Below are 144,179 nucleotides of genomic sequence, written 5' to 3' on the forward strand. Positions count from 1 at the left end.
AGAATCGGAGTAACCTACTAAGCTACAATCATTTCCTTTGGAATACCAAAGCCCATATTTAGGTGTTCCATGAAGATATCTAAATATGCGCTTAACAACTTTAAGGTGTGATTCCTTAGGATTTGATTGATATCGTGCACACATACAAACACTAAACATGATGTCAGGTCTAGAAGCAGAAAGATATAGAAGAGATCCAATCATACCTCTGAATTTTTTGACATCGACGCACTTACCATGCTCATCCTTATCTAGATTTCCGTTGGTAGGCATAGGGGTGTCAATTGGTTTTGAGTCATTCATTCCAAAGCGCTTGAGTAGTTCTCTGCAGTATTTTGTTTGACATACTGCTGTACCCTCATCAAGTTGCTTTATCTGCAGTCCTAGGAAGTAATTCAGCTCCCCCATGAGACTCATCTCAAATTCACCCTGCATAACCTTAGAAAATTCTTCGACCAAGTGTATGTTAGTTGAACCAAAAATTATATCGTCTACATAAACTTGAACTTAAAGGATGTGCTTTCCCTTATGTTTAATAAAGAGAGTATTATCCACTTTACCTCTTGAATATCCATGATCAATTAGAAATTTGCTAAGCCTTTCATACCAAACCCGAGGGGCTTGTTTAAGACCATACAAAGCTCGTTTTAATTTGTAAACATAATCTGGATTTTCAGCATTCTCAAAACCAGGAGGTTGTGAGACATATACCTCTTCATTTATGACACCATTTAGGAAAGCACTCTTTACGTCCATTTGGTAAAGCTTAAAATTGTTAGAACACGCATAGGCAAGCAAAAGACGTATAGCTTCAAGGCGAGCAACGGGAGCATAAGTTTCCTCATAGTCTATGCCCTCCTCTTGATTATACCCCTGTGCTACTAAACGTGCCTTGTTCCTAGTTATCACTCCATTTTCATCAAGCTTATTTCTAAAAACCCATTTAGTACCTATGATATGATGATCTCGCGGACGAGGGACAAATTCCCAAACGTCATTTCTTTTAAATTGATTAAGCTCTTCTTGCATGGCCATTAGCCAAAATTCATCAATCAAGGCCTCTTTCGCATTTTTAGGTTCTACTTGGGAAACAAAAGCGAAGTGAGAACAAAAATTACTTATCTTAGAACGAGTCATTACTCCCTTTGAAATATCTCCCAAGATGTTGTCGATAGGATGGTCTTTTGTGTAAGTTGTAAATGCGCCTAAGAGGGGGCGGGGGGGGGGGGGGGGGGGGGGGTGAATTAGGTGGTTAAAAATTATTCGAACTTGTTTCCGGTTTTTGGTTATTTTACGTTTAAGTGCGGAAAGATAAATTGCGGAAAGTAAAAAGACACCGGAAATTATAGTGGTTCCCTTCACAATCCGAAGGTACATCCACTCCCCTTTCGACTCGAAAGAGATTTTACTATAGTTAGAATTATTGTACAACCTACTCACACCAATGGTGATGCTTACTATCTAACCTATAGGTAAACAAGTGTATGAAGAACAATCCTCTTCAACACAAACCCTTGTGTCCAACAATCCTGGATCACAAGTCAAAATAGAAATAAGTCTTTTTGATGATTTTAACAAAGTGTAGTATTATCAATCTTCTCTTGATTGATCTTCTCCTTAGATAAATAATTCACTCAATGAATAATATACAAGTTTTCAAAAATTGGAATGAGATGGAAATTTGGTTATAAACACTTTTATGAAAATAATGAAGGAAATATGAAAGAGTGATTATCGTAAGTTTGTATGAAATTTCTTGGAGGTGAAAATTCATTTTAAAAATTTAAGAATTTATATTGCCAAAAACACCTTTTCAAAGAGGTATAAATTTCTCATAAAAATAATGAAAAGGTACAAGTTTCTGAAAAATGTTTTTCACTGAAACGAACAGTGTTAACCGGTTAACCAAATGGGTTAACCGGTTAACGCATATAACGTTAACACATAATTACAAAAAAACTGGGCCGTTAACCGGTTAACCCATATGGTTAACCGGTTAACACTGTTGAAATGCAGAAAAATACTTTAAGAAAAAATGTGTATATCATTTCAACATGTTAACAAATGGTTATGTTTAAAAATGCAAATGTAGATCATGATTGTTGAACACTTGTATAGTAATCTAAGAGTGAATTAGATATACCTTTGAAGTGAATCAATAATCTTGCAAACGGTTGACTTGAAAACGAAGCTTGATCAAAATGTTTCTCATGCATATGTCTTGATAACTTTGATGCTTGAATTATCTTTGAAGCTCTTCTCTTTTTGCATTGATACATGTTGTCTTCATCAAAATACTTTTTGGATTGAAGCTTGCTTCTACAATCTCCCCCTTTTTGATGATGACAACCAACTTTGAGATAGATGCTTGAAAGTGAAGTTTCTCTAATTTGATTCTCCCCCTAAGTTTAAGAACTCCCCCTAAATGAGAGGCATACAAAATTCTGCATAGAGAAACCATTAGAGAACCAAGTCTTCTCCCCCTTTGGAATTAGCAAAAAGGAAGAAACATATGAAAAGGAAAAATATACAAGCATACACACATTAAGTGATCATTAGATAAGCATTCATGCACATAATACTGACAAAATTGAGATAAGTGTATGGTAAACATAGTCAGCATAATTATAATCTAAAATTAAAAACAGAACAACACATAACAAAAATAAAAGGAAATTAAAAAATCTGTATTTTAAAAACTAACGCAGAGTTGCTGTTTTGGAGGCGTTAACCGGTTAACCTATACCGTTAACCGGTTAACGGTCTGAAAATTTTCAAAAATAATAAAAAAAACAGCAGCTCTGTTTTGAAAAATTGGGAAAAGATTTTTACAAAAAAATTTCACAAAGTATTAGCACTTATCAATACGCAACTTTCGATCAAAAAATATTTTAAAAACGATAATTTTTGGACATGCGAAAGTAAGAAAAACTAAAAACGGCGAAAAAGAAGTGCTAGCATTGCATAACATAAAAATTGAAAATAAACAAATTTTTAGCAACTATACCACATAACAAGTAATTTTAAGACAAGGTTAGATGTCACCTTCATTGAGAATACCAAGTTCTCGCCGAATCTTGAAGAATTGCTCTTTAGCCAATGGTTTTGTGAATATGTCGGCGAGTTGGTTATGTGTATCCACGAACGTAACATCTACATCTCCGTTCAGCACGTGATCTCGAAGGAAATGATGTCGGATATCTATGTGCTTTGTCCTTGAATGCATGACCGGGTTCTTTGTGATGTTGATGGAACTTGTGTTATCGCATCTGAGAGGAATGCAGCCGAGGTCTACACCAAAATCCAGAAGTTGTTGCTTAAGCCATAAAATCTGTGCACAACAACTGCCTGCAGCAATGTACTCTGCTTCAGCCGTGCTAAGTGCGACACATGCTTGCTTCTTGCATGCCCACGACACTAGTGCATTCCCGAGAATGTGACAGGTACCACTTGTGCTCTTTCTATCGGTCTTACATCCTGCATAGTCAGCATCCGAATAACCAATCAAGGAGCATATACTACCTTTTGGATACCATAGTCCGACGTTCGTTGTTCCTTTGAGATATTTCATAATCCTCTTTACGGCGGTGAGATGTGATTCCTTCGGGTTTGCTTGAAAGCGTGCACACAAACATACACTAAACATAATGTCAGGACGGCTTGCCGTCAAATATAGTAATGAACCAATCATACCTCGATATTTTTTAATATCTATTGAAACTCCGGTTTCATCTTGATCAACGTACGTTCCGGATCCCATAGGAGTGGACATCACTTTGCAACTATCCATATCGAATCTTTTCAACAATTCCTTGCAGTACTTGGATTGGTTGATGAAGATGCCATCCTTGGTTTGCTTGATTTGTAGTCCATGAAAATAGTTCAATTTTCCCATCATGGACATCTCGAATTCTCCTTGCATCATGATTGAAAACTCTTCGCAAAGATCTTTGTTTGTTGAACCGAAGATGATGTCGTCGACATAGACTTGAGCCAATAAGGTGTTACCCTTGGTCTTCTTTATGAACAAAGTCTTGTCAACCTTTCCTTTTACAAATCCCTTTTCACATAGAAAGTTGCTGAGGCGGTCATACCACGCTCTTGGTGCTTGCTTTAAGCCGTATAGTGCTTTCTTCAACTTGTAAACATGTGAGGGATTCTTGAAGTCTTCAAAACCCGGAGGTTGTTTGACGTAGACTTCTTCATTGATATAGCCATTTAGGAAAGCGCTTTTGACATCCATCTGAAACAATTGAAAATTCATAGAGCAAGCATAAGCAAGTAATAATCGAATTGCTTCTAACCTTGCTACCGGAGCGAACGTTTCATCAAAATCAATTCCTTCCTGTTGGTTGAATCCTTATGCGACCAATCTTGCTTTGTTACGAACTATGATCCCATTCTCATCAAGTTTGTTCTTAAAGACCCATCTTGTTCCTATGATGTGCTTGTTGTCCGGTCTTGGTACAAGACTCCAAACTTTATTTCTTTCAAATTGGTTGAGTTCTTCTTGCATTATTACTATCCATTGATCGTCGCCTAAGGCTTCATCGACTTTGGTTGGTTCTATTTGAGATACAAAAGCCATGTTGAGACAAGCATCCTTGAGATTTAGTCGTGTTGCAACGCCTTGGCTAATATCACCAATAACTTTATCGATCGGGTGATCTCTATGAGTTTTCCACTCTTTCGGTAGATCATGATGTTCTTCAATGATTGGTGAGCCATATCCTTGTGGTATAGATTGAACATTTGAAAGTTCCTTTTGAGACATATCTATTATATCATCATCATCATCAACAATAATGTTATCCTCTTTCGAGGGGTTAGTTTCATCAAAGGATACATGCGTTGATTCTTCAATAGTAAGAGTTCTTTTATTGAAAATTCTAAATGCCTTACTAGATAGGGAGTAGCCAAGGAAGATACCTTCGTCGGATTTCTCATTAAACTTACCAAGGTTGTCCTTTCCATTGTTGAGGACAAAACATTTGCACCCAAAGATGTGAAAGAAGGATATATTAGGCTTCCTTCCTTTGAAGAGCTCATACAGAGTCTTTTTGAGAATCGGCCGAATGTTGACACGATTGCTAACGAAGCATGCTGTGCTAACTGCGTCCGCCCAAAAGTATTTAGGAAGGTTGGAGTCACTGAGCATAGTTCTTGCGAGTTCCACCAAAGATCTATTCTTTCTCTCTACGACACCGTTTTGTTGTGGTGTTCGTGGTGCAGAGAAGTTGCGGGAAATTCCGTGCTCTTCGCAAAAATCTTCAAAGAATGTGTTTTGAAATTCTCCACCGTGGTCACTTCTTATGGATGTTATTGAGAGAGACTTCTCATTCTAAATTTGTTTCGCATATTTTTTGAAAGCCTTGAAAGCATCGCTTTTCTGCACAAGAAACAAAGTCCACGTATATCTAGAGAAGTCATCAACAATTACTAAACCGTAAACATTACCTCCGAAGCTTTTCGTTCTTGATGGACCGAAGAGATCCATGTGCAAGAGTTGAAGTGGCCTCGACGAAGATACAACATTCTTGGATTTGAAAGTTGTCTTGGTTTGCTTTCCCTTTTGGCATGCGTCACAAAGCTTATCCTTGATGAACTTAATCTTTGGAAGACCAACAACTAGATCATGCTTTATTAATTTGTTCATGTGCTCCATGTGTATATGAGCGAATCTTTTATGCCATAGCCAAGCCTCATTGTTGTTTGTCATTAAGCACTTTACCTTCAAGGAAGAGTCATCAAAAGAAGTCATAAAAATATTATTAACCCTTTTACCTTTTAGCAAAATGTCATGGGTGACTTCATGCTCTATCACACATTCATCTTTTGAGAAAATGATCCGGAACCCTTTGTCACACAATTGACTTATGCTAAGAAGGTTGTGCTTTAGGCCTTCAACATAAAGGACATCTTTGATGATGGTAGAAGGAGGTGCTCCAATGGTTCCTACTCCAAGGATCTTTCCTTTAGTGTCATCACCGTATGTAACATATCCCTTGGCCTTTAAAGATAGATGTGAAAATTTGTCGATGTCGCCCGTCATATGCTTTGAACAACCGCTATCAAGATACCATTGATTCGAGGTTGTCTTCAAGCATACCTACAAAATAGAATCAGGTTTTGTTAGGTACCCAAATTGCTTTGGGTCCTTGGTAGTTAGTACCCTTTTTAACCCACACATAATGCCCTTTTGGAACGCTAAAGTTTCGCACATGACAAGCATTAGGTGTGTGCCCTTTGATTCCACAATAAAAGCAAGTAGGTTGAAAATCACTTCTATATCTAGGAACATAATTCTTCTTCTTAGCAATCATTTTCTTTTTATGACTTTGATGCATATTTTTAGAATTGTTTACTTTCTCTTTAGCAACTTGTTCACTTGCTTTAACAAAAATGGTCTTATTTGTGCTTGGTTTAGAAAACTTAGAATATCCTAATCCACTTTTATCATTAGAATACCTTTGGTGCTTAAGAATTTCTTCCAACCCAATTTGACCTTTTTCATATCTTTCTAAAACTCTTTTAAGTTGAACAATTTGAAAAGATAAAGATTCACAATTCTTACATGCAAGACTTTGTTTTTCATCCATCAACTTTTGTTTTCCACTTTCAATATATTTTTCCAAAGCAATATTTTTTTCTTCTAAGGATGAAATTTGTTTCTTTTGGGATGAAATACTTTTATACAATGTCTTGCATTCTTTTAAGAGTTCATCTATAACATCTTGTGCATCGTTGTCATAAACTGAAAAATTGCTACTAACCTCATCGATTTCTTCATCGGAGTGATGTGAAGCCATAAGAGCCATGTTCGCACATTCATCGCTTTCCGATTCCGAAGATGAACTGATCTCATTATCGTCCCAAGCGACGTAAGCCTTTTTGTTTTTGAATTCCTTCTTGCCTTTGAATCCTCCTTTCTTTGCAAGTTTTGGGCAGTCCGGCTTTATGTGACCTTGCTGTCCACATTCATAACACGTGACGTCTTGCATTGATGTGGATGCTTCCTTTTTCCTGAAATGGTTATTCTTTTTAGGATAAGAGGAATTTTTATTTTTATTAAAAAACTTACCAAGCTTCTTTACAATAAGCATAAAGTTCTCATCTTCGGACGTCTCATCATCTTTATCCTTTTTTGAATCAACCTTCAAGGCAATTCCCTTGGACTTCTTTTCTTGACTTTCGTGCTTCTCGAGCCTTCCAAGTTCCAATTCGTGTTCTTGAAGTTTTCCAAATAGAGACGCGGATGTCATCGTTGAGAGACTCTTCTTTTCCGAAATAGCGGTCACTTTCGGTTGCCATTCTCTTGTCAAAGATCTTAGGACTTTCAGGTTGAGATCATCATTAGTGAAAGTTTTACCAAGAGCAATCAAGTGATTTGTTAGATGGACGAATCTCTTTTGTAAGGCAACTATAGATTCACCGGGCTGCATGCGGAACATCTCATATTCTTGACTTAGAGTGTTTAGCCTCGATCTCTTCACTTCGGTGGTTCCTTCATGTGTTTCAACCAAGGTGTCCCAAATCTCCTTTGCCGATTTACATTGAGATATACGGAAGAACTCGTCCATACTAAGAGCGCTTTGGAGTATGTTGATTGCCTTCTTCTCATTCAGAATCCTTTTCTTATCATCTTTGTCATAAGTGTTTTTCAACTTTGGGGTACCAACTCCATTCACCACATTCACCGGTTTGTGTGGACCTTCTTCAACTGCTTCCCATATACCTTCCCCTTGGGCCTCAAGATGTGCCTTCATTCTGATTTTCCAGAAATCGAAATATTCTCCGGAGAAGAGTGGGGGCTTGTTGCTACTTCCACCGTCTTTGAAAACCGGATTTATGCTTGGGGAAGCCATGCTGGATCTCTAGGAACAAGTTACCTATAACTTGCTCTGATACCAATTGTAAGTTGTAAATGCGCCTAAGAGGGGGGGGGGGGGGGGTGAATTAGGTGGTTAAATTTTTTTCGAACTTGTTTCCGGTTTTTGGTTATTTTACGTTTAAGTGCGGAAAGATAAATTGCGGAAAGTAAAAAGACACCAGAAATTATAGTGGTTCCCTTCACAATCCGAAGGTACATCCACTCCCCTTTCGACTCGAAAGAGATTTTACTATAGTTAGAATTATTGTACAGCCTACTCACACCAATGGTGATGCTTACTATCTAACCTATAGGTAAACAAGTGTATGAAGAACAATCCTCTTCAACACAAACCCTTGTGTCCAACAATCCTGGATCACAAGTCAAAATAGAAATAAGTCTTTTTGATGATTTTAACAAAGTGTAGTATTATCAATCTTCTCTTGATTGATCTTCTCCTTAGATAAATAATTCACTCAATGAATAATATACAAGTGTTCAAAAATTGGAATGAGATGGAAATTTGGTTATAAACACTTTTATGAAAATAATGAAGGAAATATGAAAGAGTGATTATCGTAAGTTTGTATGAAATTTCTTGGAGGTGAAAATTCATTTTAAAATTTAAGAATTTATATTGCCAAAAACACCTTTTCAAAGAGGTATAAATTTCTCATAAAAATAATGAAAAGGTACAAGTTTCTGAAAAATGTTTTTCACTGAAACGAACAGTGTTAACCGGTTAACCAAATGGGTTAACCGGTTAACGCATATAACGTTAACACATAATTATAAAAAAACTGGGCCGTTAACCGGTTAACCCATATGGTTAACCGGTTAACACTGTTGAAATGCAGAAAAATACTTTAAGAAAAAATGTGTATATCATTTCAACATGTTAACAAATGGTTATGTTTAAAAATGCAAATGTAGATAATGATTGTTGAACACTTGTATACTAATCTAAGAGTGAATTAGATATACCTTTGAAGTGAATCAATAATCTTGCAAACGGTTGAATTTAAAACGAAGCTTGATCAAAATGTTTCTCATGCATATGTCTTGATAACTTTGATGCTTGAATTATCTTTGAAGCTTTTCTCTTTTTGCATTGATACATGTTGTCTTCATCAAAATACTTTTTGGATTGAAGCTTGCTTCTACAATTTGAAGATTTCCAAGCTGGTGGAAGGTCATTCACTTCAGCTGTCCTTTCTTCCTCATCTTCTTCATGACTAGTATCTTCCCCCTTCTCATGGGCAGCTGTTCTGGACTGATCAGTTTCTGCAACAGCTTCCTTGAGTATGTCTTCTGTAGATACACCTGCGTCATCAAAAGAAATACCTTTTCCGACACTTTTCGGATAAGACTCATCAAAAGAAACATGGACAGATTCTTCAACAGTAAGTAAACGCTTATTATACACTCTATATGCTTTACTTGATTGTGCGTATCCCAGAAAGATACCTTCATCCGTTTTCGCATCAAACTTCCCAATATTTTCCTTACCATTATTCAAAACAAAACATTTACAACCGAACACGTGAAGATGTGATAAGTTTGGCTTTCTTCCTTTTAAAATCTCATAAGGGGTTTTATTTAAAATAGGAAGGATTAAGATCCTGTTTAAAACATAACAAGCTGTGCTAACTGCATCAGCCCAAAAGTATTTTGGTAGTCCACCCTCATTCAGCATTGTTCTTGCCAACTCCTCTAAAACACGATTTTTACGCTCCACAACGCCATTTTGTTGTGGAGTTCGAGGAGCTGAAAAGTTATGCTCAATACCATACTTGTCATAGTACTTATCAAAGTGATAGTTTTGAAATTCCCCACCATGATCGCTACGAATTGTAATTATTTTGGAATTCATTTTGTTTTGGGACAGATTTGCAAAATTCTTAAAAGCAGAAAAAGTTTCATCTTTGCTATGAAGGAATATAGTCCAAGTAAATCTAGAATAGTCGTCAACAATTACAAAACCATAATAATTTCCACCTAAGCTCTTTGTCCTAGAAGGTCCAAAGAGATCCATATGGAGAAGCTCAAGGGGTCGTGAAGTTGAAATTACATTTTTAGATTTGAAAGAGACCCTTGTTTGTTTTCCCATTTGGCACGCGTCACATAGGTGGTCTTTTGAAAATTTTATTTTTGGAAGACCGACTACTAGATCCTTAGATACAACCTTATCAAGCAAATCGAAATTAACATGCGCTAAACGTCTATGCCAAAGCCAAGAATCATCATTCAAGGTAACTAGACATTTAGTACTTGTTAAAGATACATCAAAAAGGTCAAGCATATAGATATTGTTTACTCTTACACCCTTAAACACAACGTTTTGTTTAGCATGTTCAATTATGCAGCAAGTTTTTGTGAAAGATACTTTATAGCCCTTGTCACACAATTGACTTATGCTTAACAAATTGTGTTTAAGTCCCTCTACTAGATGGACATTAGAAATAGTAGTGGTAGAGGGATTACCTACACTACCTTTGCCGAGTATAGCTCCTTTGTTATTGTCTCCATAAGTAACATATCCCTTCTTCTTTGCCTTTAAGTCTATGAAAAGCGATATGTCACCGGTCATGTGCCTTGAGCAACCACTGTCAAGAAACCATCTTCTATCTACGGAAGCAAGACACTCATCCTACAATATCAAAAGAGAGAAGTCGGTACCCAATTTTCATTGGGTCCAAGTGGGTAAGTGCTAACATGGTTGCCTTTTGGCTTCCATTGATAAATACCTTTAGGAACAAGAAATCTCCTAAACTTGCATTTCTCAATGGTATGGCCAGCACGACAATAATAATGACATAAACCATGATGATGTGTTTGTTTATTCTTGTTCATTAAATTCTTTGGAATAAAATAGTATTTTGCATATGGTGGATTTAATGACTTCTTAAACAACCTAGAGTCAACGACATAAGTAACCTTAGGTTGTAACGCTTTTTCTAATTTGACCTTGAGAGTGTTTACCTCTTTTTGCCAAATATGACAAGCGTCACAATACCTAACTTTACTACATCCATCAATGTCAATATCTTTTGAATTTTCTGCAATACTAGCTTTTAACGATTCTAAATCATTTTCAGCTTTGTATACTTTACCTTCCAGAAATGAAAAAATTTGTTTATCGGAAGATAATCTTTTAAAAGCATCTACAACTTCGTTATGCAGTTTTTCAAAAGCTATTTTCAGTTCAGAAAAATACATAGAAGAGAAATTATTATAATAGGCTTGTTTTACCTTTTTGTCATTGATTTTCTTCTTGTGGTAGGACAGATTTTTGGTGTGAGCCATAAGGCACAGATTTGTGGTTTCATCACTATCACTTGAGCTTTGTGTGCTTGATGAATCACTATCACTTTCCCATGCAATGTAAGCTCTTCTTTGTTTGCTATACCCTTTTGGTGAAGCTTTTCTTTGATCCTTATATTTCATAGGACATTCTGTTTTATAATGTCCAGATTTACCATAATTAAAACAAGATCCTCTTCCTCTACTCTTCTTATTCTATTCCTGTTTCGCATCTATAGATTGTCTTCGAAACTTCATGAGGTTTTTGTCGGAATGCTTGACTCCATTCTTTTGAATGAATCTATTATATCTCCTTACAAACAGTCCCATTTCCTCATCATCCGAATCCTTGTCACTACTAGAATCATTGTCACTTTGCTCTTTTGGTGAGGACTTAGAGCTAGAGGCCACAAGAGCTATTGGCTTCTTCTCTCCCTCTTTGTCTCTTTTCTTCTCCTTTTCCTTCTTACTTTTGATCTCATATTTTTCAAGACTTTCCAATGCTTGCAGATGTTCTTCCAGCTTTCCAAACAGAGTTGTAATCGTAAGTGTCGTTAGATCGTTGGCTTCCTTAATAGCTGTTACTTTAGGTTGCCATTCCCTGCTAAGACATCTTAGAATTTTATTAGTAGCTATTTCATTGGAAACAGGTTTTCCAAGTGCATTCAACCTATTTGTGAGATGAGTAAATCTCTTTTGCATGTCGGAGATAGATTCTCCTTGTTTCATGCGAAAGAGCTCGAACTCTTGATTGAGTGTGTTAATGCGGGACTGTTTTACTTCAGTAGTACCCTCATGGGCAACTTCTAAAGCATCCCACATTTCTTTAGTTGTCATGCAATGGGATACTCAATAATACTCATCAACACCAAGTGCTGAAATTAGCATATTTCGAGCTCTCCAATCACACGACCACTTTTTCTCATCTTTCTCATTCCAATCAGCTTCTGGTTTAGGAACTATGGCGCCAGCCGCATTTGTCATAGTAATTTGAAAAGGACCATTTTCAATGGCAGCCCATACTAGCCCATCAACAGAATTTATATGAACTCGCATGCAGTCTTTCCAGTAGCCGTAATTTTCACCGTTGAAAATAGGCGCTCTATTATACGCCCCCTTTGGTTCAGAATCCATACTGTTACAGGCAGCCACAGAGCACCAGCGAACCGGCGCTCTGATACCACTTGTTAGACGGTATGGCTAGTGATCGAGAGGGGGGGTGAATAGATCACCTCTTTGTAAATAAACGGATTTAAAATTTTATCAGAGTTATTGAAACTTAGCGGAAAATTTCAGTCCCGAATCGACTTCCGTCTATTCTGAACCGCTACTAGAAAACCGGACACGCGAATTTATTGCTGGATTTGAATTAGAATGACAGAAATTATTAACACTAGAATCTTATCAAATTGAATGCACTTATCACTAAATCCTAATTCCAATGAATAAAACTCAGCTAACAGTTTTGTCAAACAATTGGTGTGTATGTGATCAATGATGAACAACAGTGGACTTTAGTTAAAGAAGTTTTCTTGCCACTATTGTATCGCAAAAAGTACAGCCACAACACACTAATTGAAATTGCGAAACTGTTGAAAACGTAAAGAGAGATAAGGAAAGAATACGATACGCAGAGATTTGGTAAGGAAGTTCCCCACGTCGTCCTCGCGTGTGGGTACGTCTCCCTCTCAATTTCAAATGAAATTGAGAACTGTGATTATCAATAATGCCGAATTCGTTGATACAAGGTTACAATACAAAGACAAAATTCTAAATCCCAAGAACTTCTTCTTGTATGAAACCTCCACTTGATCTGAGCTCGATCAAGATTTTCCTGCAAGAAATTGCAAACAATTCACCTGTTCCACGACCTGTTTGCGAAATCACCCGATTTCCAAACGCAACGCTGCGGTTGAATCTGTTCTGCAAACGTGACTAACAAACCCGCAAGAACACTCCAGTTCTTGAAGGACAAACCAATTGGTTTTTCCTCGAAACCCCCTTCAATCTTCAACTCAGCTAGATCCTCGATCGTTCCACTGATCACCTCAGTTAGATCCTTGATCGTACCACTGAACGTTATCTCCTTGATCCTTTAATCCAAAGAACAAGAATGATTATGTGTTGATGTTCTTGAAGAAAAAAGATTGAGAAGATGGAGAAGATGAAGTCTCTTTCAGGTTTCTAACTGCTCAAAACAATTGCTGCTACACACTACTTTGATCTTGTGTTCAACTGTTTTTCTCTTCTGAATTCCTTTGTTCCACTGATGTCACAATACTTCTTATATATGAAAAACATAAGTTGTTAGTAGATAAAACAGACTTATGTATTGATACATGAAGTTATGCATCGATACATACTGTAAGGTTGATGAATTTTAGAGAATTTATGTAAGCATGGATCGATACAAAATTCGTATGTATTGATACATAAATCATTTCAACTAACATGGATCGATGCAAGGCTCGTATGGATCGATCCATAGAGCATTTTGCCTGTCCATGTATCGATACATGACTCGTATGGATCGATACATACTGAACAAAAGTGTTTTGTGGTTTATAACATATTTTATGGATCGATGCATAGGAGTATGTATTGATACATACTGACACAAAATAGTTTTTATGAGTTCTTTTTAAGAGATGTATCAATGTGGATCTTTATGTACAGTCATGAAACAATAGTATGGGATAAAAACACAAATGAATCATGTAAAATAATGCATTGCCAACAATTGGATGATGATCACACAATTTGCTATCATTCAAAATTTATTCAAAGTAAAGAATTTGGTCACACATAGAACTAGTGGTGGGAGGTGAAAGAAGTTGTGATAAAAGTATGGTCTGAACCAAATGATTATGCTATTTGACTCCAAAAAAGGATGAAATCTGAACCCAAGAGTAAAACTAGCGTGAACCATATGTGAGAGGCCTAAGGTGTAGTGCCACTATATGGTACGACCTAAAACAAAGAGAATTAAGTGTTTGGTTTGATAGCACAAACATCTCTTAGTTCACAAGCAGACACAAGATGAAGCTCAAAGAGATAGTGCATTTGGCTCAAATAGAAAGTATATCACATGGAGTGAATTAAGGTAGAATTTGAATACACCATGGAGATGAATGGAATGATAGAGAAAGGTAACCAAAGTCAAAGAATTGGAGGTTTCAAAGAAAGTGTATTTGGTTTCAAAGAAAAAGTATGTCACTAGGGTGAATGGTGCCCTAAGGCAGAAGGAATAATTAGGGTTGTACTCGTCAAGGATTCGCATCCTCATGCCTACGTATTCTCATTGTGCGATGAGAAAGTCAGAGCATTCGTAGTTCGTGGAACCACGAGAACAAAGGAAAAAGATTGAAAGTGATGAAAAAAATCTAACATGTACCAACAAAATGGTAGCATGGGGACCCGTAAAGGTAAATGAACTTTTAACCAAAGAGTAAACAGGCTTATTGGCAAAAAAAAGAAGGAAAAAAAGGGTTTTATTTGATAGCATAAACATCTCTTGGTTCACAAGGTGGACTCCGATTATATCGTCCTAAAAGGATGTGCATGGGGCCCACACGAAAGCATTGTTTGGTACAAGGAACAATATATCACTGTAGGAAACAAACAATTTGAAATCAAATAAAAATGGTATATTAGATCCATGAAGGAATAAACTCCGAACCAAAGAGTAAACATGCTTATTGGCCAAAAAAGAAGGAATAAAGTGTTTAATTTGATAGCATAAACATCTCTTGGGTCATAAGGTGGACTCTGATTATATCGTCCTAAAATGATATGCATGGAATCCAAGGAAAAATCATATTTGATCTCAAAAAGATGGTATTGATTGATGATTGATAATGAAGGATTTATAAATAAGATAGAAATAAATAAGGTAGCTCGCGGAGAATCTGAATCATCATGCCTACGTATTCTCACCGTGCAATGAGAAAGCCAGAGCTTTCATAGTTCAGCCCACTACAAACGGAGAGAAGGAGATATTTGAGTGATGAAAAGTTAATAAATAATATAGCTCGCAGAGAATTTGAATCCTTGTGCCTACATATTCTCACTGTGCAATGAGAAAATCACAACTTTCATAGTTCGGCCCACTACGACTGGAACAAAGACAACAAGTGACTGAGGAGGCAAGACAAATGATATATGATAATGGAAGATGGAGAAGACTTGGCAGTCATTTGATATGAACCATACTAAACTCTATGAACAAAGGAAAATACCTTGAGCAATTGGGTCATTCGACCCGTACCCAAGGATACCCTAGGCAAGGATATGAATTCTCCATTCTCATCATTCTTTGTTACTTAAGGCTTGTGGCATGTGATTCTCATCATAACTTTCAAGTTGTTGAAGAAGAATCCATGTTGCTCCTTTTTATGATGAAAACCTTATCAATCATACGATTACAATTGTATTAAAGTCTATTAACAAAGGCAAATACCTTGAGCAACTAGGTCATTTGTCTCGTACCCAAGGATACACTAGACAAGGATATGAGTTATCCATTTTCATCATTCTTTGTTACTTAAGGCTCATGGCATACAACTTGAATCATGATTGATAAACTCTTAAAGAAACACCTTTTATGTGCCTTGTATAATCCACTGCTTGATTTGTTTGGGATGCCTTGCATGGAAGTCTGAACTTGAGGCCTTGAGATCCACAACTTTGCAGAAATAGTCTTATCAAGTGATCAAGGAACTTTTGATCACTTGACTAGACTGTGGGATTATACATGTATCAAAGGATTTAGTTAATCAAAATTTATTTTGATCAACTAGAATAAAAGGGTTTGAATTAAATTTAGAATTATGGTTAATCATGTACAACCTACTATAAAGGTCAATAACATGTAAAAATCCTAACTAGGGGATCATGCGACAATTTGGGATCAAATTAAATCATCAATCAAGTATCATATGAAAATTAATAATTAAAATATCAATTATTCTAAATCAATCCCTAAGGGAACATAAAATTCTATGACTAAACCCTAGGGTTAAAATATTCAATTTACATGGGAAATAAATTAGGGAATTAATTCTAGAATTAAAGTCTAATTAAAATCAATTATCCTAATTATCTCTACTTAAAACAATTAATTATAATTTCTAATTAATTCTAACATGTTAGTCAAGTTAATCCTAATTATTTTCCTAATTAGCCTAACTAACAAGAATTAACCATGCTATAAAACAATTAACAAAAATAATGATAAAAATAAAAATGGGCTCAGTAGGGGGTATCCAACAGAGTCCAGGATGCAAAGCATCAAATGCGCTTGGGCCTTTTGGCTAGGCCCACTGGAAAATGCCTTAAGCAGAGGGAGTGCAGGGAAGCAAATGTGAGTGATGGTCAGTAATTTGATGGGCCCAATCCACATGGAGGCCCAAACGAAGTTACAACATAGAAATGGTAATGAAATGGGGGGTGTAGCCATGACAGGTGGTGTGCTTATCAATTTTGTCCTCAGCCCAAAACGAGGCCTAAAACGAGTCAGCCTCCATGGAAAAGGTGAGGTCAATGCTGAGTCACCCATGACTCAACATCCATGGAGTCATGTGGACCATGTGTTGAATGCACATTCATATTGCAACGGATAAGAGCACGTGTAAATGAATCAACACGTCTCAGCAAAATTAAATTCAAACATTCTCCCTCTCTCTCACTCACCACCTCCTTCTCTGCCGCGCCCGAGGTTCCCTCGGCGGTGGAGATTTCTAGAAAGTAAAATTGAGGTCACCATTCTCCTCCTCTTCTTAAGCTAAACACATAAACGCCATTGATTTCATTCAATTCCTAACAAAACTTCCAAAACGAGACCTACCATATATGAACCCTAGAATTCTAAAACCAAATTAAAAGCCAATGATGCCTAACTCAGACTCCAAAGTTTAGGGCTATGGATCCTAAGCGTTCAAGTTACATGGTGGCAACGTAGTTCATTCGAGTTAGCAAAGAAATTGATAACTCACCGACGAGGCGGAGAATGGCCCCAAAATCATAGGAGTTGAAGAAGAATGATGAAGAATGGAAAAAGCTCCACGATATAGGTACTCTTCGAATTCCACTCCTTCTTGCTCAAATTCCTCTTTCTTCTTCTTCTCTTCTTTAGTCCATAGTGTAAGACCCCAATTTTGGCCCTAAGATCCCTCATGGCCCATATCATATCATATCATGGCCTCAAGGATCATTGCATACCCTAGCTTCCCTCCTAGTGGGTGGGGTACCTTGTGAGTATGGTTCTTTATCACCAAGCATGTAATGCATCTGTATATCATTGCCTTTCATATGTCTACTGACCAAAAGTACAAAAATATTGTCATCTAACCTTGTTTCTTGCAGATGAAGCTAGCCAGGTCAATACAGTCAAAACAGGCCATTGAGCAATAGATGGTGGCCATTCTTGAAGAATTTGGACACCATGATCAATCATCAAGAGTTCATATAACTTGTGATATCATTTGGAATCAAGATCTCAAGAAAAAGAGGCTTGGAATTCATCAGAACATGGCCCAGTCAACCAAAAGTCAACAAAAGTCAACTGTGGTCAACTATGCATTTAATCAGGAATTGGAAGGTGTGAGATGGTTGGAAAAGTCTCATTCATGTCTATATAAACCTCATTTGGCATTTCAAAGATCAAGGTTGAAGGAATTGAAGTCAGACAGAAAGTTTCCCAAAATGGCAAGTGGACCTGTAGTTCCAGCTGCCCAAAATGGAAAGTTTTTCCCTTCAAAATAACTTCATGATACAAGCTTCAAATCAAAATTTGTCCAACATGAAAGTTGAAGATCTTGATCTCACCATTCCAAAAAGTCCAAGAACTTGAAATTCTCATGTATGGTTTGCAAGATATGGCTCAGTGAATTTCAAAAAAGACCCGTAATCAGGAGGGCATAACTACCACATGGATCGTCCAAATTGCAAGTTCTTTATATGCACAAACTCCATTTGACATGTACTTTCATGGTGCATAATTGGATTTCTCCAAAATTGCTCAATGCAAAAGGTCAAATTTCAACTGGACTATTAAATGAACCAGGGGCAAAATCGTCCAACTTGTGAAATAATTGGAATTTTTGAGTGGGGATTTTTGCAACACCTCATGAATGGCATTTGAAAATTGTTGGAATAATCATAATATGCCTAGGCCCCATGGTTTGATATCTAGCTTTTGAAATGGACTTGAAATTGCATGACATTACCATGACATGGTGAATTTGCAAAGTACATGGTCAATGGAGAGGGGACTTGTTTCTACACATCATATATGATATTTTGGACTTGCTTGAATCAAAAAATTGGACTGATATGGACTGGTTTAGAGGAAGGGCATAAGAGCCAAATTCACACATAAGCTTAATTTCACTAATTCACTATTTTTCATTAATCATAATTATAGTTGTATTAGTGATCCATATATAAACTTAATCTATAACAGAATTGGAGGACTAATCACAATTTGCAATCACAATTCAGAAATCTAACAGAAAAATCTCAAGAAAATCTCACAAACTCTCTCAAAATCTCACAATTCTTCATCACACTTTTTTCAATTTTTCTTTGAATTGCTTGATCCTTTGTGTTTTCTATTGTGATAATCATCTTCCAGGAGCACTATTTTGGATCTGTTTTCACTTAATCATGGCCATGGCATCAAGAAAGTGCAGCTGTTGAAGCAAGAACGAGTTCATGACAGTTGAAGAATTCTACAATCTGAAGCACTTTTGAGCTACGAAGCGCATTCCAATCAGCTCCCTACGCATCGTACTGCTGCTGTTTTCACCATTGGAGCTCCGAAACTCGCCGATTCCGGTACTGCACGTCAAGAAGGTTCGGATTCGACTATTACCGTTTGCAAAATTTCGTTGTGGTTCTTGTAGAATACACCTTGTAGATCGCGCAGCAATTCGTAGAATTGAATATCGTTGTGAATTGATTGAGTAATCCTTGATTTAAGATTTGACGCGATCTCTTCTTTCTTTCGATTCGCTTCGTGTATTAATTTCTGGACGAAATCGAAGTCATAATCGTGATCCTGATGAGATGCCGGTTCCAACGGTATGCGGTTCGTGCGATTTGGTCAAGAAATGAGGAAAACCGAATTCGCCGGTGATGGAAAACAGAAGCTGTACGAAGAAGATGATGATTTTCTGCAGAAAATGTGCTTCGATCCTTCATTCCCGTGGTTCCGTTCGAATGGCTGTTTCCCGCTTGGAATGGACGAATGGCGCGCGGACACGTCATTAAGTTGAGCGACGCCGTTTTTGGTTCTGGATTACATAATTACAGTTTCGCCATTCATTCATAATTAATTAAATAAATCCATAATAAATCCTAAACAAATATTCAATAATTCAATAAAACTTCTAAAAATCATAAAATACTCAATACTCATCCAAATAATTTGAGGATTTTTTTTGATAATCTTCTTTTTTTCTCTACTTTTTTATAGAATAAAAAAATAAAATGTTGCTTGGTAGAAAAAATTAATTGTTATAGAGGTTTTTACAATGTGTATAAAATTTCACATGTCTCACCATTTTAATTATATAATCACCATGCATAATCCAAATTAAATGAAATTTTAGATATTAATTCTTAACACTTCCCTGGAATTTTTGACATAGGTTTTATAATTTTTGGCCCTCTGGTTTTTGATATATGATTTATTGAACTTGAGTGCGGAAATATGTGACACAATGTGATATGCTGAGTTCCCCAAATTTTTTACCATGCTTCCCCTTGGCCAATGGCCTTAATTTTTTGCATGTAGCACCATTAACATGTTAGCATTCACTGTGATTTTTTGTGGATTTTTATAATCCATTTTCTAATTGATTAGGATTTTTGAGTGCTGCCTAGCATTTTAGGGCTTTACTTGTGTAACCTTTTGTGTATATGTTGCCAAATCTTCATACTTAACCCCATGACCATGATATTTGGTAGAGTAGTTTTTGACATGTTAAACTATCATTTGGCTTTGGTCCTACTAATTTCCCATGTACCATCACTGTTTACCATTTAATTGAAGTTAGTGTACATTTTGTGACTTCATTTGGTTGTGTTTTTGCATGCTTTGACATGTTGAATTAATTCCTATAGCTCCACTAGTCCAAATGGCATGAAAATTAACATGTAGCTTGTTGAATGTCCTCTGTTTAGGATATAATTTTGTGGAATTTACTGTGTTGTTTTGATATTTTTTTGGATGTGATCTTGCTGGTTGCTCATATGTGGTTTACCTTTGCTTCCTTTGCCTTACATGTTGCATAAAATAAAATAGGGGCATAGTTTGGATATGGGACCAATTGGGATCCCTTTGTGATTGAAATAGCTTGACTTTGATCATGAATCGGTTTCTGTTTTAGGATTTTTCCTTCTTTTGGACCCTAGGCTAGCCCTAGTGGTCTCGTCACTTACATTTGAACTTGTCTTTGGCTTTTCAGGTTAAGAAGTTAAGGCTTAAGGATATTGTTTCACATTTGGGATGTTTTGCTTGATACTTGTAAACTAATGTGGCTGTTTTGTAGGATGTATAGCTCCTTTGAGCTTTGAGCCTTGTGCTTTGCACATTGTTGTTTGATTGTACATTATTGATTGATTCTTTGTATTGTTGTTTGATTTTGAATGGGATGCTGATCATGTTGGATTGTTTTCAGGTACCCTTTAGTTGCTCAGTTCTCTTAAGAACTTGCATTGCTTTGCTTATAAGCAATTAGCATTGAGGTATTGCACCTTCTTCTTCATGTAGTCTGGAGACCCGGCCCGTTATTTGGCCGGGCAAACTGTCTGAAGTCCTCCTTAAGAGGCAATGCTTGTGTGTGTTTATATTTGTCCCAAGCAGGAAAAGTCCTCATTCGAGGCAATTGGTGGATCAAAGAGATAAGTAGCCTATCTCCCACTATTCCGTGTGTCTTCTCCTTGCTCCCATTACATGGTTGTAGCATTGAGATCCAAACCCAAGATCTATCGAGTCTAATCGGGGAAAGAGTTCCATCTTTCTGAACTCCCCCACATTCTTATATTTACATGCTCTCTCGGACATGAGATAGAAGCAATGAGGCACACCCCTCATACCCTTTCATCTGCTTCACCTGAGCCCCTCAATGGCCAGGTTAAGAGCGAAATTTACCTATTACAGTGGACTTTCATAGTCAAACCCTTTTGATTGAGCCTCCTTGTTTGGCTATAGAGTGTGCTATATGACTATTTGTGATTTATTACTCATTTGTACATGATTGCTTGCTTGCCTTAGTGCATTTAACATCATTCATTGCTCCTTGTAGCATGTCCATTATTTCATACCTATGTGATTTGTTTACTCACCCATTGAGGAACCAGTTATAAGTCCCTGTGAGTTGGCATCTGTTCCCATGACATGGAAGGGGTAGAGTGTAAGACCTCATTGGTCACTCATACCCATTGCCTAGTGCAATTGTTGTTGTATGTGAGGATTCATTGTAAGTCCCTGTGATGTGGCATTTGTATTCCTAGGATCATACTGTGGAGGTTAACATAAGTCCAGATAGATTGGCAGTTGACTTCCCTGTTTTGTTTTTGTTTTATTCTGATGGAGATTAGTGTAAGTCCATAGAGTGGCTTCTGATATCCTTACTTGTTTTAGGAGACAGGTATAAGACCATTGAGTGGCATCCAGTATCCGCTTTTATTTACTTTCGTCTGTTACCATGTTCAGATTATTGCTCATTTGTAGCCTATTCCTAAGGACCCACTTGAATCATCTTCTATATGATTTCAAGAGGCGGACCCTCCTAAGAAGTTTTACATACACACCATTCCATTCACCTCATTGTGTCCTACCTTTTCACACATACTTTTAAAAACTTGAAATAAGTGTTGTGCAAACATTCTCACCTTCTTTCCAAATTAGAAACTTGGACCTTAAGTCCATGATTTTCCAAACTTCATTTTTGTAAATACTTCATTTTGAATTGACTTTAATCATACTTTGACTTTTTGTAAATAATCCAAATAACTTCACCCATTCAAATGATTTTGTGGCTTTGTCCATGTTTGTTAAGTCTTCATACATTAGCTATAGGTTTGATTTACCCTAGTTGGTTGATATTAATCTCACCTATTTGTCCTTAGTAGATGAACTGTAAGTCTTCCTTGCCTATTATAGGGTTAACCCCTCTCTGGCAAGTGGAAGCTTTTCTCACATGGTGGACTTGTTGTTTCTTAAGGTTGAGTTTTCTCCCGTGGGTAACGTAAGACCTTTGAGCTTGTGTTTTAAAATTTAACTCACTAATTTTTGGAAATCTTTTAGCCGAACTACGGCGTTTTGATCCTTACCTTTGATGGAAGGTACGTAGGCAGCGGGTTCATCCGTTCGAACACAAAAAATAATTAATTTGTACATTCTTTTCTCATCATCCCAATCATGTTTGCACAATGTTTATGTCATGACAAATAATAATTTTCAAACAACAAAGTGTGAAAAAGGTTCCCTAGGAGTACCTAGGACGCATTGGGTGCCTAACACCTTCCCATTGCGTAATTTACCCCTTACCCCGATCTCTGATCTTTTCCATTAGTTTTCTACGTGTAAAACTTCTTAGGTTTTTGTTCGCTTTTTAACCAGTCCTTAGGATAAATAAAAGTGCGGTGGCGACTCTAATTCATTGTATACATTGCTTATGATTTAATCAATAGATCATATAGTAACGAATACACCGCTACAGAAAAGTGGCGACTCTGCTGGGGATAAATCCTTCCTTGGTGGTATTGCCAACTTTTCACCTTTGTGTGATATATTATTATTTGGTATTTGACATATTTTTGTACAATTTGGGATAACTGTATTGATTGTAATGTGTGAATTGCTTGATATACAATTGTTGTTTGCTTTGGTGATCTGTGAGATAAGTTCTATACCCGAATTCGAGTGCACTCTAGGATAGGAGAATGGCATAGTCTTGTTGACTGGTGTGGAGTAGTCCTTAGCCAGTTGACTTGCGAGTCCATCCACTTGGTGGAGGTCATGTTGGATTAATAATGTCACACAAGTTATTTGTGGTTAGGCATTATTCTTTCAATCATGTGCCTTAGAAGCCAAGGACCTTAGTTTACCAAACCCATCTTGGCCTATTTTTAGGACGTAGTGCGGAGGTCGTTCAGATGTAAGTTCTGATGCGATTGTCACGCGATACTACACTCATAAGAGTCTCTCTTGAGAATATTTTTGGAATACGAGTATTCGTTCCTCCGATAATATCCGAGAGATGGGACGATGATTATGGGAACCTCTGGTAGAACATGTCTGGCAGGTTTAAACCCTAGTACACTCCCTTTGGGTGGTTCTTAACCAAGACTCCATGCTCGTGACTCTCAGCAAACCCGTGATTCGTGGTTGAGTCGTTCAAACATCGTTAATATCAAGGGATCCCGGATCAGGTGTAAAACCTAAAATCCACCAAAGCGGCTGGTTGATATTAAGGATGTTTGAGCCGGTTCATGTACCGTTAATATCAATGGAACTTGGGTGTCGATAAGGTGAAAACCTAAATCCACCAAAATGGATGATTGATATTAGGGATACATTGAGCTTTCCCATGACCTTTGTTTGGTGTGACTTGCTTGATCCTTGAGTGTGATTGTTGCATTCATGCATTCATGCATTCATCCGCATCCATATCATCAGATAAAAAGAAAATTTTCAAGGAACGCAAAGGACTTTATTTGCAAAAATTTTCAAACATGAAAAAACCGGGAAAATTTTTTCACCTGATGTATCTGATGAGATATTCTCATATATGATCAAAATGTTAAAATTTCAAAGCTGGCAAATAAAACCTTCGAGTTCCTTTGAAATCAAAACAAGCATATGCATAAACACTGCATGCATCATGTTGCATAAGCAGGTACCCTTGTTTCTGGTCTCCCGTCCTGTGGTCTGACCCTGCGATCTTCATTTATTTTGGAGACGCACCTCGCCGGTATTATACCAGGGCCAGCTCTGCCAGATTGATGGATCATCTTGAACAAGAGAATTGTGAACTCGAGGAGGAATTTTCCCCAGAGTGCTTTTGATGGATAAATCCCGGACTGGCATTGGCTACTGTTCTGGGGCATATGATAAGCAACCTGAAGAAGCTGCTGCTATCTTAGAAGAGGATACAGAGGATTTGAATAACCTCGTTATTCCTGGTGGTGTCTGCCACAATTGGGTCGCTGTGGATGTTCCGACAGTTATCCATAAGTCAGAGTAATAATGCTCACTTTGTTTAAAACCCTTCTCCCATGCCAAAAGGAGAAGTGATGACATTGTTTGGCTCATATATACAATGATATTTTCATTCAATTAATGCATTGTTAAACATTTGTTTTTCCATTTGTTTTCACTTTTCGCTTTTTCATGAAGTCAGTGATCACAAAAAACCATGAAAAACAAGAAAACAGCTTTTTCATCTGCATAAATGATTTGCTTGTTTAAATACAAAAGCTTTCCATTATCCAGAATCATTATGCAGGGACTTCTAAACCCATTGAACATAATGATCCAACGCCATCTCCCAAATTTGAATTCCTTGTATTCGAGGCAGAGGAAGATGATGTTGAAGGGGATTCCTGATGAGATTTCCCGAGCACTTGAGCAATGAAAAGGAGCTCATTCAGCTGTATCATGAGAATCAGCAAACCAGTCAAACTGGGGCATTACAAATGTAATGTAAAAAAAAATGAATGATGAAAAAAAGGAAAAGAGGGTGAAAGAAGATGAAAAATTCAAAAGTCAGCAAAATTTTTTCAAGATTTCTTCAAATAGAAAAAAAAAAAAAAAAAAAAGAAAATTATACCCTCAAATCCCTAGTTGACTGATGCTGAATGGATTCAGAGTCGTTATGACCAGTTGAATTTGATCGAAGAGAAGAGAGTAACTGCCATGTGTCATGGTCAGTTATATCAGCAGAGAATGAAGAAAGCATTCGACAAGAAGGTCAAGCCTCGTGTGTTCCGAGAAGGTGACCTCGTGCTCAAGAAAGTTTTGTCTTTCGTGCCCGATTCCAGGGGCAAGTGGACTCCAAACTACGAGGGTCCATATGTTGTTAAGAAAGCCTTTTCAGGCGGAGCTTTGATGCTTACAACAATGGATGGGGAGGATTTCACTCGTCCTGTGAATTCAGATGCAGTCAAGAGATACTTTGCCTAATAAAAAAAGTATATGCAAATCAAAAACAGAATATCTCGCTAAGTTGAAAACCCGAAAGGGCGGCTTAGGCAAAAATGAGCGTCTCGGTGGAAAACCCGCAAGGGTAATCCAGGCAAAAGTTAGAGACTTGATAAAAAAAGCATATTTGCATCCCGCTAGATTGAGTACCTCACTCTGGGGCAATCTAGGCAAAAATTAGGGATCAGGCAAGTAACTGCATCCTGACAAGACTTTCTATTTCATCAGCTGTCTGTTCGTCAGAAGATTCTCGATTCGTCGTCAACTGAAGCTTCGAATACATCGAGATTCAAATTGGTAGAGAAAGGATCATTATGTTCAATGTAGCCCTCTTCCAATATATATCACTGATTTCAAATTTGTACAGATCTAGGGAGTCTTGCCATTTGCAGGCTACCATTCCATCAAATAAATTTGAGCTTTTATCCAATTATTTGCACTCTTATTTGTTTCAATTCAACAAATGTTTTGCATGTTTTACTTGATAAAAATATCATTGTTTTAAAAACAAAATTTTTCAAAATTATTGTTTTAAACAAAGTGAACATTCACGATGATAAAAGGATACTCAAAGAATTTCTCAGTGCTCTCCCAAGGGTGGCATGATTCCCAACAGGTAATACATTTGTTCATGCTCCTGGTTTGGTTTGTATCCTTCTTCTCCAGATTTGGTTGTTGGGGTTGTTCCCCAAGCAGAGATTTGGTTGTTGGGGTTGTTCCCTAAGTAGAGCTTCTGTGGATTTTGACTCCCCGAAGCAGAATTGTGTATTGAAGGCTCAGTCTGTTCTCCAGCAGTAGTCTCTCCCCGGCTTGATTGCTCAGGTGTTCAGAATGTTTGTGGTTAGTGGGTTGATATCCCCGCGTCCCGTATTTCTCCCCAAGTGAGTTGCCAGCATAATTGCAAGTCGAGGTGTTGGTGGGGTTGTTCCCCAAGCAGAGTGTTGTTGAAGACTCAGTTTTCTCCAGCAGCAGTTTTCCCCAGCATGGATGCTTTCCTTGTGGAATATTCGGCGGTTGATGGTTTGCCACCTTAGTGCCTCGTCACTTTCTCCAGTGGGTCGCTATCCCCAGACTTTATTTGTCTCCTTGGCGAGTAGAACAGTTATTGATATCCCCATTACAGTCGCGAGCAGAGTTGTTGTCACTCTCCCCAGCGCAGTTGCCAGCGGATTTATCTGTTTGCTCAGCACGGTCGCTTTCCTTTTGGAAGACTCGGTAAGTCAGTGGTTTGATACCCGGTACTTTACCTTTTCCCCGGCAAAGTCGTCAGTGGATTTGTTGCTTTCTCTCTATCAGAATGGTTGTTATTCTCAGCAGAGCAGGATTTATTTTCCTACTCCGTGGTTGATCGGGTTGATATCCCGGTATTTTCATCCATCTTTCTCCAGCATTTGTCTGCAGAGCGGTTGTTGTGGCAGCATTGCCTGTTGAACCTCTTTCAATCCCCGGTATGGTCGGTTGATAGCTCCGTCATCCAGAGATTGGATTGGTTTCCTGATTACTTTTTGATCCTCAGTAGAGCGGCTTTTATTGCAGAGTTTACTGATGTGATCCATCAGATGTGTGTTCGCCCCGAGTAGAGTGGTTTGTTGCAGAATCTACTTGTTTGGTGCTTTCCTTCCTCGGTGGGTTGTTCCCCAAGAGAGTAGTTGATGATATCCCCAGTAGAGTTGCTTGTGCAGCCAAACTCTATCCGGGTGACCTTTGCTCCCTCAGTGGGTTGTTCCCCAATGGAGTTATGTTGGATCCGTTTCCATAGCAGTGTTTGCTAGGATCCCCTGCAGGACTTTGAGATTTTCTCTTGTTCCCCAACAGATTCGTCTTTGTGGCTCTTTGCCTGTTGTGACGTTCTGTGCCCTAGTTGGGGTGATCGCTGATCCATCATTCAGAGATTTGGTGTTCTCCAGATATCTCCGATTCTTTTGCCTCTGCTTCTTCAGCAGTACCCTCAGATCTTTGCTTTATAGCATGTGGATCTCCAGCAGAATGGGCTTGCCAGTTGGTTTTCCCCTGGAAGTGTAATACCGGACGTTTGATTCCTGGACCTGTTATGTTAGAAATGTCTGTTTTGTCAGCATTCATCAAACATAAATCACGCATATTCATGCATATTCATGAAACATTCAAATATTCATGTTGCATTTTTTGCCATATATCCTTTGCTTGTTGTTCCCTGCTATGGTGATATAGATCTTTATAGATCTCCCTAAGCAGATGTCGGGTGTTAAATCTCTCCATATAGAGTCAGCCCATAAGCAGAAAGTGTTTGTCTGTCCTTCTGCGGTTCCCCACTGAGATATACCCTCGTGGATGACGGTTTCTTCCGTTTCCTCCCAACACATATATTGGGATGGAGGTTCCTATTTGAGTTATATCCTCATTAGGACGTGTCTTGATTCAATCTGTCTTTTCGGATCTTTCCTGAATTGACATTTGTCGTCTGTTCCTTGTGCTTCCCAGTGGGTTGTTCCCCAGCGGAGCAGTTTCGGGCCTCTACCCCCATACCGGTAGTTATAAGTCCTATCTTTCCTGGCTTTCTTGGCAGAATTTGTGGTTATACACCTTTTATTCTCCAGCCAGAGTTTTGGTTTTCTACCCTCATACCGGTAGTCGTAAATCATATTTTCTTACTCTCCAACAGAGTTTGTGGTTTGTTATAAACCTCATTTTGGTTTCTCGTGCGGATTCATGATTTATTCTATCCCCACGCAGAGTTGTTGGTTTTCTACCCCGTATTCGGTAGAGGTAAACCCTAATTTGTGGTTATTCCCACCAGAGTATGGCTTCTACCCCGTATTCGGTAGTTGTGAGTCCTATCTCTTTTCCCCTAGCAGTGGTAACCTTTGTGGTTCAATCTGGTTGATGGTGGATTTTCTGTTGTTGTGATGTTATCCCTACCAGAGTTCTGTTCCCTGTGGTGATTTATATCCCCAGTGGAGTTTGTGGTCTTCTGCCCCGTATTCGGTAGTTGTAAATCCTATGTCGCTGTGATTTTTCTCTCCAGCGGAGTTGTATTTTATGATACATGTGGATAATTGCCGGTTGCTAGCAATTTTATCCTCAGTTGAGTCTTTGGTTTCTTACCCAGTAGTCGGTGTTGTTAAACCTCTTGTTCTCTCAGCCAGATTTTTGGTCTTCTGCCCCGTATTCGGTAGATGTAAACCCTAATCTCTTTGTGGTTATCTTCATTCAAGATTCGATGTTGATATTCCTCCCTGTTTTGGGTAGTTGCTCTTGAGTAAGCACTTGTATTCCCAGCAGTCTTCTGGATCATTGCCGGATGCTTGCAATGTTATCCTTTTGAAGTCGCCAGTGGGTCTTTTCACCGGTTGCTAGTGATTTGTTCCCCGGATCCTTGATTGTCTATCAATGTATCCCCAGCTTTCACGGATAATTGCCGGATGCTTGCAATTTATCCCCAGTGAGTCTTTCATTTACCCTTTTTGTCGGTAATGTTGTTACTCCCTTTGATTGGTCATCATTATATGCCTGTTTGGTATCCCGATGCCTCTCTTTTCGGTCGATTTATCCTTTGTTAACCTTTATACCGGTTGTGGATAATCTTCCATGCGAGTATGTTATCCACGTTCTGACGGTAATGGATAATATATCTCATGCACTCTTCAGTTGAAGCCTTTTGTGTTTCCCTGGTCGAGTAAGATTCGTTATTTCCCTTTGCGGAGTCGAATACTCTTTGTTGTTGGATGATTGCCGGATGCTTGCAATTTATCCCCTTGAGTTGTCTTTCGTTTACCCGGATGCTTGGTAACGATTGTCTCTCTTTTTGGTTAGTCACCTATTATATACTTCGGTATCTCTGGTGTCTTTTCCTTTCGAGTATATTATTCACGGTCTGCCGGTAATGAATAATATGTCTCATGCGCTCTTTAGTTGGAATCCTTTGTTGATTTTCCCCAGTTGAGCAAGATTCGTATTCTTTGTAGAATCGAATATTCATCCTTTAACCAGTTTGTGTTTCGGATGTGTGTTTTGGCATATATACCAATTCACGTCTTCGGTAGATCACCTATTATATACTTCGGTATCTCTGGTGTTTCTTACCATGCGAGTTTATTATCTACGTTCTGACGGTAATAGATAATATATCTCATGCGAGTATTCTTATCCACGTTCTGACGGTAATGGATATTATATTTCATGCACTCTTTGGGTTTGTGTCCCCAGTTGAGTAAGGTTCGTTTTCCCGTTGTGGATTCGAATGTTCCATCCTGTAAGTTGATTTAGCTTTTTCAAGCCCTCCTTTCGGATGATGAGTGTCTTGGCATATATACCAATTCGCATTTCGGTCGGTCACCTATTATATACCTCGGTATCCCTGGTGTTCCTTTCTGTCTACTCCCTATTATGACCTTGGTCCCTTGTGGAGTCGGACTTCCTGAGTTTATGTACCTTTCCCAGGTCTTCCTCAGATGTTGGTTGATTGATATCTCTCACCCTTATACCGGTCTCAGATATTCATTCTTCCCGAGTTTGTTACCCTTATACCGGTAACACCTCATTCCTGTTGCTTTTCCCAGGAGAGTCTCTTTGTTAGACAGTCCCCTGCGGAGTTCCTTTGGTGATTTTTACCCTTTGCTATATGGGTGTTTATTCCCCAGTATATGCATTTCCCGGCAGGGAGGTTCTATGTGAATCTTTTCCTGGTCCGAGTCCGGATTTTTATCCGAAGTATCCTTCATGGATAATTGAGTCAGCTTATGTCTTTCCAATGGATTTATTTTCCTCTGGAATTCTTTATCCCCCAGTGTGAGTCCTTTGCTTCCCCAGCAAGCTCTCCAGCCCGATATCTGTTATCCCCAATCGGAGTCGTGTCTAATTCACGCTACGTCAGTTTTGTTTCCCCTAATCAAAGTCGTGTCCTGCTCACGCATTCTTTTTCTTACTATCCCCCAATAAGAGTCTTATTAGAGTCTCTGTTCCTGGTGAGTGTATTACTCCGATGGATCGTCTTTTCTTCTGTGCGAATCATATATTCCCCACAGAATTTGCTTTTGCATGCATACATCTGCATCATGAGGTCTCTTAGGGACCAAAATTCGTATCATTACTATTATTTAAGCCCATTCTACCGCGTCGAGATGAAGATTTCTAAACTTCACTTCTCCGGCTAGAATGACCTTAAATAGGGGCATCTGTAAGACCCCAATTTTGGCCCTAAGATCCCTCATGGCCCATATCATATCATATCATGGCCTCAAGGATCATTGCATACCCTAGCTTCCCTCCTAGTGGGTGGGGTACCTTGTGAGTGTGGTTCTTTATCACCAAGCATGTAATGCATCTGTATATCATTGCCTTTCATATGTCTACTGACCAAAAGTACAAAAATATTGTCATCTAACCTTGTTTCTTGCAGATGAAGCTAGCCAGGTCAATACAGTCAAAACAGGCCATTGAGCAATAGATGGTGGCCATTCTTGAAGAATTTGGACACCATGATCATTCATCAAGAGTTCATATAACTTGTGATATCATTTGGAATCAAGATCTCAAGAAAAAGAGGCTTGGAATTCATCAGAACATGGCCCAGTCAACCAAAAGTCAACAAAAGTCAACTGTGGTCAACTATGCATTTAATCAGGAATTGGAAGGTGTGAGATGGTTGGAAAAGTCTCATTCATGTCTATATAAACCTCATTTGGCATTTCAAAGATCAAGGTTGAAGGAATTGAAGTCAGACAAAAAGTTTCCCAAAATGGCAAGTGGACCTGTAGTTCCAGCTGCCCAAAATGGAAAGTTTTTCCCTTCAAAATAACTTCATGATACAAGCTTCAAATCAAAATTTGTCCAACATGAAAGTTGAAGATCTTGATCTCACCATTCCAAAAAGTCCAAGAACTTGAAATTCTCATGTATGGTTTGCAAGATATGGCTCAGTGAATTTCAAAAAAGACCCGTAATCAGGAGGGCATAACTACCACATGGATCGTCCAAATTGCAAGTTCTTTATATGCACAAACTCCATTTGACATGTACTTTCATGGTGCATAATTGGATTTCTCCAAAATTGCTCAATGCAAAAGGTCAAATTTCAACTGGACTGTTAAATGAACCAGGGGAAAAATCGTCCAACTTGTGAAATAATTGGAATTTTTGAGTGGGGATTTTTGCAACACCTCATGAATGGCATTTGAAAATTGTTGGAATAATCATAATATGCCTAGGCCCCATGGTTTGATATCTAGCTTTTGAAATGGACTTGAAATTGCATGACATTACCATGACATGGTGAATTTGCAAAGTACATGGTCAATGGAGAGGGGACTTGTTTCTACACATCATATATGATATTTTGGACTTGCTTGAATCAAAAAATTGGACTGATATGGACTGGTTTAGAGGAAGGGCATAAGAGCCAAATTCACACATAAGCTTAATTTCACTAATTCACTATTTTTCATTAATCATAATTATAGTTGTATTAGTGATCCATATATAAACTTAATCTATAACAGAATTGGAGGACTAATCACAATTTGCAATCACAATTCAGAAATCTAACAGAAAAATCTCAAGAAAATCTCACAAACTCTCTCAAAATCTCACAATTCTTCATCACACTTTTTTCAATTTTTCTTTGAATTGCTTGATCCTTTGTGTTTTCTATTGTGATAATCATCTTCCAGGAGCACTATTTTGGATCTGTTTTCACTTAATCATGGCCATGGCATCAAGAAAGTGCAGCTGTTGAAGCAAGAACGAGTTCATGACAGTTGAAGAATTCTACAATCTGAAGCACTTTTGAGCTACGAAGCGCATTCCAATCAGCTCCCTACGCATCGTACTGCTGCTGTTTTCACCATTGGAGCTCCGAAACTCGCCGATTCCGGTACTGCACGTCAAGAAGGTTCGGATTCGACTATTACCGTTTGCAAAATTTCGTTGTGGTTCTTGTAGAATACACCTTGTAGATCGCGCAGCAATTCGTAGAATTGAATATCGTTGTGAATTGATTGAGTAATCCTTGATTTAAGATTTGACGCGATCTCTTCTTTCTTTCGATTCGCTTCGTGTATTAATTTCTGGACGAAATCGAAGTCATAATCGTGATCCTGATGAGATGCCGGTTCCAACGGTATGCGGTTCGTGCGATTTGGTCAAGAAATGAGGAAAACCGAATTCGCCGGTGATGGAAAACAGAAGCTGTACGAAGAAGATGATGATTTTCTGCAGAAAATGTGCTTCGATCCTTCATTCCCGTGGTTCCGTTCGAATGGCTGTTTCCCGCTTGGAATGGACGAATGGCGCGCGGACACGTCATTAAGTTGAGCGACGCCGTTTTTGGTTCTGGATTACATAATTACAGTTTCGCCATTCATTCATAATTAATTAAATAAATCCATAATAAATCCTAAACAAATATTCAATAATTCAATAAAACTTCTAAAAATCATAAAATACTCAATACTCATCCAAATAATTTGAGGATTTTTTTTGATAATCTTCTTTTTTTCTCTACTTTTTTATAGAATAAAAAAATAAAATGTTGCTTGGTAGAAAAAATTAATTGTTATAGAGGTTTTTACAATGTGTATAAAATTTCACATGTCTCACCATTTTAATTATATAATCACCATGCATAATCCAAATTAAATGAAATTTTAGATATTAATTCTTAACACTTCCCTGGAATTTTTGACATAGGTTTTATAATTTTTGGCCCTCTGGTTTTTGATATATGATTTATTGAACTTGAGTGCGGAAATATGTGACACAATGTGATATGCTGAGTTCCCCAAATTTTTTACCATGCTTCCCCTTGGCCAATGGCCTTAATTTTTTGCATGTAGCACCATTAACATGTTAGCATTCACTGTGATTTTTTGTGGATTTTTATAATCCATTTTCTAATTGATTAGGATTTTTGAGTGCTGCCTAGCATTTTAGGGCTTTACTTGTGTAACCTTTTGTGTATATGTTGCCAAATCTTCATACTTAACCCCATGACCATGATATTTGGTAGAGTAGTTTTTGACATGTTAAGCTATCATTTGGCTTTGGTCCTACTAATTTCCCATGTACCATCACTGTTTACCATTTAATTGAAGTTAGTGTACATTTTGTGACTTCATTTGGTTGTGTTTTTGCATGCTTTGACATGTTGAATTAATTCCTATAGCTCCACTAGTCCAAATGGCATGAAAATTAACATGTAGCTTGTTGAATGTCCTCTGTTTAGGATATAATTTTTGTGGAATTTACTGTGTTGTTTTGATATTTTTTTGGATGTGATCTTGCTGGTTGCTCATATGTGGTTTACCTTTGCTTCCTTTGCCTTACATGTTGCATAAAATAAAATAGGGGCATAGTTTGGATATGGGACCAATTGGGATCCCTTTGTGATTGAAATAGCTTGACTTTGATCATGAATCGGTTGCTGTTTTAGGATTTTTCCTTCTTTTGGACCCTAGGCTAGCCCTAGTGGTCTCGTCACTTACATTTGAACTTGTCTTTGGCTTTTCAGGTTAAGAAGTTAAGGCTTAAGGATATTGTTTCACATTTGGGATGTTTTGCTTGATACTTGTAAACTAATGTGGCTGTTTTGTAGGATGTATAGCTCCTTTGAGCTTTGAGCCTTGTGCTTTGCACATTGTTGTTTGATTGTACATTATTGATTGATTCTTTGTATTGTTGTTTGATTTTGAATGGGATGCTGATCATGTTGGATTGTTTTCAGGTACCCTTTAGTTGCTCAGTTCTCTTAAGAACTTGCATTGCTTTGCTTATAAGCAATTAGCATTGAGGTATTGCACCTTCTTCTTCATGTAGTCTGGAGACCCGGCCCGTTATTTGGCCGGGCAAACTGTCTGAAGTCCTCCTTAAGAGGCAATGCTTGTGTGTGTTTATATTTGTCCCAAGCAGGAAAAGTCCTCATTCGAGGCAATTGGTGGATCAAAGAGATAAGTAGCCTATCTCCCACTATTCCGTGTGTCTTCTCCTTGCTCCCATTACATGGTTGTAGCATTGAGATCCAAACCCAAGATCTATCGAGTCTAATCGGGGAAAGAGTTCCATCTTTCTGAACTCCCCCACATTCTTATATTTACATGCTCTCTCGGACATGAGATAGAAGCAATGAGGCACACCCCTCATACCCTTTCATCTGCTTCACCTGAGCCCCTCAATGGCCAGGTTAAGAGCGAAATTTACCTATTACAGTGGACTTTCATAGTCAAACCCTTTTGATTGAGCCTCCTTGTTTGGCTATAGAGTGTGCTATATGACTATTTGTGATTTATTACTCATTTGTACATGATTGCTTGCTTGCCTTAGTGCATTTAACATCATTCATTGCTCCTTGTAGCATGTCCATTATTTCATACCTATGTGATTTGTTTACTCACCCATTGAGGAACCAGTTATAAGTCCCTGTGAGTTGGCATCTGTTCCCATGACATGGAAGGGGTAGAGTGTAAGACCTCATTGGTCACTCATACCCATTGCCTAGTGCAATTGTTGTTGTATGTGAGGATTCATTGTAAGTCCCTGTGATGTGGCATTTGTATTCCTAGGATCATACTGTGGAGGTTAACATAAGTCCAGATAGATTGGCAGTTGACTTCCCTGTTTTGTTTTTGTTTTATTCTGATGGAGATTAGTGTAAGTCCATAGAGTGGCTTCTGATATCCTTACTTGTTTTAGGAGACAGGTATAAGACCATTGAGTGGCATCCAGTATCCGCTTTTATTTACTTTCGTCTGTTACCATGTTCAGATTATTGCTCATTTGTAGCCTATTCCTAAGGACCCACTTGAATCATCTTCTATATGATTTCAAGAGGCGGACCCTCCTAAGAAGTTTTACATACACACCATTCCATTCACCTCATTGTGTCCTACCTTTTCACACATACTTTTAAAAACTTGAAATAAGTGTTGTGCAAACATTCTCACCTTCTTTCCAAATTAGAAACTTGGACCTTAAGTCCATGATTTTCCAAACTTCATTTTTGTAAATACTTCATTTTGAATTGACTTTAATCATACTTTGACTTTTTGTAAATAATCCAAATAACTTCACCCATTCAAATGATTTTGTGGCTTTGTCCATGTTTGTTAAGTCTTCATACATTAGCTATAGGTTTGATTTACCCTAGTTGGTTGATATTAGTCTCACCTATTTGTCCTTAGTAGATGAACTGTAAGTCTTCCTTGCCTATTATAGGGGTTAACCCCTCTCTGGCAAGTGGAAGCTTTTCTCACATGGTGGACTTGTTGTTTCTTAAGGTTGAGTTTTCTCCCGTGGGTAACGTAAGACCTTTGAGCTTGTGTTTTAAAATTTAACTCACTAATTTTTGGAAATCTTTTAGCCGAACTACGGCGTTTTGATCCTTACCTTTGATGGAAGGTACGTAGGCAGCGGGTTCATCCGTTCGAACACAAAAAAATAATTAATTTGTACATTCTTTTCTCATCATCCCAATCATGTTTGCACAATGTTTATGTCATGACAAATAATAATTTTCAAACAACAAAGTGTGAAAAAGGTTCCCTAGGAGTACCTAGGACGCATTGGGTGCCTAACACCTTCCCATTGCGTAATTTACCCCTTACCCCGATCTCTGATCTTTTCCATTAGTTTTCTACGTGTAAAACTTCTTAGGTTTTTGTTCGCTTTTTAACCAGTCCTTAGGATAAATAAAAGTGCGGTGGCGACTCTAATTCATTGTATACATTGCTTATGATTTAATCAATAGATCATATAGTAACGAATACACCGCTACACATAGGTGAATCTGTTGCGTGCGTTTATGATAGGGTCTAGCTCAATTTGAAGCTTCAATGGCTATGGAATGTGAGCTCTGAGTGAGGGATTGAGGGATTCTGCAGAGATATTCATAATGGAGAGCAAAGTTTTATGAATGAAGAGTGTTATGAAAAATATCCTTCTGAATGGTGAATGATGATTTATATAGCTCGTTAGATTTAATAGAGATTAAACTTTATTAAACCGTGAGAGTTAAAAACGGTTAGATATTAGCTCTGTTAATTGGCTCTGTTAGAAGTTAGTTAAAAGATTTAGTTATGGAATCAGAAGTTTGTTAGTTGTTCAAGTGCCTCAGTGAGTTAAGTTATTGTTAAATCAGTTAGACAATTAGAACTAATTTCTGTTATCCAAACTTTCTGTCAAATGAATGGCTTGCTATCAATATCCTGTTAGCATAGTTAGTTTTGTCAATTAAAATTATCGTAATTAGCTTGGTTAGGTTTTCGTTTGTAGTTATAGAAATGAGCTTGTTAGTTATTAGATTTTGAAATGATGATGCTAGTGAATCCTATAATCACTGCTTATTGTTAGTAATGTGTCAATGAATGAAGTGGATTCATGTTAAATTCATTATGTTGGTTAAAATTGAATTGCCCTGCTGGTTGATCCATTACTATGTGAACTTGTTGTTAGTTGAATGATGAAGAATGCATTGTTGAATGACTCTTTTGAATTGTGCAAACTAAACTGAGTTGATTTTACGAAGAGTTTTGTTTCACTTCCTTTCCTGCTATGCATGGCCTTGTGTGTTTCGGTGAGTTCTGACAACAGGTAAGATAGGCTTGGCTCTGAAGTCTTGTGTTCATGTGTTTAATCAATTTCATAACAGCTTGATTTTGCTATAGCTTGGTTCGGTTTGTATTGGTTCTAGCATTTGGTTTATGGTTTGCATCAGGTTTTTGGCATGGTTCACACTTATTCATTTCTAAATTTGCTTTCATGTTCTGACTTGATAATTGGTTCAACTGTATTACATGATTCTATAGGATTTTGCTAGCATGGTTGAATGTGATTCTTATTGTTGCAGATCAGTTTAGATTTTGTCTTTGCCTTGCAATCCTTTGGATGGTGTATGGGTGATGCCCTTTGATGAGTTACTTCTGACTTATCTGTGTGATCGTTATGATTCACAAGTGCAGGAATAATGTCAAAGTAATATAAAAGAATATCGATCCCACAGAGACGAATCGTCAATCTATCGAATACTATCGTTACGGTGTTTATCTAAGGTGGTATTAAAGAGATATTGGGTTTACAAAATAACGGTAAATAATAAATGTAGGTAAAGACAGGTCGAATGTAATTCACGTCAGTTAAGTGATGTTTCGATTGTCTAAATAGAACTACTTATGAGGCAATATTTTCTACTCTTGAAAAGAATCCATTTAACGGGAACTATCGCTTTCGCGTATTCAGAACCGAGTTTACCCTTAAATTAAGGCCTTTTATTGTCACTTATAAAAGGTGCGCAGAACGCTAAAGTAGTAAATCTATTTTTAAGAAATGAGACTCGTAAACTTAGTTGAAAAGTGATTTTGATTTGGAAAGTTTACACAAGGAGTTTACTGATTTTAAACCTATCAACGCGTCCGAAAATAGTTTCAAAAATAGTTTTTCCTTAAAGTGATAAAGATTCCTAGTTACTACGCCAGGGTGCTTTCGCACTCCTCGAATAATTAAAACTAACCAAGTTTGTTTTTATAAAACTCAAGTTAAAAATCAAAACAGCCTTTAAAGTATTTCTACAGATTTCAATATGTGAAACATTACTTTAACCGCGATCCTTACATTCTAACCTTTAAAAGAGTTAGCCATACATGGTAACACAAACGAACACAACAGTGTTAATCATGATGAAAAGTTTGTTTTAGAATGTGAGGCGTAGAAAGTGAGTAAAGTGCGTAAAATAAATAAAGTAAAGCGAGTGCGGAAAATAAATAAAGTAAAGCGAGTGCGGAAAATAAATAAAGTAAAACGAGTGCGGGAAAATAAATAAATAAAAGCGATGCGGGAAATAAATAAAATGAAAGCGATGCGGGAAATAAATAAAGTAAAAGCGATGCGGAAAATAAATAAAATAAAAGCGATGCGGGAAATAAATAAAATAAAAGCGATGCGGGAAATAAATAAAATAAAGCGATGCGGAAAATAAATAAAATAAAGCGATGCGGAAAATAAATAAAATAAAGCGATGCGAAAGAACCTGCTCCAAATGGAGGCTTCGATTCTGGTACAAAAATAAACCTCCAACTCCTGAAGCTAAAGACGACGACAACTCGAAGTGACCCACTCAATCTCACAAAGGTGCGATAACCCCCCGATGTGACGGATTATCGCTATTACAAATGATAACTATATGCTTAATGTTGTAAAACTAAGTTGGATGATAGAAAACGAAATGAAATGAGCTATTTATAGAGATTCTCAACAGTTTGTAAAGACCATGGTGCCCTCCAACTTCTCCTTAGTGGGCTTTAGTGGGAACGTGATTTCCAAAGGTGGCGTCCACCATCCCTTCATGGCGCCCGTCATGTGAGTAAATGGGGTGAATCATGGGAACGTGGCGGTTACCTCCTAGTTGAGGGCTGGTGACTCATGGCTTCCCCTATAGCGGTCTCCATGTGCAACGCCATGCGTGTAATTTTGCCGAAAAAACCCTAATTTTAGGTCTTTTTGCTTCGTTTCTTCCAAAAGTGTCTGAAAGTGCTAAATATCTGAAAACAAGAGAAAAGAGAGCATAATACAAATAAAATGATAATAAAGTCCTAATAAACATGTGAAATTCGAGTCAAAAATATGGTGTAATTCGGTGTGATCAAATTCTCCCACACTTAAACCTTTGCTTGTCCTCAAGCAAAACTCTTTATAGTTTATGCAAGAAAATCAGTATCAATCTAGAGTTAATTCGAGGCAAAAAGACTTACGAGTTCATTAAAGGAATGTATCGATAGGTACCAACGAATCAAACTAAGGGTATTGTAGTGACACTTCCCGCAATTGTGGTTGTAGGCTTCGTTCTTATACAAGTCAATCCACATCACCCCACCATACCTAAGCCTTCTTTTTGTTTTCCTAAAGTCTTTTTCATTCAAGTGCAATCACATTAAGCCCGTTATATGTACATACTCATAGTAAAGTGACCTGTTAGTGATTATGATCTTAAGCATGGGGCTCTGGTACATAAGTTGGTGTAGCCCCTTTATTCAACCTAATTTGCAGTCGTGGGGGATTGGATCGTAATCCACCCTACCAAGTTCAGCACCAGATACCTCTGAACCAACCAACAAATAGGCTTATTATTATTTATTGTTTTATTTTTCTCCTGCATGTTCCGCATATGTTTTTATTTTGCTGGGTTAAATGACCGTGTGAGAGTTACCTAGCCCGGATTTTCATGCGGTTTGAGAACAAAGCAGGGATTTTTGTGATCATTCACTTATTTTAATCGGTCCCCTATGTAGAACATGCTTAAGCCGGAGCTGACTGCTAGGATAAACTACTTAAGGACTTATTTGGAACAAAAACTGGGGCTACAACATATGGGGTATCGAAATCAACTCTTATAATCATGAAGCCTAAGGTGTTAAGACAATACCGATTTTTGAAAAAATTTTCCCAAGTCTTTTACATCCTATTATAAACCTGTCTTGTAGCCTGAATGTTCAAGATGTACTGTTTTCTTGGCTAAATTTTTTTGGTAAGGTTAAAGAAATGAGGGAAATAAGGATACACTCACACAGATGACTCATCAGACACATGTTATTTTATTGAAAGGGAAAAACATACTAAAAATAAAATAAACAAAACATACTAAAAATAAAGAAAAGCAGTAAAAAGCGATAAAAGTAAAGGAAAGCGATAAAAAGTAATAAAAATAAAGGAAAGATGAAAAGCGATAAAATCTCCTCCCACACTTAAACCGAACATTGTCCTCAATGTTTCGATATGAGATAGGGTAGGAGTAACCTGGAAGAGAGAGAGAGAGATAGATAGATAGAGAGAGAGAGAGAGAGAGCTAGGGGTGAGCACCGGTACCGTCACCGCCCTGGTCAGGATGCCTGGGTCAACGACGTCTAGATCTAGTACTAAGTCCTTCCTGCAACTGCTGAGAGCGACCTAGGAGAGATCCTTGGGTGGCCTCGATAAGAGAGAAGTGACGCTCATTAGACTGTCGCATGTGTTGCTGCTCATTAGTGATCACAAGCAAAGACTCAGTGACAGTCTGATGTGCTCGCTCACTACGCTGTTGGTAAGCTACCATAAAACTCATATTATCTGACAGTTGTTGGTTTATGGTGTTCAGGAGGGTGTCACGCCTTTCCTCACGAGCCAGGTGCCCGCGCCACATCTCCTCGGTGATGTAGAAACCGAGATTGGTACCTGCAAAAGGGTTAGAGGAAGAAGGTGCCGTGTGTGCAGGTGATGCAGCAGGAATATCATGAGCTGGTGACTGGTCGCGCCGGTCATACTCATCATCGGTTACGCGCCCTTCATCCATAGGAACATTAGGTGGCAAAGGACCGGTAAAGGGCGGAGCATCAAGATCGTATGTCCAATTCCTCGCATGTCGCACATCCGTACGCTGAGAGTAAGGTAGGACAACGCTGGGTACACCTGCACCGTGTATCATAAGGTAGAAACCACCTTCTCGCCGCACCTTGCATAATTTCATATCTTTCAAAAACTTCAAGTTAATGGTGCGGTGAGGGAGTGGTTCCAAGGTGGCCAACTCAGCGTGTAGATTCAACGCTCTAGCAATGAAGGTAATCAAACCACCGAAAGAGATGGTTCCTCCTTTCTTAAGGATGGCAGACATATGGGCCAACATGAAAGGAACAAGATTGATTCTGCGATCAGTGAGGCAACCCTGTAAAAATAGTAATTCTCGGGCATTTACTTTGTTAGAGTTTTCCCGGATAAATATAGTACATGCCAAAAGGTATATAAAAATACGTATGGCCGGGTTATGGATATTAGAAGCCAAAATTCCTTCAAAGGAAGTGACATTCACATTAGATAATCTGTTCCAAAAGGTAAATGCCTCGATTGCCTATTCAGCATCTAAGGGCGTCTCATAAATAGCACCATCACCATAAGGCATTCCGAGAAAACCCGCTAAAGCATCGGTAGTGTACTCGTATTCTATATTAAACATTCTAAAATAAACGGTACCTACCGTGCTAGCAGTACCCGGATGGACAGTGTAAATTAGGGAACTTAAAAATTCCCTAGTGAGCCTATCGTAGGTGAGCGCTTTACTAGCAAAAATATCGTGTGATCCTAAATTGTCTAGCATGTGGAATAGACTATGATATGTGCCTAAGGTGTACAAACAGGCTTCGTCGACATACCTGGTAGAGAGGATCTCCCGAGTTTGCAATCTTTGCAAAATCTTGTTTTGTCTCTCACCGGGCTTTCCTCCACGAAGAGTGATGTTGTTAGACTCCATTCCGGCCATTAATGGAGGTTGTAGAGAAAAATGAGTAATTATAGAAAAGAAAGGAAAAAATAGAATTTAATGGATTTTTGGTGGAGAGTTGAAGAAGTGAAAATGGGGAATTGTTGGTTTGTAGTGAAAGTGAGAAGATTGGAAATTTTTATGAATTTGGTGGAGTTTGGAGAAGAAGAGAATAGGTTTGGAGAGGTTGAAGAAGGTATAAATAGTGAAAAATGTAAATCTGACTGTTACGTCATGGCGCCCGCCATGGAGCTTATGGCGCTCGCCATGTCTTCAGATATGGTTTGGGCCGACTGTGTTGTTTGCTTCTTGGGCCTCAATTCTCTCGTCTTTATTTTTGCAATGGGGGGTGTATATAGGTATCCACGAATGCTATTTTATTTTATTTTTATTTTAAGCTTGATAAAATAAAATGAAATGAAATAAAATGAAATAAAGTAAAACAAAATTAAATAAAACAAAACAAAATAAAACAAAATACAATAGTAAAGTAAAACAAAAATAAAACAAAAATAAAACGAAATAAATAATGGACATAAAAAACATAATAATTAATATAATGCATATATATATGTATGTGAAGAGTCAATAATTCACGAGTCCAGAGATCTTAGGAAATAAAGCAAGCATAATGTCATAGGAAACGATAAAAATAGGCATGAATAATAAGTACGGAAAAATAGGGAAATTCAAACGGTATTTCTCGGTCCATGATGGCATCAACGCTCGGGATATAGTGGAGTCTCCTCGACTTCGTAGCCTCGAAGCTCCGTGATCTGGCGTCGGAGATCGACGATCTCATCATGCAGCATATCAGTCTCGGTGTCGTATGAGGCAACTGCTACCTCGACCTGCAGGGCAACATCAGCAAGCTCCTGGCGAAGCTCGGCTATCGCCATGCGAAGCTTAACCAATTCGGACTGCATGCTCGGAGTCTGGAGATTAGGATTGTTGGTACGGACTTTAATTCTAATTGGTGCAATCTTCGGCGCATCTACTGTCTCTCCCTGCCCTTCTATGGCGTAGACCCAGTTGGCCTGATTAATGACACAAGTCACCTGAGGGTCAGGTAAAGTGAGTAGTGTATGGTCTCACCCTCAATTAACAGCCTGTATTGATCCGGATGGAAAGAGGATCTCCTCATCAGAACACGGTCCAGACAGAAATCAACATCCATCAAGGTGTAGCTACAATAGGGCATCAGGTGAGATAGTCTTCTATCGAGTCCCGGGGCTGAGGCTATGTGAGTCACAGTGCTTCCGACATGTATGGGGCTTGCGGAAGAGCGAGCATTAAGGTGTAGGCTCTCGATCAAGAAAGCTCCACAGTCTACCGGGCGTGACTGAGTAGTATAGAACATGAAGAAGATCTCTTCAGCACTCACATGCGTATCAGGGTCACTCTTTCCTAGGAAGGTGTGGGCAATGATCATCTGGAAGTATCGGAAAGCAGGGTTGTGAATCTTGTTGGAGATCTGGGTTGAAGGGTCAGGACTACCTCCACATGTGATATCGCTCAAAAACTTCTCGACGTCTCGGCTCAAAAAGTAGCTCATGGGGACTCAGACGAAGCATCATAGGCAGTCTGGAAACCAAGCAAGTCGCCGAAACGCCTGTGGTTGAAGGTATATTCTGCCCCAAACAGTCTGAAGTTAATGTATCCTCCGTCACTGGCGTGACCAACATAAGGCTCGTAGACAAGCGAGCTCAGGAACTCCAAAGTCAGGTTCCTGTAAGTCACGTGCATAACACTAGCGCCTAAGTCTAGGAAATTTGGCGTAAGTCTCCTAGGTTTAACCTCTTACATATAGCTAAGGGCATTAAACTTACACTAGCGCCTAAGTCTAGGAAAGCTTTGCCGATCACATGGTTTCCTAAAATGCAAGGTATAGAAAAACTGCCAGGGTCTTTCTCCTTCTTAGCAAGTTTATCCTCAGAAATAAAGTTGCATTCCAAGGGTTTTGGATCGTCGAGCCTACGCTTGTTAGTTAAGATGTCTTTGAGAAATTTGGCGTAAGACAGAATTTGGGTGATAGCTTCGGTGAAAGGAATCTCTACATGAAGCTTTTCTATCACTTTTATAAATTTTTGATATTGGTTGTTGACTTTGGTTTGTTTAAGTCTTTGCGGATATAGGATTGGTGGTTTGTACGGGGGCGGTGGTTTGTAAGTTTTATCCTTGGCTTCACCTTCTTGGTGGGTTTGTTTCTCGGATTCCTCTGGTTCCTCTTCTTGGTTGGTAGGCATATTCTCTTTAGAAGTTTTGGACTCGCTCATTGCTGGGTTCTGAGGCCCTTCGTAAGCGGTTCCACTTCGTAATGAGATAGCGTTAGCTTTCCCTCGAGGGTTTGGTTGAGGTTGTCCAAGAAATTGGCCTCCAGGTGTAGTTTGTGGGGCTTGGTTTTGTGCTACCTGTGAGATCTGGGTTTCAAGCATCTTGTTATGAGTGATTATCTGACCAACCTTGGTTCCTAATTGTGTTATAAGTTCATTAACGTGAATGTTTTGGTTTAGGAATTCTTTATTTTGCTGATTCTGGCCCGATATGAAGCTTTCCATGATTTTCTCAAGGTTAGACTTCTGGGGCACAGTTTGCATAGGTTGATTTGGTTTTTGGGCTTGATAACCTTGCGGTCTCTGAGGTGCATTATTTTGGATAGGGTTCTGGTTTCTATAAGAGAAATTTGGATGATTCTTCCGTCCAGGGTTGTAAGTGTTTGAAAACGGGTTACCTTGGGCGTAATTCACTTGGTTGGTATTTAGTTCGTTCAAAAGGTTACACTCCGTCGATTCGTGTCCTTTAGATCCACAGAGTTCGCACTCTGTGTGGACTATTGCTACGGTGTTAGTGTTTGTAGACATATGTTTGTTCCTAAGGGCTAAAGCGTCCATTTTCTCCTGCATCATGTCTAGATAGCTTACCTCATGTATTCCACCTTGGGTCTCCTTTCTCTCTATTGATGCTCGTTCAGTTCGCCATTGATAATGGTTTTGGGCCATATCCTCAATTAGGTCACAAGCTTCTAGATAAGGTTTGTTCATCAGCGCGCCACCTGCGGCAGCGTTGATGCTCATCTTGGTGTTATAATGGAGCCCATTGTAGAAGGTATGAACGATCATTCATTGTTCTAGGCCATGGTGTGGGCAGACTCTTAATAGCTCTTTATATCTCTCTGAAGCTTCGTAAAGCGATTCTCCTTGGTTTTGAGCAAATCTAGTTATTTGGTTTCGAAGAACAACAGTCTTGCTAGGGGGGAAATATCTAGCAAGGAATACTCTCTTAAGGTCTTCCCAGGTAGTTATTGAATTAGCTGGAAGTGAATCTAGCCATGAACATGCTCTATCCCTGAGGGAGAAAGGGAATAATCTTAAACGGATCGCATCGGGTGAAGCGCCGTTAGATTTAAAGGTGTCGGCTAGTTGGATAAAAACTTCTAAATGTTGATTCGGGTTCTCGGTAGCGAGACCCGCGTATTGGTTTTGTTGCACTAATTGCAACAAAGACGGTTTTAGTTCGAAATTGTTAGCAGGTATAAGGGGGTTTACTATACTCGAACTAGGTTCATCATCAAAGGGTTGGGCAAATTCCTTAAGAGGTCGCCTATCGTGATTCTCGACCATAGCTTTCTTAATTCGGATGAGTAAGAGGCGTGTACGAGTATAACATTCGGGTTCCGCTTAAGGCTCTACTAAATTTCCGGTATTACGAGTTCTTCGCATTTACTGGCTAATAATGCCTTAGTCTATACGGTGTAACAACAGGGTACGAAATTTGACGAAGTTGCTCCCCGGCAACGACGCCAAAAACTTGATCGCTGTGATTCGCAAGTACACGAATAACGTCAAAGTAATATAAAAGAATATCGATCCCACAGAGACCAATCGTCAATCTATCGAATACTATCGTTACGGTGTTTATCTAAGGCGGTATAAAAGAGATATTGGGTTTACAAAATAACGGTAAATAATAAATGCAGGTAAAGACAGGTCGAATGTAATTCACGTCAGTTAAGTGATGTTTCGATTGTCTAAATAGAACTACTTATGAGGCAACATTTTCTACTCTTGAAAAGAATCCATTTAACGGGAACTGTTGCTTTCGCGTATTCAAAACCAAGTTTACCCTTAAATTAAGGCCTTTAATTGTCACTTATAAAAGATGCGCAAAATGCTAAAGTAGTAAACCTATTTTTAAGAAATGAGACTCGTAAACTTAGTTGAAAAGTGATTTTGATTTGGAAAGTTTACACAAGGAGTTTACTTATTTTAAACCTATCAACGCGTCCGAAAACAGTTTCAAAAATAGTTTTTCCTTAAAGTGATAAAGATTCCTAGTTACTACGCCAGGGTGCTTTCGCACTCCTCGAATAATTAAAAATAACCAAGTTTGTTTTTAGAAAACTCAAGTTAAAAATCAAAACAGCCTTTAAAGTTTTCTACAGATTTCAATATGTGAAACATTACTTTAACCGTGATCCTTACATTCTAACCTTTAAAAGAGTTAGCCAGACATGGTAACACAAACGAACACAATGGTGTTAATCATGATGAAAAGTTTGTTTTAGAATGTGAGGCGTAGAAAGCGAGTAAAGTGCGTAAAATAAATAAAGTAAAGCGAGTTCGGAAAATAAATAAAGTAAAGCGAGTGCGGAAAATAAATAAAGTAAAGCAAGTGCGGGAAAATAAATAAAATAAAAGCGATGCGGGAAATAAATAAAATAAAAGCGATGCGGGAAATAAATAAAGTAAAAGCGATGCGGAAAATAAATAAAATAAAAGTGATGCAGGAAATAAATAAAATAAAAGAGATGCGGGAAATAAATAAAATAAAGCGATGCGGAAAATAAATAAAATAAAGTGATGCGAAAAATAAATAAATAAAGCGATAAATAAGAACCTGCTCCAAACGGAGGCTTTGATTCTGGTAGAAAAATAAACATCCGACTCCTGAAGCTAAAGACGACAACAACTCGAAGTGACCTAACTCAATCTCACAAAGGTGCGATAACCCCCCGATGTGACGGATTATCGCTATTACAAATGATAACTATATGCTTAGTGTTGTAAAACTAAGTTGGATGATAGAAAACAAAATGAAATGAGCTATTTATAGAGATTCTCAGCAGTTTGTAAAGACCATGGTGCCCTCCAGCTTCTCCTTAGTGGGCTTTAGTGGGAACGTGAATTCCAAAGGTGGCGCCCGCCATCCCTTCATGGCGCCCTCCATGTGAGTAAATGGGGTGAATCATGGGAACGTGGCGGTTACCTCCTAGTTGAGGGCTGGTGACTCATGGCTTCCCCTATAGCGGCCGCCATGTGTATAATTTCGCCGAAACCCCTAATTTTAGGTCTTTTTGCGTCGTTTCTTCCAAAAGTGTCCGAAAGTGCTAAATATCTGAAAACAAGAGAAAAGAGAGCATAATACAAATAAAACGATAATAAAGTCCTAATAAACATGTGAAATTTGAGTAAAAAACACGGTGTAATTCGGTGTGATCAGTGTGCCACACCTTATGCATTGCCTTGAGTTCTTTTTGCAGGTAACATGTACATGAAACATGGTGGTTGAACCAAAGTATGCAACATAACCTCAAGATGGGGTTTTGGATTATCATGTACAAAATACAAGCATTCAAGGATCAATGATCAAAGAATGGAGGTTAGGGATGGAAATAGGATTAGGGTTAGGAAAATTAGGGTTTTGGATAGTTGGGTTGACTTTGGTCAAAGTTTACCAAAAAGTCAAAGTTTCCCAAAAAGTCAATTTTTGACCAAAGTCAACATTTGGTCAGAGTTCAAATTTTATAATTTTCTCATGTAATGGACATCTTTATGCTTTGTGTAATGGAATTTGAAGTTTTTGTGAATGAAATGGATTGGATATGAATTGAATCTTGTATATGAACATGTTTGTATGGAATTTTGAATTTAATCATGACTTGGAACTTGTATGGAATTTGAATATTATGAACCATTGTATATGAAATGAACCAACTTGGCATGAAATGAAATGGACATGACTTAAGTACTAATTGTATACTAAGGGTATTGTAAAAACATAATTCCTCAATTATGCGGTCCCAAGCATCCCTCTTATGAAAACCAATATGAATCATACTATTATGCCCAAACTTAACTTACTCATCCTCTTTTTTTGTCCCTTTTCATTCTAGCGTAATCACATTAAGCCCATTATCCTTTCAAACTCATAGTAGGAAAATCTGTTAGTGACTATGATCTTATTTTTTTTATTTTCTTGTGCACTTTGGCTTAATTCATTATCAAACTGAAGGACTAGATAACTTTGGCCTAAATGATCGGGTAACGGTCACCTAACTTAGAAGGAACATTCCCTTTTTTATTCATTTTTCTTTTAAGCTCATAATCATTCACCTATTTGCATCAACTTCCCTATGTAGTGTGTGCTTAGGATGGTGTTGGTTGCGTAGATAAACTACTTAAAGATTATTATAGAATGAGAACTCAAGGCTATGACCATAATAGGTGCTCAAATTGATATCCATATTTGAGAGGCTTGAGGTGTTGTAACGATACCGATTTTGTAACAAATTTTCCAAAGTCTTCTCAATTTAACCTCTATTTCACCTGTAGCCTATATACTTTGTAATCATGCAATAGATTTCAAGTATTATAAAGAACTTTTGTGTATGGCTCAAGAAACTGGGAGAATCAATAAACAACAAGAAACCAAGCATAAAGAGTCGAAAACACATCCATTGACTCAACAAACATAACAATTAAACTAAAAAAATAGTAAAATCCTAATTAACATGAAATAAACTGGAAAAACGGTAAATCTAACTAGAAAGCAATAAAGAGGAGAAAAAATAAAGTTCCTCCCCCACACTTGAACCAAACATTCTCCTCAATATTTTGATATAAGTGGGAAAAGTAAAAAAAAACATGGCTAAATTAATATTTGTCTCGGCCTCTGGTTTGTCCATAATGAGGAGGTGGCAGTGGCATACCTATACCACGCATATAATGCAACATATCCTCTATAAGGTTATCACATTGGATCTGATGCTGAAAATCTCTAGAGTCTCTATCCTCTAGCCCCATCTATAACCCATGTACTTGTTCGATCATGTATGTTATCATATGCTCACTCCACCCTGCAGATTATGTTGTTGCTCTTGTAACAAATGTATGTGTTCCATCATGTCTACCTGTTGCTGGTGCATAACTTTGAGCACCTGGTCACGTTCGACATCAATGTCATTTTGATGGTGCATCTAGTGAAGGACATCATCTGGTGTGGTCTAGATTGAATCCGAAATCGTGAATTGGTTTGTGTTCCAAGACACTCATCATCCTGAAGAAAGCTAGAAAAGCAGACTTGTTTATAGGATGGATATTCGATTCCACAAGGAATACGAATCTTACTCTACTGGGGAAGATCAACACAGGACTCCAACCAAAGAGCGCAAGAGACATATTATTCATTACCGGCAGACCGTGAATAACATACTCGAAAGGAAAAGACACCAGAGATACCGAAGTATATAATAGGTGACTAACCAAAAAGAGAGACAATCGATACCAAGCATCCGGGTAAACGAAAGACAACTCAAAGGGATAAATTGCAAGCATCCGGCAATTATCCGAAACAACAAATATTCGATTCCGCAAAAGGGAAATAACGAATCTTACTCGACTAGGGAAACACAACAGGTTTCAACTGAAGAGTGAATGAGATATATTATTCATAGCCGTCAAAACGTGAATAATAACCTCCAGAGGAAGATTATCCTGAACCGGGTTGTAGGTTGTTTGTAGGATAAAAATCCGAAAAGAAAGGCATCGGGATACCAAACCAGGTATATAAAGATGGCCAATCAAAGGGAGCAACAGACATTACCAACAAGAGGGTAAATGAAAGGCGATCTGCTGAGGATTCATTGGTGAAAATCAATGATCCGGGGAACACAATCACTGACAAACGGTGAAGGGACCCGCTGGGGATAAAATTGCTAGCATACGGCAATTATCCACAAAAGATTTGCTGGGGATATAAGTGCTTACTTAAGCAGCTTATCCAAACAAAGGGAAATCAACATCGTGAATTAGATGAAGATATCCACAAAGAGGGGATTACATCTACCAAAAGTTGGATAGAAAACCACAGAAAGGGAATTGTCATCGGTTGGGATGGACAACAAAGTTGACTCCACTAGGGGAGAAAACGGGTTTACACTACCGGGTAGTAGGTAGAAAACCGCAAAGATAGGACTTACAACTGCTGGTTTGTAGGCAGAGGCCAAACCTTCCACTGAGGATAAGATGAATGAGCGCCGGTTTGTAAGCAACTATTCATTTATGCCACAGTGAAGCGCAAGAGACAGTTGAAAAAGGCCAATTTAGGATTGAACCAAAAAGGCGGACTGAATCAAGACTCGTCCTGATGAGGATATAACTCAAAAGGGAAAACCCGTCCCAATGTGTGTTGGGAGGGAACGGAAACAACCGTCATCCACGAGGATGTATCTCAGTGGGGAAAGGGCAGGAAAGGATAGACACTTTCTGCTTAAGGGTTGACTCTATTTTGAGAGATTTAAATACCCGACATATGCTAAGGGAGATCTATAAAGGAGATCTATACCACCACAGCAGGAAACAACAAACAAAAGATATATGGCAAAATATGCAACATGAACATCTGAATGTTTTATGAGTATGCATGAATATGCGTGATTTATGTTTGATGAATGCTGACAAAACAGACAATTCTAACACAAACAGGACCAGGAATCAAACATCCGGTACTATACTTCCAGGGAGAACCAAGGAAAGCCAATCTGCTGGAGATCTTCAAGCTGAAAAGCAAAGATCTGCGGGGAGGCAAAAGATCAGAGATATCACAAAAATCTTTGAGTGATGGATCAGCAATCAACCCAACTGGCACAGAAAGTCACAACAGGCAATAACGGCCACAAAGACAAATCTGTTGGGGAATGGGAGAAGTCCCAAAATATCTGCAGGGGAACAAGAGCTCACTGCTATGAAAGCAACTCTACAATAACTCCACTGGGGAACAACCCACTGAGGGAGAACAGATCATCCACGTAGAATCTGGCTGCACAAGCAACTCTACCTGGGGATAATGCAAGTATCCATTCCATTGGGGAACAACACACTGAGGAGGAAGAAAAGATCATATAAGTAGATTCTGCGACAAGCCACTCTACTGGGGATCAAAGCAATCAGGGAATCAACCCAAATCTCTGGATGATAGGTCACCAACCAACCCTACTGGGGAAAATAGAAGTTTCCAACTCCGGCGGAGATTCTGAGGGGAATACTCAGATGCAATCCTGACTCTGTTGAGGAATACCCATTCCATTGGGGGTTTTGCATACACACGATCCGCCAAACCACAAATCTACTGGCAGATCCACTGGGGAAGTCACTGAAGAATCCACTGAGGGATACGGAAGAGAGCCGGGGATCAACCACCAAATGCTGACTCTTCTGAGGAGAATATCCACAACTGCTGAGGAGGAACACAATCACTGCCCTGCTGAAGGAATAGGCACACTGACGAGGAGATATAGCAACTCCGCTGGCGACGTGGCCGGGGAAGGGGGTACCGTTGGAGAAAACAAAGTTTTCCACAACACTCTGCTCTGGGGATATATCACAGATCCCGCTATCGACTGTGCTGAGGAAAGATAGCAACGACTCGGCTTGCGACAATGCTGGGAAAGCGGTAAAGTACCGGGATATCAATCCACCAACCACTGAATCTTTAAAAAGAAAGCAACCATGCTGAGGAGAAAAAACCACAACTCCGCGGGCGGTCGCACTGGGGAGAGTGATAGGGTACCGGAGTCTCAAACCACCAATTACCGAAGCTTCCAAATGGAAAACATCCATGCTGGGGGGGAGGATACTGCTGGAGAAGAGAACGAAGTCTTCAACAACACTCCGCTTAGGGAACAACCCTAACAAAAGCTCTGCTTGGGGAACAACCCCAACAATAAAGCAGGATAAAGAGGATACAACCAATGCCAGGGATATGAACCAATGTCTCACCTGTTGGAGATCATACCACCCTCGGGAGAGCACTGAGAAATTCTTAAGTATCCTTTCATCTTTGTGAATGTTCACTTTGTTTAAAACAAAAATCTGAAAAATTTATTCGTTTAAAACAATGACATTTTATCAATTGAACCATGCAAAACATTTGTTGAATTGAAACAAATAAGAGTGCAAATAATTGGATAAAAAGCTCAAATTGATTTGATGGAATGGTAGCCTGCAAATGGCAAGACTCCATAGATCTGTACAAAATTTGAAATCAGTGATATATATTGGAAGAGGGCTACATTGAACATAATGATCCTTTCTCTACCAATTTGAATCTCGATGTATGCGAAGCTTCAGTTGACGACGAATCGAGAACCTCTGACGAAAAGACAGCTGTAGAACAGAAAGTCTTGTCAGGATGCAGTTACTTGCCAAATCCCTAATTTTTGCCTAGATTGCCCCAGGGTGAGGTACTCAATCTAGCGGGATGCAAATATATCTTTTTTTTTTCAAGTCTCTAATTTTTTGCCTGGATTACCCTTGCGGGTTCTCCACCGAGACGCTCATTTTTGCCTAAGCCGCCCTTTTGGGTTTTCAACTTAGCGAGTCATTCTGTTTTTCATTTGCATATACTTTTTTTTTAGGCAATGTATTTCTTGACTGCATCTGAATTCACAGGACGAGTGAAATCCTCCCCATCCATTGTTGTAAGCATCAAAGCTCCGCATGAAAAGGCTCTCTTAACAACATATGGACCCTCGTAGTTTGGAGTCCACTTGCCCCTGGAATCGGGCATGAAAGACAAGACTTTCTTGAGCACGAGGTCACCTTCTCGGAACACACGAGGCTTGACCTTCTTATCGAACGCTTTCTTCATTCTTTGCTGATGTAACTGACCATGGCACATGGCAGTCAATCGCTTCTCTTCAATCAAATTCAGCTGGTCATAACGACTCTGAATCCATTCAGCATCAGTCAACTAGGGACTTGAGGGGATACTTTTTTTTTCTTTTGAAAAAAGATTTTGATAATTTTTTCCTGATTTTTTGATTTTTCATTCCTTTTCACCCTCTCTCTTCTTTTTTTTTTTTTTTACATTACATTTGTAATGCCCCAGTTTGACTGTTTTGGCTGATTCTCATGATACAGCTGAATGGTCTCCTCTTTGTGCTCAAGGCGACGAGAAATTTCATCAGGAATCTCTTCAACATCATCTTCCTCTGCCTCAAATACAAGGAATTCAAGATTGGGAGATGGCGTTGGATCATTATGTTCAATGGGTTTAGAAGTCCCTGCATAATGATTTTGGATATGAAAAGCTTTTTGAGATCAAACAAGGCAATCATTATGCAGATGAAAAGTTTGATTTTATGCTTTTTTAGGGTTTTTTGTGATCACTGATTTCATGCAAAAAAGCAAAAAGTGAAAACAAATGGAAAAACAAATGTTTAACAATGCATTAATTGAATGAAAACATCATTGTATTAAATGCTGCCAACAATGTCATCACTTCTCCTTTTGGCATGGGAGAAGGGTTTTAAACAAAGTGAACAATTACTCTGATCTATAGATGAATGTAGCAACATCTACAGCGACCCAATTGTGGCAGACACCACCATGAATGACGAAATTGTTCAGATCCTCTGCATCCTCTTCCAAGATAGCAGCAGCTTCTTCAGGTTGATCGTCATGGATGAATCCTCCACTCGTGAACAAACCTTGCTCATTAAATGCCCCAGAACAGTAGCCAATGCCAGACCGGGATTGGTTAACCCGGAATAAATCCATCAAAAGCACTTAGTCTGGCAAATTCCTCCTCTGAGTTCACAATTCTCTTGCTCAAGATGATCCATCAATCTGGCAGAATCGGCTCTGGTGTAGTACCGGCGAAGTGCATCTCTTGAATAAATGAAGATCGCAGGGTCAGACCACAGGACAGGAGACCGGAACAAAACACCCTCTTATGCAAATGATGCATGAAGTGTTTATGCACATGCTTGTTTTTTATTTCAAAGAAACTCGAGGGTTTTATTTGCAAACTTTGAAATATTAACATTTTGATCGTATATGAGAATGTCTCATCAGATGTATCAGGTGAAATTTTTTTCCGGTTTTTTCCATGTTTGAAATTTTTTGCAAATAAACTCCTTTGAGTTCCCTGAAAATTTTCTTTGTATCTGATGATATGGAATGCAGATGAATGCATGAATGCATGAATGCAACAATCACACTCAAGGATCAAGCAAGTCACACCAAACAAAGGTCGTGGGAAAGCTCATTGTATCCCTAATATCAATCATCCATTTTGGTGGATTTAGGTTTTCACCTTATCAACACCCAAGTTCCATTGATATTAACGGTACATGAACCGACTCTGACATCCTTAATATCAACCATCCATTTTGGCGGATTATGGTTTGCACCTTATCGACGCCCAGGTTCCATTGATATTAACGATATTTGAACGACTCAACCACGAATCACGGGTTTGCTGAGAGTCACGAGCATGGAGTCCTGGTTAAGAACCACCCAAAGGGAGTGTACTATGGTTTAAACCTGCCAAACATGTTCTATCAGAGGTTCCCATAATCATCGTCCCATCTCTCGGATATTATCGGAGAAACGAATACTCGTATTCCAAAAATATTCTCGAGAGAGACTCTTATGAGTGTAGTATCGTGTAACAATCGCATCAGATCTTACATCTGAGCGACCTCCGCACTACGTCCTAAAAATAGGCCAAGATGGGTTTGGTAAACTACGGTCCTTGGCTTCTAAGGCACATGATTGAACGAATAATGCCTAACCACAAATAACTTGTGTGACATTATTAATCCAACATGACCTCCACCAAGTGAATGGACTCGCAAGTCAACTGGCTAAGGAATACTCCACACCAGTCAACAAGACTACGCCATTCTCCTATCCTAGAGTGCACTCGAGTTCGGGTATAGAACTCATCTCACAGAGATCAGCAAAGAAAACAGCAATTGTATATCAAGCAATTCAAACATTACAATCAATACAGTTATCCCAAATTGTACAAAAATATGTCAAATAACACATAAACAAATATCATACAACAAGGGTGAAAAGTAGGCAATACCACCAGGGAAGGTCTAATGTTGTCCCCAGCAGAGTCGCCACTTTTCTGTAGCGGTGTATTCGTCGCTATATGATTTATTGATTAAACCATAAGCAAAGTATACAATGAATCGAGTCGCCACCGCACTTTTATTTATCCTAAGGAATGGTTAAAAAGCGAACAAAAACCTAAGAAGTTTTACACGTAGAAAACTAATGAAAAAGATCAGAGAGTCTGGGTAAGGGGTAAATTACGCAATGGGAAGGTGTTAGGCACCCATCACGTCCTAGGTACTCCTAGGGAGCCCTTTTCACACTTGTTGTATAAAAAATGTTTATTTGTTTTGACATATTGTGCAAACATGAATGGGATGATGAGAAAAGAATGTACAAGTTAGTTATTTTTGTGTTTGAACGGATGAACCCGTTGCCTACGTACCTTCCATCAAAGGTAAGGATCAAAACGCCGTAGTTCGGCTAAAAGCTTTCCAAAAATTAGTGAGTTCATTTTAAAACACAAGCACTAAGGCTTTTCATTACCAATGGGAGAAAACTCAACCTGAATCAACAATCCACCATGCGAGGACGGCTTCGACGTACTAGAGGGGTTAACCCTGTTTTCAGTACGGAAGTCTTACAATCGACTCACTAAGGATAAGGTAAGATTTACATCAACCGCTATGGTAATTGAAACCTATGGCTAATGTATGAAAACATATTAACAATGGACAAAGCCACAAAACAATTGAATGGGTGAAGTTAATTGATTATGATTATTCACAAAAATATGGTCAAGGTATGATTAAGATTGATTCAAAGAAGTGTTATGAAAAGTGAAGTTTGAAAAGTCAAGGACTTAAGGTCCAAGTTTCTAATTTGAAAAGAGGTGAGAATGTTTGCACCACAAGTCAAAGTTTTTGAAAGCAACATGTGAAAAGGGATTTTGAAACAAAAGGGTGAAGATGGACGATGGAGTGTAAAACTTCCTAGAAGTTCACCTCTTGAAATCATATAGAAGATGATTCAAGTGTGTCCTTAGGAATAAGCAATGAGCAAGCAAAAATAAAGGCAAGGTGATACCAGATGCCATCAATGGACTTATACCAATCTCACAAACAAAGGCGGATATCGGATACCAATAGATGGATTTACACCAATCTCCTAAAACAAAACAATGATACCGGATGCCATCAATGGACTTATACCAATCTCACAAAGCAAAAGCGGATACCGGATACCAATAAATGGATTTACACCAATCTCATAAAACAAAACAATGATACCGGATGCCATCAATGGACTGATACCAATCTCACAAAGCAAAAGCGGATACCGGATACCAATAAATGGATTTACACAAATCTCCTAAGGTAAAGCAAAACTTGGATGTCGGATGCCAATCTATCTGGACTTATACCAACCTCCAAAGGATGATCATAGGAATAACAAACGCCAACAACATGGTCTTACAATTGCATCCTCACATACAACAAACAAACGAAAGCACCAGGCTAAGAGGATATGAGTGACCAATGAAATGGTCTTACACTCCATCCCTTCCAATCATAGGAACAATGGCCAAAGAACATGGTCTTACAATTGTCCTCAATGGGTAAACTCAAACAAACCACAAGAGTATGAAATGATGATCATGCAATAATGAATAATCAATGATGATAAGTGCACAGAGGCAAGCAAGCATGTACAAATGCAACAAGCAATCAATTAAACAAAGTCATTTAGCACCCACTATAACCAAACAATTAGGCTCAATCAAAGGGTTAGACTTAAAAAGTCAACTGGAATAGGGTAAATGGCGCTCTTAACCTTGACATTGAGAGCCAAGGTGAAGCAGATGAAAGGATATGAGGGGTGTGCCTCATCACTCTTATCCCTGGTCAGGGAGAGCATTGAATATCAGAAGGTGTGGGAGTTCAGAAAGATGGAACTCTCTCCACAAGTTAGACTCGATAGATCTTGGGTTTTTACTCACTATGCATCAGCACATGTGGTGTGAGCAAGGTGAGTGACTCACAGAATAGTAGGAGATAGGCTACATATCTCTTTTGTCTACCAATTGCCTCACATGAGGTCTTTACCTGCCTGGGGACAAAGTTAAACAATCACAAACATTGCCTCTTAAGGAGGACTTCAGACAATTGCCTGGCTAAATAACAAGCCAGGTCTTCCAGACTACATGGAGACAAGAGAGTCTACCTCAATGCTTAAGCAAAGCAAAGCAATATCAAGTTCTCAAAGGAACTAAAGCGACTAAATGTACCTGAAATCAATCAAATATAATCAGTATTCAAGTCACAAAGTCAAAACAGACAAGTTATGAACCAACAGACAACACAATCAATCACATGTGCAAAGCACAAACTCAAAGCAAATGAGTTAGCATCCTACAAGACAAACCAAGTTAGTTCATGATAATCAAATAAACCAAAATCAATCAACTTGAATTAATCTCCTTAAAGCAATTGCTTCTTTAACCTGAAAAAACAACTCAAATGTGAGAAGTGAACCCTTAGGCCAAAGCCTAGGGTCAAAGAAGGAGAGAAAATTTAAAACAGCAAGTGAAAATTGATCAAAATCAAGATGTATCAAACAAGAGTAGAATCCAATTGGTCTCACATCAAAACTATGCACCAAATCCATTTCATACACAAAACATGTCAAACTATGCATTTTGGAATCACATTGGATCAAACAGAATGATCACAATCAAACCAATACCAAAATAGCTCAATAAATTCCCAGAAAATTCAAGCTTAAACAGAACACATTCAATGAGTAACATACCAAATTTCATGTTATTTGGCCAAGTGAAAGTAAGTCAATTAAAATCAACAAATCATGGTATGCAAAAACAAACCCAAACAAGGCCACAAATCATGTATCAACTTTAGGAAAGTGTAAAACAGAAATGGCATAAGATAAATGAACCACACCAAAGCCAAAATGAAGTTAAACATGTTAAGAATCAATCCACAAAGTTTCAGCTTCATATGATAAGGCATGAGAATTTCACAAAGCATGGAAGTTCCACACTCAAAAAGAGTTCCCAAATGACCAAACAGCAAAGCAAAATCCCAATCAAATAGGAAATGAATCTAAAAAATCTACAAAACATCATTCTCAAACTAGACATACAGAAGTAATCACATGCAAAAATTCAGAGCAATTGGCATAGCATAAGCATGGAAACAAAATTCAAGAAGTTGGACAAAACATAGTGTGCCACACATTGTCACACTCATTAAGATCACATCATATCTCTCAATCCAGGAACTCAAAAATAGCAAACCATATACCAAAAGGACCAGGAATGAGTCAAGATCATGCATATAAAATTTCAAGCATTTTGGAGCAAGCATCAAGATTTCATGAATGAAATGGCAAAACATATGCAAGAAACATACATGAACAAAGATATTAGGCCAAAATAAAACACAGCCGTGCACAACTTGTGTTATCATGCTCATAAAAAACTAGATGAAAAATGGAGATGAATGTAAAAATCCCCACACAATTTGGATAATCCATGATTTATTTATGAATTTTTGAAGTTTAATCACAAAATGAAATAAACATTTAAAACATAAAATGAATTTAAATGCTGCAGTGGCAATTTTGTAAATACGCTGCGTTATGATGAAACACAGCGTTTCATTTAACCACATGGCGCCTCCTGATTGGCTGCCTGGCGAGGGAAACAGAAATTTGAACGCAAGGCAAGGTATACAAGATCTACGAAATTCTGGGAAAGAAAAAATGAAGAACTCAACGTGTTCTTCAGCATTCATCATCATCAAGAACACATTCACACAGAAATTGGCAAATCATACATGGATCGATTCGCCTTTCAACATAGATCATTCTAACATTTATTTGACCTAAATCTAATCATGTTCAACGAATCGAGCAAAAACAAATTCAATCCTCAATCTTCAAATCAACCTAACTTCATCAATACTGCATGGTTTTAAGAGATCTAAATTGCATGATACTCTACGTTTCAAGATCTACAAAAGCCATATCACAATTTCAAGAATCGTGTCAATCGAGTTCTGACCTTATGAAGATGCAGGTCCTGATTCAGCTTGTTTCGAGGCTCCAATGGCAGAAACAGATACTCTATGATGATGTAGAAGATGTGTGAAGGTGAGAATTCAGCTCAACAATGCTCCAGCTTCGCGAAATTGCCAATTGCTATCAACACGAGCTTGCATCAACAGTCCAAATTCAGCATGAGTCTTCCACGACCTTGCTTCAACAGGTCTTCATCATGCTTGCAAATGTTGATTAACACAAGGATCGAGCAAAAGGAATGGTGAATTCTTGATGAACAAGTGAAAAAAGTGTGAAGAGAATTTGAGAGAATTTGGAGAATTTTTGCTTTGGATCTGAGTTTGTGATTGTCCATCTGGAATTTCTGTTATGATTAGGACTATATAGTCCTTGTTAATCACCTGTTAAACCATGATTAGCACAATTGAAATGGATTAGTGAAAATGAGCTTGTTATGTAATTTGGCAAAATTGCCCTTTCTCAATTTGAACCAATGGAATAGTGCACAACCAGTTTAAGCAAGTCACAAATCATGTTTAGAAGCAATTTGAATTGGCTTGGCATGAAAATTCCATGTATTTTTGAAAAACACTATTTTTCCCACCAAAATTTAATTGGTTCACTTGAAAAATGACCTTTTTATGTGAAGATTTTTGATCAAATGTGATGATGCATTATGATAGTTCATGTCAAATGGGATTTGCTCAAAAAAGAATCACCCAAATTGGCCAAATGGTTCATGAGTTATGCCACTTTGAATTTCAACTTTTCTTGAAAATGATTTGATCATAACTTGCCAACCACAAATGAGAAATGAGTGTTCTTGGACTTTTAGGAAAGGCAAGAGCAAGATCTTCAACTTTCATGTTGGACAAATTTTGATTTGAAGCTTGCTTGGACATGTAATTTTGAGGAGAATGACTTTCCATTTTTGGCAGGTGAAAATTACAGGTCCTTACTATTTTGGGAAACTTTTTGTCTGACCTCCAATTCCTCACTGATGATGTTTGACATGTTATATGAGGCTTGTATGGACATGAATGAGACCTTTCAACCCATCTCACACCTTCAAATCCCTGATTAAATGCACAGTTGACCACAGTTGACTTTGCTAGGGTTTTGGTTGACTGAGCCATGCTTGATGAATTTCAAGCCTCTTTCTCTTGAGATCTTGATTCCAAATGGTATCACAACTCATGTGAACTCTTATGAATGATCATGGTGCCCAAATTCTTCAAGAATGGACACCATCCATTGCTCAGTGAATGATTTGACTGTTTTGACCTAGTTTGCTTCATCTGCAAGAAACAAGGTTAGATGACAATATTTTTGTACTTTTGGTTAGTAAACAAATGAAAAGAAATGATATACAAATGCAAAACATGCTTGGTGATCAAGAACCACACTCACAAGATACCCACCCACTAGGAGGCAAGGTGCACAATGATCCTTGAGGCAATGATATGATATGATATGATGCCATGAGGGATCTTAGGGCAAAAATTGGGGTCTTACACTACCGTGCTAGCAGTACCCGGATGGACAGTGTAAATTAGGGAACTTAAAAATTCCCTAGTGAGCCTATCGTAGGTGGGCGCTTTACTAGCAAAAATATTGTGTGATCCTAAATTGTCTAGCATGTGGAATACACTATGATATGTTCCTAAGGTGTACAAACAGGCTTCGTCGACATACCTGGTAGAGAGGATCTCCCGAGTTTGCAATCTTTGCAAAATCTTATTTTGTCTCTCACCGGGCTTTCCTCCACGAAGAGTGATGTTGTTAGACTCCATTCCAGCCATTAATGGAGGTTGTAGAGAAAAATGAGTAATTATAGAAAAGAAAGGAAAAAATAGAATTTAATGGATTTTTGGTGGAGAGTTGAAGAAGTGAAAATGGGGAATTGTTGGTTTGTAGTGAAAGTGAGAAGATTGGAAATTTTTATGAATTTGGTGGAGTTTGGAGAAGAAGAGAATAGGTTTGGAGAGGTTGAAGAAGGTATAAATAGTGAAAAATGTAAATCTGACTATTACGTCATGGCGCCCGCCATGGAGCTTATGGCGCTCGCCATGTCTTCAGATATGGTTTGGGCCGGCTGTGTTGTTTGCTTCTTGGGCCTCAATTCTCTCGTCTTCATTTTTGCAATGGGGGGTGTATATAGGTATCCACGAATGCTATTTTTTTTTTTTTGATTTTAAGCTTGATAAAATAAAATGAAATGAAATAAAATGAAATAAAGTAAAACAAAATTAAATAAAACAAAACAAAATAAAACAAAATACAATAGTAAAGTAAAACAAAAATAAAACAAAAATAAAACAAAAATAAAACGAAATAAATAATGGACATAAAAAACATAATAATTAATATAATGCATATATATATGTATGTGAAGAGTCAATAATTCACGAGTCCAGAGATCTTAGGAAATAAAGCAAGCATAATGTCATAGGAAACGATAAAAATAGGCATGAATAATAAGTACGGAAAAATAGGGGAATTCAAACGGTATTTCTCGGTCCATGATGGCATCAACGCTCGGGATATAGTGGAGTCTCCTCGACTTCGTAGCCTCGAAGCTCCGTGATCTGGCGTCGGAGATCGACGATCTCATCATGCAGCATATCAGTCTCGGTGTCGTATGAGGCAACTGCTACCTCGACCTGCAGGGCAACATCAGCAAGCTCCTGGCGAAGCTCGGCTATCGCCATGCGAAGCTTAACCAATTCGGACTGCATGCTCGGAGTCTGGAGATTAGGATTGTTGGTACGGACTTTAATTCTAATTGGTGCAATCTTCGGCGCATCTACTGTCTCTCCCTGCCCTTCTATGGCGTAGACCCAGTTGGCCTGATTAATGACACAAGTCACCTGAGGGTCAGGTAAAGTGAGTAGTGTATGGTCTCACCCTCAATTAACAGCCTGTATTGATCCGGATGGAAAGAGGATCTCCTCATCAGAACACGGTCCAGACAGAAATCAACATCCATCAAGGTGTAGCTACAATAGGGCATCAGGTGAGATAGTCTTCTATCGAGTCCCGGGGCTGAGGCTATGTGAGTCACAGTGCTTCCGACATGTATGGGGCTTGCGGAAGAGCGAGCATTAAGGTGTAGGCTCTCGATCAAGAAAGCTCCACAGTCTACCGGGCGTGACTGAGTAGTATAGAACATGAAGAAGATCTCTTCAGCACTCACATGCGTATCAGGGTCACTCTTCCCTAGGAAGGTGTGGGCAATGATCATCTGGAAGTATCGGAAAGCAGGGTTGTGAATCTTGTTGGAGATCTGGGTTGAAGGGTCAGGACTACCTCCACATGTGATATCGCTCAAAAACTTCTCGACGTCTTGGCTCAGAAATAGCTCATGGGGACTCGGACGAAGCATCATAGGCAGTCTGGAAACCAAGCAAGTCGCCGAAACGCCTGTGGTTGAAGGTATATTCTGCCCCAAACAGTCTGAAGTTAATGTATCCTCCGTCACTGGCGTGACCAACATAAGGCTCGTAGACAAGCGAGCTCAGGAACTCCAAAGTCAGGTTCCTGTAAGTCACGTGCATTACACTAGCGCCTAAGTCTAGGAAATTTGGCGTAAGTCTCCTAGGTTTAACCTCTTACATATAGCTAAGGGCATTAAACTTACACTAGCGCCTAAGTCTAGGAAAGCTTTGCCGATCACATGGTTTCCTAAAATGCAAGGTATAGAAAAACTGCCAAGGTCTTTCTCCTTCTTAGCAAGTTTATCCTCAGAAATAAAGTTGCATTCCAAGGGTTTTGGATCGTCGAGCCTACGCTTGTTAGTTAAGATGTCTTTGAGAAATTTGGCGTAAGACAGAATTTGGGTGATAGCTCCGATGAAAGGAATCTCTACATGAAGCTTTTCTATCACTTTTATAAATTTTTGATATTGGTTGTTGACTTTGGTTTGTTTAAGTCTTTGCGGATATAGGATTGGTGGTTTGTACGGGGGCGGTGGTTTGTAAGTTTTATCCTTGGCTTCACCTTCTTGGTGGGTTTGTTTCTCGGATTCCTCTGGTTCCTCTTCTTGGTTGGTAGGCATATTCTCTTTAGAAGTTTTGGACTCGCTCATTGCTGGGTTCTGAGGCCCTTCGTAAGCGGTTCCACTTCGTAATGAGATAGCGTTAGCTTTCCCTCGAGGGTTTGGTTGAGGTTGTCCAAGAAATTGGCCTCCAGGTGTAGTTTGTGGGGCTTGGTTTTGTGCTACCTGTGAGATCTGGGTTTCAAGCATCTTGTTATGAGTGATTATCTGACCAACCTTGGTTCCTAATTGTGTTATAAGTTCATTAACGTGAATGTTTTGGTTTAGGAATTCTTTATTTTGCTGATTCTGGCCCGATATGAAGCTTTCCATGATTTTCTCAAGGTTAGACTTCTGGGGCACAGTTTGCATAGGTTGATTTGGTTTTTGGGCTTGATAACCTTGCGGTCTCTGAGGTGCATTATTTTGGATAGGGTTCTGGTTACTATAAGAGAAATTTGGATGATTCTTCCGTCCAGGGTTGTAAGTGTTTGAAAACGGGTTACCTTGGGCGTAATTCACTTGGTTGGTATTTAGTTCGTTCAAAAGGTTACACTCCGTCGATTCGTGTCCTTTAGATCCACAGAGTTCGCACTCTGTGTGGACTATTGCTACGGTGTTAGTGTTTGTAGACATATGTTTGTTCCTAAGGGCTAAAGCGTCCATTTTCTCCTGCATCATGTCTAGATAGCTTACCTCATGTATTCCACCTTGGGTCTCCTTTCTCTCTATTGATGCTCGTTCAGTTCCCCATTGATAATGGTTTTGGGCCATATCCTCAATTAGGTCACAAGCTTCTAGATAAGGTTTGTTCATCAGCGCGCCACCTGCGGCAGCGTTGATGCTCATCTTGGTGTTATAATGGAGCCCATTGTAGAAGGTATGAACGATCATTCATTGTTCTAGGCCATGGTGTGGGCAGACTCTTAATAGCTCTTTATATCTCTCTGAAGCTTCGTAAAGCGATTCTCCTTGGTTTTGAGCAAATCTAGTTATTTGGTTTCGAAGAACAACAGTCTTGCTAGGGGGGAAATATCTAGCAAGGAATACTCTCTTAAGGTCTTCCCAGGTAGTTATTGAATTAGCTGGAAGTGAATCTAGCCATGAACATGCTCTATCCCTGAGGGAGAAAGGGAATAATCTTAAACGGATCGCATCGGGTGAAGCGCCGTTAGATTTAAAGGTGTCGGCTAGTTGGATAAAAACTTCTAAATGTTGATTCGGGTTCTCGGTAGCGAGACCCGCGTATTGGTTTTGTTGCACTAATTGCAACAAAGACGGTTTTAGTTCGAAATTGTTAGCAGGTATAAGGGGGTTTACTATACTCGAACTAGGTTCATCATCAGAGGGTTGGGCAAATTCCTTAAGAGGTCGCCTATCGTGATTCTCGACCATAGCTTTCTTAATTCGGATGAGTAAGAGGCGTGTACGAGTATAACATTCGGGTTCCGCTTAAGGATCTACTAAATTTCCGGTATTACGAGTTCTTCGCATTTACTGGCTAATAATGCCTTAGTCTATACGGTGTAACAACAGGGTACGAAATTTGACAAAGTTGCTCCCCGGCAACGACGCCAAAAACTTGATCGCTGTGATTCGCAAGTACACGAATAACGTCAAAGTAATATAAAAGAATATCGATCCCACATAGACCAATCGTCAATCTATCGAATACTATCGTTATGGTGTTTATCTAAGGCGGTATAAAAGAGATATTGGGTTTACAAAGTAACGGTAAATAATAAATGCAGGTAAAGACAGGTCGAATGTAATTCACGTCAGTTAAGTGATGTTTCGATTGTTTAAATAGAACTACTTATGAGGCAACATTTTCTACTCTTGAAAAGAATCCATTTAATGGGAACTGTTGCTTTGCGTATTCAGAACCGAGTTTACCCTTAAATTAAGGCCTTTTATTGTCACTTATAAAAGATGCGCAGAATGCTAAAGTAGTAAACCTATTTTTAAGAAATGAGACTCGTAAACTTAGTTGAAAAGTGATTTTGATTTGGAAAGTTTACACAAGGAGTTTACTTATTTTAAACCTATCAACGCGTCCGAAAACAGTTTCAAAAATAGTTTTTCCTTAAAGTGATAAAGATTCCTAGTTACTACGCCAGGGTGCTTTCGCACTCCTCGAATAATTTAAAATAACCAAGTTTGTTTTTAGAAAACTCAAGTTAAAAATCAAAACAGCCTTTAAAGTATTTCTACAGATTTCAATATGTGAAACATTACTTTAACCGTGATCCTTACATTCTAACCTTTAAAAGAGTTAGCCAGACATGGTAACACAAACGAACACAACGGTGTTAATCATGATGAAAAGTTTGTTTTAGAATGTGAGGCGTAGAAAGCGAGTAAAGTGCGTAAAATAAATAAAGTAAAGCGAGTTCGGAAAATAAATAAAGTAAAGCGAATGCGGAAAATAAATAAAGTAAAGCGAGTGCGGGAAAATAAATAAAATAAAAGCGATGCGGGAAATAAATAAAATAAAAGCGATACGGGAAATAAATAAAGTAAAAGCGATGCGGAAAATAAATAAAATAAAAGTGATGCAGGAAATAAATAAAATAAAAGAGATGCGGGAAATAAATAAAATAAAGCGATGCGGAAAATAAATAAAATAAAGTGATGCGAAAAATAAATAAATAAAGCGATAAATAAGAACCTGCTCCAAACGGAGGCTTTGATTCTGGTAGAAAAATAAACATCTGACTCCTGAAGCTAAAGACGACAACAACTCGAAGTGACCTAACTCAATCTCACAAAGGTGCGATAACCCCCCGATGTGACGGATTATCGCTATTACAAATGATAACTATATGCTTAGTGTTGTAAAACTAAGTTGGATGATAGAAAACAAAATGAAATGAGCTATTTATAGAGATTCTCAGCAGTTTGTAAAGACCGCGGTGCCCTCCAACTTCTCCTTAGTGGGCTTTAGTGGGAACGTGAATTCCAAAGGTGGCGCCCGCCATCCCTTCATGGCGCCCTCCATGTGAGTAAATGGGGTGAATCATGGGAACGTGGCGGTTACCTCCTAGTTGAGGGCTGGTGACTCATGGCTTCCCCTATAGCGGCCGCCATGTGTATAATTTCGCCGAAACCCCTAATTTTAGGTCTTTTTGCGTCGTTTCTTCCAAAAGTGTCCGAAAGTGCTAAATATCTGAAAACAAGAGAAAAGAGAGCATAATACAAATAAAACGATAATAAAGTCCTAATAAACATGTGAAATTTGAGTAAAAAACACGGTGTAATTCGGTGTGATCAGTGTGCCACACCTTATGCATTGCCTTGAGTTCTTTTTGCAGGTAACATGTACATGAAACATGGTGGTTGAACCAAAGTATGCAACATAACCTCAAGATGGGGTTTTGGATTATCATGTACAAAATACAAGCATTCAAGGATCAATGATCAAAGAATGGAGGTTAGGGATGGAAATAGGATTAGGGTTAGGAAAATTAGGGTTTTGGATAGTTGGGTTGACTTTGGTCAAAGTTTACCAAAAAGTCAAAGTTTCCCAAAAAGTCAATTTTTGACCAAAGTCAACATTTGGTCAGAGTTCAAATTTTATAATTTTCTCATGTAATGGACATCTTTATGCTTTGTGTAATGGAATTTGAAGTTTTTGTGAATGAAATGGATTGGATATGAATTGAATCTTGTATATGAACATGTTTGTATGGAATTTTGAATTTAATCATGACTTGGAACTTGTATGGAATTTGAATATTATGAACCATTGTATATGAAATGAACCAACTTGGCATGAAATGAAATGGACATGACTTAAGTACTAATTGTATACTAAGGGTATTGTAAAAACATAATTCCTCAATTATGCGGTCCCAAGCATCCCTCTTATGAAAACCAATATGAATCATACTATTATGCCCAAACTTAACTTACTCATCCTCTTTTTTTGTCCCTTTTCATTCTAGCGTAATCACATTAAGCCCATTATCCTTTCAAACTCATAGTAGGAAAATCTGTTAGTGACTATGATCTTATTTTTTTTATTTTCTTGTGCACTTTGGCTTAATTCATTATCAAACTGAAGGACTAGATAACTTTGGCCTAAATGATCGGGTAACGGTCACCTAACTTAGAAGGAACATTCCCTTTTTTATTCATTTTTCTTTTAAGCTCATAATCATTCACCTATTTGCATCAACTTCCCTATGTAGTGTGTGCTTAGGATGGTGTTGGTTGCGTAGATAAACTACTTAAAGATTATTATAGAATGAGAACTCAAGGCTATGACCATAATAGGTGCTCAAATTGATATCCATATTTGAGAGGCTTGAGGTGTTGTAACGATACCGATTTTGTAACAAATTTTCCAAAGTCTTCTCAATTTAACCTCTATTTCACCTGTAGCCTATATACTTTCTAATCATGCAATAGATTTCAAGTATTATAAAGAATTTTTGTGTATGGCTCAAGAAACTGGGAGAATCAATAAACAACAAGAAACCAAGCATAAAGAGTCGAAAACACATCCATTGACTCAACAAACATAACAATTAAACTAAAAAAATAGTAAAATCCTAATTAACATGAAATAAACTGGAAAAACGGTAAATCTAACTAGAAAGCAATAAAAAGGAGAAAAAATAAAGTTCCTCCCCCACACTTGAACCAAACATTCTCCTCAATATTTTGATATAAGTGGGAAAAGTAAAAAAAACATGGCTAAATTAATATTTGTCTCGGCCTCTGGTTTGTCCATAATGAGGAGGTGGCAGTGGCATACCTATACCACGCATATAATGCAACATATCCTCTATAAGGTTATCACATTGGATCTGATGCTGAAAATCTCTAGAGTCTCTATCCTCTAGCCCCATCTATAACCCATGTACTTGTTCGATCATGTATGTTATCATATGCTCACTCCACCCTGCAGATTATGTTGTTGCTCTTGTAACAGATGTATGTGTTCCATAATGTCTACCTGTTGCTGGTGCATAACTTTGAACACCTGGTCACGTTCGACATCAATGTCATTCTGATGGTGCATCTAGTGAAGGACATCATCTGGTGTGGTCTAGATAGAAATATAGTCATACTCTTCTTGAGACTGATGCCCATATGAGGTACCTGCAAAAGTGTTAGAGAAAAATGGTGTAGTGTGTGAAGATGAAACATGAATATGGGGGAATGATGTGGGGGTGGCTCGTGTACTGGAGATCCTCAGTACCGACATTCAGATTATAAATCCAATTAGCCGTATTTTGCACATCTGTATGGTTCAGGCAAGGTAAGACAACATTAGGAACCTCTATGTTACCAATCATTAATGATATCTCCCATCCCTCCTATTTTTAATCAATCACATATGGCGGCATGCAGGGATATCTAGAAGACGTACGTGTAGAGGTTCAAGTGTAGCAAGCCCCACTTCTAAGCCTAAAGTGCGAGCTATGGAGGTTATCACTCCTCCAAAAGAAATTGACCTCTTTTTAGCAGTGCAAACTGCTTACATATGGGCCTGCATAAACGGGGTTGAATTAACCCGTGTAGGTTCAAAAACAGAATGAATATAAAACAACTCTTTTGCATTAATCCTATTATTATTCTCCCGACCAAAAATGGAATGTGCCAAAATCTGGTGAAAATAACGTATGACCAGGTTATGGACATGAGTCATTATTGCCCTCAAAGCTATCAACAAGGTTAGTAGTTAATTATTCCAAAAATTGACCAAATTTATGTGCCCAATCAGTGTCTAACGGGGTTTCACAAACAAACACTCACCATATGGAAACTACAACGTGGTTAGCAATATGATTATGACTAAATTGATATTCTTTATTAAACATGAAAAAATTGATTATGTTTAATGTGCTAGCTCTCATTATCTGTGTTGTGTAAAAAAGAGAGTTTAGAAACTTTAAGGTAAGTCTAGCATAAGTGGGGCTATTTCATGCACAAAAATGTGATAAACCTAACTTATTCAACATCCAATGCACACTATCATAAGGTCCTGAGGTACATAAACAAGAATCGTTAGCATACCTTGTCAGAACAATTTCCCAATTCAGAAGAGCTTCATATTTCCTTCTCTGCTTCTCACCGTCTCTTCCATCCTGAAATACAATACCATTAAAATCAGCATCTCCTTACTGAGCCATTATTGAGAGTTTGAAAAAAAGAAGTGGTGTTTGAGGAGGTAAGTTTGTGAGTAAGAATGGTGGAAGTGGGAGAAATTGAGGTTTAGTATGAGTTTGGGTTTATGTAGAAGTAGTGGAGTGGAATTTGGAAGAGGGAAAGATTTGAGGTTTGACGGTTTTTTGAAAGGTTTTAGAAAAAGAGATAGTAATTACAAGTGGGTGTAGTGAAAGAATGAATACGAGTAGGTGGAAGTTGGAAAGATGAAGTTTGAAAGGCAAAGGGGGTTTTAATTATGATTTTTGCGTGGTCAAAGTTCATGGAGAATGCCATGACCCTGTGGCAGACACCATGGGTTTTAAAAACAGGCTTCTATGCTTTTTAAGCCCATGGAGAACTCTATGAGTTCATGGGGAATGCCATGGACCTATCATATGCGTTTTTTAGTGATTTTTGGGGCTTTCATTTGCTTTTGGTCCTATTTAAGGGTTAATAGAGCATAATTCTGGAAAAAAATTTAAAGAAATAAAATAGAAAATGAGAAAATAATTTTTTTAAATGAATAGAATAAAAATTCCGTAGGTTGCCTCCCACGCAACGCTTTGTTTAATGTTGATAGCTCGACGACTGAAAATTAAAATGTAATTGCAAAAAACGAATAAAATTGAAAATTAAAAAGCGAGAAATATATCCTCCCCCACACTTAAACGAAACATTGACCTCAATGTTTCCGTGAAAGAGAAAGGAGAGGGTAAACCAAGGAAAACATCAATTCCCACAATGCCAGGTTGTAGGACCCATTGTTATGCGTAAGGAATAAATCTCTTGAAATAGGTGGCCTATTTTCTCTCCCATTCTGTTAGTTTGATCTTGGAGCGCTTGGCAAAGAGTTGTGACTTCATGTCAAAGGGTGTTGAGCTCATAGTCAAAATTATGCCCTTGTGGATTGGGAAGACCTGCAGAAGAAGATGATGAAGAAATATCTGACGGAGGCGTTGGTTGGTATTCAGGCTCAGGAGGGGTTTGAGGTGGTTCAGGTGCCTCTCCTTGACCCTCTAACTGGTATAGCCAGTTTTCACAGTTGTGGACACTTTTTTGTTCACGGTTCAGGAGGTAAAAGCAGTGGATAACTTCACCATGAATCAGTAGATCAAATTCATTCAGCCTTTTAACCCTTATCAGTTGCCTATTCAAGCACTAGTTAATATCTATTAGTGTAAATTGTCTCATAGGGGCTAGATGAGTTACTTGGTTACAAAGTTCAATGGCTAAGGCTATGGAGGTAACAATGCCACCAACATGAATGTATCCTCTTGTTGAATTTTCTATAGTTTTCATATTAGCAAGCAAGAACGTTGCAAAGTGGACTGGACGAGATTGAAAAACACTAAACATGATAAATAATTCTTCTTTACTAACAATGTCAGTGTTTTCACTCTTCCTAGATAAAGTTTCTGCTAAGACCATCTGGAAGATTCTAATAGTTTAGTTATGAATGATGGTAGCATTCATCCTCTCATAGTATGGTGGGGCTTCCATGGTGATGCTACCCTAAAAATTATCGAGTTCATATTACATGAAGTTATCGCCTGGTACTTTAGTGAATATGTCTTGGCCAGACTAGAATCCTAACATCTCACATATATTCATTATGATTGAAGGTATAATCGTGCCCAGAAAGTCTAAAGATAGTTCTACCTTTGTCCCTACCTACTCCTCTGTGAGGATAATAATTGAAGGAACTAAGAAACTCTAATGTGATATTCTAGAAGGTGTCATGTCGGGCAACTGAGAACTGGTACCAGTTGATCTAATTGAACATATATCTAAGGTTGTCTCTTAGGCCAAGGCCTCTAGGCATTGAAAATCAAGATACCTGGTTGGAGAAATAGTTCTTTGTGATAAGAATTTATAGCGCCTCCTATGGTCGTCATCCTTGAAAATGATCCTCTGGTTGTCAATGTGTTGTATTCTCAAATAATCGTTAGTAGAAAAATGATATGGAGAATGAGAGTGACCTGAAAATGAAACACGGACAATGTTAGTGATTTGTCAACAAGGTTTATTTTTCCGCTTATCTTATTTGGAAGGTGAAAAGAAAATAAATATGTGGGTTACCTCTCACGCATCACTTTGTTTTACTTTGTTAGCTTAACGTGCTTTTAAATTCATTCCTCGGACTTACTAGCAGGGGGCTCATCTAGTTTTAAGTTATCATAGTAGTTTATTTCTTCTTCATTACGATAGTGTTTAAGGATCTTCCCGTTCACTATGAACGACCTAGTTGATTTAATCCAGATTTTAACTACTCCAGACTGCATTACTTTTGTTACTTCAAATGGTCCCGACCATCGGAAGCGAAGCTTCCTTGGGAAAACTCTCAATCTGGAGTTGAAGAGAAGTACTGGCTCCCCTTCTGCAAAATCTCTTCTATTGATGCGCTTGTCATGCCATTTCTTAGTTATCTCTTTATATATCTGGGAAATCTCATAGGAATCTAATCTTACTTCTTATAACTCATGCATATCTAATATTCTTTTTCCATCAGCAACTTTATAGTCCATATTTAGGGTCTTAACGGCCCAATAAGCCTTATGTTCAAGCTCGACTGGTAGATGACATGATTTTCCATACACAAGTTTAAACGGTGTAATTTCTATGGGAATTTTGTAGGTTGTCCTATATACCCATAGTGCCTCATTAAGCTTACCTGACCAATCCTTTCTAGAGGTTGCAACGATTTTCTCTAGTATTTGTTTAATTTCCCTTTTGGAAACTTCTACTTGTCTGCTCGTGTGAGGGTGGTGAGGTGTAGTTATTCTATGTCACACTCCATACTTTTGTAACAGCTTCTCAAATATTTTGGATATGAAGTGTGATCCTCCATCACTTGTTAATAACCTTGTTACACTAAATCAAGGGAAAATATTATTCTTAAATATTTTAATTACCACTCGTGCATCATTTGTAGGAGAGGCAATGACATCTATCCATTTAGATACATAATCTACTGCCACGAGTATGTACTTGTTTCCCATTGAGGATGAGAAAGGACCCATGAAATCAATTCCCCAAACATCAAAGACCTCTACATATAATATGTTATTCAATGACATCTCATATCGTCGGAAAATGTTTCTGGTGCGTTGGCAACAGTCATAGCTCACGACCATAGTATGGACATTGCGCCATTTGTTAGGCCAATAAAGGTCTGCTTGAAGAATTTCCGCGTATCTCTTTGATGTACTAGCATGTGCTCCACAAGGAGAGTCGTGACAGTGGTTCATGATACTCTGAATATCCTCCTCAGGAACACAACGTTGAAAGTTACCATCGACTCCTCTTTTGAAAAGGAGGGGTTCATCCTAATAGAATTTTTTTAAATCGTGGAAGAATCTCTTCTTCTGTTGGTAGGTCATATCTGGAGGTAGAACTCCGGCTGCTAGGTAGTTTATGAAGTCAGCATACCATGGTACAATGGTTAGGGCCAATGCAGCTTCTTCCTTCATTTTGTCCTTAATCTTTATGTATTTGCTTTTAAGATAACCAGCACAGTGATCATATCTAAGTCCTTCGATTTCAGCTGACGCAAACAGTCTATTATAGGTAAAATAGTCATTAATGGGCACATGTTCTAGCTTAATATTGTCCAGTCTTGGCAGGTGGTCAACTACCACGTTTTTAGTTCCCTTACATGTTCTGTGTAAATAATTATTTTAGCTCATACTAATTAAGAATGGAATTTGTCAATAGTCAATACCACATCTAAGAGTTCCTTTTTGGTTATGGCATAATTCATTTGAGTTACATATAGGGTTATGCTTTCATAATAAATGACATGAAGTTTCTTATCTTTCTGTTATCCTAGGATAGCGTCTACGACGTAATAACTTGCATCACACATGATCTCAAATGGTTGACTCCAATTAGGAGGTTGCATAATTGATCGGAAAAATAGCAAGTGTACTATTTTATCTGTTATAGTAATAAAGGGGAAATTCCATGAATGTCGATCTCAAGGACTACAAGTCAATATCTAGTTCAGATTATCGTTCAATTAAACAAAAACTATTGTTGGGGGTCTTTAGATTCAGATAAAAAACAAAGGCAAAAGAAAATAATACTATAAAAATAAGGGTTTGCAAGGTAAGAGGAACAATGCCAGGGAAGGTGTATGATTTTCTCTTGTAACAACTCTGAGTCACTATTGCTTTAACAAATATCAATTACTACCAGTTCTCAAGGGTATTTTCTCCTAAGTCCTTGGTGAGAAAAACTTAAATCATTCTACCCTAATTTCTATGTCCATAGGAAATTAGGGTGAGGTTAAGCTTTATTCTATCAAGAATGCTCTTATTCATACAGGGTATCTCTAGTCCTAGGTGATTTCTACTACAAAGTAATCTTATGAAAACCTTACCAATGGCGGTCCATCCTAATTGATAACCATACAATAATCTCGATTGGTCTGAAAGAGAAAGCATTAAGCAAATCAATATATTACCGTAAAACAATATTATAAATGCAATCATACACTCAAAGTCATTCCAATTCTAAATCAGGGACACCCCCTAGCATTGAGGGGTTTAGCTACTCATATTGTTCAAAATAAATTCAAGATAAAAAATACATATTACAAGTAATTGGATGACTTGAATCTTCAATCACTTCCGCTCATGAAAACCTTCCGCTCTCCGAATTCCTTGATCTCTGTAATCCTTGATCGTATGACAATTTTGTGTTTGCCTCGTTCCAAGATGATCTTTTCTCTTGTAGAAACTCTCCTAATATAGTGAAAAATCCTTAGGCAAATGGTGGAAATCTCCAAAACGTCCCTGCAACTCAAGCCCGATTAAAAGCCCAAAAACTGGAAAAATATGCGCCCGGGATGACACGACCCGTGTCAGTTGACACAGGTGGCTGTGTCAGCTCTCTACTTTTCCTGGAACGCCAAAGGTGCTCTTCCATGCCCCCAGGTGACCTGACACAGGCCGTGTCAGCTGACACGGGCGGCCGTGTCAGGCCTCTGTCTTGGTTCTTCTTGGGTTGTGTTGCCTTGTTCCTGACACGACCCGTATCAGGTGACACGGGTGGCCGTGTCAGGTGACACGGGTGGCCGTGTCAGGCCTCCCATGTTGAGAATTTTTCTTTCCTCGACTGCTGGAACTTCTCACTGTCTCGCATCGATTCCCTCATATCTTCTACCTGAACCTGGAGGACATCACCACAGACAACCAACATATAAAATCGCGAAAACATACAATAAAACTGAAAATTAATAAAAATGCTTAAATAACATACGAAAATGAAAATTAACTTTAAAGGTACCATAATGCCTGCACAGTGTCCCCAAATCTTTGGTTTCTTGTCGGATAAGCGACGAAAACATAGTGAAAATGGTGACCGATCCATAATAGGTGCAGAGATCAAGGCGTGTTTAAGGAGATTAAATGACTCAAGGAATTTTTCGTTGAAGATAAATTCAACATATCTCATCAAGTGGCTAGTTAAAGATTTAGTTATCTTAGAGAAATCCTTAATAAAATGTCGATAAAATCCGGTGTGTCCAAGAAAATTACAGACTTCTCTGACCGTCTTAGGTGGTTGGAGGTTCTCAATAACTTCGATTTTTTCTTTGTCAACCTCTATTCCTCTCTCAGATATTATGTGTCCCAAAACTATACCTTTGTTTACCATGAAATGGAACTTCTCCCAATTAAGGACTAAGTTTACCTTTATGCAACTTTCTAGTACGTTTTCTAAATTAGCAAGGCACCCTTCAAAGCTTGATCTGCATATGGAAAAATCATCCATATATACTTCCATGATATCATCTACGAAGTCTATGGATATCTCCATCATACATCTCTGGAAGGTCGCGGGAGCATTGCATAATTTGAATGGCATTCGACGGTAAGCGAATGTTCTATAAGGACATGTGAAGGTAATCTTCTCCTGGTCATCTGGATGAATTGGTATTTGGAAAAATCCTGAGTAACTGTCTAAGTAACAAAAATATGAGTGTCTAGCCAAACGTTAAAGCATTTGACCAATGAATGGATGGGGGAAATGATCCTTCTGGGGTTGCTTTGTTTAGATTTCTATAATCAATACGCACTCGCCATCCAGTCTCTATGAGTTTTGCTATAAATTCTCCTTTTTCATTATGAACTACCATAACACCTCCTTTTAGGTACGACATGCACTAGAATAACCCATTGAATGTCCGAGATCGGATAAATTATTCTAGCTTCAAGCAGTTTCATCACTTCCTTTCTTAATACATCACTCATGATAGGGTTAATCCTCCACTGATTCTCTCTAGAGGCTTTAGATTCCTCTTCTAGCATAATTCGATGCATACACATTGAGGGGCTTATCCCTTTTAGACCATAAATATTTTAGCCTAAAGCAATATGATACTTTTTCAACACTACCAAGAGATTCTTAGTCTCGTCTTAATCAAGATTTACATTAACTATTATTGGACGATCAAGGTGTCCATCTTGACACTCTTATCTTAGATTTTTGGGTAGTACCTTAAGTTCTACTGAAGGTTTCTTAAGGCTTGGCATAGGATCAGGTGTAAGTGCAAGACATTCTCTTAAGCTATCATCAGTATTTGGGCGGTCATATTCGGCCACATCTTCTTCTAGCATAACTTCAGCTGGAAGTTTGATCAGTTCCTTAATAGGAGATGCTCGTTCATATGCTAATTTTGTTATGCATTCGTCAATAATATCTATGAAACAACAAGTGTCATTTATAGTTGGAGCTTTAAGAAATTGGGAAAGAATAAAATCAAGTTTCTCTTCACCTACTTCGAATGTTAGTTTCCCTTGTTTTACATCTATTATCGCACTTGCAGTGGATAAGAAAGGTCTTCCTAATATGATAAGTATATTAGAGTCTTCCTTTATATCCATCACTATGAAATCTGTAGGAATATAGAATTGGCCAATACGCACTGGAATATTTTCCATCATTTCTACAGGGTATTTAATGGAGCGGTCGGCTAACTGAAGGGACATCCTCGTAGGTCTTAAGTCTCCTAAGTTTAGCTTCTCACAAATCGAAAGGGGCATTAGACTTACGCTAGCTCCTAAGTCACAAAGATACTTGTCAATGACAAACTTACCTATCACATATGGAATAGAAAAACTACCAGGGTATTTCAGTTTTTGGGGTATGTTGTTTTGGATAATGGTGCTACACTCTGCAGTGAGTGCCATTGTCTCGTCATCTTCAAGTTTCTTTTTATTGGACATGATTTCCTTAAAGAACTTGGTGTAAGAGGGCATTTGTGTAATGGCTTATGTGAAAGGTATAGTAATATGAAGTTGTTTTAGAAGCTCTATGAATTTCTTGAACTGTCTCTCATTCTTTGATTTGGAGACCCTTTGAGGGTATCATACTTTTGGTTTATAAGGAGGTGAAGGCACATATGACTTCTCTTTTTCAATAGTTTCATTGGTTTTGGTTGTCTCCCCATTATCAGCTTTATGTAGTTCTCCTAGGCTCTCGTCAACTACTTTCACTGGTTTTCTCTCAACTTTCCTATACATCGCAGGGTCTGAAATTCTTGGGTCAACAGGCTCATCTAGTTCCGTCCTACTTTGTAGTGTGATGGCGTTAGGATGGCCTTTTGAGTTGGGTTGGGTTGGCATGGAAATGTGTCAGCAGTAGCCGCTTATTATTGGGCTACTTGAGAGATTTGTGTCTTAAGCATCTTGTTATGTGTAGCCATGGTGTTAACCTTGTTTGCCAATTGTCTCACCAGATTATTTGTGTGTGAACATTTTGGTTCATAAATTCTTTATTTTGCTAGGTTTCGGTTGCAATGAAGTTCTCCATCATAAGTTCCAAATTTGATTTTCTAGGAACAAATGGAGTAGCGGTAACTCCCTTTTGGAAATTTTGAGGTGTTGTTGGTGATGGACTAGGAGCAAACAACACATTGTTGTTTTGTTGGAAAATTTTGGATGATTTCTCCATCCAGGATTATAGGTGTTTGAATAGGGATTTCCTTGTGCATAGTTAACTTGGTCTGGCACAATCCCTATCAAAAGTTGACAATCAGTGGTCACATGTCCTTGCATTCTACAAATCTCATAGTTTGGAGTTACAGTAGATACGGTAGCTGGATGGGTAATGGTAATTTGTTAGTCTTTTGAGTGAGTGCGTCGATCTTAGCACTCACATGATCTAATCCATTTACTTTGAACATGCCTCTCTTTTGTGGTGTTTTCTCTACTTGAGCATATTCAGTTCCCCATAGATAATGGTTCTGGGCCATGTTCTGAATAAGCTGGTAAGCTTCATTGAAGGGTTTATCTATTAAAGCACCGCTAGCTACATCATTTATGGCCATTCTTGTGATATAGAGTAAACCATTATAGAATGTATGGATGATGAGACATTTCTCTAGACTGTGATGAGGACATAGTCTCATCATGTCCTTATATTGTTCCCAAGCTTTAAAAAGTGATTCTCCTTCTGTCTGTCTGAAGGTAGTTATGTGTTTTTTTAGCACTGTTGTTTTGCTCAGAGGAAAATATCAGGCTAAGAATTCCTTCTTTAGTTCGTTCCAAGTAGTGGTGGAGTTTGAAGGTATAGACTGTAGCCAAGATCTGGCTCTATCTCTTAGGGAAAAAGGAAAAAAAACGTAAGTGAATTGCTTATGGATGTAAGTTATTACTCTTTAACGTGTCTGCATGTTGTATAAACACCGACAAATGAAGATTTAGGTCCTTAGTGGGATTTCTTGAGAACTGGTTCTATTGCACGATTTGCAGTAGAAAAGGTTTCAATTCGAAGTTGCTCGCCTGGATTTCATATGGAACAATGCTTGAGTTCTACTCATCTTGAGATGGGACTGCGAAGTCCTTAAGAGGACGGATATCTGGTTTAGCCATATGATCAAATATGGCTCTAAGTTCTCGTATTCGACGTTTGAGGTGAATGAAATGCTCGATTTCATAAAACAGTTGTTCTAACTCGTCTCCAGTTGAGCGAGTGTTAGGCTGATAGAAGAAAAAAATATAGAAATACATTAGTCTATACGTTGCTAAAAACTTGACTATTGTGTGATATCAGCAAGTGCACTGAACAATCAATTATAGTAAAAAAATTGTAGAACCCACAAAGACCAATATTAACCGTTTGTTATCTTTTGTCGCTTTGTAAATCTAAGGTTATCGAAAAATTGTTTTGTTTGAGGACGGATCTAAAAAAATAGTTTGAGAATTAAATTAAATAGAGACCAAAATGTAATTTTTGGGTACCTTCAGGACTCAGATAAATTTCAACATTTCGTTTGGTTTTAAAAATCATTTTCGGAGGAATTAATAATTTAAAAACACTACTCACTTTCACGCAGCCTGTGTTATGTTTCGAAACCGTAGTTATCTGCTGCCGCTCCACAAGTTACAATTTTGAAACAATTTTTTAAAACCGATAAGTCCTAATTAATTAATAAAGCACTGTAGTTGTTTCTAGAAATTAAAAATGCAAATTTTATGATCGGATACCACTTTCACACTTTCGCGCTGAAACCAATATTTGAGTGCTTTCATTGTTGTGCAAAGCTTTTGACTTTTAGAAATAAAATTTAGAACTAGAAAAATAATTTAATATTGAAAATCAGTGTCAATGTAATTTACCGAGTCTCTTCAGAATAATAGTCCTTACATTTTGGGCTCTAAGAGCTTAGCCGGACATGGTTATAGGAAACATATTGTTATTTAATGAATATATTAGACTGAACATAAAAAAATTCAAGTTGAAACTAAATAGTGCAAATTTATACTGAAAATAAATAGCAGCAACTGTCATACCCTCAAATTTTCCATACCCCATATCACCTTCTTAAACCCTAATCCATGAGTATACATACCACATATGCCATCTCATATGCATCTATACTTAAGAATCCACAAATTCAAGGCATGAGATTCATCTGTGAAGATTCAAGATCCTTAGGCCACTATTAAGGTGTGCCCAAACCACCTTAACCCTAATTCCATCCTTAAGCATCCCACAAAGCTTGGAGGATCATTCAAGGCATCTCACTCACTCCTCAAACCCAATTTGGATGGTGAGTCCCCTTTGAAGAAGCTTCAAGATTTATCTGGTAATCCAAGGATCAAGCCCTAGTTCATGACCCACCTTTGGCTTGTACAAGTCATGGTTCACCATGGATCTTGTCCATGCCATTGATGACCCCTCAAATCTAAAGTTTTTTCATGCCCTATACCTCTTAAACATCTTAATGTGACCCTTGCATCTCAAACCCTAATTCATTTGGCTTTGGTTCTTGACAAAACTTGTGGCTCAAGAAACTCTAATTTGGGGATCCTTCAACCATTAACCTTGCTTCATTTTGATCATCCAATCACCCTACTATAGCGGGAAATTCATGATCATCAAGCTATTGCCAAGCTAGAGATCAAATAACAAGAGTCGTCACCGCGCTTTTATTGTTTCCAAGGGAAAAGGGAAAAAGTACGAACAAAACCGAAAAAGTAAGAAGTTTTCAAATAAAAACTAATAAAAGTCATAGATCACAGGTAAGGGGGTTGGTTACACAGAGGGAAGGTGTTAGCACCCAAAGTGTCCTAGGTACTCCTAGGGAGCCCTTTTTGTGTGCATATGTATTTTGTACAAAGTGATGTTTACAAACAAATAGAATGGGGGGTGAAAAAAGAATTCATTAATTATATTTTTTTATGTTTGACAAGATCTTCAGACTTGTGCCTACGTACCAATATAAAAATGAGGGATCAAAACCTCGTAGTTCGTGATACAAATTTCAAAATGGATGCATTGCTTTTAACAAAATTTAAGTTTGAAAGGCACAAAGGCCTAAAATGGTTTGAATGAGTTAGTTCTTTTTGGCTTTTTGAAAGTTTAAGTCAAGTATAGTTAAGTTTATTTACAAGTTTGATTTAAGAAAATAAGTTTGAAAATGCAATGGCATAAGGCCAAAGTTTCTATCTTTTTTTTTTGCAAAAGTGGTCAAAGTTTAGAACAAAAATAGTTCACACAAAGAAGATTTTGAAAATGGAGGGAGAGATTTTGAAATTAAAGAAATGGGGAGAAGATGAAGAGACTACCCTATGCACAAAATTTAAAAGTTTAGAGTTGAAAAGATCTGACCAAGTGGGTAGCAATCCAATAGACAAGAATGTCAATAGACCCAGAATTCCCTTTGACTTTTAGAATCAAGCAACACACTAATGCACAATTATATTATCTTGAAGAGCAAGGCATCAAATAAAGATGGCCTCATCCAACCTTATCCCTTCCATGATCTTCTTCAAAATATCCCATGTAACAGATGAATTCCACAAGTCACAGGTTCAAAATAACAGCTTCACAATGATCATGTTGCAGATGAATCCTAGAGAGGTCTTCAAGGATGTATCAAATGAATTTCAAATTGCAAGCACTTGGTTCTTCAACAAATTGGCATTGGCCAAGTCCTTTAGCATATGAAGGTTGCCTAGATTCTAAGTCCATTTGCTCAAGATCAAGCCAACAGTCCACTCAAAAGTTTTTTAGGGTTTTTATGACTATTATGTACATTAATGGTCAAAGACCACACAAACAAGCAAAGTATACACAAACAAAATATATCACACAATATGGTCCAAATGGACAAAGTGAAAATTACATTAACATAAACAATTAGAATGATATGAACAATGACAAATGAAATAAAATGCTAAAAGTAAATTGCATTAAAGTAAAAGCATGAAATTAAAAGTTAGTAGTTAGTAGGTTAGGAGTTAATTTTGTTTTGCTTTTGCTTTTCAAGACATTCTTTGGAGAACACTCAACCCACTTATTACAAGCATGGATCCCTGGACCAAAACATCTTCCAAAGGAAGGAAAGAAGGTCAAGTTTCCACACAATACCATGAAAGAGGGGAGACTTACAATCTCACTAACTAGAATGCTTATGCCTTTTGTGTCACAAATTTAGCACTATGTTAAGCAATCGTAATTGGACTTATGTAGAAGTCACAACTATTTGAGGTCGGGCAATAGAATTTTAGTGTTAATGCATGTTAGAGACATAGTATAATGGACTATGCTCATGAAACATACCACACATAAAAAAGAATATGCAAAAGGTGTGGCCTAATCTCATCCATACTCATGTCAATTTTTCAATCAACTAGCATTAGGACTTTGAGATGTCATAGGCCAAATGGAATGAATGAATTAAGAAGAGGCCAAATGCAAAATCAATTAATAATGAAAAATATTAATAATTATCCAAAAAATAATTTTAATTCAGAATATAAAAGAGAAAAATATTTGAATTTTTTTTGTGAAAGTCCCATATTTTTTAGATCAATATTGAATTTAATATGAATTATTGAAAATAATGCAATTAAAATAAAAATTCAGAAAATCTAAATTACATGGACCATCAGATCTCCCTCATTAATTGTGGGGGCAGATCAGATGGTCCCTAGCGCGCGTTCCACATGGACTTGAGTCAACAACGCTGCAACTTGGGTAATCAACACCAACGATCAAGAGTAAAACGCGAGGGACGGATCATGTGGTTCAAAGCCTTGAGCTTCGGTCATCTTTTCCGGTGGACCTCACCGGACTAATCCACCATGAACCATCACCAAAAAGAAAAACAAGGACATGATCTTAAAGAAAAAATGGCATTGAGCTCGAATTTGACCTCCATTCACTCCAATTCCAAGTATATTGAGAGATATGTGGAATTGAAATTTGAGGCACATGAACTAAGTTGCTTCGATTTGACCTCAAAGCAACTCAATCTTCTTGCCTACATTGGTAGGACTTAAGACAACCAAAGAATCAATAGAATTTAGCAAGAATTTGAGAGAATCGAAGAGTTCAAAATTTCTGGGAAATACCTTTAATGGAGGTCTGGATTCAACTGCTCTTGATCTTGCTTGTGCTTGGACTCACTCCACTTGCTTGCAGGAGAAGGATTGAATGGTTAAAAAGCTATGGATTCCTGGAGAATTGAATTCCAAAACAGTGGAGATTCAAGCTCAAATTCAAGAGAATTATTTAGGCTTATCCTTTGAGAAGTGAGGGTTTGAAATGGGGGATCAAAGTTGGCACGATTGTGTGTGAAATTTTGAGCAATTGAAGCTCTATTTATAGCTGAAATGGTTGATAATTGCACACTCTAATTCACTTTCTAATTTTGGAAAATGGTGATGTAATAGTGCATGGGCGCGCATAGGCCCATGAAATGATTGCTTGAGGTCCATAAATGAACATCAGATGCTCTGAAGTAAGCTTGGATTGCAAGGCAAATGCACATTGATGTTTGAAGTTTAATCCATGCCAAGTGATATCACCCTGTTTAAGCCATGCGCAGCCTACGCATATCTTGTCCAAAATTAATGAATTTGAGTTATTTGGAAAGGTGAGATCAATAGGAACAACTTTCATGTTCAACACTTTTTCATTTGGAGCTTGGAACTTGGATAAATTTGAGGTGGAAGTTTGGAAATTTTTGACATATCAACATTTTTCTAAGTGTCAAGCCATATGTCTCAATATTCCACCTTGCTTAACTTTTTATATGAGCTTTAAATGAGAAAAGTGTCTTCATTAAAGTTGTATATATGTCAAATACCTTCAAAATGGTCACCAATTTCATGTCATTTGGATTTGAAATGATAGAGTTATGCACTTTTGAAGTTTGGAAAAATCACTTGATCAATGGTATAGGTCAAAAGTGACCTATAATGTAACCTTATATCACATGCTCAAAAAAGTTGAATAAGCTCCCACTCTAAACATAAAAGTTGAAGTAGACACATTCAATTTGATTGTGAAACTTGTAAATTTTTCATCTCATAAAAATTGAGCAAGTTATGACCTTGGGATGTTGACTTTTAAATTAGGGTTTAGACAAAATGACCTATAATGTTTCAACATAGAAAATGATTTTCCAAGCAAAACTATCTCTACGTCTCAACATGAAAGTTGTTTAGAATGTCATTTAGAGTAAGTTTAATCTTGGAATCATTTTGATATGGTGAAAATTGTAGGAGATAGGGTCTAGGAAGACCCAGTTTTGATCAGAAGAATTCATCTGGCCAACCACCATCAACCAACTTGCTAATTTCCAATTCTCTTGACTTTCTTGGCTCATGGTAGATCATATATGCATAAGATGATGAATTTTTAATTGTCCCTTAAGAAATTTGATCAATTGGTAAGATAGCTTGTTGGAGAAGTTACTCAAGATACCCAGTCAAACTAGGGTTTACAAGGCAAATCACCCTCAAACTCTTGAAGAAAACTTGATCAATATAATATGTAGAGATCATTGGGACTCATATATAATGTTCATAACCATTCTTAAATCAATTCTTGGTTGTGCTATTTGTTCATGAGGGTCTCAAACCCTAGATGCTAACTTGATGAGTCAACGAGATCATGCCCTACCTACAAAAGAGTTAGGCAAATGCAAAGACATATTTTTGGTATTTTAGTTAGTGAAATGATAGAATACAAGTATGCTATAACCACAAAGTTCTTGGTGATCTCTCCCAAAACAAACCCAATGAAAAGGGGTAAGGAGGATGCCAAAGTATGATCGTAATGCTAATGCTTATGATGAAATTGCATGAGGGATCTTAGGGTCAAAATTAGGGTCTTACAGCTGCCCCTATTTAAGGACATTCTGACTGAGGAGGCGAAGGTTAAAATCTTCATGTCGACTCAGTAGGATGGGCTTAAATAACAACATATAGAAACAAATTTTGGTCCCTAAGAGACCTCATGATGCATATGATATGAATGCAAAAGTTAACGCTCTATGGGTAAATATTGCCATAAAGGAAAAAGAAATCAGGGAGACCGAAAATCCGCAGGAGCCCAATGTATTCCATAAGGAAAACTCGTTGGGGAAACAGAGACTCTGAGGGGATAAAAAGGACTTATGCGTAGGCCAGGCTACGACTCAAAACTACTGGGGAATAGAGGGATTCCATGCAAACATGGAAAAGACTCAGTCGGGAAGCTAACAACATCTGCAGGGGATACGAGTGAGTCAGGATAGAACTGAGGTGCTCGACTCGTGCAGGGGAAAGCGATTTCACTAAGGAAATACACTCAACTCAACTGGGGAGAAATAAACTTCAACACAGGAGGAGCAAAAATTTATTATCTACTACCTGTTACTGAGTAAGGAGATAATAAAAGTCTGACAGAGAGAACATCCGTCATCGGTTAGGATGAACATATCAAGGATGACTCGCTGGGAACCGCCAGGAGGGAGTATTCATTACCGGTTACTGGATAAAAAGGACTTATGCGTAGGCCAGGCTACGACTCAAAACTACTGGGGAATAGAGGGATTCCATGCAAACATGGAGAAGACTCAGTCGGGGAGCTAACAACATCTGCAGGGGATACGAGTGAGTCAGGATAGAACTGAGGTGCTCGACTCGTGCAGGGGAAAGCGATTTCACTAAGGAAATGCACTCAACTCAACTAGGGAGAAATAAACTTCAACACAGGAGGAGCAGAAATTTATTATCTACTACCTGTTATTGGGTAAGGAGATAATAAAAGTCTGACAGAGAGAACATTCGTCATTGGTTAGGATGAACATATCAAGGATGACTCGCTGGGAACCGCCAGGAGGGAGTATTCATTACCGGTTATTGGGTAAGAATAACCTTGTTGGGGACAAATACGGAAAAATAGGATTTACAACTACCAGTCACTGGGCAGAAGACCAAAGAATGAGAGTATTTGTCATTGGTTAGGATGAACATATCAAGGATAAACTCAACAGGGAAAAAAAATCCGTCATCGGTTAAGATGAACATATCAAGGATAGACTTGCTTGGAAAATGTCAAGAAGGATACTCGTCATCGGTTAGGATGAACATATCAAGGATATACCAACTGAACAAAAAAAGGGTAGGAATTACATCTATCGAAATCTGGATAGAAAACCGTCGGAGAGAGAATCCATCACCTGTTAGGATGAACATATCAAGGATTATCTTTGCGAGGGGACAAAATAGGATTTACAACTACTGGTTACTGGGTAGAAGATCAATCAGAGAGAAAATCTGTCATCGATTAAGATGAACATATCAAGGATTATCTCTACGAGGGGACAAAATAGGATTTACAACTACCGGTTACTAGGTAGAAGACCAATCAAAGAGAAAATCCGTCACCGGTTAAGATGAACATATCAAGAATAGACTCTGAAAAAGGGAGCAAAAATAGGGATTACATCTATCAGTTACTGGATAGAATACCAAAGAAGAGAAAATCTGTCACTGGTTAAAGTGAACATATCAAGGATTGACTCTGCACAGGGAAAAAAGTAGGATTTATAACTACTGGTTACTGGGTAGAAGACCACAAGGAGAAGAAAACCCATCATCGATTAAGATGAACATATCAAGGATTAACTCTCTGAGAAACAAGATAGGGATTACAACTACCTTTTACTTGGTAGAATACCAAAAGTGAGAATATTCGTCACTGGTCAAAGTGAACATTTCAAGGATAGACTCCTGCGGGGGAAGAAAAGATATTCGTCACCTGTTAAGATGAACATATCAAGGATATACTTTATGGGGACTCCACTGAGGAGAAAAAGGGTACTTTTGCCGGGTATTGGGCTAGAAGTAACAAACTGCAAACTAAGAAGAATATTACCAGTTACTGGGTAATAAACTCTTAGGGCACCAAAGTATCTATCTAGGTAAGAGCTAGAAAGAAAACTGTCAATCAAGACTCAACCCATTGAGGACATAACTCAAGGGGAGTAATTCCATCCAGAAAATCTACTGGAGAGAAAACTGAAATAACAACCATCCACGAGGAAACAAACTCAGTGGGGAAACAGAGAAAGGTTTAAGTCTTTCTGCTTAAGGGGATGACACTCTAGAATTGAAGGAGGACAGACACCAAATTTGGTATGGGGATAAATACCGCCATAACAGAGAATGAGAATCTCAAACAAATCAAACATGCAGGATATGCGAGTCATGAATATATGATGATTATGCTGACAAAACAATCACAAATGATACAGAGGTGTCGCAAAGAAATTGAACCACCGGTACAATCCTCGGTCAATCCACAAAATATATGGAGACAACATCCGAAGAACAGAGAGATCAACATCCCAAGGGCTCAACCCTAGCTGAGGACAGAGGAGATCTGCTGCGGACGGAACATCCAATCTGTGGGGAATTTTAGGTCAACACCATAAAAATGGGAGACAACCCTATAGAGAAATGAACAAAAGCTGCTCAGAAACCAGGAGGAAACTCTGACTGGGAGCAAAGATACATGGAGATTGGTGGGGACACCAAAGCGATCTACAGGGGAAATATCAAACATCTCTGATGATGATCCACCTGCTGAGGAAATACGAACTCCAACATGGAAGACTGAAACTCTGTTGGGGACAAGGATACGCCGCAGGGTATCTGAATCAACCAACTCAGCAGGGGATAAAGAAAGAAGCTCCACTGGGGATCAAACGCTCCACCGAGGAATTGAATCAACACAAACGTCTAGGGATACCATAAGGGTTAACTGCTTGGGGAACCTCTGATGCTTCACACTTAAGGACTTGCTTCTTACTAAAATGCGGTTGATATTCCTTTTACTTGCTTTGTAAAAATTCTTGCTTTTATATATTAAAGAAAACTTGATTTTGATTTAAAAATTTAATTTCAAAATGATCATAATAAAATTTAAAACTATTGGCTGAAGTAAATAAGAGTAGAAACAATTTGTATAAAAGCTCAACTTTATTTAATAGGATGGTAGTTTATAAATGACAAGACTTCATAGATTTTACAAAGTTGAAAATGGTAATTTACATGGAAAAGGTTACATTGAATACAAATGATCCTTAATCCCTCTACCAACTCTTGATATCCACTCTGCTCCTGACCGCTGCTAGGATGATGAACTGATGTCAACCCTTGTGCCCAAACAAGTCTTCAAAACACTGAGAATCAGCAGAATGCAGTTTCTTGCCATAATCCCTAATTTTTGCATAAGTTTCCCCATGGTGGGGCACTCAACTTATCGGGAAATTATTTCTATTTTATGTATCTAATTTTTGCCTGGATTGCCCTTTCGGGTTTTCAATCCACCGAGACGCTCTTTTTTGCCTAAGTCGCCCTTTCGGGTTTTCAACTTAGCGAATTGTTCTTTTCTTTTTTTTAGGCGAAGTATTTCTTGATTGCATCTGCATTCACAGGACGAGTGAACTCTTCACCATCCATAGTTGTAAGAATCAATGCACCGCCTGAAAATGCTCTCTTGACAACATATGGGCCTTCATAATTGGGAGTCCATTTTCCTCTGGAATCTGGCTTGAACGACAAAATCTTCTTGACCACAAGGTCACCTTCTCTGAACACTCGAGGTTTGACCTTCTTATTAAAAGATTTCTTTATTCTCTATTGATATAACTGACCATGACACATGGCAGTTGTAAGACCCCAATTTTGTCCCTAAGATCCCTCATGGCATCATAACATTGCATTGCATAGCCTCAAGGATCATTAAGCATCTTGGTTCCCTTGCCTTTGGGTGGGACTCTTTGTGAGTGGTTTGAGATCACCAAACATGCTTGAATTGTATATCATTGCTTTTCTCATTTTATTTACTAACCAAAAGCACAAAAATATGTCACTAACATCTTTTGTTTGTAGCTTGAGCAATCACAAGGTCAAAAGCTTCTAGGAGATCCTTTGTGCAATGACATGGCCAAGAGGAGATGAAAGCAAGCATGGTAATGGTTCCCAAGGCTCTCATCCATCAAATATTCCCCTCTAGCATCTCAATTCATCATTTTGATCAAAGCAAGTCAAAGGGTTTGAGGTCTTGTTCTTCAAGGAAGCCCTAATCCATCTGTGCACCACAATGCCTTGCTCATGAAGCAACCTCAGCCCATGGTCAAATACAATCAAGGGAAGTTCTCTAAATCTTCATTTCATGCATATTTTAACTTATTTGAGTGTCCTCAATCATCAATTCATCAAGGTATGAGTTGTGGACTTGAAAAGTTGATCAGTCAATTCATCTGACTATTTTGAAATGCACTGAGACCTAAATTTTGATGTGTTGGTAAAATGGAGATGGTTCCAAAAGAAAAAATGTTCTTAAGAACAATATTAACAACTTTCATGTTCATCTAAATTTGATTTGAAGCTTGGAAAACCATCTTCCATTCCAATACATTATAGGTCACTTTGACTGAAACCCTAATTTTGGATCAACTTCCCAAGGACATAACTCATTCATTTTTTATGATTTTGAGGTGGGATCAAATGCATTGGAAAGCTTAAGAATTCTACTTCAAATGTTATGTTGAACAAAATTTCAAAATCGCAAAGTAAATACATGTGATAATGTAAGACATTATAGGTCCTTTTTGACCAAATGCATTAAAAGTCAAAAAAGTCCAACTTCAAGTGCCCATAACTCTTTCATAAAAACTCCAAATGATGCAAACTTTAGGTCCATTTTGAGTGTCTTGAAACGATCTACAACTTTGATGTTGGAGGTATTTCCATTTAAGGCTTTCATCATCAAAAAAGAGGGGCTTGAAAGATGGCCAATTTTAGAAACCTTGCCTTGACATGTTTTGCACATCACACTTTAAACTCAAATTTCATAAATTTCCACATTCCAAATGGACTTTTGACCAAAATAACATTTATTCCTCATACAAATACCTTTCCAACCATTACCCATATGCCTATGCTTGGATTTTCTAAATGGTATTTTTGAAGAGGTGAATAATTAGGTTCAATTGTGGAATTCATGTTGAAATCTTGTTGCACAAGCCAATTCAAAGCAAATTACACATCCAAACCCTTGGCATTTGAACTCAGCTTGCATTTGGCATTGCTTTTGGGCCTTGTGCATGATCATGCAAGCCCATGCAAGTGGTATCCAAATTCATGCACACGGATCCTCTCACACTTTCCTTGCCAATTCCTCTATAAATAGAGACTTCATTCCCTCCATTTTGGACACCCAATTCAACCTGAAATGCTGCAGAATTCATTCCCCAACCATCACTAAAGAAGCAATTGCATTTTTCTCAAAAATTTTCAGATCTCGAATTCATCTTCATCTGGTTGTATTCATAGATCTAATGCTTCTAGACCTTCATTACACACTTCATTGAACTTCTGTTTTGATAAAGCAAGCAAGGTTTCAAGCTCAAATCACCAGAACTCAAACTTGAACTCCAACTAGTATTTTCTTCGATTCTCCTAATCCTTCGACCTATTGGCTGTGGTTTTGTGTTGGCTGAAGTCCTCTCAATAGAGGCATCATGTTTATGCTTTTAATTTTTGAAATTCATTGAGTTCTTGATGAACACCAGATTTTTTCAACTTCTGATTTCTCAAATCATAGAGATCTAGAAGGAAAATGGATGGTATAGAGATGATGTACATCATCTTAGCTTTCTATTGATGTATAGATCGCACGTTTTGGTTGCCTTTTGAAGTTCTGCATTTTGGCCGGAATCTGGAAGCTCACCAGAGAAGACGGTGGCTCCGGTGGCTTCATCATGTCCAGTTTAAATCTGGACCGTTTGATCTTATTTCCAGATTGAATCGTGTCCTTTGGATCTTATGACTTTCAATAATGTTGGATGCTTCGCTGTTGACTCACGCCTTTCATGCGCGCGCATCTCACATCCGTCTGATCAGCCACGTCAATTAATGAGGCTTGATCAGACGCTTGTGGTTTTTTCCATTTTCTGAATTTCTGATTTAATTTCTTTAATCCCAATAATTTTCAAAAATCAATATCTCTTTCATTTTTTATCCAAAAAATATGGGACCAATTGCATTATTTCCCAAATAAATTCTAGTTTCTATTTCTGATTTTTAATATTTTTTTATTTTATCATTTGATATTTTTTGTGAATTTTCTCTTTTCTGTTTATTTTTAACTCATTTTAAATAGTTTTTGATATTCAAAAAATACAAAAATATTTTCCTAACCTATTTGAATGATGATGGATCTATGAAAAATATTCTCATCAGTTTTTGAATTGATTTGAGATTTATTTGAGATTTTAGTTCAATTAGGTTATTTTTATTCATTTTTAATTGATTAAAAATAGTTTCTGACTTTTAAAAATGCTGAAATTTTTTGTCAAACCTTGTTTGACCTTGTTGAACTTAGGATAAATCACTTGGACCTTTCAAGGTTGATTTGAAGTGATTTTGAAGTTTGACCTTTCCATTTATTTTAATTCAAGTTTATTTTTAATATTAAAAAATGCCAAAAATAGTTTATTCATTTCTTGACTTCCAATCTTCATCTCACTTCTGTTTTTGATTGTTTGACCTTGACTTTCAATGTCATTGGTCAACATATGAGGATTGGTACATGAGGTTTCATTTAATGCACTTTAATTTTGCCATTTCCTTTTCTCTTATCCATCTCCTTCTTCTTCTTCTTCTTCTTTTTCTTTTTTATCAATGAGTTGAAGGTTGATAAGTTAGCATTGATTATAGGGATTTAACCTTCCTTGATTCAAATCTAATTCATCTTGATCAATTGATCAAGTGAATGGCTTTGCATTAAGGATAGGTTGTCTTTTAAATCATGCAAAAGGTTTAAACCAATACAAGATCAATTCTCTTCTTCTTTTTGGCATGGCAAGTTGTTGGGACTTGGTTCACTAATCAAGACTCCTAACTTGTGTTTGTTGCCTACATTATTATTGACCGGCCCGTAGATAGTTGTGACTTCTATATAAGTCCAATTACGATTGCTTAACATAGCGCTAAATTTGCCTTATGGCACACTAACTACTAACACTAACTATTGACAATTAACATTTACTTTATGCAATTTACTTTATGCAATTTACTTTAATGCAATTTACTATTCTTGCACATATTATTCATTTGCTTTTCTCTTTGCTCACTTGAGCACATGTTTATGTTAATGCCATTTGCCTTTTGCTCACTTGAGCACATAATTGTGTATATATTATTTTTGCTTGTGTTTTGTTTTGATTATGGTGAACTAAATGCCAAGAAATGGACTTAGTTTCTAGGACTTTCCCTATGCAAAGAAATGGAGATTTGGACTTAGTTTCTAGGACCTTCCTTATGCAAAATTGGAGTGAAAGGATCTTAATGATGAAGATGGATTAGAAGAACCAAATCTCTAACTCTCTCTTATCCATTCTCGTTTTACTTCATGGAACTTTTGATGTGTGTGCTTTTGTGCTAGGAGTTTCCATTTGAGCTTAATTGGAGGACCATTGCCATGTTCATCTAAGTGGAAGATACAAGATACATTGAGGATCTCTTGTGAGACTTGATTGGTTGCTTATACTTAGTGGTTGCTTATTCCAAAGGATGGGAGCTACTTGGATCATCAATATGATCTCAAGAGAGGAACTCCTTGTGTGGTTCATTTCTTTTCCTTTACCCTCTTGTTTTGCTTAGGACTTAGCCATTCTTCTTCTTCTCTCCACTCTAACCCAAGCCAAAACTTTTTGTGCAAACATTTAACTATTTACAACATTAGAAACCTAAGCCTTATGCTTTTGATTTTCCAACTTTCTTTTCATAATACTTATTTTGAATTGAACCTTTAAGTCAACTTTGATCATTTTTGTATATACTTCTAATTGGTAAATATAACCCATTCAAATGTGCTTTTGTGGTTCCAATGGCCACTTTCTTAATCAACTTTTCATAACCTTTAGCTATTAGGTTTGAGTTATCTTGGTGGTAGATGTAATACTCACCTATATCCTTAATGATGGACAATGAGTCTTCCATGCTTATTATAGGGTTAACCACTCACTAGCATGTTGAAGCTATCCTCACATGGTGGATTTATGGTTTGGTTGAGTTTTCTCCCTTTGATAACAAAAGACCTTAAGGCTTTTGGACCAATCAATTCACCAACTCATTTTTGAGATTTTTACCCCGAACTACGAGGTTTTGATCCTAATCTTTTCATAAGATGGTACGTAGGCAATGGGTTTATCCATCCAGACAAAAAAAATGTAAATAACTTGTACATTCTCTTCTCATCTCTTCGATCATGTTTGCACAAATAAATTTTTTCAAAACAACAACCTTCACAAGTATGAAAAGGGCTCCCTAGAAGTACCTAGGATGTTTTGGGTGCCTAACACCTTCCCATTGCATAACCAACCCCCTTACCCAGATCTCTGTTTCCTTTACTAGTTTTTGTTAAAACTATTAGGTTTTTGTTCGCTTTCTAACCATTCCTTTGGATAAATAGAAGTGCGGTGGCGACTCGACTTGTATGATTTACCTTGGATTTAGCCAATATCTCTAATGGTAACGAATACCCCGCTACAGAAAAGTGGCGACTCTGCTGGGGACTTCATTTGCCTAGTGGGTTTTGCCAACTTTTCATGCTTGTTATATTGTATTGTTTTGTGACATATTTTTGTGCAATTTGGGATTATTGTATTGTATGTAATGTTTGATTTGCTTGAATATTAATTCCTTATATGCTTGGTGATCTTTGTGAGATGAGTTCTGTACCCGGACTCGAGTGCACTTAGGATAGGAAAATGGCATAGTCTTGTTGACTTGTGTGGAGTTATTCCTTAGCAAGTTGACTTGCAAGCCCATTCACTTGGTGGAGGTCATGTTGGGATCAATAATGTCACACAAGTAAGTTGTGGTTAGACATTACTCTTTCCAATATAGCCCTTAGAAGCCAAGGACCTTAGTTTACCAATCCCATCTTGGCATATTTTTAGGATGTAGTGCGAAAGTCATTCAAGTGTAAGATTTGATACGATTGTTACGCGATACTACACTCATAAGAGTCTCTCTTGGGAATATTTTTGGAATAGGAGTAGTCGTTTCTCCGATAATATTCGAAAGATGGGATGATGACTATGGGAACCTCTTGTAGAACATCTTTGGCAGGTTTGAACCCTAGTACATTCCCTTTGGGTGGTTCTTAACCAAGACTCCATGCTCGTGACTTGCAATAAACCCTTGATTCATGGTTGATCCGTTCATATATCCTTAATATCAATGGAACTTGGGTGATGATAAGGTGTAAACCATAATCCACCAAAATGGATGATTGATACTAAGGATAATATGATCCATCCCATGACCTTTGTTTGGTGTGTTTTGCTTGATCCTTGAGTGTGATTGTTGCATCCATGCATTCATGCACCCATTTGCATCCATATCATCTATAATGAAGAAAATTTTCAAGGAACTTAAGGGATTTATTTGCAAAATTTTCAGACATGGAAAGACAAAGAAGGAATACAAAGAAGTACAGCTTCAGACAACCAGATTTGAGAGAGTTAAGGAATTTGACATCCTATGTACTAGATCCCTTGGGTTTCAAAGCTCATTTTGGGAAGCTTCTTCCTCTTCTGACTACTCAGGTGGACGAAGGATTGATGAGTGTATTGGTGCAGTTTTATGATCCCTTGTACCGTTGCTTCACGTTCCTGGATTTCCAGCTTTTGCCTACCCTTGAGGAGTATGCTTATCTTGTGGGTATACCTATCCTGGATCAGTTGCCGTTCAGTGGCTTGGAGAGTATTCCTACTTCTCAAGAGATAGCAGACATGTTGCACGTAGATGAATCCCTGGTTGGTGCTCATATGACTACCAAAGGTGGAATTCAAGGTCTCCCTTCTGAGTTCCTCATTGCTCAAGCTACTGTTTATGGGAAGGCTATGAGCGAGGACGCCTTTGAAGCCATATTTGTACTTCTCATCTATGGGTTGGTATTGTTTCCCAACATCGACAAGTTTGTGGATGTGAACGCTATTAGGATCTTTTCTACTCTTAATCCCGTTCCTACTCTGTTGGGTGATGCTTATTTCTCTTTGTATATGAGGAATGCAAAGGGTGGTGGCGCCATTGTATGTTGTTTGCCTCTGTTGTATAAGTGGTTTATTTCTCACTTACCTCAGACGGTCGCTTTCAAGGAGAACAAGGGATGTCTACGGTGGTCCACGAGCCTCATGTCTCTCACTAATGATGATATCTCTTGGTATAACCGTGTGTATGATGGTGTGCAGATTATCGACTCTTGTGGTGAATTCTCCAATGTGCCTCTTCTTGGTACATGTGGTGGGATTAACTACAACCCTGTTTTGGCACGTCGTCAGCTTGGGTTCCCCCTAAAGGATAAACCCAATAACATTTTGCTAGAGGGTGTGTTCTTTCAGGAGGGTAAAGATCCCCAAGGCTTGAAATCTAGGATGGTCCGCGCTTGGCGCAAGATTCATAAGAAAGGAAGGAAGGAGTTGGGTCCTAAGAATTGCATCGCTTTGGAGCCTTACACCGCTTGGGTAAGGAAGAAAGCTTCTGAGTATCTCATGCCTTACGAGTATCCGAGACCTACACCTATGATTTTGGCTGGGCCTTCAACCCTCCCTAATCAAGGAGTAGAGGAGTTGAGAGACGAAGACCTATCACGTGCCTGGATCCGTGAGTGTGAAGAATTGCTTCAGCAGATTAAGGAGAAGGATGCTTTGATTGAGTTCCTTGAGCACCAAGTTATTGATGATCCTAATGATGCATGGACTTCTCTACTTCCTCAGTCTTCCAAATTTTGGAAGAGGAAGTACGACCGACTCGCCAAAGAGAAGGCGGATATGGAGGCAGCCTACGAGAGAGAGGTGAAGAGGCTTCGTGCATCTTATCTTCCTGTGTCACGAGCATTAGATGATTGTTTCTAGGGATCCATAGGATGATTATTTTCCTTTCCTCTTGTACATGATTGACAATGCTGTACTTCTTTTCCCTGATATTATTTTATGAGATATTTCTATATGCGATAAATGTTAAATGATTCCAAAAATTTGCAAGTAAAACCCTAGAGTTCCTTTGAAATATAAAAACAAATCATGTGCACAAGCATTGCATGCATCATGTGCATAAGCAGGTTTTGGTTTCCGGCTTCTTGTCCTGTGGTCTAACTCTGTGTTCTTCATTTATTTTGAAGACAAGCTGACTCACCGGTACTATACTAGAGCCAACACTTCGAGACTGATGGATCAACTAGAGCAAGAGAACCGTGAACTCAAAGAGGAAGTGGCCAGACTGAGCGCTTTGATGGAATCATTCTTGGCTGCCCAGAGCCAGTCTTCTCCGACGCCTTCAACTCCTCCCTAGAGGACAGTCATCTCTGAGATTGTCTCCTTAATTGTGCCTGCAGCCAGTGCACACTTTGCTCCTACAGCCATGCCAACCGGGTTTCCGTGGGGGATGCCTCCTAATTTCATGCCTGAGGGTCCTGCTCCAACTTTTGCTTCTATGCTGGCATCTAGCCCGGTCCTTGTTGTTCCTCCTCCCGTCGTGCATATCATGCATAGGGTAGACAACACCATCTATCATTCTGAGTCGTCTGAGGGCCCAGATGTCTATGAGAAGATGGACGCTATGAATGATCAATTTCTTGAGCTTCGCAAGGAATTGAAGACTCTTAGAGGAAAGGATCTTTTTGGCAAGTCTGCTGCCGATCTCTGCTTAGTTACAAACGTGAAGATTCCCGTGAAGTTCAAGGTCCCTGACTTTAAAAAATACAAAGGAAATACTTGTCCTCTCAGCCACCTGGTCATGTATGCCAGGAAGATGTCTACTCAGACTAATAATGACCAGTTGCTCATCCACTACTTTTAGGACAGTCTGTTCGGTGTTGCCTTGAGATGGTACATGGGGTTAGACAGTGCGAACATCTGATCCTTCAACGACCTTGGTGAGGCCTTCGTCAAGCAATACAAATATAATGTGGATATGGCTCCCTATAGGGATCAATTAAGGGCCATGTCCCAGAAGGACAAAGAAACATTTAAAGAGTATGCCTAGAGGTGGCGAGAGGTGGCAGCACAGATCGTGCCTCCGCTAGAAGAGAAAGAAATGACCAAGATCTTTCTGAAGACCTTGAGTTCATTCTATTATGAGCGGATGATTGCTAGCGCTCCTTCTGACTTCACCGAGATGGTGAATATGGGGATGCGGTTAGAAGAAGGGGTTAGAGAAGGACGTTTGACCAGAGATGAAGGCTCTTCTGCCAAGCGCTATGGGGCGTTTGCAAAGAAGAAAGATGGAGAGGCACATGTTGTGACCTCCCATGTAAAACCAAGAAGACCCTCTGTGAGGAGGAAGACTGTGCGTCCCGCCAGTAACCAGCACCAGGTGGCTCATATAGCACCTGTGTTCAGAGACAATCAGCAGTATCACCAACATAGCAACAATCAGCAACCACATCAGCAATATCAACAACAACAACCTCGTCCGCAACAGTAGGCCTACCAGCCTCGAAACAGTAATCAAACCACCACGAGTTACGATAGGAAAAAGGTCACCTTTGATCCTATTCCAATGACGTACGCAGAACTATATCCCTCTTTGATAGAGAGGAAGCTGATTACTCCGAGAGACCCACCGGCTATACCTGCTAACCCTCAGTGTGGTATAAGCCCGAATTGCATTGTGTATACCATTCTGGTGCTCCCGGCCACGACGTGGAGAATTGCTATCCTTTGAAGACCAAGGTTCAAGACCTTGTGAGGTGTGGCATTTTGTGTTTCGAGGACATAGGTCCTAGCGTGAAGAAGAACCCATTGCCCGAGCATGGGAAATCTGTTAACATGGTCCAGGGCTGCCCTGGCAAGTACAAGGTCAAATATGTCAGTCATATTCGACAATCTCTGATCGAGTTGCACCGTTTGCTGTGTGATTATAGTCACTATGAGCACGACCATGATAGATGCCGAATCTTCCCTGTTAACCGATTGGGTTGTCGCCAGGTGTGCAAAAATCTTCAGGAAATGCTGGATGAAGGAGTCATTGAGATTCTTCAGAATAGGAATGTTGATGAAGATGAACCTGAGGTCAACGTGATTTCCCCAGTATTCTGGATGCCCGAACCTGTTATCATCAAGTATGATGGTAGCAAGCAGAAGGTTTCTCCTTCTCTGATCATTAAACCCGCTGGTCCTGTGCCATATTCTTCCGAAAAAGCAATTCCCTTTCGTTACAACGTTGTTGCTGTAGAAGATGGGAAAGAAGTGCCTTTGCCTTCCTCCTCTGTTGTGAATATTGCTGACGTAAGTGGTTTGACCCGCAGCGGTCGTGTATTTTCAGCACCACCAAAGCCTTAAGCTAATGCTGATTTTGCTGAACGCCCGATGGGGAATTCGGTGAATCCTCCGAATCCGGCACTTGCTGTTAATTCCTCATCTGTACCAAAAACTTCTACTTCTGTTGGCCCTAGCGGCAATGTGAAAGAAGACTGTGATGAGATGCTGAGGCTCATCAAGAAGAGTGAGTACAATGTTGTAGACCAGCTTCTACAAACGCCATCCAAGATATCTGTGTTATCATTACTCTTGAATTCAGAACCACATAGAGAGGCTCTGCAGAGAGTTTTGGATGTGGCATATGTAGATCATGATGTCACAATAGAGAAATTCGATAGCATTGTTGCAAACATTACCGCTTGTAACAATTTGAGTTTCTGTGACTCTGATCTCCCTGAGGAGGGAAGGGACCACAACTTGGCATTACACATCTCCATGAACTGTAAAGACGACGCCATGTCCAATGTGCTGGTGGACACTGGGTCATCCCTGAACATATTGCCAAAGTCCACTCTTTCAAGACTATCATATCAAGGGCCTCCCATGAGGCAGAGTGGAGTTATTGTGAAAGCTTTCGATGGGTCGCGTAAAACTGTGATTGGGGAAGTTGATCTCCCAATCAAGATTGGACCCAGTGATTTCCAAATTACCTTCCAGGTTATGGATATTCACCCATCGTACAGCTGTCTCTTAGGCAGACCATGGATTCACGAGGCGGGCATCGTGACATCCACCCTACACCAGAAGCTGAAATTTGTGAAGAATAAGAAACTGGTGGTGGTAGGGGGAGAAAAGGCTCTCCTGGTTAGCCACTTGTCTTCCTTCTCGTACATAGATACAATGATAGGAGGATGACATTGTTGGCAACATAAATACAATGATATTTTCATTCAATAAATTCATGTTAAATGTTTGTTTTTCCAAATTATTTTCCCTTTTTGCTTTTTGCATGAAATCGGTGATCACATAAAACCCTAAAAAAGAATAAAATCAATCTTTTCATCTGCATAATGATTTGCCTTGTTTGAATTCTAAAGCTTTTCATATCCAAAATCATTATGCAGGTTGATTTTTAGACCCATTGAACATAATGACCCAACGCCATCTCCCAATTTTGAATTCCCTGTATTTGAGGCGGAAGAAGATGATGTTGAAGAGATTCCTGATGAGATTACCCGTTTACTTGAGCATGAAGAGAAGATCATTCAACCGCATCTTGAGAATCTGAAGACAGTCAACTTGGGGTCTGAAGATTGTGTGCGAGAGGTAAAGATTGGGGCACTCCTGGAAGAATCTGTTAAGAAGGGGTTGATTGAATTGCTACGAGAATATGTCGACGTCTTTGCTTGGTCGTATGAAGACATGCCAGGTCTAGATACTGATATTGTGCAACATTTCCTGCCTTTAAAGCCTGAGTGCGTGCCTGTGAAGCAAAAGCTCAAGAGAACTCATCCTGATATGGCAGTAAAGATTAAAGAGGAAGTTCAGAAGCAAATTGATGCAGGGTTTCTGGTGACTTCTACATATCCTCAATGGGTGGCCAATATTGTGTCTGTGCCTAAGAAAGATGGAAAAGTCCGAATGTGTGTGGATTATAGGGATTTGAATAAAGCTAGCCCGAAAGATGATTTCCCTCTACCACATATTGATATGTTGGTAGATAATACAGCTAAATTCAATGTCTTCTCATTTATGGGTGGATTTTCCGGATATAATCAGATTAAGATGGCACCAGAGGATATGGAGAAGACAACATTCATCACACCTTAGGGAACATTCTGTTATTGAGTGATGCCCTTCGGTTTGAAGAACACCGGAGCCACGTATCAACGAGCTATGACTACCTTGTTCCATGATATGATGCACAAGGAGATTGAGGTATATGTTGATGATATGATTTCTAAGTCAAGAACAGAAGTTGAACATGTAGAGCACCTGTTGAAGCTTTTCCAGCATTTGAGGAAGTATAAGCTTCGTCTGAATCCCAACAAGTGTACATTTGGAGTCCGTTCTGGCAAGTTATTGGGCTTTATCGTCAGTGAAATAGGTATTGAGGTTGATCCTGTAAAGGTCAAAGAAATACAAGAGATGCCTGCGCCCAAAACTGAGAAGCAAGTCCGAGGTTTTCTTGGACGCTTGAATTACATTTCCAGATTCATATCCCACATGACTGCCACATGTGCGCCAATATTCAAGCTCCTACGGAAAGATCAGTCTCATGATTGGACCGAGGATTTCCAAAAAGCCTTTGACAGTATTAAAGAGTATTTGTCTGAGCCTCCGATCCTGTCCCCGCCTGTGGAAGGAAGACCATTGATTATGTATCTGACTGTTCTTGAAGATTCAATGGGTTGTGTCCTTGGTCAGCAAGATGAATCGAGGAAGAAAGAGTACGCCATCTACTACTTGAGTAAGAAGTTCACTGATTGTGAGTCTCGATACTCAATGCTTGAGAAGACATGTTGTGCTTTGGCTTGGGCAGCTAAGCGCTTACGCCAGTATATGTTAAATCATACGACTTGGTTAATATCCAGAATGGATCCAATCAAGTATATATTTGAGAAGCCTGTTTTAACTGGGAGGATTGCCCGTTGGCAGATGTTGTTATCTGAGTATGACATCGAGTATCGAGCTCAAAAAGCTATCAAAGGTAGTATCTTGGCTGACCACTTGGCACACCAGCCGATCGAGGATTATCAGTCAGTTCAGTATGACTTCCCGGATGAGGAAATTTTGTATTTGAAAATGAAAGATTGTGATGAACCTACACTCGATGAAGGGCCAGAACCTGGTTCCCGATGGAGTATGGTGTTTGATGGCGCTGTAAATCAGTACGGAAATGGTATTGGGGCAGTAATCGTTACTCCTTAGGGCACACATATTCCTTTTACAACAAGGCTAACTTTCAAATGCACGAATAATATGGTTGAGTATGAGGCCTGTATTATGGGATTGGAGGAATGCATTGATCTCAGGATCAAGCATCTTGATGTTTATGGTGATTCGGCCCTTGTTGTTAATCAGATTAAGGGTGAATGGGAGACGAATCATCCTGGTCTTATTCCGTACATAGATTATGTGAGGAGGATTTCAACGTTCTTTACTAAGGTTGACTTTCATCATATTCCTCGAGATGAGAATCGAATGGCAGATGCTCTTGCCACGCTTGCTTCAATGATTGTGGTTAGATTATGGAATGAAGTTCCCAATATCACTGTGATGCGCTTGGACAGACCAGCTCATGTATTTGCAGTAGAAGAAGCGAAAGATGATAAGCCATGGTATTATGACATCAAGTGTTTCCTTCAGAACCAGGTTTACCCGCCCGGGGCATCTGTGAAAGATAGGAAATATAACCAGTAGAAGAAGCGAAAGATGATAAGCCATGGTATTAAGTCAACTTTGATCATTTTTGTATATACTTCTAATTGGTAAATATAACCCATTCAAATGTGCTTTTGTGGTTCCAATGGCCACTTTCTTAATCAACTTTTCATAACCTTTAGCTATTAGGTTTGAGTTATCTTGGTGGTAGATGTAATACTCACCTATATCCTTAATGATGGACAATGAGTCTTCCATGCTTATTATAGGGTTAACCCCTCACTAGCATGTTGAAGCTATCCTCACATGGTGGATTTGTGATTTGGTTGAGTTTTCTCCCTTTGATAACAAAAGACCTTAAGGCTTTTAGACCAATCAATTCACCAACTCATTTTTGAGATTTTTACCCCGAACTACGAGGTTTTGATCCTAATCTTTTTATAAGATGGCACGTAGGCAATGGGTTTATCCATCCAAACAAAAAAATGTAAATAACTTGTACATTCTCTTCTCATCTCTTCGATCATGTTTGCACAAACAAATTTTTTCAAAACAACAACCTTCACAAGTATGAAAAGGGCTCCCTAGGAGTACCTAGGATGTTTTGGGTGCCTAACACCTTCCCATTGCATAATCAACCCCCTTACCCAGATCTCTGTTTCCTTTACTAGTTTTTGTTAAAACTATTAGGTTTTTGTTCGCTTTCTAACCATTCCTTTGGATAAATAGAAGTGCGGTGGCGACTCGACATGTATGATTTACCTTGGATTTAGCCAATATCTCTAATGGTAACGAATACCCCGCTACAACAGTTAATCTTTTCTCTTCAATTAAATTCAACTGATCAAACCTGGTCTGACACCATTCAACTTCAGTCAACTTGGCTTCCATGAGTACACGCAATGAAGGAATCTCAACCTCTACGGGAAGTACTGCTTCCATACCATACATGAGAGAGAAAGGGGTTTCCCCTGTTGAAGTGCGGACGAATGTACGATACCCATGTAAAGCAAATGGGAGCATCTCATGCCAATCCTTATACGTGACAACAATCTTCTGGATAATCTTCTTGATGTTCTTATTCGCAGCTTCAACAACCCCATTCATCTTAGGTCTGTAGGGAGAAGAATTATGATGTGCAATATTGAACTCTTTACAAAGAGCTTCCACCATATTGTTATTCAACTTCGATCCATTATCAGTAATGATCTTACTTGGCACACCATAACGGCATATGATTTGATTCTTGATAAACCTTACAACAACTTGGTTGGTTACATTTGCATAAGATGGCGCTTCAACCCATTTTGTGAAGTAGTCAATTGCCAGCAAAATGAAACGATGTCCATTCGAAGCTTTGGGCTCAATCATCCCAATCATATCAATTCCCTACATGGAGAAAGGCCATGGGGAAGAGATAACATTCAAAAGTGTTGGAGGAACATGAATCTCATCAGCATAAATTTGACACTTGTGGCATTTCTTCACAAATTTGCAACAGTCAGATTCCATTGTCAGCCAATAGTAACCTGCTCGCAATATCTTCTTTACCATTGCATGTCCATTGGAATGAGTACCAAAGGAACCTTCATGCACTTCAGTCATCAACAAGTTTGCTTCGTATCTATCCACGCATCTGAGCAAAACCATGTCGAAGTTTCTCTTGTACAGTATATCACCATTCAAGTAGAAATTACCGGCTAATCTTCTCAAAGTCTTCTTATCTTTCAAAGATGCCCCAGGCGGGTAAATCTGACTTTGGAGGAAACACTTGATGTCGTAATACCACGGCTTCTCGTCTTTGATCTCTTCAACAGCGAATACATGAGCTGGCCTATCAAGACATATTACAGATAAATTGGGAACTTCATTCCAATACTTCACTACAATCATTGATGCCAATGCTGCAAGAGCATCTGCCATCCGGTTCTCATCTCGAGGAATATGATGAAATTCAACCTTGGTAAAGAAAGTTGAAATCCTCCTCGCATAATCTCTATATGGTATCAAACCGGGTTGATTTGTCTCCCATTCTCCTTTGATCTGATTCACAACCAAAGCCGAATCATCGAAGACATCCAAATACTTGATTCTGAGATTCATGGCCTCTTCAAGCCCCATAATGCAAGCTTCATATTCTGCCATGTTGTTTGTACACTTGAAAGTCAGTCTAGCTGTAAATGGTAGATGTGTGCCTTGAGGAGTAATAATCAATGCCCCAATGCCATTTCCATATTGGTTAACAGCTCCATCAAATACCATGCCCCAACAGGAACCAGGTTCTGGCCCTTCTTCAAGCAATGGTTCATCATAATCTTTCATTTTTAAGTACAAAATCTCTTCATCAGGAAAGTCATATTGTACTGACTGGTAATCTTCAATTGGTTGGTGAGCCAAATGGTCAGCCAAAATACTACCTTTGATCGCTTTCTGAGATCGGTATTCGATATCATACTCTGATAACAACATCTGCCAATGGGCAATTCTCCTAGTTAAAGAAGGCTTCTCAAATATATACTTGATTGGATCCATTTTGGATATCAACCAAGTGGTATGATTCAACATATACTGACGCTGACGCTTAGCATCCCAAGCCAATGCGCAACAAGTCTTCTCAAGCATTGAATACCGAGTCTCACAGTCGATGAACTTCTTACTGAGGTAGTAAATTGCATATTCTTTCTTTCCAGTCTCGTCTTGCTGACCAAGGACACAACCGATACTATCTTCTAGCACAGTCAAATACATGATCAACGGTCTTCCTTCAACAGGTGGAGATAAAATCGAAGGTTCAAGCAGATATTCCTTGATACTATCAAATGCTTTCTGGCAGTCTTCGGTCCAATCACAAGACTGATCTTTTCGAAGAAGCTTGAATATAGGCGCACATGTGGCAGTCATGTGGAAAATGAATTTGGAAATATAATTCAAGCGGCCGAGAAAACCTCTGACTTGCTTCTCAGTTTTGGGCGTAGGCATCTCTTGTATTGCTTTGACCTTGGGAGGATCAACTTTAATACCCTTCTCGCTGACAATAAAGCCCAACAACTTACCAGAACGAACACCGAAAGTACACTTATTGGGATTCAAGCGGAGTTTATACTTCCTCAAACGTTGGAATAGCTTCAACAAATGCTCAACACGTTCCTCTTCATCAATCTATTTAGAAATCATGTCATCAACATATACTTCGATCTCTTTATGCATCATATCATGAAAAAGAGTAGTCATTGCTCTCTGGTAAGTTGCACCAGCATTCTTTAGACTGAAAGGCATCACTCTATAACAGAATGTTCCCTAGGGTGTAACGAATGTGGTCTTCTCCATATCTTCAGGTGCCATCTTGATCTGGTTATATCCGTAAAATTCATCCATAAATGAAAAGACTTTGAATTTAGCAGCATTGTCTACCAACATATCAATGTGTGGCAGAGAGAAATCATCTTTCAGACTGGCTTTATTCAAATCTCTATAGTCAACACACATGCAGACTTTTCCATCTTTCTTCGGTACAAGCACAATATTGGCCATACATTACGGATACTCAGCTGTTACAAGAAAACCGACATCAATCTTCTTCTGCACTTCCTCTTTGATCTTCATAGCCATATCAGGATGCGTTCTTCTCGACTTCTGCTTGACTGGCGGGCATTTTGGCTTCAACGGCAATCTATGCTCCACAATCTCATAATCCAACCCAGGCATGTCTTGATAGGACCAAGCAAACACATCCGAATACTCTCGAAGAAGATCAATCAACCCTTTCTTAGCATCTGGACACAATCGAGACCCAATCTTGACTTCCTTCACATCATCTTCGGAACCCAAGTTGACTAGCTCAATCTACTCTTCAAACGGCTGAATAATCTTTTCATCTTGCTCAACAAGACGAGACAATTCCTCACTCACCTCTACATCACTTTCCTCCTTGGCCTTAAACACGGGGAATTCAAAATTTGGAGAAGGAGAAGGATCATTGTATTCAATGGGGTTAGGAACCAACCTGCATAATGATTTGATATTTTGATTTTAGAGAAGTGAATTTGTGACCAAATATGATGCAGATGGACAATTATATTGTTTATTTATGTTTTTTATGATTACCATTTTCAAAATAAAGCAAAAAGTAAAAACAAAACATCAAAGATGTGGGTGAATAGAATTAATTTTATTAATGATCAATTTAAAATGCCCAAACAATGTTCACTTCTCCCTTAGGCATAGGAGAAGGATTTTAAAATATAAAAGCAATTACTTAGATTGATGCAAAATAACAGGAATATCAACGACAGTCCAATTGTTGCATGTCCTTCCATGCGTTACAAAGTTGGTGCAGTCTTCCTCTTCGCTATCCTCTAGAACGGCAGCTAAGTGTTGTTTATTGCCATGAATGAACCCTCCACTACGGAATCTGAGTTGCATATCTTCAAATCTAACAGCTGACGAGCCTCTCTGGAACCCCAAACCGGTTCTGCCTTTGGTGTCGGAGACCTCTACCATGCGCCCCCACTAATCAACATTGCCTTCTTCCACAATCTTCTGAGCATCTTTTAACGAGGACATAGGTGCCCCAATTCTCTTCTCAACAGCAATAGACAAGGCTTGGAATGAAGTTCCAACCTCATCCTCAGCTTCAACATACGAGAAAGATGACAGATGGCTAACCAACAGTGCCTTCTCTCCTCCCATAATCACTAGCTTGCCAAATTTGAGCTTCTGGTGCAGAGTGGAGGTAACAACCCCTGCCTCATGAATCCATGGCCTTCCCAATAAACAACTGTAGGCTGGGTGGATATCCATTACTTGAAAAGTAATTTGAAAATCACTCGGACCTATCTTAACTGGAAGGTCCACTTCACCAATAACCGTTTTGCGCGAGCCATCGAAGGCTTTGACAATTACACCGTTGTACCTCATGGGAGCTCCTTGGTAAGATAGCTTTGACAAAGTTGAGTTCGGAAGCACATTGAGTAACGAACCGGTGTCAACTAGCACATTTGACAAAGCATCTTCCATACAGTTCATTGAAATATGTAAATCTAGGTTATGATATCTTCCCTCCTCGGGGAGTTCTTCGTCACAGAAGCTCAAATTATTACACGAAGTGATGTTAGCCACAATATGATCAAACTGATCCACGGTAACATCCTGCTCTACATATGCTTGTTCAAGAACTCTCTATATTGCTTCTCTATGCGCTTCAGAATTCAAAAGCAGAGACAACACGAAAATCTTTGAGGGAGTCTGGAGCAGATGCTCAACCACATTAAAGTCACTCGTTTTTATCAATCGGAGTACCTCATCATCATCATTGGCTTTCAAGTTGTTGGATTCATCAGACTTATCCTTTTAACGACCAACCGGATCTACTTTAGGTACCTCCGCTTTCTTACCAACAATCATTTCCTCTTTACTTTCTGGGACGACTGGCCCAAACACTCGACCACTGCGGGTCACCTTCGTAACATCAGCAATGCTCACCACTGAACTAGTCGTAGGTAACAGAACCTCTTGACCATTCTCTATCATTGTAGCATTATACTGGTACGACATAGCCTTATCAGATGAATACGGGACTGGGCCCGTTAACCGTATTACCAACGGTGATACTGATCTTTGACTGACATTCTTGTTATTGCTGCTATCATACTGAATTACCAACCGCTCTTGTTGCTTGAAAACGGGCACTATGACATTGACGTCGTCATCTACATGACGGGATTGAACAATCTGGATCATGCCTTCAAGCATCAGACGCTGGATGTCCCTTTTCACTACATCACACCCTCTTGGGTTCACACTACACACAACACAACCATCATGGGCATGCTCACGATCACTCACCAAACAGATATCCTTGTACATTTGTGTCGCAACGCGAAAAACAATCGGCGAAAAAAAAACAGTTTACAGAGCTGCCACCGACGCTATTCATCCTATGACGGAAAGGGAGCGCAGAACTAACCTAGGAAAGGGAAAAGGAATGGTCCTACGACCAGAGATTACAAGGTACGGGAGTCGGTTACGCAAGGGGAAGGTATTAGCACCCCTCACGTCTGCCATACTCGACGGGATCCACGCTCAAAAGAATAGGAAAAGAAAAGAATAAGGTGGCTAATAAACTGCTCAAAGAAATTGCACAAACTGGAATAATAAACAGGTGAAAGAAGATGGAGGAAGGGGACTCGGCAGGATGTCGCATCCTGGGCCTACGTAGTTTGTCAGAAATAAACATCAGAGTCAACGTAGTTCGGGGAATGGGAAGCATGCTCGTTAGGACCTCGCATCATATGCCTACGTATCTTCTCTATCCAGAGTAAGAATCAGAGCACTCGTAGCTCGGCTAACGCACGCCGAAACAAAACACCGAAAAGAGACGCTGAGACGTCAAAAGAAACACTCAAAAGGAAACAGAATGCCAATACATGGGCTTATATCCGACTCCAAACAAACAACACAAACAAGGAAACAGAATGCTAATACATGGACTTATATCTGACTCCTAACAACAACAAACAAAAGGAAACAGAATGCCAATACATGGACTTACATCCGACTCCAAACAATAGCACACGCTAACCAGCGAACACCAAATAAAAAGGTTATTCAGATTGACAAACTAATTGGGAGTCTGGAACTCGAGCCTAATAGTTGTCACACAAACACAAAGAGACGCTGAGACGTCAAAAGAAACAAAAAGGTTGAAAAAGAAAAAAGGGCGCCCGGAGAGATCTCGCTCGATCTCCTGCCTACGTATCTCATCTGGTATGAGAATCAGGGCGACGTAGTTCCCCTTAACAGGGGAGAAACACTCTCCTAACTAGAGACCAGGGAAACAACAAACTAAAAGGGAGACTGACTCGAGCCTAATAGTTGTCATGCAAACAAATCCCTAGGTTGAGGTCTCTAATCAGAACCTGACTCACACAGGAAGCAAGTCAGTTCAGAAGAAATCAAATAAACTCATCAACACAAGTGAACAAGTATCACACACTATATACATACAAGAGGCCCAAACAATGGGTAGGCTTTAGTCAAGAGGGGTCATATCAACCTCGACAAACAAGCCAAACTGTAAGGGTAAACAGGAGCTCTTAACCACTAACATTGAGAGTTAGGGTGAGCAGATCAAAATGGTAATGAGGACAAGACCTCATGCTCTTAACCCTGGCCAGGGTGAGCTCATGACAATGAAAGCGTGGGGATCCAGAAAGAGGGACCCTATTCCACTTGACAGACTCTATACAAAGATCTTGGGTCCATGTTCTAGAGCATCAGCACGTAGTGCGAGCATAATGAACGACTCACTGAATAACGGGGGATTGATTGCTAATCCCTTCTATCCGTTAATTGCCTCTTCACTTAGGAGGACTTAACAAGTAACATGCCTCACTTGGAGATCTTTGGCACAAATGTAAACAATCACAAACAGGGCCTCTTAAGGAGGACTTCAGCCAAAATGCCTGCCAAAAAGGTGACAGGACTTCCAGACTACATGGCGTAAGAAGGCTAAACTACCTCAGTGGTGTATCAACCATAATCCAAATCTTAAGCAAAAGCAAAAGCAAGCAACTAATGTACCTGTACAAAAGCTAAACAGTTAATATCTCAATCAGAAAACAAACAGACAAACAGTCCAACTGTTACACAATTCAATGCAAGGCAAAAATGCAAACACTCAAATGAGTTCATCACATCAATTGACCTACAAAACAAACAATAATTATTGCTCAAAGGTATTTGCATCTCACAGGGTGAGACCAAATCCAACCATCAATGCTAAATGTCCAAACCTGAAACACAAAGCACAATTAGTTCATGTACAAAACACTAGTTCAAAGACTAGGTTCAAAACCAAACCAAATGATCAAAAAAGAAGTCAATCTCTTGCATAATGCACATTTAAACATGTCACAAGATGTCCTAAAAAGGACCAGCATCAATTCACAAGGCAAATGCATCAAATGATCAATGTAAAGCAAAGGCAAGCAAAGGTGCACAAAATGGACAATCAAATTAGAAAATCCAAATCAAAACAGAAATGCATCCAATGTCCTTGAAATGTTTTATGCAAGCTACTCATGTTATGAATAAGCATCATGCAAAAAATAAAATCCAGAAGATTTCAAATGATAGGTAAACAAAAATTCACAAATTGAGTACCAAAAATGTGACACAAATTGTCACAACATATCTTCATGTGTCCAAAACAGTGATGGCATAAGATAAAAATTCCAAACCAAAGCTCAAAAATCATATCACATGTGAAGATCAAGCATACCAAATTTCAGATCAATTGGATCAACACATAGCATTTCACAAAGCATTAAATGTAACATGTCAATTTGGCATAAGGTTCAATCAAAATTTCACAATTAAAAATACAGAATCTAACAATTCATGAAATAAATGCTATAAAAAACTAGAAATCAAAACAAGAATGTGAAAAAAAATTGGGATCAATTTGGACATTTTTTCGATTTTTAATGATTTTTTAAAGTTGAAGAAATAAAATGAAATAAACATGGAATAATGGAGGGAAAATGAAATTTGAAAATAAATCAGAAGATGCATGAGCCAGGAATCGAACACACGCACTAAGGAATGAGAATTCAAATTTAATTCAGAAACATTCGTGGCCAGGTATCGAACTCACGCACGCCAGGTCCAGAAGTGCCTATGAAACGCATCGTTTCATTAAGTTGCGTGGCAGCCACATCACCAGGTCAATGCACACGCAGGCACGGGCAAACGAAGCATAACCAATGGAATCACCAAGCACGCGCACACGTAGCAGATGACAGGGCAAAACCCTAGCGCAAGTTGCAGACGGCGGAGATAACTCTCCGGTCGTCTTCTCCGACCATATCCACGGCGGAGATTCAAATTTTTTTTCCAGAAATGAACGTATCATACACCGTTCGAAATCTCTTCCAACACACATTCCAAATATCATATTCACTAATCCTAATTCTTCCTATATTTTCTGAATCAAAGGCAAACATTTTCATGAACAAAACTTTAATTCATCACCACATGCTCATTTCTTAACCGTTTTCAAATCTAAACATATCAGCATCATCTACGAAGCAAGATCTACATGATTACGTACATAAAATTGCAAAAAGAGAGGACAAAAATTTCACTTACTTGAAATGGCAGTGGTTGAAATCGTGTCCTCACGTGCTCTAGAGCTCCAGATCTTCTCCAATAACCTTGCCTTGAAGCTTTAATCCAAAGTGAATGGTTGAATCCTCTCAGATCTTGCTTAATTTTCAAGTTCCATAAACATGTTCAAGCTCATGAATCAGCACGAATCTTGCTCAATTCCTCAAATAGATGGTTGGATCTTGCTCAGATTTACACAAAGATCATGAATATGCAAAGAGAATGAAGGTTTGTGTGAAGAAATTTGAAATTCAAGGAGAGAGAATTTTTGGAGGGAAATGGAAAATTCTAGATCTCAAATTCTGTTATGAGCAAAAACAGTTAGGGTTTAGCTTTTATATCATGAGCTAATCACAATGCTAATCCACTTAGGCCTTGGTTAATCATGATTAGTGGATTTTGAAGTAATGTGCAAATTTGCAAATGAGCTAGCATGTGGCCATGTGCACGTGAACAGTACCATGAAGGGTATGATTTCACTTAAAATCAACCAATAAACAAGATTTGAATGGTATTTGGCTTGCATGATCATCCAAATTTGAATTATCAAAATTCCCTCCAAAATTCACATGTATGAACAAATGATCATATGAACTTCTTCCATGCATGGCAAGGGTTGATTTGAGAAGTATTGGTCATAAGGAGCATTTTGCAAGAGGAGTGGACCAATTTGGAGTTTTGAATCCAAAGTTATGTCATGTTAAACTTCCATGCATACTTTGTGATCATTTGGCCATAACTTCTCAACCAATCATCAGATGGACATGAAATAGGACTTTTTGAAAAGGGGAGACAAAGATCTACAACTTCCATTTTCACCAAAAATCCATTTTAAACTTCCTTGATGTTGAAAAATCAAGTTGAATGTGAACCAAAAACTTGCCATTTTTGGAAACTTGAAATTACAGGTCACTTTCCATTTTTGGAAACTTTTGCCATGACTCCAAAATCTTCAAGATAGATGTTTAGAATGACAAATGGACCTCTTTTGAACATGATTGAGGTGTCTTAACTCATTTCCCCACCTCAAAGTCCTTAGTTGACTGCACAGTTGACTTGTTTGTTCCTTAGATGACCTTGAAATGGCCTGATCAGCTTGAGCCTCTACCACTTGGGGAAATTGCTCAAAAATAAAACCCTAGCTCATGTAAGCTTCTCAATATGACCATGTGATCTTCATCCCAAGAAAATACCTCATCTCCTTGAGAAACCCTAGCTGGAAGACTGGCATTGATTAGGGTTGACCAGAGGTCAGAACCCTAATCCAAAGGAACTTGAGGATGAATCATGAAACCCTTGATGATGATAGAGCCATGATGATGGTAATATATCCTTGCAAACAAGAAAATGCTCAAGACCTTTGAAGAACCAAGAAACCCTAACTGAAGCCCATGCCCTCATATGGTTGATCATCAATTCATAGAAACCCTCAGGCTTGAATCATGTAACTTCTCCATCTTTGAAAAGACTTTGGAGGATGACTTTCTCATTTCACATGATATGCAAAATGCAATGCCTAATGCCCTAAAATATGAAATGCAATATGTCAAACTAGTCCCAAGAAGAGGAGGGCAAATTTTGAGGTGTTACAGCTGCCCCTATTCAATCCACTGTGAACCTGTCGATATGAATAGCCTCGGCTTTCAGATGATCGGAGTGAAGAGTGGTTGAATACCAAGAACAGACGAACAATTTACGCTCCGCTGGGAATTATTATTATTTTTCCTTTTCTTGAACCCCAAAACTTCTTTGATTTTTTTTGCTTTTCTTGAACCCCAGAATTTTTTCGCGCGAGTGATCCCCGATCACCGCATTTGAACCCCGACAACTTCATGTCATTCTTGCTGCCAAACAATGAACCCCGTTCTCCATTTGAACCCCAGTCGCCTGACGATAACTCGCGATCGTCGTTGTGAACCCCATTCTCCAGAAAACACCCTGTGTCTCCTTTTCTCCATTTGAACCCCGTTCTCCGTTCTCTTGCGATAATTCCGCTGGCAACGTCGGAAATAACACCAAACACCACTCTGATGGCGACATACCAGAGGGTACACCTTCACGAAAGGAAGGTAAAATGTGCATTTCTTCCTCAGAAGACACCCATAACGACTTCTGTTGGCCTCCGCCAAAGTCTAAGGTGACACATGATCAGAAGACAATCCTGAGGACCTCATCCCGGATACAATCTTCAATTCCAGTTGAACCCCGTTCTCCAGAAAATGCCGCAGCACTTCCTTTTCTCCATTTGAACCCCGATTTTCACGCTGATCGCGTAACGTTCTCCGATCTTTATTTCCATCTCCGCCCGACGGAAAATCTTCCTCCAATATCACGCTACTGGGGAATATTGTTGATCCAAAATCATGATGCTAAACTCCTCAGAGTAACCTCTTCCAACTTCCATCTCCGCACGATGGAATATATAGATATATTTTCAATATCGCACTACTGGGGAATACTGTTGATCCAACGTCACGATGCTAAACTCCTCAGAGTAACATCTTCCAACTTCCATCTCCGCCCGACGGAATTTTTCCTCCAATATCGCACTACTGGGGAATATTGTTGATTCAAAGTCACAATGCTAAACTCCTCAGAGTAACATCTTCACCAACCAGCTAAACCAATTCTCAAACGGTAACCATGGCTTGAGATTAGCTTATGCTTGCAATGCTGATGCATGAGTTTTTACAACGTAATGCTCCATAACCATGGAAATGCTACGCAATGAGTTATGCAATATGCTATGCTTTTCTAAATGATGAATGTATAAAAAGTATCCCCCTCAGGGGACGACACGAGCAACTCTGCTGAGGAACTCGATATCTCTCCAATCTCTAACCCTGCTTGGGATAACACCGCTGCTGGGGAAAGGACAACCCTTACTAAGGATGACCTCCCCTGAACCCAATTCGCTTGGGGACTTCGCTGGGGAAATAGCTACCAACGCACACCTTCGCTGGGGAAACAACAATCTTCAGACCCGCTGGGGAAATAACAATCTCAACCCTGCTAGGGGAAACAACAACCTTCAGGCCTGGATGCCGAAGAAATACTGATCTCGAACCTGTTGGGGAGATACGGCATATTTGACACGGAACACCTGTCGACTCGTCGAACAATGGCATTCACCATCTAACCACAGTGTCAACTTTCCACTTCTGAGAGCTCCCAGACTCATCCGGTCTCTTCTGATTCATCACTTTGTATTCTCGACTTCTCTCTACTCCGAGACAAACGATCTCCTCAGATTCGGGCCAACTCTCCAGTCCGCAGACTTTGAAGAGTCTTCTTGATTAACCCTCAAGGATCGTCGCAATTCTTTCGCCGTCTTCACACCATTCCTCAACTCCTGGTCCCTGATTGGACTCGAAGGAATCTTTTGTCAAAAAGACTTCGTATCACAACCTGCAAGTGAGTGAAAATAACCAACAGCACCTGCAAAAGAGATCGTTAGATAAAAACGTGCCCCAGGCGTGCCAAAATTTCAACACCCAGGTCACTCAACCTTTCGAATAAGATTTCAAGTTCTCAATCCTATAAACATGCATTGGAAGGGACCTGTATGTTCTCAAAATGCAAAGACTCTTTGTCAAAATAAACGGATGTTTTTGCAATCAAAGCGGTAATGAAAACAAAAACAAAAATCATTTGACTGAATATGCATTTTATTGATTGAAAAAGGTGGCTCGTAACTGAGCAATACACCGGAAGCAATCCCTGAAAAGAGGTAATTATGCATAAAAGGAAAATCTATCCTAATGGCAATGTGAACCCGTGATCTCATCGAGCTCCAACCCGGTTACAACCCCTATGTCCTCAAGACTCTCCGCGCTTTCTGCCTTCTGAACAAGACGCTTCCGACCGATCTCTGCCGGGGATTATCCATGGGTCTTAACCAAAGCACAAACGATCATGCTAGATGCAGTTGTTCGTTTCATTCCATCTTTTGCCTGGACCGCCCTTTCGGGTTTTCAGTCCACTGGGATACCCTTTTTTGCCCAAGCCGCCCTTGTGGGGTTTTCGACTTACCGGGTGTACAATTTTTCCTTTTTATCCCTAATTTTTGCCCGAACCTTTTTCATTTTTTCCTGGTTCGCTGAGATGCCCATTTTTTCCTGGACTATTTTATTCTTTTCGTCCAGCGGGTCTCTTATACGAAGTATTTTTTAACTGCGTCCGCATTCACAGGGGATGGAAAATCTTCGCCATCCATGGTCGTTAACAACAAGGCTCCGCCAGAGAAAACCTTCTTGACCACAAATGGACCTTCATAATTGGGTGTCCACTTGCCCCGACGATCGTTTTGAGGAGGAAAGATCCTTTTCAACACCAGATCCCCCACATGGTATACCCGAGGTCGCACCTTTCGGTCAAAAGCACGCTTCATCCGTTGCTGGTACAACTGCCCATGACAAATGGCCGCCAGCCTTTTTTCCTCAATCAGGTTCAACTCTTCATACCGAGTCCTTACCCATTCAGCCTCTTCCAATTTCACATCCATCAGGACTCTCAATGACAGAATCTGGACCTCAACCGGTAGCACAGCTTTCATCCCATACACAAGCGAGAAAGGCGTTGCCCCAGTAGATGTATGCACCGAGGTTCGATACCCATGCAACGCAAACGACAACATCTCGTGTCAATCCTTATAGGTCACGACCATCTTCTGCACAATCTTCTTAATATTCTTATTAGCCGCCTCGACCGCCCCATTCATCTTTGGACGATAAGGAGAAGAATTGTGATGCTCGATCTTGAACTCCCGGCACAGTTCTGCCATCATCTTGTTGTTGAGATTAGAACCATTATCAGTAATGATTCTTTCGGGAACCCCATATCTACAAATGATGTCTCTTTTCAAGAACCTGGCCACGACCTGTTTTGTCACGTTTGCATAAAACGCAGCTTCCACCCATTTGGTGAAGTAATCAATAGCCACTAATATGAACCGGTGCCCATTCGAAGCCGTAGGCTCAATCTTTCCGATCATATCAATGCCCCACATAGAAAACGGCCACGAAGATGATATCAAACTCAACGGATTTGGAGGCACGTGCACTTTGTCAGCATAAATCTGGCATTTATGACACTTCCGCACAAAATTGAAACACTGAGCCTCCATTGTCATCCAATAATAACCAGCCCTTAGCAACTTTTTCACCATCGCATTCCCACTGGCATGGGTACCAAACGACCCCTCGTGCACTTCTTTCATCAATTGGCTTGCTTCTTTGTCATCGACACATCTAAGCAAAACCCAATCAAAATTCCTCTTGTACAAAACCCCATCTTTATTCAGATAGAACGCCATGGCCAACCTCCTCAGAGTCTTTCGGTCTTTCTTAGACGCTCCCTCGGGATACTCTTGGGTCTCCAAATAGCGTTTGATGTCATAATACCACGGCTTTTCATCGTCAGGCGCTACTTCAACAACAAACACATAAGCCGGTCTATCTAGTCGTCCCACCTCAACACTAGGGAATTGATTCCACCACTGCACTTTAATCAAAGCGGCCAGAGTAGCCAAAGCATCCGCCAAAGGATTTTCTTCTCTCGACACATGGTGTAATTCCACCTTGGTGAAGAACGTCAACAACCTCCTCGTATAATCCCGGTATGGAATTAAGTGAGATTGATGCGTATACCACTTCCCGTTAACCTGGTTTACAACCAAAGCTGAATCTCCATAGATAACAAGGTTTTTGATCCGCAAATCAATCGCCTCCTCGATCCCTAAGATACAGGCTTCATATTCAGCCACATTGTTGGTGCATTCAAATGTTAGCCGGGCAGCAAAAGGAATGTGGGATCCCTTTGGCGTAACCAAAATAGCACCAACTCCGCTACCATTCACGTTAGCGGCCCCATCAAACATCAGAATCCATTCGGATTCAGGGTCAGGCCCCTCCTCCGGGATAGGTTCCTCACAATCTTTCGATTTGAGAAACATGATGTCCTCATCAGGGAACTCAAACTTCATCGGTTGATAATCCTCAATGGGTTGCTGGGCGAGGTAATCAGACAATACACTCCCCTTTATTGCTTTTTGAGAGGTATACTGAATATCATATTCAGTCAAAATCATTTGCCATCTCGCAACCCGTTCGGTCAACGCTGGCTTCTCAAATATATACTTGATTGGATCCATCTTGGAAATCAACAAAGTGGTATGAACCAGCATATACTGTCTCAGTCGGCGAGCAGCCCATGCCAAAGCGCAACAAGTTTTCTCAAGCAGTGAATATCTTGTTTCACAGTCGGTAAACTTTTTGCTAAGGTAGTAAATTGCATGCTCTTTTCGACCAGACTCGTCATGCTACCCCAGTACACACCCCATAGACCCCTCGAGGACTGTCAAGTACAGAATTAACGGTCGTCCCTCCACAGGAGGCATCAGAATCGGAGGCTCCTGCAAATATTCTTTTATTTTTTTCAAATGCCGCTTGGCAATCATCATTCCACCTGACCGTTTGATCTTTTCTCAACAACTTGAATATAGGTTCACACGTGGCTGTTAGATGAGATATGAACCGTGAAATGTAGTTCAATCTACCTAAGAAACCACGAACCTCCTTCTCTGTTCTCGGTTCAGGCATTTCTTGTATTGCTTTTACTTTAGTATGATCAACCTCGATTCCTCTTTCGCTTACAATAAACCCCAGTAACTTACCGGACCGCACTCCGAAAGTGCACTTATTCGGATTCAACCTCAATCTGAATTGTCTCAACCGGTCGAACAACTTGGCCAGATCTACCAGATGCCCCTCTTCTGTTTGGGACTTTGCTATCATGTCATCAACATAGCATCCGATTTCATGATGAATCATATCATGAAACAAAGTCATCATAGCTCTTTGATACGTGGCACCGGCGTTCTTGAGACCGAATGGCATCACCTTATAACAAAAAGTGCCCCATGGTGTGATGAACGTTGTTTTCTCCATATCCTCTGGCGCCATTTTAATTTGATTATAGCCGGAAAAGCCATCCATGAAGGAAAACACCGAGAATTGAGCTGTATTATCTACCAACACATCGATGTGAGGTAATGGGAAATCATCTTTCGGGCTAGCTCTGTTCAAATCCCGGTAATCCACACACATCTTCACCTTTCCATTCTTCTTCGGCACCGGCACAATATTCGCGACCCAAGGCGGATAATTAGTGACAACTAGGAAACCAGCATCCAACTGCTTATGTACTTCCTCTTTCATTTTCATGGCCATCTCGGGTCGAGTTCTGCGCAACTTCTGCTTCACTGGAGGACAATCTTCTCTCAATGGCAACCTGTGCACAACGATATCGGTATCCAACCCTGGTGTAAGACCCCAATTTTGGGCCCTAAGATCCCTCATGGCCCATATCATTCATATCATAACCTCAAGGATCAATGCATGCTTTTGTCCCCTCCTAGTGGATAGATTGCCTTGTAGGTTTGTTTCTTGATCACCAAACATACTTTGCATTTGTATATCTTTGCTTTCATGTGTTTATCATTCAAAAAGTACAAAAATATTGTCAGTCTAACCTTGTTGCTTGCAGTGGAAGCAATCATCAGCAATTAGGTCAAAGACAGTCATTGATCAGTCAAAGCAATGGATGATGGCCATTCTTGTGGAATTTGGGCACCATGATCATTAATCAAAGGTTCATACATCTTGGGACATCATTTGAAAACAAGTTCTCAAGGATTTAGGGTTTGGAAATCATCAGAAGAAGTTCAATCAGTCCAAAACCCTAGAAAAGTCAAACTTGGTCAACAGTTGATTTAATCAAGAATTTGATGGATAGAATTGGTTTGAAGGAGTTCATTCATGCTTGTATAAGCCTCATCTATCATGTTTAACCTCATCATGGAAGAAAATCAAGTCAATCAGAAAATTTTCCAGAAATAGAAAGTGGACCTGTAATTTCAACTGCCAAAAATGGAAACTTCTTGATCTCAAACTTACATCATGATACAAGCTTCAAATGAATTTTTGCCCAACATGAAAGTTGAAGATCTTGTCTTCCCATTTTCAAAAAGTCCAAGAACATCAAAATCCCATGTGTGGTTGTCAAGATATGATCAAATCATTTTCACCAATTTTTGAACTTCAACAAGCCATATCTCTCAAACCATAAGGCCAAATTTGGTGGGGTTTTTTCCTACAAACCACATTTTTCATCCTCTTTCCAAAAATATAAATTTCATGACCTAGAACCTCACCATTCAAAATGGCATTTTTGGACCTTTTGCATTTAAATTCAAAGTTTGACCAAACTTTGACTTTTTGAGTTTTTGACTTTTTCTTGATTTGGTCAATTGGGAAATGTTCCATACATCATTTGTGATTTGCTCAAATTCCTAAACCATCATCATACCACCATTTTCCCATCATTTTGAATTAAAATGCAAAATGGACAAAATTGGCAATTGGCTTCATTTGAACAAAATCAGTACAGCACTTTCTTGTACAACCAAAACAGCAAATGTGTTGTCCTTTTTGCAGCCTGTCCAAGCCCATAATCGAGCAGCTCATACACCTCCTCATTCACTTGTTCCACAATTAGCAAAATGTGCATTTGGTTGTTTTAACATAAGTAGGATTAAGCATCTCTTAAACCAACTCTAAACAGCCACATATAAGGGCATTTTCCTGACATTTCAACGCTAGTTTTCAGAGCCTACACACAGAAATTCCTGACTTCATTCCTTCTTGCATTTTGGCATTTTCGGGATTCCTGCACAAACCACCAAAAAATCCTGAACAACCTTCATTGTTCCATGACCTAGACAGTATTGGGAAGCTCATTCAAGCGTTACTCATCACCATCACAGCCATCTTCTCACTCTGTTTTCCTCATGTACATGAAATGGCAACTTGAGATTTGAAGGGTTCCAAGTATTCTCGAGCTAGAAAAGCATCATTATCCAGCACTACAAAGCTCAAGGACCATCTGTTTCAACACAATACCATCAATACCTCACTGTATCTTGAGTTGCTTCAAAACTAAGTAAGTTTTCGAACCCCTTCTTTTGCCATGCCATGATGTGATTTGGATAGTTTATTTGATGCTGATTCAAATGATTGTTGGCTTGCTTGAAATGGTTATGTCATGGCCAAGAAATCTGGATTTCATGTTGTGTGTCCAAACTTATTTCTGTTCGATTCACCTTGCTTGCTGTGATTCCTTAAAATGTGATGCTATATTATTGTTCCTTGATGGTTAATGATGCTGTTGGTATGCTAGATTTTGGATTTAGGGCATTTTGAAAATTCGACCTGCTGTAGATTGATGATGTTTTTATGAACATGCTAAAACCCTGTTGTTGTGATTGCTTGCTCTACTTTGTTTCATGATGATGAAACTGAAGGCTGAAATACTGTTTGATGATGAAATCCCATGCTGATGTATGTTTGGTTGAGTCATGTTTGTTTTGATGTTGGTAACTACTCAATGAACCCTGCTTGCTGTAACATGTTGTCCATGTGTTATTGTTGGATTTTATTGTAACTGCTTGATGATGAGTGCACTGTTACATTGAACCAAATATCATGTCCAGAAAATCCAATGTGAAATATGTTATGTGCTGTTGTATGTTGTTGTTCATGTTTTGTGTTATAATGATGATGACATGATGTTAACAGTGCTGTTATGCTAAAACCTGCTGTTATGATGAATGTTGCTACTGCTGTTATGATGCTATGCTGTTATTTGCTTTGTTGGTCAAATCTTGATGATGCTTAATATGTACTACTGCTGTTTGCAACCTGCCTTGCCTAGACATCCATGTGAGTTGTGTTTGTTATATTTGGTTTAGGGCTGCTTTAGACATTACATGAACTTTGTCATTGTCTTGTTGATTGCCATTGCCTTTCGATTTTTTGGTTGAGGGTGTATATTGATGACGAACTTGTATTGATTACATGTTTATATGCTGTTGTTGCTTTTGTTTGTTCAATGTTACATGCTGTCATGCCCTGCTGCAATTGCCAAACTGCAATGCATATCATGTTGTTGCTTGCTGTTGGATAATGAACAATAATGATGGTTGTTGCTGCTGTTATTTAAACAATTACCTTGTCCATAATAATGCTATACTGCTGAGTTGTTTGTTGTCGAATTTGTTTGGATGTGATTGAACTTGTATGAAGTTTGTGTTTGCTGTTGTTTATGATGAGCACATGATGATGAATATTGGCTGCTGTTGTCTGTTTAATTACATGAGCCACTACCATGTTGCTGTTGCTACTATACCATGCTAGTTAAACTCTGCTGCTGTATTGGTATTGGTATGATCACTTGTACTGCTATGGACTGTTTGCTGTGAGAACCTTGCTGCTGCTTCTAATGCCTTAAGCTGCCATGAAAATCCATATGTTTTAAGCTGCCATACTAATTATGATATGCTATTGTGTGCTTGATGTTTGGATTTGCTTGGATGTTGATGAAAATGCCAAACCATGCTGCGGTTTCGAAATCTCATGAGCATTGTCCTAAAAACCATATGTTTTGTGCTATATCCTGTTGTTTGGTTGCTGTTTGAATCATGATGTCGATTTTTGTGTTGCTGTTGAGTACCACTGCTATGCTGTTATGTGCTGATTTGATTACATGATGATGAATTCATACTGCTGTTGTTCAAACTCATTCTCTGCCCAGAAATCCACTTGGACTATGGTGTTGGTTGTTTGATTGATGATTGAATATAATAGACTTGAATACCATGCTGTTGTTTGTGTTGGAAGCATGAGAATACATGATACATGCTGCTGCTACATATTGCCAAATGCTTGCTGCTATGTGCTGAAACATGTTGTTGCTTCTGTGTGTTCTATTTGATATGATGATTGCTGAACTTGGATGCTAAAACCTTGCTGCAGTTTTTTTTTTGAAACCTTATGAACATGTTCAGAAAAACCAATGTGATTTGTGTTGAATGCTATTGTTTGGTTGCTGTGTGAACATCACCATGAATGCCTTGCTATTTATCTGTTGGTGTTTGAATGATTGTTTTGAAGATGCCCTACTGTTTTGCTACCTTAACCTGTCCAGAAATTCATATGATATGTGTTTGGTTTACTGTGTTTGATGTTGCATAATTGAGAGTTGCCATGCTGTTACATGATTGTTTGGTGTCGCATGGTCGTGCTTACTGATTATGGTATGTTTGTGTGTTTGGTTGATGATGAACTTAGTTGAATTGGTGAATGCCATGCTGTGAATCACAAACCCTAATGCTGTATGAATGTTGCCCAGAAAATGGATTTCAATTGGTTGTTTTTGTTGTTTCTCCATGCGTGTACTGTTTCATTGAAAATGGGCCAATCACAATATTTCCATTGCCTTGCCTTATGCTGTGCGTTTCAATTAGTGAGTTGCCAAATGACAAAATTGCCCTCCGTTGACTTGGTTGACCCCATATGCCATGCTTTTGTTCATGCTTGCTACATTATTTCACTCAATTTCAAAAATCAATTTCTCATTCATTTTAATTCCAAAAATCCTGATTCTTTTTCCATCATGTTCATGATTGAGTCTAGTTTTTAATTGTGATTTTTAATGAATTTTCAGTGGTTGGATTTTTTATGGTAATTATTTTCCCAACATGTATGCATAAATGATACATTGTGCCATTCCTTTTGTGAAATTGTCGTATTGCATCCAATGAGTTTGAAATTTTTTGTGTTGAAACTAGACACATTAACCTTCATTTCCATATAAAGTTTGTGCATTTATCATTTGTGGATTGAGAGTTATGATTTTTTGAAGTTGTGTGTTGCATTTGGTGTCATACCATGATCATGCATTTTCACAATTTTTGTTCACACACTTCCCTATATCCAATTGACTCCAAATTTTGCATGAATGATCCTTCACATGTCTAGTTTGTGTATGAATTTTCTTGGGATTAATCTTGCTGTTTTCCATTTGATTGAGAATTTTCTTCCATACTTGGTCATTTGTTGGCTTTTTGTGCTATGCCTTGCCAAATCTTTTGTGAAATTCTCAAATCTTATTGTATGATCATGAAATTTCATATGTGATAACTAGACATCTCAAGCTTTGCATTGGTGTTAATCTCATTCATTTCTCTTCTGTTTTCAAATTGATATGATTTTTTGAAGTTGACCCATGTTTGTTGACTTTCACCATGCTTACTTGAATTTGATTTGACTTCATGAATTTCATTGACTGCCTTTCTCTCATCCAAATGCCATGAAATTTGGCATGTATACCATGATAGATGTTGGGATTGAGTGTGATTTATTTCATAATTTTTGAAAATGTTTGAGTTGACTTTTGAAGGAAGTCTTTGCTGTTGACTTTTGTATGCTTCTCTTGCCATGCTTTGCATCCTTTTGCATATGAAATGACCATGTTGCATGATTTGATTATGAATCCAATTGAGAATGCTTCTTGAATGTTTAGACTTGGTTTGGGTTGACTTTTTCTTGCTGCTTTGACTTTTTCTTTCATCTTCGACCCTAGGCTAGTCCTAGTGGTCTTGTAAGCTTACAATTGAGCTGTTTGTTTCAGGTTAAGCACCAATGCCTTGAGGATCATTCAAATTTTGTTTGAATTGAATTATATGATGTGTTAACCTTTGTTTTGTAGGTGACTCATATGCTTGAGTCTTTGTGCCTTGCACAATTGGTCCCACTGTGTGACTATTGGTTCATTTCCTTTGGTTTTGACTGTTGACTTGTTTACTAATGAGTTTGACTTTTGCAGGTGCTTTAGTTGCTTAAGTTCTTTGAACTTGCTTGCTTGCTTTGCTTTTTAGCATTTGCTTTGAGGTATAAATACTTCTTCTTCATGTAGTCTGGAGACCCGGTCTGTTATTTGACCGGGCAAACTGTCTGAAGTCCTCCTTAAGAGGCAATGCCTGTGTTTGTTTATATTTGTCCTAAGCAGGAAAAGTCCTTCAAGTAAGGCAATTGGTGGAAGGTAGGGATAAGTAATCTATCCCCCACTATTCAGTGTGTCCTCTCTTTGCTCCCATTACATGGTTGAAGCAATGAGATAAATACCCCAAGATCTAATCGAGTCAATAATGTGGAGAGAGTTCCTACTTTCTGAACTCCCACACTTTCTTTGATGCTCTCTCTGATTTGAGATAGAAGCAATGAGGCACACCCCTCATCTCCTATTCACCTGCTTCACCTGAGTCCCTCAATGGCCAGGTTAAGAGCGACCTTTACCTATTACAGTGGACTGTTAAAGTCAACCCTCTTGTGTGAGCCCCCATTGTTTGGCTATAGAGTGTGTTGTTTGCTATTCATTGATTGTTTGATTTGCTTCATGTGCACTTGCTTGCCTGTATGCTATGCATTTATCATCATCATCAATTGCCATTAATGCATGATCATCTCATTTGTTTTGTGATGTTATCATTGTTGTTTGCCCATTGAGGACAATTGTAAGTCCATTGCTTTGGCATTTGCTCCTGTGATATGGAAGGATAGAGTGTAAGACCTCATTGGTCACTCATATCTTCTGTTTATCTGTATGTATGTGAGGATACAGTTATAAGTCCCTGTAAGTTGGCATCTGTTATCCTGTGATCATAATGTGATCTGTTTGATTTGTATGTGAGGTTGCAGTTATAAGTCCCTGTAAGTTGGCATCTGTTATCCTGTGATCATAATGTGATCTGTTTGATTTGTATGTGAGGTTGCAGTTATAAGTCCCTGTAAGTTGGCATCTGTTATCCTGTGATCATATTTTGATTTGTTTATCTGTTGTATGTGAGGTTGCAGTTATAAGTCCCTGTAAGTTGGCATCTGCTTTCCTGTGATCATAGTTTGTTCATCTGTTTATGTGAGAGGTTGCAATTATAAGTCCCTGTAAGTTGGCATTTGCATACCTGTGATCATGTTGTTGCTCTTGTGCTTGTATGTGAGGATCCATTGTAAGCCCCTGTGATGTGGCATTGGATTTCCTAGGACCATACTGTGGAGTTAACCTAAGTCCAGATAAATTGGCAGTTGACTTCCACATTTCATCTTTGTTTTCTTCTGAGGAGATTAGTGTAAGACCATTGAGTGGCATCTGATATCCTGTTCTGTTTTAGGAGACTGGTGTAAATCCATTTATTGGTATCCGGTATCCGCTTTTTATTTCTTTGCCTGTGGAGATTGGTGCAAGTCCATTGAGTGGCATCTGATATCCCATTTTGTTTTAGGAGATTAGTGTAAGACCATTGATTGGCATCCGATATCCGCCTTTGCTTTGTTTGTTTATTATTATCAATTGCTATTCCAAAGGACACACTTGAATCATCTGTTATATGATTTCAAGAAGTGAACCTTCTAAGAAGTTTTACTATCCATCCTTCATCCATTCATCATTCATTACGTCTTAGAACCTTTTCACACTTTATCTTTTAAAACTTGACATAAGTGTTGTGCAAACATCTTCATGTTTTCTAACTAAAAACCTGGACTCATGTCCTTGACTTTTTTCAAAACTCCATTTCATAATACTTATTTGAATTGATCTTAATCATACTTTGACTTCATTTTCATAATCATAATTAGTAACTCCACTCATTCACTTGTTTTGGCTTTGTCCATTAATCTTTTCATACGTGAGCTATAGGTTTGATTTATCTTAGTGGTTGATGTTAATCTCACCTTTGTCTTTAGTGATTGAATTGTAAGTCTTCCTCGCCTATTATAGGGTTAACCCCTCCCTGGCCAGTTGAAGCTGTTCTCACATGGTGGACGTTGTTATTTATATAAGGTTGAGTTTTCTCCCGTGGATAACGTAAGACCTAGGGTTTGTGTTTAAATTGAACCTAACCCACTTTTGGAAATCTTTTAGCCGAACTACGGCGTTCTGATCCTTACCTTTGATGGAAGGTACGTAGGCAACGGGTTCATCCGTTCGAACCCAATAACCCAATAATATAAAATGTATATTCTTTTCTCATCATCCCAATCATGTTTGCACAATATTTTTGTCATAACAAATAATAATTTTTGCATAACAAGTGTGAAAAGGGCTCCCTAGGAGTACCTAGGACGTAGTGGGTGCCTAACACCTTCCCATTGCGTAATTTACCCCTTACCCAGAATCTCTGATCTTTTTATTAGTTTTCTACGTGTAAAACTTCTTAGGCTTTTGTTCGCTTTTTAGCCAGTCCTTTGGATAAATAAAAGTGCGGTGGCGACTCGAAATTTCAAATGTATCTCTTAGCTTATGATTTAATCGATAGATCATATAGCGACGAATACACCGCTACAGAAAAGTGGCGACTCTGCTGGGGATCGAACCCAGAATCTCTGGTTGGTATTGCCTACTTTTCACCCTTGTTGTGCTATATTGTTATTCTTTATCTGACATATTTTTGTACAATTTGGGATGAATGTATTGATTGTAATGTGTGAATTGCTTGATATACATTTGCTTGTTTGCTTTGGTGATCTGTGAGATGAGTTCTATACCCGAACTCGAGTGCACTCTAGGATAGGAGAATGGCATAGTCTTGTCGACTGGTGTGGAGTAGTCCTTAGCCAGTTGACTTGCGAGCCCATTCACTTGGTGAAGGTCATGTTGAACTAATAATGTCACACAAGTTATTTGTGGTTAGGCATTATTCTTTCAATCATGTGCCGCAGAAGCCAAGGACCTTAGTTTACCAAACCCATCTTGGCCTATTTTTAGGACCGTAGTGCGGAGGTCGTTCAGATGTCAGTTCTGATACGATTGTTACGCGATACTACACTCATAAGAGTTTCTCTTGAGAATATTCTTGGAATACGAGTATTCGTTCCTCCGATAATATTCGAAAGATGGAACGATGATTATGGGAACCTCTGATAGAACATGTCTGGCAGGTTTAAACCCTAGTACACTCCCTTTGGGTGGTTCTTAACCGAGACTCCATGCTCGTGACTCTCAACAAACCCGTGATTCGTGGTTGAGTCGTTCAAGCATTGTTAATATCAATGGATCCCGGATCAGGTGTAAAACCTAAGATCCATCAAAGTGGCTGGTTGATATTAAGAATGTTTGAACCGGTTCATGTACCGTTAATATCAATGGAACTTGGGTGTCGATAAGGTGAAAACCTAAATCCACCAAAATGGATGATTGATATTAGGGATACATAGAGCTTTCCCACGACCTTTGTTTGGTGTGCTTTGCTTGATCCTTGAGTGTGTTTGTTGCATTCATGCATTCACGCATTCATCCGCATTCATATCATCAGAAAAAAGAAAATTTTCAAGGAACTCAAAGGAGTTTATTTGCAAAAATTTCAAAACATGAAAAAACCGGAAAATTTTTTTCACCTGATATATCTGATGAGATATTCTCATGTATGATCAAAATGCTTAAAATTTCAAAGTTTGCAAATAAAACCCTCGGGTTCCTTTGATAAAAAAAAAACGAGCATATGCATAAACACTTCATGCATCATTTGCATAAGCAGGTGTGTTGTTCCGGTCTCCCGTCCTGTGGTCTGACCCTGCGATCTTCATTTATTTTGGAGACGCACTTTGCCGGTATTATACCAAAGCCATTTCTGCCAGATTGATGGATCAGATTGAGCAAGAGAGTTGTGGACTCAGAGGGGATTTGCCAGACCAAGTGCTTTTAATGGATTTATTCCTGTTGATGGATTTATTCCTGGTTAATCGATCCCGGGCTGGCATTGGCTACTGTTCTGGGGCATTTAAGGAGCAAGGTTTGTTTGCAAGTGGAGGATTCATCCATGCCGATCAACCTGAAGAAGAAGCTGCTATCTTGGAAGTATATGCAGAAGATCTGAACAATTTTGTCATTCCTGGTGGTGTCTTGCCACAATTGGGTCGCTGTGGATGTTCCTACAGTTATCCATGGATCAGAGTAATTGTTCATTTCGTTTAAAACCCTTCTCCCATGCCAAAAGGAGAAGTGATGACATTGTTGGCAGCATTTTAATGCAATGATGTTTTCATTCAATTAATGCATTGTCAAACATTTGTTTTTCCATTTGTTTTCACTTTTTGCTTTTGCATGAAATCAGTGATCACAAAAAAAAAAAACCGTGAAAAACAATAAAACAAAAACAGCATTTTTTCATCTGCATAATTGATTCGCTTGTTTAAATTCAAAAGCTTTTCATTATCCAGAATCATTATGCAGGGATTTCTAAACCCATTGAACATAATGATCCAACGCCATCTCCCAATCTTGAAGTCCTTGTATCTGAGGCAGAGGAAGATGATGATGAAGGGGATTCCTGACGAGATTACCCGCCTCCTTGAGCACCAGAGAAGCTCATTCAGCTGTATCACGAAAATCAGCAAAACAGTCAAACTGGGGTAAAAAAAAAAAAAAAAAAAAAAAAAAAAAAAAAAAAAAAAAAAAAAAAAAAAAAGAGAAGGAGAAGAGGGTGAGAAAGAAAGAAAAATCAAAAATCAGGAAAAATTTTTCCAAATATTTTTTTCAAAAGAAAAAAAAGAAAAATTATACCCTCAAAGTCCCTAGTTGACTGATGCTGAATGGATTCAGAGTCGTCATGACCAGTTGAATTTAATTGAAGAGAAGCGATTAACTGCCATGTGCCATGGTCAGCTATATCAGCAAAGAATGAAGAAAGCATTCGACAAGAAGGTCAAGCCTCGTGTGTTCCGAGAAGGTGATCTTGTGCTCAAGAAAGTTTTGTCTTTCGCGCCCGATTCCAGGGGCAAGTGGACTCCAAACTACGAGGGTCCATATGTTGTTAAGAGAGCCTTTTCAGGCGGAGCTTTGATGCTTGCAACAATGGATGGGGAGGATTTCACTCGTCCTGTGAATTCAGATGCAGTTAAGAGATACTTTGCCTAGAAAAAAAAGTATATGCAAATGAAAAAAGAAAAAGAAAAAACAGAATAGCTCGCTAAGTTGAAAACCCGAAAGGGCGGCTTAGGCAAAAATGAGCGTCTCGGTGGAGAACCCGCAAGGGTGATCCAGGCAAAAATTAGAGACTTGAAAAAAGAATATATTTGCATCCCGCTAGATTGAATACCTCACTCTGGGGCAATCTAGGCAAAAATTAGGGATTTGGCAAGTAACTGCATCCTGACAAGACTTTCTGTTTCACAGTCGTCATTTCGTCAGAAGATTCTCGATTCGTCGTCAACCGAAGCTTCGGATACATCGAGATTCAAATTGGTAGAGAAAGGATCATTATGTTCAATGTAGCCCTCTTCCAATATATATCACTGATTTCAAATTTGTACAGATCTATGGAGTCTTGCCATTTGCAGACTACCATTCTATCAAATCAATTTGAGCTTTTTATCCAATTATTTGCACTCTTATTTGTTTCAAATCAACAAATGTTTTGCATGTTTTAAATTGATAAAATGTCATTGTTTTAAACAAATCAAATTTTTCAAAATTTTGTTCTAAACAAAGTGAACATTCACAAGATTGAAAGGATACTCAAGAATATCTCAGTGCTCTCCCGAGGGTGGCATGATTTCCAACAGGTAAGACATTTGTTCATATTCCTGGTTTGGTGGTATCTTCTTTCTTCAGATCTTTGTTGAGGTTGTTCCTCAAGCAAAGTTGTTGTTGGGGCTGTTCCCCAGTATAGTCGCAAGTGATTTGTTGTTGAAGACTTGGTTTTCTCCAGCAGCAGTTTTTCCCAGCATGGGTGTTTTCTTGAGAAGTTTCGGCGGTTGATGGTTTGTCATCTTGGTGCCCCGTCATTTTCTCCAGTGGGTCGCATTCCCCAGACTTTATTTGTCTCCTCAGCACAGTCATGAGTGTAACTGATTGATTGATACTCCCCTCGGAGTCGCGGTTAGAGCTGTTGATTGATATCCCCACCAGGGTTGCAAGTGGAGTTGTTACCTCTTTTCCCCATGCAGTGTGCCAGCAGGATTTGTCTGTTTCCTCAGCACGTTTGTTTTCTTTTGAAGACTCGGTAAGTCAGTGGTTTGATACCCGGTACTTTACCTTTTCCCCGGCGAAGTCGTCCGTGGAATTGTTGTTATCTCTCCATCAGAGTTTATTCTCTTCAGCAGAGCAGGATTTATTTTCCTACTCAGTGGTTGATTGGGTTGGTATCCCAGTATTTGCAATCATCTTTTCCTCAGCTTAGTCTGCAGAATGTTTGTTGTGGCGGTTTTCGTCTGTTGATTACGCCTTCAATCCCCAGTATGGTCGGATGACGGCTTTGGCCTCCAGTGAACGGATTTGATTTCCTGACTGTTTGTGATCCTCAGTAGAGTGGCTTGTATTGCAGAATCTACTTGTTGTGATCAGTTTGCTGTGTATTTTCCCCAAGTGGATTGGTTCGTTGCGGAATATATTTGTTTGATCTGTCCTCCCTCAGTGGTTTGTTCCCAAGAGAGTAGCCGACAGTTTTCCCCGGTAGAGTTGCTTATGCAGTTAGACTCTATTTGGATGATATCATTCTCCCTCAGTGGGTTGTCCCCCAGTGGAGTTGTGTGGAGTTGCTTCTACAGCAGTTTGTGCTTATGCAATGCACTCTTTGTTTCTCAGTTGACACTGGGATTCCCTGCAGATATACTTTGGGATTTCTCTTGTTCCCCTACAGATTTGTCTTGGTGGCTGTTTTGCCCGTTGTGACCTTCTGTACCCTGATTGGGTTGTTCCCTGATATCTCTGATTCGCTGCTTTTTCAGCAGTACTTGCAGATCTTTGCTTTACAGCATTTAGATCTCCGCAGATTGGCTTTCCAGTTGGTTTTTCCCCTGGAAGTATAATACCGGACGTTTGGTTCTTGAACCTGTTTGTGTTAGAATTGTCTGTTTTGTCAGCATTCATCAAACATAAATCACGCATATTCATGCATATTCATAAAACATTCAGATATTCATGTTGCATTTCTTGCCATGTATCTTTTGTTTGTCGTGTCTCTCGCTATGGTGATATGGATCTCTTTACAGATCTCCCCAAGCAGATGTCGGGTGTTTAAAATCTCTCCATATAGAGTCAACCCCATAAGCAGAAAATGATGTCTTTCCTTCTGCAGTTCCCCACTGAAATATATCCTCGTGGATGACGGTTTCTTCCGTTTCCTCCCAACATATATATTGGGATGGATTTTCCTATTTGAGTTATATCCTCATTAGGACGTGTCTTGATTCAGTCTGTCTTTTCGGATCATTCCCGAATTGGCTTTTTGTCAAATATCTTGTACTTCCCAGTGGGTTTTTCCCCAGTGGAATGTTTTTGGGCCTCTACCCTCACACCGGTAGTTGTAAGTCCTACTTTTCCTGGCTTTCTTAACAGAATTTGTGGTTATACACCTTTTATTCTCCAGCCAGAGTTTTGGTCTTCTACCTACTACCCGGTAGTTGTAAATCCTATTTTCCTGCTCTTCAGCAGTTTGTGGTTTGTTATAACCCTATTTTGGTTTCCCGTGAGGATTTGTGATTTGTTCTATCCCTACGCGGAGTTTCTGGTCTTCTACCCCGTATTCGGTAGATGTAAACCCTAATTTTGTGGTTATCTTCATTCAATACTTGATGATGATTTTCCTTTGCTTGGATAAGTTGCTCAGATCAGCACTTATATACTCAGCAAGTCTTTCGTGGATAATTGCCGTATGCTAGCAATTTTATCCCCAGTGGGTCTTTTCACCGTATGCTAGTGATTTGTTCCCTGGATCATTGATTCTTTATCAATGCATCCCCAGCTAGTCTTCTGTCGATAATTGCCGGATGCTTGCAATTTATCCTCAGCAGTTCGCCTTTCATTTACCCTTTTGTTGGTAATGTCTGTTGCTTCTTTGATTGGTCATCATTATATACCTAATTTGGTATCCCGATGCCTTTCTGTTCGGTTGATTTATCCTTTACTAACCCAGTAACTGGTTGTGGATAATCTTCCTTGCGAGTATATTATTCACGGTCTGCCGGTAATGAATAATATATCTCATGCACTCTTCAGTCGAAGCCTTTTGCGTTTCCCCAGTCGAGTAAGATTCGTTATTTCCCTTTTGTGGAGTCGAATATTCTTGTTGTTGGATAATTGCCGGATGCTTGCAATTTATCCTTTGAGTTGTCTTTCGTTTACCCGTATGCTTGGTATCGATTGTCTCTCTTTTTTTGGCTAGTCACCTATTATATACCCAGTAACCGGTATCTCTGGTGTCTTTTCCTTTCGAGTGTATTATTCACGGTCTGCCGGTAATGAATAATATGTCTCATGCGCTCTTTGGTTGGAGTCCTTTGTTGATTTTCCCCAACTGAGCAAGATTCGTATTCTTTGTAGAATCGAATAGCCATCCTTTAACCAGTTTGAGTTTCGGATGATGAGTGTTTTGGAAGTGAAATCCAATTCACGTTTTCGGTAGATCACCTATTATATACCCAGTAACCGGTATCTCTGGTGTTTCTTACCATGCGAGTTTATTATCTACGTTCTGACGGTAATAGATAATATATCTCATGCGAGTATCTTATCCACGGTCTGCCGGTAATGGATATTATATCTCATGCACTCTTTGGGTTTGTGTCCCCATTTGAGTAAGATTCGTTTTCCCGTTGTGGATTCGAATGTCCATCCTGTAAGTCGATTTGCTTTTTCAAGCCCTCCTTTCGGATGATGAGTGTTTTGGAAGTGAAAACCAATTCACGTCTTCGGATTTTATCCTATAAACAACCCAGTAACCGGTTCAGGATAATTTTCCTTTCGAGTATATTATTCACGGTCTGCCGGTAATGAATAATATGTCTCATCTGAGTATTCTATCCACGTTCTGACGGTAATGGATATTATATCTCGTTCGCTCTTGAGTCGATCTTTTGATTGTTTTCCCCTCAGAGTAAGATTCATTTTCCTTGTGAAATTGAATGTCCATCCTAAACAAGTTTGCTTTTCTAGCTCCCTTCAGGATGATGAGTGTATTGGAAGTGAAATCCAATTCACGCTTTGGTCGGTCACCTATTATATACCCAGTAACCGGTATCCTTGGTGTTTCCTTCCTTTCTGCTCCCTATTATGACCTTGGTCCCCCTGTGGAGTCAGATTTTCCTGAGTTTGTTACCCGTATGCCTGGTAACATCTCATTTCTTTGTTACTTCCCCAGTAGAACTTTTTGTTGCTTCTCCTCAGGAGTCAGCTTGTGTCTCTCCAACGGATTTATTTTCCTTTGGAATTCTTTTCCCCAGTAAGTTCTCTTGTCTGTTTTCTATTCTTCTAATCAGAGTCGTGTCTTGATCACGTTATGTCAGTTTTGTCTTTCCCCAGTTTGGAGTCGTGTCTTGTTCACGCATTTCTTTTTCTTTATTATCCCCATAGAGTCTTGTTAGAGTCTCTGTTCCTGGTGAGTGTACTACTCCGATGGATCGTCTTTTCTTCTGTGTGAATCATATTCCCCACAGAATTTGTGTCTTTTGCATGCATACATCTGCATCATGAGGTCTCTTAGGGACCAAAATTTGTCTCATTACTGTTATTTAAGCCCATTCTACCGCGTCGAGATGAAGATTTCTAAACTTCACTTCTCCGGCTAGAATGACCTTAAATAGGGGCATCTGTAAGACCCCAATTTTGGGCCCTAAGATCCCTCATGGCCCATATCATTCATATCATAACCTCAAGGATCAATGCATGCTTTTGTCCCCTCCTAGTGGATAGATTGCCTTGTAGGTTTGTTTCTTGATCACCAAACATACTTTGCATTTGTATATCTTTGCTTTCATGTGTTTATCATTCAAAAAGTACAAAAATATTGTCAGTCTAACCTTGTTGCTTGCAGTGGAAGCAATCATCAGCAATTAGGTCAAAGACAGTCATTGATCAGTCAAAGCAATGGATGATGGCCATTCTTGTGGAATTTGGGCACCATGATCATTAATCAAAGGTTCATACATCTTGGGACATCATTTGAAAACAAGTTCTCAAGGATTTAGGGTTTGGAAATCATCAGAAGAAGTTCAATCAGTCCAAAACCCTAGAAAAGTCAAACTTGGTCAACAGTTGATTTAATCAAGAATTTGATGGATAGAATTGGTTTGAAGGAGTTCATTCATGCTTGTATAAGCCTCATCTATCATGTTTAACCTCATCATGGAAGAAAATCAAGTCAATCAGAAAATTTTCCAGAAATAGAAAGTGGACCTGTAATTTCAACTGCCAAAAATGGAAACTTCTTGATCTCAAACTTACATCATGATACAAGCTTCAAATGAATTTTTGCCCAACATGAAAGTTGAAGATCTTGTCTTCCCATTTTCAAAAAGTCCAAGAACATCAAAATCCCATGTGTGGTTGTCAAGATATGATCAAATCATTTTCACCAATTTTTGAACTTCAACAAGCCATATCTCTCAAACCATAAGGCCAAATTTGGTGGGGTTTTTTCCTACAAACCACATTTTTCATCCTCTTTCCAAAATATAAATTTCATGACCTAGAACCTCACCATTCAAAATGGCATTTTTGGACCTTTTGCATTTAAATTCAAAGTTTGACCAAACTTTGACTTTTTGAGTTTTTGACTTTTTCTTGATTTGGTCAATTGGGAAATGTTCCATACATCATTTGTGATTTGCTCAAATTCCTAAACCATCATCATACCACCATTTTCCCATCATTTTGAATTAAAATGCAAAATGGACAAAATTGGCAATTGGCTTCATTTGAACAAAATCAGTACAGCACTTTCTTGTACAACCAAAACAGCAAATGTGTTGTCCTTTTTGCAGCCTGTCCAAGCCCATAATCGAGCAGCTCATACACCTCCTCATTCACTTGTTCCACAATTAGCAAAATGTGCATTTGGTTGTTTTAACATAAGTAGGATTAAGCATCTCTTAAACCAACTCTAAACAGCCACATATAAGGGCATTTTCCTGACATTTCAACGCTAGTTTTCAGAGCCTACACACAGAAATTCCTGACTTCATTCCTTCTTGCATTTTGGCATTTTCGGGATTCCTGCACAAACCACCAAAAAATCCTGAACAACCTTCATTGTTCCATGACCTAGACAGTATTGGGAAGCTCATTCAAGCGTTACTCATCACCATCACAGCCATCTTCTCACTCTGTTTTCCTCATGTACATGAAATGGCAACTTGAGATTTGAAGGGTTCCAAGTATTCTCGAGCTAGAAAAGCATCATTATCCAGCACTACAAAGCTCAAGGACCATCTGTTTCAACACAATACCATCAATACCTCACTGTATCTTGAGTTGCTTCAAAACTAAGTAAGTTTTCGAACCCCTTCTTTTGCCATGCCATGATGTGATTTGGATAGTTTGTTTGATGCTGATTCAAATGATTGTTGGCTTGCTTGAAATGGTTATGTCATGGCCAAGAAATCTGGATTTCATGTTGTGTGTCCAAACTTATTTCTGTTCGATTCACCTTGCTTGCTGTGATTCCTTAAAATGTGATGCTATATTATTGTTCCTTGATGGTTAATGATGCTGTTGGTATGCTAGATTTTGGATTTAGGGCATTTTGAAAATTCGACCTGCTGTAGATTGATGATGTTTTTATGAACATGCTAAAACCCTGTTGTTGTGATTGCTTGCTCTACTTTGTTTCATGATGATGAAACTGAAGGCTGAAATACTGTTTGATGATGAAATCCCATGCTGATGTATGTTTGGTTGAGTCATGTTTGTTTTGATGTTGGTAACTACTCAATGAACCCTGCTTGCTGTAACATGTTGTCCATGTGTTATTGTTGGATTTTATTGTAACTGCTTGATGATGAGTGCACTGTTACATTGAACCAAATATCATGTCCAGAAAATCCAATGTGAAATATGTTATGTGCTGTTGTATGCTGTTGTTCATGTTTTGTGTTATAATGATGATGACATGATGTTAACAGTGCTGTTATGCTAAAACCTGCTGTTATGATGAATGTTGCTACTGCTGTTATGATGCTATGCTGTTATTTGCTTTGTTGGTCAAATCTTGATGATGCTTAATATGTACTACTGCTGTTTGCAACCTGCCTTGCCTAGACATCCATGTGAGTTGTGTTTGTTATATTTGGTTTAGGGCTGCTTTAGACATTACATGAACTTTGTCATTGTCTTGTTGATTGCCATTGCCTTTCGATTTTTTGGTTGAGGGTGTATATTGATGACGAACTTGTATTGATTACATGTTTATATGCTGTTGTTGCTTTTGTTTGTTCAATGTTACATGCTGTCATGCCCTGCTGCAATTGCCAAACTGCAATGCATATCATGCTGTTGCTTGCTGTTGGATAATGAACAATAATGATGGTTGTTGCTGCTGTTATTTAAACAATTACCTTGTCCATAATAATGCTATACTGCTGAGTTGTTTGTTGTCGAATTTGTTTGGATGTGATTGAACTTGTATGAAGTTTGTGTTTGCTGTTGTTTATGATGAGCACATGATGATGAATATTGGCTGCTGTTGTCTGTTTAATTACATGAGCCACTACCATGTTGCTGTTGCTACTATACCATGCTAGTTAAACTCTGCTGCTGTATTGGTATTGGTATGATCACTTGTACTGCTATGGACTGTTTGCTGTGAGAACCTTGCTGCTGCTTCTAATGCCTTAAGCTGCCATGAAAATCCATATGTTTTAAGCTGCCATACTAATTATGATATGCTATTGTGTGCTTGATGTTTGGATTTGCTTGGATGTTGATGAAAATGCCAAACCATGCTGCGGTTTCGAAATCTCATGAGCATTGTCCTAAAAACCATATGTTTTGTGCTATATCCTGTTGTTTGGTTGCTGTTTGAATCATGATGTCGATTTTTGTGTTGCTGTTGAGTACCACTGCTATGCTGTTATGTGCTGATTTGATTACATGATGATGAATTCATACTGCTGTTGTTCAAACTCATTCTCTGCCCAGAAATCCACTTGGACTATGGTGTTGGTTGTTTGATTGATGATTGAATATAATAGACTTGAATACCATGCTGTTGTTTGTGTTGGAAGCATGAGAATACATGATACATGCTGCTGCTACATATTGCCAAATGCTTGCTGCTATGTGCTGAAACATGTTGTTGCTTCTGTGTGTTCTATTTGATATGATGATTGCTGAACTTGGATGCTAAAACCTTGCTGCAGTTTTTTTTTTGAAACCTTATGAACATGTTCAGAAAAACCAATGTGATTTGTGTTGAATGCTATTGTTTGGTTGCTGTGTGAACATCACCATGAATGCCTTGCTATTTATCTGTTGGTGTTTGAATGATTGTTTTGAAGATGCCCTACTGTTTTGCTACCTTAACCTGTCCAGAAATTCATATGATATGTGTTTGGTTTACTGTGTTTGATGTTGCATAATTGAGAGTTGCCATGCTGTTACATGATTGTTTGGTGTCGCATGGTCGTGCTTACTGATTATGGTATGTTTGTGTGTTTGGTTGATGATGAACTTAGTTGAATTGGTGAATGCCATGCTGTGAATCACAAACCCTAATGCTGTATGAATGTTGCCCAGAAAATGGATTTCAATTGGTTGTTTTTGTTGTTTCTCCATGCGTGTACTGTTTCATTGAAAATGGGCCAATCACAATATTTCCATTGCCTTGCCTTATGCTGTGCGTTTCAATTAGTGAGTTGCCAAATGACAAAATTGCCCTCCGTTGACTTGGTTGACCCCATATGCCATGCTTTTGTTCATGCTTGCTACATTATTTCACTCAATTTCAAAAATCAATTTCTCATTCATTTTAATTCCAAAAATCCTGATTCTTTTTCCATCATGTTCATGATTGAGTCTAGTTTTTAATTGTGATTTTTAATGAATTTTTCAGTGGTTGGATTTTTTATGGTAATTATTTTCCCAACATGTATGCATAAATGATACATTGTGCCATTCCTTTTGTGAAATTGTCGTATTGCATCCAATGAGTTTGAAATTTTTTGTGTTGAAACTAGACACATTAACCTTCATTTCCATATAAAGTTTGTGCATTTATCATTTGTGGATTGAGAGTTATGATTTTTTGAAGTTGTGTGTTGCATTTGGTGTCATACCATGATCATGCATTTTCACAATTTTTGTTCACACACTTCCCTATATCCAATTGACTCCAAATTTTGCATGAATGATCCTTCACATGTCTAGTTTGTGTATGAATTTTCTTGGGATTAATCTTGCTGTTTTCCATTTGATTGAGAATTTTCTTCCATACTTGGTCATTTGTTGGCTTTTTGTGCTATGCCTTGCCAAATCTTTTGTGAAATTCTCAAATCTTATTGTATGATCATGAAATTTCATATGTGATAACTAGACATCTCAAGCTTTGCATTGGTGTTAATCTCATTCATTTCTCTTCTGTTTTCAAATTGATATGATTTTTTGAAGTTGACCCATGTTTGTTGACTTTCACCATGCTTACTTGAATTTGATTTGACTTCATGAATTTCATTGACTGCCTTTCTCTCATCCAAATGCCATGAAATTTGGCATGTATACCATGATAGATGTTGGGATTGAGTGTGATTTATTTCATAATTTTTGAAAATGTTTGAGTTGACTTTTGAAGGAAGTCTTTGCTGTTGACTTTTGTATGCTTCTCTTGCCATGCTTTGCATCCTTTTGCATATGAAATGACCATGTTGCATGATTTGATTATGAATCCAATTGAGAATGCTTCTTGAATGTTTAGACTTGGTTTGGGTTGACTTTTTCTTGCTGCTTTGACTTTTTCTTTCATCTTCGACCCTAGGCTAGTCCTAGTGGTCTTGTAAGCTTACAATTGAGCTGTTTGTTTCAGGTTAAGCACCAATGCCTTGAGGATCATTCAAATATTTGTTTGAATTGAATTATATGATGTGTTAACCTTTGTTTTGTAGGTGACTCATATGCTTGAGTCTTTGTGCCTTGCACAATTGGTCCCACTGTGTGACTATTGGTTCATTTCCTTTTGGTTTTGACTGTTGACTTGTTTACTAATGAGTTTGACTTTTGCAGGTGCTTTAGTTGCTTAAGTTCTTTGAACTTGCTTGCTTGCTTTGCTTTTTAGCATTTGCTTTGAGGTATAAATACTTCTTCTTCATGTAGTCTGGAGACCCGGTCTGTTATTTGACCGGGCAAACTGTCTGAAGTCCTCCTTAAGAGGCAATGCCTGTGTTTGTTTATATTTGTCCTAAGCAGGAAAAGTCCTTCAAGTAAGGCAATTGGTGGAAGGTAGGGATAAGTAATCTATCCCCCACTATTCAGTGTGTCCTCTCTTTGCTCCCATTACATGGTTGAAGCAATGAGATAAATACCCCAAGATCTAATCGAGTCAATAATGTGGAGAGAGTTCCTACTTTCTGAACTCCCACACTTTCTTTGATGCTCTCTCTGATTTGAGATAGAAGCAATGAGGCACACCCCTCATCTCCTATTCACCTGCTTCACCTGAGTCCCTCAATGGCCAGGTTAAGAGCGACCTTTACCTATTACAGTGGACTGTTAAAGTCAAACCCTCTTGTGTGAGCCCCCATTGTTTGGCTATAGAGTGTGTTGTTTGCTATTCATTGATTGTTTGATTTGCTTCATGTGCACTTGCTTGCCTGTATGCTATGCATTTATCATCATCATCAATTGCCATTAATGCATGATCATCTCATTTGTTTTGTGATGTTATCATTGTTGTTTGCCCATTGAGGACAATTGTAAGTCCATTGCTTTGGCATTTGCTCCTGTGATATGGAAGGATAGAGTGTAAGACCTCATTGGTCACTCATATCTTCTGTTTATCTGTATGTATGTGAGGATACAGTTATAAGTCCCTGTAAGTTGGCATCTGTTATCCTGTGATCATAATGTGATCTGTTTGATTTGTATGTGAGGTTGCAGTTATAAGTCCCTGTAAGTTGGCATCTGTTATCCTGTGATCATAATGTGATCTGTTTGATTTGTATGTGAGGTTGCAGTTATAAGTCCCTGTAAGTTGGCATCTGTTATCCTGTGATCATATTTTGATTTGTTTATCTGTTGTATGTGAGGTTGCAGTTATAAGTCCCTGTAAGTTGGCATCTGCTTTCCTGTGATCATAGTTTGTTCATCTGTTTATGTGAGAGGTTGCAATTATAAGTCCCTGTAAGTTGGCATTTGCATACCTGTGATCATGTTGTTGCTCTTGTGCTTGTATGTGAGGATCCATTGTAAGCCCCTGTGATGTGGCATTGGATTTCCTAGGACCATACTGTGGAGTTAACCTAAGTCCAGATAAATTGGCAGTTGACTTCCACATTTCATCTTTGTTTTCTTCTGAGGAGATTAGTGTAAGACCATTGAGTGGCATCTGATATCCTGTTCTGTTTTAGGAGACTGGTGTAAATCCATTTATTGGTATCCGGTATCCGCTTTTTATTTCTTTGCCTGTGGAGATTGGTGCAAGTCCATTGAGTGGCATCTGATATCCCATTTTGTTTTAGGAGATTAGTGTAAGACCATTGATTGGCATCCGATATCCGCCTTTGCTTTGTTTGTTTATTATTATCAATTGCTATTCCAAAGGACACACTTGAATCATCTGTTATATGATTTCAAGAAGTGAACCTTCTAAGAAGTTTTACTATCCATCCTTCATCCATTCATCATTCATTACGTCTTAGAACCTTTTCACACTTTATCTTTTAAAAACTTGACATAAGTGTTGTGCAAACATCTTCATGTTTTCTAACTAAAAACCTGGACTCATGTCCTTGACTTTTTTCAAAACTCCATTTCATAATACTTATTTGAATTGATCTTAATCATACTTTGACTTCATTTTCATAATCATAATTAGTAACTCCACTCATTCACTTGTTTTGGCTTTGTCCATTAATCTTTTCATACGTGAGCTATAGGTTTGATTTATCTTAGTGGTTGATGTTAATCTCACCTTTTGTCTTTAGTGATTGAATTGTAAGTCTTCCTCGCCTATTATAGGGTTAACCCCTCCCTGGCCAGTTGAAGCTGTTCTCACATGGTGGACGTTGTTATTTATATAAGGTTGAGTTTTCTCCCGTGGATAACGTAAGACCTAGGGTTTGTGTTTAAAATTGAACCTAACCCACTTTTGGAAATCTTTTAGCCGAACTACGGCGTTCTGATCCTTACCTTTGATGGAAGGTACGTAGGCAACGGGTTCATCCGTTCGAACCCAATAACCCAATAATAATAAAATGTATATTCTTTTCTCATCATCCCAATCATGTTTGCACAATATTTTTGTCATAACAAATAATAATTTTTGCATAACAAGTGTGAAAAGGGCTCCCTAGGAGTACCTAGGACGTAGTGGGTGCCTAACACCTTCCCATTGCGTAATTTACCCCTTACCCAGAATCTCTGATCTTTTTATTAGTTTTCTACGTGTAAAACTTCTTAGGCTTTTGTTCGCTTTTTAGCCAGTCCTTTGGATAAATAAAAGTGCGGTGGCGACTCGAAATTTCAAATGTATCTCTTAGCTTATGATTTAATCGATAGATCATATAGCGACGAATACACCGCTACACCTGGCATATCTTGATAAGACCAGGCGAAGATATCAACATACTCTTTCAACAAGGCTACCATTCTGCTCTTGACATTCACCTCCAAAGCAGCCCCAACCTTTACTTCTTTTCTGACCTCCTCGGTACCCAAATTGACAATCTCAACTTGCTCCTCGTGCGGTTGAATCACCTTCTCCTCTTGTTTTAACAACCTGGCCAACTCTTCCGGCAGTTCACAATCTTCTTCGCCTTCTTCTTCGGCATGATAGATCGGATTGTCGAAGTCATATGAGGGTGTAACAGGATTGTTTTCAATGAGATCCGGAGAATGATCGCATCTGCATGAATGTTGATTCATGCATTGCTTTAGAGTCGGGATGCGACAAATAAAGAAGGAAAATGAAAACAAACATTGCCATTTTTATTTATTTTTATTGAACTGCAAAAATAAATGAAAAACAGGGAACACCGCTTTTAATGTGAAAAACATCCTTTTATTAATGATGCAAATATTGCAAAGTGAAACACATGAGGTGGCCCTTATAATGAACCATTACGTTTCGGGCAAAACGTATGGTTTTCATGCAAACAGAATTGAAAAACAGAAATATTACTCTTCACGTAGAGTGATAGTGATGATATTTTCGGCCTTCCAGTTCTGGATCTCCATCCCTGGTACGCACGGTTTTATCCACGAGTCGAGCTCGCAGTCACTATCGATCTCTTCACCCACCGCACAGATGTGATCTGGATCTAGCATTCCAGCACTGGTGAACGTGAACGGCTGACGACGTCCTTTGCTCTGTCCAGACGAGCCTTGACCCGACTGATAGCCAATCCCGAACTTGTCCTCTTTTGCGGCAACGTCTACCATCCTTCCCCAACCTAGGGCTTCTCCATTCTTCACCACCTCCGCGGCCTGTTTGTAAGAAGAAATGGACGGCTTTTTCTCTTTCTCAGCAAAAATGGCATTCTCCACCTTAACGATTTCAAACGCCTGGCTTGGTGTTTCAAATATTTCACCGTCCATTTCCACATATTTGAACGATGACAAGTGGCTGACGAAAATATCCTCCTCCCCACACACTGTTACGACCTGCCCGTCCCAGATATACTTTAACTTCTGGTGCAAAGTCGAAGTAACTGCCCCAGCAACATGTATCCACGGTCGACCCAACAAGTAACTGTATTCCGGCTGAATATCCATGACATAGAACACAGACTTAAACACCTCGGGCCCGATCTTCACAGGGAGCTCAACTTCCCCAAACACAGCCCTCTTAGAGCCATCAAAAGCTCTAACCACCAGGTCAGTAGGCCTCAAAACCACTCATTCACAATCCAACTTTGCCAGGGCCTTCTTAGGCAACACATTGAGTGACGAGCCGGTATCAACCAGAACGTGCGAGAGCACTGCTCCTTTACACTCCATTGAGATGTGTAATGCCTTATTGTGATTACGCCCATCCACAGTAAGATCGAGATCAGTGAAACCCAACCCATGGCTGGCATTAACATTTGACACCACTGTCTCCAATTGATTAACCGTAATCTCTTGCGGGACATAGGCCCTCTTCAAGATTTTCAACAAAGCCTCTCTATGCCCTTCTGAGCTTAACAGCAAAGATAAGATTGAAATCTTGGACGGAGTCTGCTGCAAGTGGTCAACAAGTTTATACTCAGACTTCTTGATGATCCTCAGAAACTCCTCGGCTTCATCATCAAGTTCTTTTTCCGACCCAACAGGCATCGGTGCCACTATAGGAGTACCCCCACTCACCACCTGCTTACCCCTTGCCCTGGCTAAAGCCTCGGCCTTATCTCTCTTTTCTTTTTCTGCCTCCCCACTCCTTAATGCGTCAGGCGCAAACAACCTTCCGCTGCGAGTGAAACCACTAGGTCCGGCATTATCCACCTTTGAAACGGTGGTTCCACCTGCAGCCTGATCCTCCTGCTTCTCTCCATTACAATATACCTCCCCACCATAATCCCACGGCACATCATCATCATTTTCATATGGAATAGGCCCTGGTACCATGATGGTAACTGGAGCTGCATCTGCCGGCGCTGACAAGTTGATAGGATCAAAATAAATGGTTATGGTTGAAACATCCTCCTTCTCCAAATCAACTTTCTCAAACCTGAGACTTTCCTCATCCATCATCCTCTGAACCGTCTCCCTCAACATCACACATCCATTTGGAGCGACGGTACAAGCGGCACAACAATCATCACAACCCGGAAAAACTCCATTCTCCAACAGCTGTCTCTTGACCTCAGCCATTGGAGTCCTCAACTGATCTACATTCATCACCCTAATTCTCCTCTCACCCTCCAAAATTTCATTCACCCCCATCTGACCATGCGCCGGCATGGGATTAGCATTAACATTCGGCGATGGTGCAAAATTGATGGCCTTGGAGTCTACCAAATCCTGAACAACATGTTTGAAAGCTTTACAATTCTCAACATTGTGTCCAGGGGCACCAGAATGGAACTCACACTTGGCGTTCTCATCATAATTGGCAGGCCTCTGGTCTGGTCTCAACAGAGCCAATGTTCTCAACTGAACCAACCCCAGATCTTTCAACTTTTTTAACAAAAATGAATACGTCACGGGTGGCCTATCAAACTGACGATCAGTCATCCTTCCTCTCACTTAATACCCGGCCCGTTGTGTTCTCTGCTGAAATGGTTGTCGTTGCTGTTGATGTGGCTGTTGTTGTTGTGTGGGTTGATTATCAGCAGGAATTGTTACTGCAGCAGTGTGCTGGTAGTAACGATCCCTACCATGTCCTCTTTGGGCATACACAGCACTCGTGTCACCCTCCTTCTTACGCTGACCGTTCCCAAATGGCTTCTTCGATCCATACAACGAAGCATTTCCCTGTATCTTTCCCATTTTTAGCCAGCTTTCGATTCTCTCCCCAGCCACCACTATGTCTGCAAAACCAGTGACGGGACAACCCACCATCCTTTCCACAAAAGTCCCCTGCAGGGTACCCATGAACAGATCAGACATCTCTCGATCTACCAATGGTGGTTGAACTCTGGCAACTAATTCTCTCCACCTTTATGCATATTCTTTAAACCCTGCAACTGGGTACGGCTAGGAGCCATGTCAGCATTGAATTGGTATTGTTTAAAGAAAGCATCTCCCAAATCCTGCCAGCTCTTGATATCCGATGATCTCAACTTGGTATACCACTCCAGAGACCCACCAGACAAGCTGTCCTAGAAGAAGTATAGGTAGATATTTTTCGGACAAAGGCCTGGAGATGAGTTTCCGGGCAAGAACTCCCATTATACTTATCAAACGTGGTCACTTTAAACTTCTGTGGGATCACAATCCCCTCAACTAGCCCCATGTTTGTCATATTGATAGCCCCAGGAGAGGTATGGCTTTCCAGAGCCCTGATCTTCTCTGCTAGTACCTGAATTTCTTTGTTTGGCGGTTGAACACCATACTGACCAAATTGCTCGTTCAACACAGAGAACTGATCTTCTTCTTTATCCTCCACAGCCCCAAAGAAAGGAGGAAACTGATTATCCTTCAGAGTATTGCCCGCAGGACCTAGTCCGCCACCTGCAGCAAAACCGAAACCACCACCACTGTTGATCACTACACCAGCAGTAGTTGCCTTCCTTCTGGGATCTCCACCATCCCTAGAACCACCCAGACCATTGTTGGAAACACCCTCTTGATTATTGCCACTATTGGCAGCCGACGCCCGCTCAAGCTTTTCCACCTTCTCAACAAGTGCTTTCTGCCCCAAGGCGAACCCTTGCATGACGTTGATCAACTCTCCCATCTTCTCTTTCAGCTCGAGAATGTCAGCGTTGGGTGGATCCATCAGTTTGGATTTGTTGCGCCTGGTAGGGTATCTGTGTGGATGAGCTACGTGCAAAGGAATGATTCTACGTGCGCGAGCAATGATTCCTGAAACATTCAAACACGTTAGAAACCGACACCTGCAAAATAGAAGACAAGTTATTATGATTCATGCATGAATGCGATGTCTATCCATATGAGGAACACTCTATCTTTTGATCCTGGTTTCATCGAGACAGATAATAATCCGACAACAACATTCTGACGTCAATCAACTGGTTTCACCATACAGATCATAGAGTTATGATTTAGC

At 38.9% G+C, this 144,179-nt stretch overlaps 1 protein-coding gene, 1 long non-coding RNA gene and 3 other non-coding genes across 6 annotated transcripts; 4 read left to right on the forward strand and 1 right to left on the reverse strand.

Moving 5' to 3' along the window:
- Positions 1–16,821: 16,821 nt before the first annotated feature.
- On the forward strand, positions 16,822–66,535 carry LOC127131014 (uncharacterized). Of its 2 annotated transcripts, none has more exons than XR_007806499.1 (2): positions 16,822–17,244; positions 66,189–66,535. It is a non-coding gene; the product is annotated as an uncharacterized LOC127131014 (long non-coding RNA). The 2 variants fall into 2 exon arrangements; XR_007806498.1 differs by lacking the exon at positions 66,189–66,535 and adding an exon at positions 47,171–47,517.
- On the forward strand, positions 44,761–44,867 carry LOC127116586 (small nucleolar RNA R71). Its single transcript, XR_007801404.1, has one exon. It is a non-coding gene; the product is annotated as a small nucleolar RNA R71 (small nucleolar RNA).
- Positions 63,779–63,885, forward strand: LOC127116587 (small nucleolar RNA R71). Its single transcript, XR_007801405.1, has one exon. It is a non-coding gene; the product is annotated as a small nucleolar RNA R71 (small nucleolar RNA).
- A 5,824-nt stretch (positions 66,536–72,359) lies between the features above and the next one.
- Positions 72,360–76,295, reverse strand: LOC127103735 (uncharacterized). The gene is made up of 3 exons (XM_051040969.1): positions 75,534–76,295; positions 74,169–74,262; positions 72,360–72,577 (listed from the first exon to the last, which is right to left on the reverse strand). Exons 1-3 carry the CDS (start codon positions 76,293–76,295, stop codon positions 72,360–72,362), a joined length of 1,074 nt encoding a protein of 357 aa, XP_050896926.1.
- A 1,125-nt stretch (positions 76,296–77,420) lies between these two features.
- Positions 77,421–77,527, forward strand: LOC127116530 (small nucleolar RNA R71). The gene has a single exon (XR_007801359.1). It is a non-coding gene; the product is annotated as a small nucleolar RNA R71 (small nucleolar RNA).
- Positions 77,528–144,179: the final 66,652 nt, after the last annotated feature.

This window comes from Lathyrus oleraceus, chromosome 1 (assembly GCF_024323335.1).
Source record: "Lathyrus oleraceus cultivar Zhongwan6 chromosome 1, CAAS_Psat_ZW6_1.0, whole genome shotgun sequence".
In the NCBI taxonomy this organism is placed as follows: Eukaryota; Viridiplantae; Streptophyta; class Magnoliopsida; order Fabales; family Fabaceae; genus Lathyrus; species Lathyrus oleraceus.

Coding starts and splice junctions, on each gene's coding strand:
- LOC127103735 (XM_051040969.1), bottom strand. CDS start 76,295: ATGCCCTCTTACACCAAGTTCTTTAAGGAAATCATGTCCAATAAAAAG. Junction 74,263..75,533: donor AACCTTCAGTAGAACTTAAG/GTACTACCCAAA, acceptor ATTAATTTTCAG/TTTTATTGTATGTTTTCGCG. Junction 72,578..74,168: donor GAGGGAATCGATGCGAGACA/GTGAGAAGTTCC, acceptor TGTTTGCGTCAG/CTGAAATCGAAGGACTTAGA.